The 134,093-nt window shown below is 47.4% G+C and overlaps 4 protein-coding genes, 1 long non-coding RNA gene and 1 other non-coding gene across 9 annotated transcripts; 2 read left to right on the top strand and 4 right to left on the bottom strand.

The window, feature by feature from the left end:
• Positions 1 to 3,626: 3,626 nt before the first annotated feature.
• On the bottom strand, positions 3,627 to 46,595 carry EPHA10 (EPH receptor A10). The gene is made up of 17 exons (XM_061412464.1): positions 46,411 to 46,595; positions 44,213 to 44,277; positions 42,827 to 43,505; positions 36,517 to 36,672; positions 35,559 to 35,909; positions 20,765 to 20,898; positions 18,215 to 18,386; positions 14,281 to 14,389; positions 10,640 to 10,701; positions 9,949 to 10,074; positions 8,748 to 8,933; positions 8,229 to 8,290; positions 7,790 to 7,993; positions 7,413 to 7,562; positions 6,972 to 7,165; positions 6,189 to 6,344; positions 3,627 to 6,040 (listed from the first exon to the last, which is right to left on the bottom strand). Exons 1-17 carry the CDS (start codon positions 46,514 to 46,516, stop codon positions 5,926 to 5,928), a joined length of 3,027 nt encoding a protein of 1,008 aa, XP_061268448.1. The 5' UTR covers positions 46,517 to 46,595; the 3' UTR covers positions 3,627 to 5,925.
• Positions 46,596 to 62,588: 15,993 nt separating this feature from the next.
• Positions 62,589 to 62,691, bottom strand: LOC133245407 (U6 spliceosomal RNA). Its single transcript, XR_009735671.1, has one exon. It is a non-coding gene; the product is annotated as a U6 spliceosomal RNA (small nuclear RNA).
• A 12,782-nt stretch (positions 62,692 to 75,473) lies between these two features.
• Positions 75,474 to 83,571, top strand: MANEAL (mannosidase endo-alpha like). 2 transcript variants are annotated; one of them, XM_061412461.1, is made up of 4 exons: positions 75,474 to 76,096; positions 77,310 to 77,419; positions 79,565 to 79,641; positions 81,227 to 83,571. In XM_061412461.1, exons 1-4 carry the CDS (start codon positions 75,553 to 75,555, stop codon positions 81,861 to 81,863), a joined length of 1,368 nt encoding a protein of 455 aa, XP_061268445.1. In that variant the 5' UTR covers positions 75,474 to 75,552; the 3' UTR covers positions 81,864 to 83,571. The 2 variants fall into 2 exon arrangements, with proteins under 2 accessions (XP_061268445.1, XP_061268446.1); XM_061412462.1 differs by lacking the exon at positions 79,565 to 79,641 and having other exon boundaries at positions 76,007 to 76,096.
• YRDC (yrdC N6-threonylcarbamoyltransferase domain containing) lies at positions 83,555 to 87,586 on the bottom strand. Its single transcript, XM_061412463.1, has 5 exons — positions 87,064 to 87,586; positions 86,098 to 86,212; positions 85,867 to 85,986; positions 84,763 to 84,905; positions 83,555 to 84,432 (listed from the first exon to the last, which is right to left on the bottom strand). Exons 1-5 carry the CDS (start codon positions 87,444 to 87,446, stop codon positions 84,363 to 84,365), a joined length of 831 nt encoding a protein of 276 aa, XP_061268447.1. The 5' UTR covers positions 87,447 to 87,586; the 3' UTR covers positions 83,555 to 84,362.
• Positions 87,587 to 88,011: 425 nt separating this feature from the next.
• LOC133244816 (uncharacterized) lies at positions 88,012 to 88,458 on the top strand. Its single transcript, XR_009735523.1, has 2 exons — positions 88,012 to 88,152; positions 88,269 to 88,458. It is a non-coding gene; the product is annotated as an uncharacterized LOC133244816 (long non-coding RNA).
• Positions 88,459 to 93,790: 5,332 nt separating this feature from the next.
• Positions 93,791 to 133,633, bottom strand: MTF1 (metal regulatory transcription factor 1). 3 transcript variants are annotated; one of them, XM_061412459.1, is made up of 11 exons: positions 132,710 to 133,633; positions 131,209 to 131,667; positions 115,761 to 115,999; positions 114,793 to 114,924; positions 112,139 to 112,212; positions 111,546 to 111,682; positions 108,454 to 108,531; positions 100,714 to 100,810; positions 99,391 to 99,986; positions 95,744 to 95,807; positions 93,791 to 94,541 (listed from the first exon to the last, which is right to left on the bottom strand). In XM_061412459.1, the coding sequence occupies exons 2-11, from the start codon at positions 131,614 to 131,616 to the stop codon at positions 94,111 to 94,113; spliced, it is 2,256 nt and encodes a 751-aa protein (XP_061268443.1). In that variant the 5' UTR covers positions 131,617 to 131,667; positions 132,710 to 133,633; the 3' UTR covers positions 93,791 to 94,110. The 3 variants fall into 3 exon arrangements, with proteins under 3 accessions (XP_061268443.1, XP_061268442.1, XP_061268444.1); XM_061412458.1 differs by having other exon boundaries at positions 133,410 to 133,633; XM_061412460.1 differs by having other exon boundaries at positions 95,744 to 95,804; positions 133,410 to 133,633.
• Between the last annotated feature and the right edge of the window lie 460 nt (positions 133,634 to 134,093).

Here is a 134,093-nt window from a genome sequence, read left to right as displayed (position 1 = left end):
TGACAATATACAGCCTTGACGTACTCCTCTTCCTATTTGGAACCAGTCTGTTGTTCCATGTAAAGTTCTAACTGTTGCTTCCTGACCTGCATACAGGTTTCTCAAGAGGCAGATCAGGTGGTCTGGGATTCCCATCTCTTGAAGAATTTTCCACAGTTTATTGTGATCCACACAGTCAAAAGCTTTGGCATAGTCAATAAAGCAGAAATAGTGTTTTTCTGGAACTCTCTTGCTTTTTCCATGAATCAGCAGATGTTGGCAGTTTGATCTCTGGTTCCTCTGCCTTTTCTAAAACCAGCTTGAACATTAGGAAGTTCACAGTTCACGTATTGCTGAAGCCTGGCTTGGAGAATTTTGAGCATTACTTTACTAGCGTGTGAGATGAGTGCAATTGTGTGGTAGTTTGAGCATTCTTTGGCATTGCCTTTCTTTGGGATTGGAATGAAAACTGACCTTTTCCAGCCCTGTGGCCACTGCTGAGTTTTCCAAATTTGCTGGCATATTGAGTGCAGCACTTTCACAGCATCATCTTTCAGGATTTGAAATAGCTCAACTGGAATTCCATCACCTCCACTAGCTTTGTTTGTAGTGATGCTTTCTAAGGCCCACTTGATTTCACATTCCAGGATGTCTGGCTCTAGGTCAGTGATCACACCATCATGATTATCTGGGTCATGAAGATCTTTTTTGTACAGTTCTTCTGTGTATTCTTGCCATCTCTTCTTAATATCTTCTGCTTCTGTTAGGTCCCTACCATTTCTGTCCTTTATCGAGCCCATCTTTGCATGAAATGTTCCCTTCAGATCAGATCAGTCGCTCAGTCGTGTCCGACTCTTTGCGACCCCATGAATCGCAGCACGCCAGGCCTCCTGTCCATCACCAACTCCCGGAGTTCACTCAGACTCACGTCCATCGAGTCAGTGATGTCATCCAGCCATCTCATCCTCTGTCGTCCCCTTCTCCTCTTGCCCCCAATCCTTGGTATCTCTAATTTTCTTGAAGAGATTTCTAGTCTTTCCCATTCTGTTGTTTTCCTCTATTTCTTTGCATTGATTGCTGAAAAAGGCTTTTTTGTCTCTTCTTGCTATTCTTTGGAACTCTGCATTCAGATGCTTATATCTTTCCTTTTCTCCTTTGCTTTTCGCTTCTTTTCTTTTCAGTTATTTGTAAGGCCTCCCCAGACAACCATTTTGCTTTTTTGCATTTTTTTCCCATGGGGATGGTCTTGATCCCTGTCTCCTGTACAATGTCACGAACCTCATTCCATAGTTCATCAGGCACTCTATCTATCAGATCTAGGCCCTTAAATCTATTTCTCACTTCCACTGTATAATCATAAGGGATTTGATTTAGGTCATATCTGAATGGTCTAGTGTTTTTCCCTACTTTCTTCAATTTAAGTCTGAATTTGGCAATGAGTTCATGATCTGAGCCACAGTCAGCTCCTGGTCTTGTTTTTGCTGACTGTATAGAGCTTCTCCATCTTTGGCTGCAAAGAATATAATCAGTCTGATTTTGGTTGACCATCTGGTGATGTCCACGTGTAGAGTCTTCTCTTGTGTTGTTGGAAGAGGGTGTTTGTTATGACCAGTGCATTTTCTTGGCAAAACTCTATTAGTCTTTGCCCTGCTTCATTCCGTATTCCAAGACCAAATTTGCCTGTTACTCCAGGTGTTTCTTGACTTCCTACTTTTGCATTCCAGTCCCCTATAATGAAAAGGATGTCTTTTTTGGGTGTTAGTTCTAAAAGGTCTTGTAGGTCTTCATAGAACCGTTCAACTTCAGCTTCTTCGGCGTTACTGGGTGGGGCATAGACTTGGATTACTGTGATATTGAATGGTTTGCCTTGGAAACAAACAGAGATCATTCTGTGGTTTTTGAGATTGCATCCAAGTACTGCATTTCAGACTCTTTTGTTGACCATGATGGCTACTCCATTTCTTCTGAAGGATTCCTGCCCACAGTAGTAGATATAATGGTCATCTGAGTTAAATTCACCCATTCCAGTCCATTTCAGTTCGCTGATTCCTAGAATGTCGACATTCACTCTTGCCATCTCCTGTTTGACCACTTCCAATTTGCCTTGATTCATGGACCTGACATTCCAGGTTCCTATGCAATATTGCTCTTTACAGCATCGGACCTTGCTTCTATCACCAGTCACATGCACAGCTGGGTATTGTTTTTGCTTTGGCTCCATCCCTTCTTTCTTTCTGGAGTTATTTCTCCACTGATCTCCAGTAGCATATTGGGCCCCTACTGACCTGGGGAGTTCCTCTTCAGTATCCTATCATTTTGCCTTTTCATACTGTTCATGGGGTTCTCAAGGCAAGAATACTGAAGTGGTTTGCCATTCCCTTCTCCAGTGGACCACATTCTGTCAGATCTCGCCACTATGACCCGCCCATCTTGGGTTGCCCCACAGGCATGGCTTAGTTTCATTGAGTTAGATAAGGCTGTGGTCCTAGTGTGATTAGATTGACTAGTTTTCTGTGAGTATGGTTTCAGTGTGTCTGCCCTCTGATGCCCTCTTGCAACACCTACTGTCTTACTTGGGTTTCTCTTACCTTGGGTGTGGGATATCTCTTCACGGCTGCTCCAGCAAAGCATAGCCTCTGCTTCTTACCTTGGACGAGGGGTATCTCCTTACCGCCACCCTTCCTGACCTCAAAATGTTCACTAGTCACCAAAAATAAGATTCAGCAACAGGGGCCACAGTCAACAGGAGCTGTATAGCAGTTTTCCTTGACCCTCAGAGTCTTCTTCCCATTCAGGGGAATTCTTACCTCATCCCTGTGGGCAGTTTACTTTGTAGCCTCTGCTCTGTGTATGAAAAAAGCAGAGCTGCTCTGGGCTGAGGGGGGAGGAGGAGGTGGCAGCCTGGCGGCCTCCCCATCACCAGGGGAGTTTCAAAGAATCCTAGGGTTCCAGTGAACAGTGTCATGCTTTACCATTACAGACCCCCTGATCATTCCAGAAGCCCTACTTGGGACTTCCTGTTGGAAGAAATGCAAACATATTGCCTTATGAAGGGTTGCATGTATGCGTGCTAAGTCACTTCAGTTGTGTCTGACTCTTTTTGTGACCCCATGGACTGTAGCTTGCCAGGCTCCTGTATCCGTGGGATTCTCCAGGCAAGAACACTGGAGTGGGTTGCCATTTCCTCCTCCAGGGGATCTTTCTGACCCACGGATCGATCCCGTGTCTCTTACATCTCCTGCATTGGTTTGTGGATTCTTTCCCAGTAGTGCCACCTGGGAAGGCCCTATGAAGGGTTAAGTCATTTATGTGGAGGGCTAGCTCTTGGGGAGGGTGTGACAGGACATCACCCCGGCATCATTTATTCACAGTATCGGATGTACACTTTAGCTTGTCCAAAACCGAGCTCCCTCCTCATCCCTTACCCACCTGGCTCCCCTCCCTTTAAGTGGTCCTTCTCAGGGAATGGCACCTCGGAGTGCTGCCTCCTCAGGGAAGCCATCCAGTACTCACCCCTACGGGTGCCCCAGTCACACCGCCCTATCTCTTAAATGTGTCTCTCGCTGAGAGATCACAGACAAACATTTTCTGGGGGAGTAGTGGTGTAAAACCCTCCCACGCAAGTTTAATGTTTAAGCAATTGTCACTGACAGGCACAGACAAGTTTTTATTTCTTTGTCCTGCATATAGATCCCAAGAAATATAAAAACATCTCCAGAATTAGTCAAAGGAACCCTTCTCCCCACCCCCAACCAGCCCTTCCCTCCCTGGGTGGGCTCAGATGTGGGTGCTGGGAGCAGGTTGCAGGCCACCTCTCTCTATCCACTGAATAATTATGTTCCATATAAAAATAGATCTGCAGAGGGCTCCCAGGGAGCCGTCAGCCCACAACACACTGGCAACCTGTGCGGGGCTGAGGCCTGGGACCCATCAGGATGCTGGGACCTCACTCCTCACAGGAAGGGAGGTCTACCCTGGACACCGAAGTCCTGCCAACACAGCCAGGGGACTCTGTAGAACAGCTGGTGGTGGGGGGACACCCTGGCCCCCAGAGCATGACTGATGCAGCTGTAGACGGGGCGAGGCTCCCTCCACCAAGACGGGGTGCTGGTGTGTCCTTTCCAGGCTCTCCTGGGGGCAGTGGGGGCAGAGTCTGGACGGCACTGGCAAGGGACCCTCCAGCACTGTCAAAGGTAGAAGCAGTGTCTCAGCCTCTCCTGGCACCCCCAGGACACTGAGCCGAGCCAGGTGCTCAGGAGATGGAGAGCGGGGCTGGGAGACTCCTGCCCTGCTTGGCAGGATGAGGCTAAAGGCACTGTTGGGAGGCCCCACCCCCACCACGGAGCACTCCCAGGGATGTGCTGCCTCCTCCTCCCTCCAGGATCCTCTGCAGGCCCCTCTGCTTGGATTCCTTTTGTCCTAGGCCCTCCATCAACCCTAAGAGTCCTCCCCCAGCTCCTCCAAGGTCCCATTCAATGGATGTATCAGACTCAGCCAGGGAACTTTCCCAGACACCCCTCCATTTACACACATCCAGAGTGCCCATCTGCCCCTCTGGCCCACCAGCCCTCAGGCCCCAAGGTCTGCCAGTAAGGGATGTGTACTACTTCCTGGAGCCTGAGCTCATCTCCCTGCCTCGTCTGGCCCCTCCAAGGGCCGGCTGTGTCTCCTTCACCCCTTCCTGTAGCCCTTGAACCCTTCCCACCCCATCCCATCCTACCCACACACAGCCACACCCCAGAGCAGGTGTATGTCACGGGTGACCCTCTCCAGGGCCAGTTGCCTGCCTTCTGTCCTACGAAAGCCCTGGCCTCATGATCACTCCCACCTCCAGGAAGCCCTCCTGGATGAGGAGCTCTGCAGTCAGCTCAGCGCAACCACTCCTGCCAAAGCCCTGCAGAAGAGGACCCAGAGGGGAGAGGCATTTCATGAGGGCTGGATGGTACAGGGGCTGAAGCTGGCAAAAGAGGGGTCACCTCAGAGTACCCCTGGGCTGCCTCTAGGAAGAGTGTTGGTGAAACACAGAGGACCAAGGACTCCCCGGAGCCACACTCTGGATCAGGAGTTGGGCCCATGGGCGCAAGCCCAGCTCTGGCCCCAACTCCTCACTGAGCCTTGGTTTTCCTGCCTGTATGGTAAGGACTGAACTGGCCCGTTAGAGAAGCTCCTTCTCTGAGAGTCACTATCCCCAGGGCTGGGAGCAAAGCTCTTGGAGTCCCGGGCAGAAAACCCCTATCCTCATGTTCCTCCCAAATGTCCTGGCCAGTGAGTTTATAAAAGGAATGCAAAGTAGTAGGGGACACCTAATGGAACCTCAGAAGAGCACCGGGACCCTCACCCAGAATGGTCGCCTCAGGGGTGGGGGAAGCAGAAATCAGCTCCTGAGTCTGGGGTCTCAGGGTCCAGCCCCTGAGCTCAGCACCACTTCTGCCTGCCTGGGTCTCAGGACCAGGGTCCAGACACAGCCCAGCTGGACCACAGGGAGCTGAGGAGCCATGGCCCACAAGGACGGGTGGTCCCTGCTAGGTCCCAGAGCAGCCCATCCCTTGGGGACCCATGGTGCCCACTGGTCTGAGGGCACCCTTTGGGGTGGGCCCCAGACTCCAGTGGGTGCAGAAGACAGAAGGGCCTGAATCAGGCCATTTAAAGCTACGTCTTCCTCCCTGCCCCTGCCCACCTTAGTCTCTGTGACCCTGTATTTCCTTCCACTGTTACCTCAGGGGTCCTCCCCAGGAGTTGAACCTTTTTTCTAGGTGGGGACTGAGTCGGCCAAGGTGCTCAGACCAGGGGGAGTGAGGGGACCAGGCAGGGAAGTGGGAAAGACTGCGGCTCCATGTAAGCTCTGGGCTCTCCCTTCTGCACAGGTGGAACACAGCCAGCAGGGGTCCTGGGTGGGGCTGGGGGCTGGAGGCCCCCCTGGGATCCTGGCCGGAAGAGTGGGGCTGCTCACACCTGCACCCCCCGGCCCTGCAGCTGGAGCACCCGGGCCCGCAGGGCGCTGATCCCGCTGAGGAGGTCCTCCCGGTGTTCCGCCGATGAGATGCCCAGGCTCACCAGGTCCCTGGGAAGAAGGCTGGTCAGATCTAGCTGGCTCATCCCCACCGTCTTCTCTCCCTTCCACTCCACCCCGCCAGGAAACAACCCAGAATGAGGACAAGCTGGGCCTCCCATGCAGGCAGGGGCAGGGCCCCCCGGCTCCTCAGACTCACTGGGCAGTCATGGCGGCCACGGCCTCCAGGCTCCCATAGCCCGCAGCAGCGAAGCTGTCTTTGTAGCGGCCCAGGTCCAGGGCCTCCAGCCACGCGCCCACAGAGCCGAAGGAGGGGAAGGTGGAGAAGGCACGGTCCTCCAGGGGCGTGGGAGGCCTGGGGGCGGGGGGGTGGAGGAGCTGTGGTCAGTCGACAGTAGAGACCTGGGGCTCAGACCCAGTTGCTCTCCTGAGGAGCGACCATCTGAAAAAGGACAGGCGACATCATCTGAGAAGATAACGGACGGGTCATCTGAGGACACGCTATCTGAGAAGATGACCAAGTCCCAGGGCAGGCCTGGGTTCCAGGTGTTCTCAGAGCCAGGCGGGGGTTCACGACACCAGGGCAGGTGAAGAGGCTGTACAGGAGCCAGCTAAAGGCGCCGGGAGGGTCTGGAACGGTCTGGGGTAGGATATACGCAGGTGAGCTGGGGAGGTGACTTGTATTATCCGAACTGCAGATTTGTTAGGACTATCACCACATTTACTTACGTGGTCACTGGACCCGGGATACGTGGGGCAAAACCCAGGACAAGCAGAAATGACTGAGATGAAAAGCTGTATGTGCCTAAGGCGGGTGGGGTATTAGATCTGCCTGGGGCACCTGAGCGAGCAGTCATATCTGCACGGGTGGGGTAGGACAGGTGTGTGGTACATGGGTGGGAGGGCATGCATGGACAGGTGAGGGTTCGGCTGTATCGGTACAGTTGGGAAGGCACCTGGCACAGGTGAGGTGGCGCCATACCTGGCACAGGTGGTGTCGGCACACCTCGGGGGCTCTGGGTCCTGCATCATCTTGCTCAGGAGGCCGTGGATCTGGGAGAACCTGGGCCGCTCACCCGGGTCCTTCTGCCAGCAGTCAAGCATCAGTCGGTGCAGCGGGGAGGGGCAGTTCCTGGGCGGCGGCAGCCGGAAGCCATCCTCCACAGCCTTGATCACCTAGGCCGTGGCGGGAGAGGGGAGTGGTGGGCAGACAGGAGATTTTAGGTCCCCCAGTACACACACTTACCCCATCCCCAGGAAGACTCAAATGGTGGCCCGGCAGGGACTGGAAACAACAGACAGTGAAGAGGGGCCTGGGGCTAAGAGGTCAAGGGTTCATGGGCTGAGGTCAGGGAGCTGGGGCCTGAGGTCAGAGGGCAACAGGATCGGAAAGCAAGGCACTGGAGCCACCACAGTCACTCACATCTTGGCCAGACATGTCCCAGTAGGGCCGCTCCCCGAAGGCCATCACCTCCCACATGACGACACCGAAGCTCCACACGTCGCTGGCGGAGCTGAAGTGACCAAACTGAAGCGTCTCGGGGGCGGCCCACAGCGCGGGGCTCCGGCCACTCTGCGGGCAGGCGGGCCGGCCACTCAGGGGCAGGAGGGGCCAGAGTTGCAGCCAGCGTTCCCCACCCACAGAGCACCACGGGATCCTACCCCACCTGCCATGCCCGCAGCTGCTCATCTAAGGGAGAACCCACAAGGGGACCGCAGGCGAGGCCCATGCTGGCACGGACAGCTGGAGGGAGGGGCGGGAGTCAGGGAGAAGGGGGATGCGGGGAAGGGCTCCCTCACCATGGTGGTGTAGACCGCCTCTGCTCGGTCCCGGGGGCCCCGGCCGAAGCCAGAGATCTTGCAGACAAGCTCGCTGCTGACCAGCACCCGGCGTGCAGCCAGGCCCCGGTGGACGTAGCCCATTTCCGACAGGTACTTCATGGCCGACGCCAGGCCGGGCAGCAGCCCCATCAGCTGTGCGGCCACCAGCTGGCCCTCATGCCGCTGGGAGGGAGGAGGAGATGGAGGCCCGGCTGCACCCTCGCTTCCCTGGTGCTTTGTGACCCCAGGGAAGTCATGGCCTTCTCTGGGCTTCAGTTGGCCATGTCACCTGCCAGATCAGCCTGGCCAGAGGGCATCTCTACAAAGGATGAGGCCAACCCCAAGTCCCACCAAAGGGAAAAGTGAGGGATCAAGAGAACCTCGGTCATCGGCACCCCCTGGGGCCCAGACCACTCACCCTGAGGAAGCCATCCAGGGCCCCATGGCTCATGTATTCGGTGACAATCATCAGGGTGCTTCCTGTGCTCAGGGAGGGGGACATATATGCTCAGGCGCCTGCTGCCCTCTGTGAGCACATGTGATCCCCACTCCCTGCCCCATGCCAAGGTGGCCAGGACCGAGGGCCCAGCTCCCTGAGTCTCGCCCCCCTCCTGCCTGCCCTCTTCTGCTGAACAGCAGGAGAGGTGGCGCCTGAGGGGGACAAAGGCCAAGGTGAGGATGTGCAGCAAGTTAGCTGGGGGAAATCACCAGGGATGCACTCCCCGAGTGTCACCACACATCCAGAGATCACGCAGGGTCAGAGGCCACTTGAGTCAGTGATGGAGAGCTGAGCTCCTCTCCCCATGCTGGGCCACGTCGGGGCGCCCTCCCAAGACTGAGCAGAGAGGGCCTGGGGGCATGGCGCACCCCACTTCCCACACCATGGACTCCTCCCCCACTCCCCCACCCACCCACGCTGGTGGAGCACCGGCCCTACCTCGGGTGACCACACCCTCCAGTCGCACCACGTGGCTGTGGTCAAACTGGCCCAGGGTGAGGGCCTCGGCCAGGAAGCTGAGCCTCTGCGAGTCGGAGCAGCCCTCCCTCAGTGTGTGCACGGCCACGGGGAGCTCCTGGCGGCCCGGGAGCTGCAGGCAGCCGCGGCACAGCTCCCCAAACCGCCCTGGGGGAGAACAGCACCTCAGACACCCCCCGGAGGCCGCGGCCTTGGCCAACCCGGGCAGGGTGAGCAGATTCCGGCTCAAGGGCCCTTTCTGGCCTGGGACTCGGGGCATCTGAGTTCAAATCCTGGTGAACTGAGTACTGACCATCTGCTCTGCCCCTCTTATGGCTTCAGTTTTCTCCTCTGTGAAATGCGGAGTCCTCCCTGCCTCCCCCGGTGGGAAACTTCAAAGCCTCAAAGCGAGGACTATGCACGTGCCAGCACATCAAAGGCGTGCTGCGCCACGACATCTATTCCACCACGCTGCCCCTTTCTGGCCTCTGCCCAGCGAGTCTGCCAACAGTGCTGGGGTAGAGCGTTGGGCTCCTGGTGAAAGCGCTGCTTTCTCAGCACAGGGCGGGAGGGCTTGCAGACACAAAGCAAGGAAGCCAGGGCGCTGATCATGAGAGAGCACACACTCGCTAGGAGCCAGGCCCTGGGCTGCGCTGGGACGCTCCCACAGCAGCTCTGAGACAGATATCACGCCCATTTAACAGATGAGAAGCTGAGGCTCGGAGCAGAAGACGGACGAGCCCCTGGTCAGTGGCAGAGCCAGGGCTAGAACTCAGGTATGCCTGGACCCCAATCTTGCAAACGCCCCTCCCCATCGGGCCTTGAAAGCCTGGGACCAAACTTCTGCCAGTGGCAGTCTGCAGAACCATCTCTGAAAGAGCCTGAAAGGAGAGAGTTCTGACCTTGGGGGCAGGTAAAGGGTAAGAAGGCAGGCTCACAGATTCACCTCCCTCCCTGGACCCTGGTGGGCAGAGGCCCAGCTTGATGTGGAGGTGGGGGCTTCCTGGACAGCGTGGGGACTGGATGAAGGCCAGGCCTGCAGAGATGGGGGTGGGACTTGGGGTGGAGGCAGGCTAAAAGGATAGAGGTGGGGTGGGGTGGAGGAGGGGCTTCCAGGGAGGGCTGGCAGTGGGTAGAGGAAGGGCTTCCCCATAGACAAGGCTTCCCCGGGTGCCCAGTTTGCCTGTTCCAAGGCTCTTCTCCAGCGTGACGCTTTTCGCATCCAGCTCCTTGGCAAACAGATGCACGGCTTGCAGCGGGTCCCCACAGCTCTGGGGATCCACGAACGTGCGGCGAGTTGGGACTTTGACTGGCAATGAGGAGAAAGAGACAGGAGTGAGGAAAAGGGCCTCGGTGGTTGGAGCAGTGGGGTAGGAAAGGGGAGGTATGCAAGGGCTGAGCGCCAAAGAATTGATGCTTTTGAACTGTGGTGTTGGAGGAGACTCTTGAGAGTCCCTTGGACTGCAAGGAGATCCAACCATTCTATCCTAAAGGAGATCAGTCCTGAATATTCATTGGAAGGACTGATGCTGAAGCTGAAACTCCAATAAATACTTTGGCCACCTGATGCAAAAAACTGACTCATTAAAAGACCCTGATGCTGGGAAAGATTGAAGGCAGGAGGAGAAGGGGACGACAGAGGATGAGATGGTTGGATGGCATCACCAACTCAATGGACATGAGTTTGAGTAAACTCCAGGAGTTGGTGACGGACAGGAAAGCCTAGTGTGCTGCAGTCCATGGGGTTGCAAAGAGTCAGACACGACTGAGCGACTGAACTGAACTGAACTGAAGCAAGGGGAGTCAGGAAGAGGACTGAGGAAGTAAGGTGAGGTGGTGCCCACCCCGCCCCCGGCCAGGCCCAGACAACTCACAGTGGAAATACAGCTCCTCCTCATCGTGGGCGTCCCGACCTCCTTTGCCATAGCTGCAGGGCCTGGGGTAGGGGTGGGAGTGGGGATGTCTACAGTCATCCTTTGAGCCAGGCTGTCCCAGCCCTTCCCATCTTACCAGCACCCAGGGTGGCACCTCTTTGTCCCTCCAAAAGGACAAGGTTTGTGCCCCAGGGGAGGGACCTTCTTGTCCTGTGGGTCTGGAAGCTTGTCCCCCCAGCACACACGTAACCCCAGCCCCAGACCTAACCACTCACCCCCTCCGCAATCCTAGTTATTTTCACTTTGCGATGCCGTGAATTCTTGAACTTCAGAGACACCCAAATCCGTGCCCTGACTTCAAGTCCAAGCTGCCTCCCTGCCTACAGCTGAACACAACAGGCAGGCCTTGCGCCCAGGGGCAACTTCCGGTCTAGTCAAGAAAACAGACCTTGAGAAGGAACCACAAGCCCACTCACAGGTCTGAGCAAAGGAGAAGGGCGGTGCGCCGTGGGAACATGTAGCTGAGACAGGGTTGAGACCGTCAAGGATGGCTTCCCGAGAGAGGCCACCGTGGGCCAAAGGACTGCATCACGATCAACAAAGTCATGGGTTGGCAACCAGGGCCCCTGAGGCAGGGTTTTTCAGGCCCACATAAAGACTTTGGTTTTATCCTGGGGGTGGGGAAGAGGAGAGCCCCTGGGGGAGGCAGGTTTGAGCAGGGGAGTGCCACGGTTCAATTTGCACTTTAGAAACATCATCCCAGCTGCTGCTGTTATCCCTGCAGGAGATGGCAGGAGATGGCTCAGGCTACGGGGCCACCGTGGATGGAGAGAAGTAAGAGTGACATTGAGGTGACAGGGCCACAGGGCTTGGGGAAGGCTGGAGGTCAGAAAGGGAGAGGTGAAAGGTAGGAAGCACTGTAGCGTTCCGGCTTGCCCAGTGAAGTGAGGCAGGTACCGTTTACAAAGGTGAAGCAATGACAAGTTCCCGTTTAGAAATTTGAGTTTGCAGCACCTCTGGGATAAGCAGGGCTCATCAGTGAGCAGGGAGTTAGCTATATGTGGCGGGGGTGGGGGGTGCAGTTTAGAAGAAGGGTCTGCTCTGGAGATACAAGTTCTAGAGCTGGGGGCCTTGTCCAGGGAGAGGAGGGAGCCTGAGAAGTGGGACAGGGAACAAGTCTGAGCGCCCCACCCCCCATCTAGAGATAGGGAAGAGGAGAGGAGGGCTTCCCTGGTGGCTCAGATGGTGAAGAATCTATCTGCAATGCAGGAGACCCAGGTTCAATCCCTGGGTTGGGAAGATCCCCTGGAGAAGGGAATGGTTACCCACTGCAGTATTCTTGCCTGGAGAACCCCATGGACAGAGGAGCCTGGTGGGCTACTGTCCATGGGGTTGCAAAGAGTCAGACTAAGCGACTAACAACACAACAGAGAAGGAAGCCACCGAGGAGACTGTGAAAGAACCATCAGAGAAACTGGAGGGAAACAGAAGGGAAATCGGGGGCAGAAGGTGGTGGGGGCAGTGATGTCACAAGAAGCAAGGAAGGAAACAGGATCAGAAGAGCAAGGTCATGTGAAGACTCATGGAGGAGAGCTGAGGGAGACTCGAGAGAGATGGCCACGTGTCGATACCAGTGGAGGCAGTCATGCAGGATGGAGTGGTCATGACGGCGGTCCCCCACATGGGCTCTGGAATCTGATGGCACGGACCAACTCCCTAGATCCTTCCCTCAATGTCTGTGGATCAGCTGGCTGCTTTTCTCTTTAATAAGATCAGGATCAAGACAGCCCTGCCTGATCACACTGGCGCCAAGAGCTTACAAAGCACTCAACAAATGTTAGTCAGCATATAGGGAAGAAGTAGATGTGATCAATAGTAAGGGCTCCTGAGAAGGTAGGAAGGAGTGGGTTACAGTCACAGGTAGGACTGATCCCGGCTGGGAGGATGGCACTGCCTATAGGGAAACAGAGGGAGAGGATGGATGCAGAGATAAGCAGGTGTGCAGACTCAGTGGTGCAGGTAAAGAGCAGGTGCAGCAGACACAGCTGAGAGAGTGAGCTGCGAGGACCGGCAGTCTGCAGGGCACAAGCGGAACCGGGCTGATGGCCTGGTCCACGTCAGGAGACGAGAGGGCAGCTGAGGCGGAACAGGAGCGAGGGTCTGTGGAAACGAAGTCAAAGACCCCAGAGGCCAAAGACTGGGGCAGGTTGTCCAATGGCTAGTGATGTCATCCAGTGTGGGAACAGGACATCCATGAACATCCGGGAGAGCTGAGGAGGGATGCAGGGGGCAAGGCCGAGTGGCTGGAGGAGTGACAGAGAAAGCGAGACACTTCCACCTGATGATGACACACCCTAGTGAGAACTGGGATGAGCCAGGATCGACTGGGAGAGCAAGTGGAGGTGAGGAGCCCACTGTACAGAGCGGGGGACTGCAGAGACGGGGAGCAGAGGAGATGAGCGAGGGAAGCTGGGGCGTGCGTGTTGGAGACACGTGTCCCTGCCCATCAGTGCTAGACCTGGCAGATTCCCATGTTGGTGCCATTTGATTTTGAGTAGGTTTTGAAATCCACGCCTGGCCTGCCCTGCCTGCTCTAGCGCAGCGGTCTCCGAGGTGCTCCTGGGCAGCCGCTCCTGTCTTGCAGCCTCAGCCCAAAGATGCCCTTCATGCTCACCTCTCCATCATCCTCTCCTGCCTTCCGGAGCTCCTGAGCTCACAACCAGCACAAGCTGCTCCCAGCTCCTGTCCATTTCTGCTTTTCCAATGGGTCTCATCTGTGGACCTTTAAGCTCCATGATCAAGGAGATTCTACTCTTGTCCTGCTTTTCTGACTCACCTGGCCGGGGCAGAGCTGGCTCCCAGATCCTCTCCTCCTCAGTCACTTAAGGCCAAGCAAATAACCCCATCTTAGCCAGATGAAATCTTGCTGCCCCTCCAGCCCGCAGGCGGTTCCAGGATGCTGACGTGTGGCTCCCGGACCAGCTCATTCCTCTCCTCTGCTCCCCCTACTCCAGCCTGTCACATGCAGCCTTCCCAATCCCTCCAGTCTGCTGACCTCAGCCCCAGCCTGGAACCCACCTGGGGTGCCTCTGCCAAAGGGACTCTATCTTTGCTGAGCCAGACCCAAGCTCCATATCTTTCCCCCTCCGCCCATCCCCTTTCTCTGCCCATCCCTTTTCTCTGCAAGCTTCCTTCCTCTGGGGCTTGGGGGTTTCTGGCATATGAGTTCCCCTCCCTGTTCTCCCTGCTCCCACACACATACACGCACACACAATTTCTGCCTTTCTTCCCTCTGCCTGTGTTCAAGGGCCTCTAGATCCCTTGGGGGCAGGGGCTGGGGGCCTCTGAGCGCCTCGGGAGGCTCCCAATTACACTGGAGCAGCCAGAGCTTGATTCCCTCCACAGTGATGCCTTCTGACATTTAATGAGTGAAGGAGCTAAATCCCCTTCATCCCACAGCAGCTGAGCAGGAACAGGGCGTGGGGGGAGGGGCCAGGACAGCACCAGTCAGGCCTGTCTCTACACAGCGGTATGCTCGCCTGTGCAAATCCGCACATGTGCAAATGCGGATACAGATACAGGTACCTGAGGGCAGGGACACAGCCCGCCAGGGGCCAGCCAGGCTGGAACCAGTCACCTACCTCCTCCAAATGGCCAGCACGCTCATCACAGAGCCCAGGACGAGGAGGGCTGAGATGGTTACCACGGTGACGACTACCGCGGGGCTCTGGTCCTTGGACCTGGAGGTGGCTGGGAGGAAAACCACAAGGTTGAGAGAGGCAGAGGACCAGGCTCCCGGGTAAGCCCCAGGACAGACTCCTGTCCTCACCCCACGGCGGGATGTCCATAGCACCTCCACCCTCGGCCTGGCCTCCCAGCAGCCGGGGACCAAGGCTGCCCCCACCAACCACAAAGGCACCTGGAGCTTCGTCCTTTCCCAGGGCGGGTCACTTCTACTGCAGCTCAGCTCTGACAGAGAGGAGCAGGCATCCAGATGGGCAGGCTCGGGCCTTCCTTTTTGCCTTACAGATGCACGAGGAAGGTGGCTCTGCAGGGGCATGGCCTTTTCTCTGAGCTCCCCAACCCCAATCCAGAACTGTCACCGAAAATTTTTGCTATTGTTCAGTTGCTAAGTCACGTCCTGTCTCCATTCTGCAGCTGAGCAAACTGACATCAAGAAAAGTTATGTAATTTGCCCAAGGTCACAAAGCCAATAAACGGTGACCCTAAGATTCAAACCTGATTCCCAAAGCCTCTGCTTTGAACTATTTCCCCAGCAGAGGGGCCAAGAGGACCCCAGGCCCTCAGCCCCATCCACCCATTCATCCATCCAACACGTGCACCAGAATGGCAATGGTCCTGGGGAAGCGGCAATGAATGAGCCAGAATCCTTGCCCTGGAGGGGTGTACCGACCGGCAGGGGAGACAGAAATGAAAAATCAATGAAAAAAAAGAAACAGAGACAGGAGCAGAGCTGAGCAGAGGCACAATCATTTCTTCCTAAAGCCAATGGGGAAGGTTTGCAGAAGAGGCATCATCTGCCCTGGACCTGGAAGATGGACAGGGTTGTTGATGATGCTTCGATGCACTTGCTGGGTCTGGAAAACGACAGGCCATCCCATGTGGCTGGAAAGCAGGCTGCATGGAGGCAGAGACGCAAGATATGAAGAGCTAAAGCTGGAAGGCAGGAGGATGAAGGGAACTGGGGGAGGTGACAGACCCAGAAGGGCCTTGAATGCTAGGCCAGGAGGACGAGCTTTATCTTGAGGGTAACAGGGAGCCCAGAGCAGTGGACAGAGTTCCTTCCCACCAGGAGAGGAATGAGGGAATCTGCTAGGGCAGGAGTGGGGAGAGAGAGGGGGTGCTTGGAAGAGATAAAGGCTTGGGATAACTGTTGGGAATGGGGAAGATGCTACGCGCCCTGATGAATAAACTGGGATTAGAAAAAGACACTTCAGCAGGCAGCCTTGATGAGGGATGATGGAGGAGAGCCAGTCCTGGGGACAATGGGGTGGGTGCAAAATAATGTCTGGGGAATGGGGACCAGCAGGGCTGGAGAGCGCTTCAACCAGGAGAGTCCGCGGAAGCTGGGGAGAGATGATCGTGGGGCCAGGAGAGGCTGGGAGCCCGACAGATGTGGTCAGATCCCAAGAGCCGCTATTAGGATGTCACACAGCAAGTGAGGAAGAGCGACAGCAGAGAAAGGGAGGGTCAGAGGTCAACAAGGTCAGGGTCAAGAGAACAGATTTCAGAGCCCTCATTTCCAGAGATGGGGAATAGGGTCCTGGGCCTGGCTGGTGGCAGAAGATAGAACTGTCGCCAAGGACTGTTTGAAATGAGCTGTCCTGGTGGACAGGGAAATGGAGGATGCAGAGAAAATCGGTGTGACCAGTGGCCTCTGAGATAGCCCTGCAGGATTCTCCGCTTCCTGGTGTTCCTTCCCCCATGAGCGTGGGCCGAACACAGTCATTCGCTTCTAATGAACAGAATACAGCACAAGTGATGGGATGTCACCACCATGATTAGGTTACAAGAGATCGGCTTCCGTCTTGGGCGCCCTCTTGCTCCCTCTCTCACAGTCTCTAGGAGAATCTAGTTGCTGGGTTATGAGCAGCCCTTGGAGAAGCCTAGGAGTCTTGCGCCTGCCTCCAGCAAGCAGCCAGCAAGAGTCCAACTAGGGAAGCACTCACTCCCTCCCTCCCCTCCTCTCCATCTCCGCCCAGTTAAGCCTGGAGATGATCGCAGCCCCAGAGGACAGCTGGACTGCAGTGAGGGCTAAGCCGTGCGCATACTCCTGACCCACAGAAACCATGAGGTAATGAGTGATATTGTGTTTGGCTGTTGAGTGGTTAGCTAGTACAGTAGTGCAGCATGGTCCTCCTTGTGAACTTGACTTGGGGTCACAGCTCACTGGAAAAAGCGCTCTGCGCTTGGGGAACCACTCTCTGTAGCCAGGGCCACAACAGAGGAGGCCAGGAGCTGAGCAGCACATCTACCGACTGTGCGCGCTCAGTAGCTCATTTGTATCTGACTCTCTGCGGCCCCATGGACTGTAGCCCACCAACCTCCTCTGTCCAAGGGATTTCCCGGGCAAGAATACTGGAGTGGGTTGCCATTTCCTTCTCCAGGGGATCTTCCAGACCCAGGGATCCACCAACTGAGAAGCACCAGACTAACAGAAGTCATCAGTCCTCTTCAGCTACCGGCCCCCAGCGCCCACCCTCCACCACATCCACTCCAGCCCAACCCACCAGCCTTTGTTCTGCCGCCTCTCACTCTCCAAGATGCCTTCCCTGCCCACCTCCCCATGGAGAACTCCAACGTTCCCCAGCCTTCAAGACCCAGCTCTAATCTCCTCTCACCAGCACCTGGCTGGGGTCTGGCAGAGACAGGCATTCGAGCAAGAAGTGCTGACTCCTTCCCAGAAGGCAAACTCCCTCAACACCTTATCTCCACCTCCCCCTGGGCTCAGAACTCTTTCTACCCTGGATTTGACTCGTGTAGCAGGTTGGAAAGAATTATTATCTTGACAGCTGGTGCCAGGATGCCTCTTAGGCAAACTGCCTTTTGTCCAGGAAAAATACTTTCATGAGCTGCTCGGGGTAGATAGGGGTGAGGTCCTGAGGGCTGGGTTAGTGGCAGGAGACCAAAAGAAAGCACTAAATGCTCTGAGCACATCCGGAAGGGGTCCTGGGGGGTTGGGGGAGGGGGAGGAGGAACAAGGGCAGGGAAGAGCCAGGGCAGGAGGGGTAGTACCACACCATGGCCGAGAGCTGGAACTGTTTTAGGATCAGGAATATCTGATGTTCAGTTCTTGTTTTGCTTTGTTTTGATAGCAACTTTATTGAGAAATTCTTCTCACACCATAAAATTCACCCATTGAAAGTATGCAGTTCTCCTGGTGTTTTGTTGGTTTGTTTGCTTTTGGCCACACCACGCAGCTTGTGGGATCTTAGTTCTCTGACCAGGGACTGAACCCAGGCCCCAGCACTGAAAGCTCGGAGTTGTAACCACTTCTGGTGTTTTTGCTTGGTTTATTGCTGCAGGTGACACTCCCTTGGTGTGCCCCAACCCTCAGCGAAGGCTGGATGCGGGGATGATGGACCTCAGGGCCTGGAAGTCCAGAGGGTAAGCTGGGCCGACCCCTCGACTTCACACACTAAGGCGTAGTGGGAAGAGGGATGGTGCCCACGTTTGAGTCTGTGTCACGACAGAGAGAAAGCAGCAGGATGGGAACAATAAGTCAGTGGTCAAGGACAAGAAGCGACCAGGAGAAGAAAAGTCCTCCCAAGAAAAGAGAGGGATCTTGGAGAGGGCAGGGGATGTTTCCTCGAGACATGGGAGGGAGACACCAGCTGAGACCTGGGCTCCAGCTGTTCATGGATCCCTCCCCTGTGAGTTCTTCCAGGACAGGTACTCAATCTAAGCCACTAGTTACTGGATTCCAGTCTCATTCGTTTGTTAGGTTGTAACCGAACTGTTCTGCAGGTTCCCTTAATTGCACAGGTAACCCCTCAATTTGCCTCCATGCTCCAGCACCAGGCTGGGTTTTCTCTCCTCTTGCGTGTCACTTACCCTCCCCTGGGGTCAGCACTTCAATGCTGGGGTTGAAGCTCTGGGTCTCCCAGGAGGGCCCTGGGGAAGCTGCCCGGATCTGAAAGACGTAGCGGGTAGCCGGCTTCAGGTTGGTGACAGTGACCGCAGGCGCCCCTGTCTTCACCGTCGAGTAAGTCTGCTCACTCTGACCCTGGGGAGGGACGGAGATACATGAGGCCCAGACCCAGGACTGGCCCCATGCTCCTGGGAGAATGTGGAGGGAAGGGGTAGGGAGGTGGCAGAGGTACCCAGAGGGGAGGAGCCCGGGCTGCTGGAATAACTCCACTCATCTTGGAGGAATCTCACATCTTTCTTCCAGAAGGTCCCCAGGCCCTTTCTCCACCACAAGTTTCCACCTATACTCGGTGGTACCTTAACTGAGAACAACCCCACCTCCGAGTAACAGAAACTTTAGAGAAGATGCTGCCTTATGGGGATGCTAGGATGAAAGGCATCGATGCCTGGCCGTCTAGAGGAGGAACTGCACCTGACCGCTCAGAGGAAAGAAGGAGGAAATGAGCCCTGACACCTGCCCGGCCCTTGTTGGCTTTTCCTTCCCCTTGTCACCGGACTTTCACAATGTCCTACAAGGTGTGGGTTCACAGATAAGGAATTCAGATCAGAGGGGCTGAGAGGCTCACCCACAGCCCCCCACCAAGGGCCCATTCACTGCCCGCTGCTGGGCTAGACCCTATAGGAGCAGACTTCCTACACATTCCTATCTGCTTGTATAGGTGATGCTCCCAGCAGGGAAGGGGCGGGGTGACATCTTCCCAATTCCTTTAGGTCCTGTGCTCTGTGCACTATGTCATCCTGCCCCCAACACATCTGATCACGGTGCATGCTGGACATGCTGCCATCATTTCATCTCTGCACACACCCCCTGATTAGAGCCCCTGCCACACTCACAGCCCCCAAAGGTGCATCTCCCCTGTATCTGTGGCCCCACTTCTACGGGCCCGGTATTCAGGAATCAGGGCAGACTCTGACCCAAGCTGGGCCAATCAGAATCCCACTTTTGGGCATTTGAACATACCATGGAAAGACAGTGAGGCCCTGGCTGCAGAATTTATAAGCAGGCTTGGGGAGGGGAGGGGAAAAGGGGCTGCCAGCCTGGGCGGCTGCAAGGTGCCCTTCCTGCAGAGGAGGCGGGGTTGGTATGGAGAGAACTCAGAGATGAGGGGCTGGTGATTCCTGCCACGCTTCTGGTCATCAGGCTCCATGAGACACTCCTGAAGGCTTTCAAACACAGCCCCTTTTGTACTGGCTCGTCTTTTCAAGGCTTTTGGTTCCCCACAAAGTCACACTCCCTATGGGCCAGGGAGCAACCACCCAGCTCAGCACTGGGACTGTATCTATGCTCTGATCCCTGAGTGTCAGTTCAGTGAGCCCTTTCTAAGCAACTGCTGCCTGCCTGGCTCCTTCCCAGCAACCTTCGCTGTGGTCTCCTAGACGTCAGGGATCCCCAGAACCCAGTCCCAGCTGCTTTTATCACTCATGCCCCCCTCCCTTGGCCATCCCCTCAGGTCCTTTGGCTTCAGCTACCATCTCTGGGTTGAAAGCCCCCAACTTCCTCTCTCTCTCTCTCAGCTCTCCAGATTTCTCTTTTCAAAATCTGTTATCTGATTCAGCAAAGAACTCCCTGGAGTCACTGAGGAGGGAGTGAAGTCCTAACACATGTAATGCTAAGTTGAAAGCAAAGTTTTGCTTTAAAGAACACAATTGTCACCAAAGTGAGAACAGTTTAACTGTAGATTACCTATCAAATTCAGACAATAAACTTAGGCAGAAAGAGATAGTGGATCTGGACCTAACTCCACTTGTTAAACCACCCTTGAGCTGCAACCTTAGGCTGACCACAGATACAAGAAGTCAGCCAAAATCAAGAAAAAGTATCCTAGGAGAATCAACTGGCCCTACAGAGTTTACAATAAGGAACATTGTATACTTTCTATTATTATTTGTAAATGATTGGTTACACAGTCTCCACATCAGTAAAATTAAAATTTGAGTGCATACATTCATTACTGTGAGAGCTGACTGTTAAACATTTATCAGTACATTATTTATCAGCATATTATTTATGCTGAGCCCTGGCACACCACCAGACCTGGCAACATGTTCCCACAGTGGTACTTTTCCATAAAATTTGAAACAATATGTTTCTGCGTTCTTTTTCTTAAAAGGGTTGCAAACTGTGCACAGAATCCAGCCACAGAAAGTCTGCATCAGCCCCCAGGGGAAGCTTTTTGTCAACTGTGAACAGTAGGCAGTAGTGGCGAAAATGGACACGATGACGGGTTACCGAAAGGAGACCCGAGCAAAGACGGAGAGCTGTGTGTCCACGGTGAGGAGGGGCCAGGAAGAAACTCCGGCTGGGTAGGCCGCTCAGGGGGCCAGTGGAGATGTTTAGAAACAAAGCAATGACTTATGCTGGGAGGGACTTGTAAAGAAAAGGAAGCCGGCAAGAGAGGGGGACAGACCGCAGCTGGTAATGCAACCCTAGGTCCTTCCCAGACCCAGACTCACCTTCTCGAAGTATCTGATCTCATACTCTGTGCCGTTGGCCCCTGGGGCTCCCGCGGGGATGGGCTCCCGCCACGACAGAGACACGCTCTGGGGCTCCACTCGGTCCCTGCGGATCTCATCCTCCTCCCAGGGTGCTGAAAGTTGAGTAATGCGAGGTTCTCTGGGGCAGGGGCAGGGGGCTGGAAAGGGGGGGCGCGCGGGGAGCCAAATGGGGCAGGGCCCAAGGGGCTGTGGGTGGGGCAAGAGGCTCCTGAGGGGCGGGGCCTGAGGGATAGCATCGTCATGAGGCTAGAGGAAAGCTCTGACACCACAGCTCTTGGCTTCCTTGGTTCTGAGCGGGAAAGAAGCAGGCCACGTGCTGCTTGCCCACCCCCTACACTCCAGCTTCCCTTCAGGTGGCTGGTTCTAATTCCCCCAGGCTATTTCTACATGCTCTATGGCTCGGAGATATTAGACAGCACAGCAGGCAGGAAGACAAGCTACTTAACTATTCTAATAGTCTGGTCAAGAGGTAATATACTCAAATAAACTAGGAATAGAAGGAAATTAGTTCAGTTCAGTTCAGTCGCTCAGTCGTGTCGGACTCTTTGCGACCCCATGAATCGCAGCACGCCAGGCCTCCCTGTCCATCACCAACTCCCGGAGTTCACCCAAACGCACGTCCATCGAGTTGGTGATGCCATTCAGCCATCTCATCTTCTGTTGTCCCCTTCTCCTCCTGCCCCTCAATCCCTCCCAGCATCAGAGTCTTTTCCAATGAGTCAACTCTTCGCATGAGATGGCCAAAGTACTGGAGTTTCAGCTTTAGCATCAGTCCTTCCAATGAACACCCAGGACTGATCTCCTTCAGAATGGACTGGTTGGATCTCCTTGCAGTCCAAGGGACTCTCAAGAGTCTTCTCCAACACCACAGTTCAAAAGCATCAATTCTTTGGCGCTCAGCTTTCTTCACAGTCCAACTCTCACATCCATACATGACCATAGGAAAAACCATAGCCTTGACTAGACGGACCTTTGTTGGCAAAGTAATGTCTCTGCTTTTGAATATGCTATCTAGGTTGGTCATAACTTTCCTTCCAAGAAGTAAGCATCTTTTAAATTCATGGCTGCAATCACCATCTGCAGTGATTTTGTAGCCCCAAAAAATAAAGTCTGACACTGTTTCCACTGTTTCCCCATCTATTACCTCAACAAAATAAAGGCCATATATGAAAAGCTCCAGCTAACATCATACTTAATGGTGAAGAGCTGAGAGCTTTCCTTTGAAGATTAGGAATCTTGCCACTTCTATTCAGCACAGTCCTGGAAGTCCTAGACAGTGCAATTAGGCAAGAAAAAGAAATAAAAGGCTTCCAGATTGGAATGGAGGAAGTAAAATGATCTCTGTCCACAGATGACATAATCTTATATGTAGAAAACACTAAAGGTTCCACAGAAAATACTGTTGCCAAAATTGCAGGATACAAAATCAAATCACAGAAACTCATTCGCATTTCCACCCACTAACAATGAACAATATGAAGTGAAAAATCAAGAAAGCAATCCCACTTACTTAAGTTTATTACAAAATAAAAAAGCTTCTTTAACAAATGGTGGTAGGAAAATTGAATATCCACATGAAAAAAATTAAGTTGGGCCCTTAGTTTACACTACATACAAAATGAACTCAAAATGAATTACAGACATAAACGTAAGACCTGAAACTTCTAAAAGAAAATATAGAGGAAAAACTTCCTGATACTGAATTTGGCAGATTTCTTGAATATGACACAAAAAGCAAAAAGCATAGACAGCAAATGTAAAAACAACAAATGGCACTACAAACTTAAAAACATCAGGACAATAAAGGAAACAATCAACAGAGTGAAAAGGCAACCTATGGAATGGGGGAAAATATTTACTAGCCACATATCTGATAAGGGGTTAATGTCCAGAATATAAAAAGAACTCCTTCAATTCAGCAATAACACCACCAAACCCCACAAATAACCCAATTTAAAAATGGGCAGGGACTTCCCTGGTCGTCCAGCATTGAGAATCTACCTGCCAGTGCAACGGACACAGGTTCGATCCCTGCTCCCGGAAGACTTCACGTGCCGTGAGGCCCGCGCACCGCAACTAGTAAGCCTGTGCTCTCTCTAGAGCCCGTGCTCCACAAGAGAAGCCACCACGCTGAGAAGCCTGCACGCTGCAGCAGAGAGTAGTCCCTGCTCTCCCCACCTAGAGAAAGCCCGTGAACAGCAGCAAAGACCCAACAGAGCCAAAACTAATAAATAAATACAATTTTTTTTAAATGGGCAGAGGACTTGAATAGACATTTCTCCAAAGATGTGCAAATGGCCAATAAGCACATAAAAAGATGTTCAATATCACTAATCATGAGGGGAATGGAAGTCAAAACTATGAGATATCACCTCGTACCTGTTAGGATCAAAAATAAACAAAAGGCAGAAATAACAAGTGTTAGTGAGACTGTGGAGAGACCGGAACCCTGTGCACTGTTGGCGGGAATGTAAATTAGTGCAAACACTATGAAAAACATACGGAGGTTCTTATAAAAATATAAAAATAGGATCCAACTAGAGATAATCATATTAAGTAAGTCATAAAGAGAAAGACAAATGCCATATGCTAGCGCTTACATGCGGAGTCTAAAATATGACACAAGTAAACCCATCCATGAAACAGAACCTCAGATATGGAAGTCAGGCTGGTGGTTGCCAAGGTGGGAGGGAGCCTGGAGAGGGGCAGAGTGGGAGGTTGGGGTAGCAGATGTAAGCTTCTATACAGAGAAGGGACGAACAACTAAGTCCTACTGTACAGCACAGAGGACTATGGTCAGTATCCTATGATAAACCATAATGGAAATGAGCATTTTTTAAATGTATATAACTGCATCACTTTGCTGTATAGCAGAAACTAACGCAACGTTGTGAATCAACTATACTTCAACAAAAATATTAATGAAAAACAAAATAAAGATAGAACTACCGTGTGAGCTAGCAATCCCTCTTCTGAGTATGTAGCCCGAGGAAATGAAATCACAATTTTGTACAGACTACTGCACTCTCCTGTTCATTGCAGCGTTATTGACAATAGCCAAGATACAGAAACAATCTAAGTGTCTGCTGACAGACGAATGGATAAAGACAAAATCATATACATATATATTTAATGATATGTTATTCAGCCATTTTTTAAAAAAAGAAATCCTTCCATTAGCAAAAGCACAGATGAACCCTGAGGGCATTATGCTAAGCAAAATAAAACAGAGAGACAAATATTGCCTGATGTCACTTATACGTAGAATCTAGAAAAGCCAAACTCAGAGAACAGAGAATAGATTGGATTTTTGCCAAGAGATAGGACATGGGGGAAACGGGAAGATGCTAGTCAAAGATCCAGGCTTCCAATTATAAGAAGAATAAAATCAGGGGATCTAGTGTATATCATGGAGAAGGCAATGGCACCCCACTCCATTACTCTTGCCTGGAAAATCCCATGGACAGAGGAGCCTGGTAGTCTGCAGTCCACGGGGTCGCTAAGAGTCGGACATGACTGAGCGACTTCACTTTCACTTTTCACTTTCATGCACTGGAGAAGGAAATGGCAACCCACTCCAGCGTTCTTGCCTGGAAAATCCCAGGGATGGGGGAGCCTCATGGGCTGCCGTCTATGGGGTTGCACAGAGTCAGACACAACTGAAGCGACTTAGCAGCAGCAGCAGCAGTGTATATCATGGTGTACTTGAAAGCTGCTAAGACAGATCATCAGTGTTTGCACCATGCACAAAATGTAATTATGTGAGAGGATGGATGTGTTAACTAACCTTCCCATGGCAAGCATTTCACAATATACACGTGTACCAAATCATATTTAGAATTACACACAGAATTTAGAATTACATATGTCAATGTATGTAATATGTCATACATGTCAATGATGTCTCAAAAAGGTAGAAAGAAAAAAAAAAAGAAAATGTGATATAGACATACAACGGAATACTACTCAGCTTAAAGAAAGGAAATCCTGTCGTATGCTACAACATGGATCAACTTTGAGGACATTATGCTGAGTGAAATAAGCCAGTCACAAAGAGACAAATACTGCATGATTCCACTTCTACGTAAGCTATCTAAAGTAACTGAACTCTTAGAAGGTAGAATGTGGTTGCCATGGTCTGGGAGGAGGAGAGAAGAGGAGTTGTTGCTCAAGAAGTATAGAGTTTGCATTTTTTTTAATAGTTTGCATTTTGCAAGATGAAAAGTCTATAGGGGTCTGTTGTATGATGACATGCATACAGTTAATGCTACTGTACTGTACACTAAAAACGGTTAATTTGGTAAATTTCCTGTTATACGCTTTTTACCATAATAAAAAAAAATAGTGATGCTCAGGTCACACAACCCAAAGCAATTAAATCAGTTTCTGTGGGGTGGGATTCAGGCATTACTATCTTTTTAAAAAGCTTCTCAGTGATTCCAGTGTGTGTTGAACAGAGGGTTTCCCAACCGAAGATGCTAGGAAAGCGGATGGGTAAGTGGATGGCATCACTGACTCAATGGATGTGAGTCTGGGTGAACTCTGGGAGTTGGTGATGGACAGGGAGGCCTGGCGTGCTGCCATTCATGGGGTCGCAGAGTCGGACACGACTGAGCGACTAATCTGATCTAATCTGATCTGAAGTGGTTCCAAGAGCTTCCCTGATGGCTCAGCTGGTAAAGAACCCACCTGCAATACAGGAGACACATGAGACGCGGGTTCAGTTCCTGGGCCGGGAAGATTCCCTGACAGAGGGCATGACAACCCACTCCAGCATTTTTGCCTGGAGAATCCCATGGACAGAGGAGCCTGGTGGGCTACAGTCCATGGGGGTCGCAAAGAGTCAGACACGAGCGACTAACCCCACAAGTGGTTCCAAGGTTCATAAAAGGTATCCCGGAGGGAGATGGAGATCTGAGAGCCATTCGAAGGAGATTTGATGAAACTGCCCAGGGCAATGCAGAAAGGGAGAGAAGCCACAGCTATTAGGAAACAAGCCCAAGAAATGACCACACTTAAGAGGCAGGCAAAGAAAGAAGAGCTTGGGAAGGAGGAGCCAAAGAGAGGAGAAGAAAAACCAGAAACAAATAAGGCTATAGAAGCCCAGGAAAAAGAACTTTTAGGAAGGTTCCTGCTTGACTCTTCCTGTTATTAGCTACTGGTCCACAAGCAAGAGCCTCAATCCCCTTACACGTAGATGGGAAACAATAATGACCTCTTCATACTTGCTTTGAGAATTTTATGAATTAATAGCATATAAAGAGCATAGCACAATACTTGACATAGAACAAGCACTCAATACCACATTTACCGGCAAAAGGAGATGCTGGTTGGCAGTGTCATATGCAGAGCAAAGACGGGTAACAAAACAATTCAAAGTGCCACTGGGTTTAACAATGTGGAGGCTTCTAGTGTCTTCAGGGCATTCAGAGAAAGCAGACAGCAGGAAGTAGCCACAGGACTGGAATAGGTCAGTTTTCATTCCAATCCCAAAAAGGGCAATGCCAAAGAATGTTCAAACATTCTTTGAATGTACAATTGCACTCATTTCATATGCTAGCAAGGTTATGCTCAAAATCCTTCAGGCTAGGCTTCAGCAGTATGTGAACTGAGAACTTTCAGATGTACAGGCTGGGTTTAGAAAAGGCAGAGGAACCAAAGATCAGATTGCCAACATTTGCTGGATCATGTAGAAAGCAAGGGAATTCCAGAAAAACATCTACTTCTGCTTCATTGACTATGCTAAAGCCTTTGACTGTGAGAATCACAAGAAACTGGAAAACTCTTAAAGAGATGGGAATACCAGACCATCTTACCTGTCTCCTAAGAAACCTGTATTTGGGTCAAGAAGCAACAGTTAGAACCAGACATGGAACAGAATGGTTCAAAATTGGGAAAGGAGTACATCAAGGCTGTATATTGTCATCCTGCTTATTTAACTTCTATGCAGAGTACATTGTTCAAAATGCTGGGCTGGATGAATCACAAGCTAGGATCAAAATTGACAGAAGAAATATCAACAGCCTCAGATATGCAGATGTTACCACTCTAATGGCAGAAAGTGAAGAGGAGCTAAAGAGCCTCTTGATGAGAGTGAAAGAGGAGAGTGAAAAAGCTGGCTTAAAACTCAACATTCAAAAAACAAATATCATTGCATCCAGTCCCATAACTTCACGGCAAATAGAAGGGGAAAAAGTGGAAGCAGTGACAGATTTTATTTTCTTGGGCTCCAGAATCACTGTGGACAGTGACTGCAGCTATGAAATTAAAAGATACTTGCTTCTTGGAAAGAAAGCTATGACAGACAAAGACAGTGTATTAAAAAGCAGAGACATCACTTTGCTGACAAAGGTCCATATAGTGACAGCTATAGTTTTCCCAGTAGTCATGTACAGATGTGAGAGTTGGACCGTAAAGGTTGAGTGCCAAAGAATTGATGCTTTCAAATTGTGGTGCTGGAGAAGACCTGTGAGAGTCCCTTGGACTGCAAGGAGATCAAATCAGTCAATCTTAAAGGAAACCAACCCTGAATATTCACTGTAAGGACTGATACTGAACCTGAATCTCCAGAACTTTGACCACCTGATGCAAAAAGCAAACTCATTGCATCCTGATGCTGGGAAAGACTGAAGGCAAACGGAGAAGGGGTGGTAGAGGACGAGATGGTTAGATAGCACCACCTTGTCCAATTTAACAGACACGAATTTGAGCAAACTTTGGGAGATAGTGAAGGACTGAGGAGCCTGGTGTGCTGCAGTCCATGAGATCACAAAGAGTTGGACACAACTTAGTGACTGAACAACAACAAAACAGCAGGTAGCAAGGAGTCAAGGAAATGGAGACAAGGGCGTAAGGAGCTGTATTTGAAAAGCATATAAACAGGGCTTCCAGTTTCAAATGATCACCATCTAACAGCTCCCATTAATTGCTCTCTCTTCCAAATTCTAAATAAAACCCAAATATATGGAAAACACAGAAATGTCACCATAAACGAGTCTTGACAGCTAACTGCCAGAATCGGGGATGGGGAGTAGAGTGGCATATTTCCACCTATGATAAAGCCAGTGGGACTGGACTGAAAAATACAATTGTAGTGAACCCCCAGGCTATGCTGCCCACAGAGTGACATTGCCTCCCATCCTAAAAATAACTTGAAAGATCCTTTATCCTTCCTCCCACTGTCTGACCCTTTAAAAAACAAGAAAAGCAAGGTCTTTGTGACTGGACAATGAGCGCACAGCCGTCACTTCACTGTGTAGTTGCTTCCCCTATCCCCTGAGAGGGCCTCTCAGCCCAGATACACTTGGAGATGGCAGCTCCCAGAAAAGATGCAGGCACAAAGGGAAGAGGGGCGATGAGACATCCTAGGAAGGGGTGCAACCTCTTGTAGATACAGAGGGAGGGCAGAGATAGGAAAGAGCCAGGAATGACATTTTTTAAAACTACATCTTCTGACTGTTATCAGATGGCCAGGATATAGAGATAGGAGAAGGTTCCATTTCAGCCCCGCAGAGTGATGTTAGATGAAAGCCTGATAAACCCTGAGGACGAAGCTAAAAACAGAGCCCCAGCACCTGCTCTCCCACCGTACATTTGTTATGTGGTTCAACCAGCACCCGAGTGGGGCCAAGAGTCCAGCAGACACTGGCTCTTCAACAGCCATGCCCCACTTTCCTGCTGACCAAGCCCAGTTTTGGATTTAGGGTCTACTGTCTGATGACTCAGGTTGATTCTGATTGTCCCAAAGCATTCATGTGCACTCATTCCCCTTGCCAATAATTGGATCAGGGTTGGATTCACAATCTAATTCTGGCCAAGAAAAGGAGAAACCACCTAAGAGGAAGAGGGATTCTGGGAAAGGTTACTTTAAAAAAAAAAAAAAGTGTTTATTGAATTTGTTACAATTTTGCTTCTGCTCTTTTATGTTTTGGTTTTTTGGTTGCAAGGCATGTGGGATCTTAACTCCCCAACCCAGGATGGAACCCGTACCCCCTTGCACTGGAAGGCAAAGTCTCAACCACTGCACCACCAGGGAAGTGCCTGGGAAAGGCTTCCTGCTCTTAAAAAGACACCAACAAGGACGAAACAGTTATTTCTCGGCCCTGGATGGCAGGGTGTGATGTCTGGAGTGGCTGTATCCATCTTGCCACCATAAGGGAGCCAGCCTAGGTTATAAGGACAGAAGACTGCAGAGAAAGAAAGAACCTGGGTCCTTGAGAGCAGTGTTCAGTTGCTGAATTAACCAAGCTCTAATTTTACTCTTCTTAGGTTAGCTAAGGAGTCATTTCAGTCAAAGGTCATTTGCACTGAATTGCACCGTTACTTGTGGCTGAAAGCTTCACAGACCAATCCAAAGGACAATTCGTGTGTCGTGGTCTTGGTTTGGTTTTTGGGTTTTTTTGGGCAAATATCAGCTATTTCCTTGTTCCAGAATAAGTAAAGAGAAAAAAAACTAAGAAAATGGGCATATGAAAAAAATATTTCTAATTAGCGAAAAAAAGAAAAGTATTATTCTGAAAACTCAGGAGGAACAGATCTTGAAGGGTGATTAATATGACAGTTAGAAGAACAAGGAAGGAGACTGTTTGGCATCTTTAAGAAGATGAAAGAAAACAGCCTCTTGAAATAGAAGCAGAAGGCAATGAAGGGAAAACAGATGGAGAAGAAAAAGAAACAGGATGACATGAGATAAAAGTGGAGAAGGTGAGAAACGCTTGTAGGGAAACTAAAAATGCGTTAGCAAAATTGAAATATTTAAAAGTCATTATAAGCACATGGAATTTAACAAAATCACAAGCAGAATGGGAAACTTAAACTTCTTAGTCTTTGGAATATCAAGCAGACAGTAAGAAGGAAATAGAAAAATTGAATAATATAGTACTTAGTATATATGAGGAAAGAGGGAGAGTGAGAACACTGCAATAATAATTATTTTAAAAAAAGCGAAGTATGCATTGCTTCAAAGGAGCCGTGGAATCATTAAAATGGTCACCATATCATAACCCACAGAGAAAACTCTACCAGTTCCTTAAAAGGGAAACGCTGTAGGGAATTCCCTGGCAGTCCAGTGGTTAGGACCTGGTGCTGTCACTGCCAGGGTGTGGGTTCAAACCCTAGTTGCAGAATTAAGATCCCACAAACCATGCAGCAAACAAGTAAAATAAAAATGTAAACACTGTACAAACCTCCTTCTCCAAATATGAAGCAGTAAAATCAGGAACAAAAAGATAACAAAGTAAGTCATCCAGAAATTAAAACACATTCTCCACAACACTTTTAGTCAAAAGGACAATACTAGAAGAAAACATAGGTACAAATCCTCACGACCTTGATTTAGGCAATGGTGTCTTAGATATGAAGCCAAAAGCACAAGCAACTTAAAAAAACAAACTGGGCTTCATCAAAATTTAAAATGTTGAGCTTCAGAGGATAGTACTAAGAAAGTGAAGGACAGGGAATCCCCTGATGGTCCAATGGTTAGAACTCCGTGCTTTCACTGCCAAGGGCTCAGACAAAAAAAGAAAGTGGAAGACAGCTGGTTGCCAGAGGCAGGGGGTGAGCAAACTGGGTGAAGGTGGTCAAAATGGACAAGTTTCCTGTTATAAAATAAATAAGTCCGGAAATGTAATGTACAGGGTGGTAACTAGTGTGGTGATTACAATTAAAAATACTATATTGTATACTTGAAAATTGCTGAGAGTAGGTCTTAAAAGATTTCATCATAAGCAAAACAATTTATAACTGTGTGTGGTTATAGATGGTTACGGATGTTCTAGACTTATTGTGGTGATCACTCTACAGTATATACAAATACCAAATCATTATGTTGTATACCTAAAATTAATGTTATATGTCAATTATGCCTCAATGGCCAAAAAGAAAGTGAGTGACAATTCACAGAGCAAATATTTGCAAATCATGTGTACAATGGTTGTTATGTATGGAATTGTTTTCTCTCAAAAAGATATATTGAGGTCCTAATGCCCAGTACCTCTAGAATGTGACTTTATTTGGAAATATGGTCTTCACAGAGGTAATCAAGTCAACGTGAAGTCATTTAGGTGGGACTTACCCAGTGTGACTGATGTCCTTCTGAAAGGGGGGAAGTTCAGACACAGAGACACACACTGATGCAGGGGAGATGATGTGAAGACATGTGGAAAAGAGAGCCATGTGACTGGAGAGATGCATCTATGAACCAAGAAAGGCCAAGGACTGCCAGCTAATTCCAAGGGCTAGAAGGAAGGAACCCTTCTGCCCTACAACAGTCACACAGAGCATGGTCCTGTTGACACCTTGATTTCAAACTTCTCGCTTCCAGAAGCGTGAGACAATAAGTGTGTTTTAAGCCATCCAACTTTTAGAAATTTGTTACAGCAATCCAAGGAAATAATACAAAAGTATCCATAATATATATATATTAGGCAAAAAAACCCCCAAAACTCATAACTCAATGACAAAAAGAAAACCCAGCACATTGAAAAGAGGTTCAACATCAGTAGTCATTACGGAAATATAAACTGAAACCGCAGTGAAGTATCACTTCACATCGACTAGGATGGCTGTAATTGGCAAGACAAGCAGGTGTTGGTGAGGATGTGGAGAAACTGGAAGCTTTGTACATTGCTGGTGGGAATGTAAAATGGTACCGTTGCTTTGGAAGGCAGTTTGGCAATGCCTCAAAAAGTTAAGCAGCTCCTCAAAAAGATTTTTTTTAAGTTTCCATATATATTGGTCCATGCGACTGCCATAACGAGACACTACAGACTGGTGGCTTAAACAACAAAAATTTATTTTCTTACAGTTCTAAAGACTAGAAATTCCAGAGGATGCTTGCAGGTTCATATTTGTGTTCTGGTAAGGGCTCTCTTCCTGACTCGCTCCCAGCCACCTTCTTGCTGTATCCTCACCTGTCCTTTCCCCTGTGTATGGACAAAGGGCATAAATGAGTTCTGGTGTGTGTTCCTCCTCTTGTAAGGACACCTTGTAAGTCCCTGGGATTCCGGCCTCTCTGTTATGGTCTCACTGTTGTTCAGTTGCTAAGCCATGTCCAGCTCTTTGCGACCCCATGAACTGCAGCACACCAGGCTTCCCTGTCCTTCACCATCTCCCTGAGTTTGTTCAAACTCATGTCCATAGAGTCAGTGATTCCATCCAACTGTCTCATCTTCTGTTGCCTACTTCTCCTCTTGCCTTCAGTCTTTTCCAGCATCAGGGTCTTTTCCAAAGAGTTAGCTCTTCCCATCAGGAGGCCAAAGGTGGGCTCATTACCATTAATTATTTCCTTAAAGGCCCTATCTCCAAATATAGTAACACTGGGGGTTAAGGCTTCAATAAGGAATCTGGGGGAGATAATTCAATCTATGACACCATATGACCTAGCAATTCCACTCCTAAGTATATACCCAAGAGAACTGAAAACTTATGTTTCCACAAAACTTGTACATGAATGTTCATAGCAGCATTACTCTAATAGCCAAAAATCAGAACCAGTCCAAATCCCATAAACTGATGAATGAATAAACAAACTCGTGGTATATCCACACAATGGAACATTAGCCATATAAAGGATGCAATACTGATACATGCTACAACATGGACAAGCCTTGAAAACATTATGCTAAGTGAAAAAAAGTCTACACATTGTATAATTCCATGGTTATAAAATGATCAGAATAGGAAAATCCATAGAAACAGAAAGTGGATTAGTGGTTATTAGGGGCTAGGGTGGGTGGGAGGAATCGGGAGTGACTGTTAATGGGCTTTCTTTTGGGGGTGATGAAAATGTTTTGGAATTAGAGAGTCTGTGATAGTTGCATAGGAAAAAATGACTGAATTGCACACTTTAAAAGGTATGTGAAATTTTATGGTATGTGAATTATATCTACAAAGAAAATGACAATATGAACAATGTGCAATGTATAAAAACATACTAGATGTGACCAAAGCTAAACTCAGAGGAAATTTCTTAGACTTAAAATATTAAAACTATAACAACTAAGCACTGAACTCACCTAGAAAAAGACCTCAGGAAAGCAGGAGGATGGTATCAGGAAAGATAAAATCATAAAATAATTGACAAAAGTAAAGAGCAGTGGAATTGATGAGTTCAAGAGCTGGTTATCTGTCATAACCAATAAAATAAATTCCTTCCAAGAATAATTTTTAAGAAAGAAATCACAGGGCACAATATGAAGAAAGAGAAAGTAAACTCTAGATACTATAGAAAGTTTTTAAATAAACATTTCTGGGCTAATAAGTTAGAAAAAGATCATCAAAAGATGTTCTGTGGAAGTACAGATTAACAACAGTGACTCAAAAGGAAGCTACAGAAAAGACTGGGCCATCAGCAAACTTTCCCACTAAAAAAATAGTTTCCCAGGCAGTTCTGCCTGTCTCCAAAGAATGATAACTATGCTATTTAAACTATTCCAGAGCAGAGAAAAAGAAAAGATTATCCCTGATGGCTTTTTCAAAGCCAGCATTACCAAAATGCTAAAACTTGACAAAGAACACAAAAACTAATCTCTCTTATAAATGTAGATGGGAAATATTAAAATATAAGCAAATTAATTCAGCACATATTAAAAGAATAATACACTCATCTGCAGTACAGTATAATCTAGGAATGCAGAAAATCACATTGTAAAATCCATTAGTAGAATTCATCATATCAAAAGTTCAAAGGAAAAAAAACATGTGGTCATCTTGAAAGATGCTTAAGAAGCATTTTGTAAAATTAACATCCATTGCTGACTTTTTTAAAGCAAAAGCATTATATGGCCAAGGAGATAAAAGCAGGGCTTTGGTAATAGACAGACCTGAGTTCTGGCTGACTTTGGATAATTCACTTGGCCTCTCAGACTTCAGTTTTATCATCTGAAAGATGATCATAATTCTATTTAAATGAATTAATGTAGAAAATCATATTGCATGGTACCCAACACAGAGCAGCCCTCAATCAGTGGAAGCTTAGTGTTTTTATTAATAAAATGGAAGCAGAAGATTATTTCCTTAACATGATTTTTAAATCCATCTATATCAAAATATGACTGTTATCAGGAAATACTAGATTAAAATTTGTGTTGCATATATTTTGCAAAGGGGGATTTATAGTAGATAATTTTTGGTATGGATATAAATATAGAAAAAAATGTGGAAGGATATACTCCAAGATATTAGTAGTTGTGTTTATCTCTGGATAACAGGATTCTGGGTGCTTTCTTTCATTTTCTATACTGAATTTTTTAAATGTAAATGCAGGACTTTCCTGATGGCCCAGTGCCAATACAAGGGGCACAGGTATGATTCCTGGCCTGGGAAGATCCCACTTACCACGGGGCAACTAAGTTCTTGCGCCACAACTACTGAAGCTCGAGGGCCCTAAAGCCCTGCATGCCACAGCAAGAGAAGCCACCACAGGGAAGAGTAGCCCCTGTTCTCTGCAACTAGAGAAAGCCCACACACAGCAATGACTCAGGGCAGCCAAAAAAAAAAGAAGACAGAAAAAAAATTGCTAAATGTAAATGCAATAGCAAATGTTAGATAGGGATAATTGAAAAAAAAAAAAAAAAAACAACTGTTCTTCCAGAAGACCAGACAAGTTGGGAACCCTCTCCCAGAAGGCAGAGGAAATGGACTGAGAGCTGAAAATGACAAAGGAAGTGACAAGATTTGAGAATCAGAAAAATGGATGTACAACTCAAGGCGTAGAAAGATTCTTAAGAGAGATACTAGAGTTATAAGAGGTCCTAGTCAAAGTAATAACTGAAAAAAACTTTCAGAAATAAAAAGAGGTACACAGATTGAAAGTTTTACGATGTTATAGCCAAACTCAATGAAAAGAGGTCAATACTTGTTAGATTTTATTTTCACCAGTAGGCTAAAGAATTATACAAACATCTACGTGTGTACACCTTTGCACCCAAGTTACCTACAAAACAGTGAAAATTACCCTGGCCTCAGACTTTTCTGCAACACAGCTGCCATTAGACAAGACAGAGTCATAAAAGGATCCTATCTTCTCAGACATGAAAAGACTCAGGAATCATACACTCATTTCTTGCAAAGGATACTTGAAGGATTACTTGAAGCTGTACCCCAGCTGAGTGAGGCAAATCAAAAGTCTTAATAAAAGTCAAGAATGAGGAAGGTGTGATATTAAAGGAGTGCAGGTCTTCACTTATTCATCTAAATTCCAGACTCCCAAAAGGGACTGTTACATGTTGGCCAGTGAATTCTATTGCCCCTACCCTCCGACCCTCCGTGTTTCCTTGCTCTTTTCCAGGACCAGGAAAGAGGGTGAGGCAGTAGAATCCTTGTAGAGGCCAAGGAACACACACAGCGTCCCTCTTTCTGAGATAGGAAATAAGGAGGTAAGATTCGGCTTCCCACTGAAATTTTTGGACAGAGGGGGCAAAAGACTGCAGAATCTTCCACCTCTTTTTTCTGGGAACTGCAGAGCTGGGTGTGGGGCAAAAGTTCGCTCCGAGGTCGGGAAAGAGGAGTGGGCACTGGCTCCCGCAGACTCGCTGAAAACTCGTAACTTCTGTGGCCCGGAGGCACAGAGTCATCAGCATCTTCAGCCCCTCCGGCCTGGCCTTCGGGAGGGGAGCTGACCTCGGTGGGGGTCGCCGGGGTCGGGGATTTTTGTGTAAGACCAGCGATAGCAGTTTATTTGGGGTGGTTGCGGGCTGTGGGGATGCTCGCGGTGGGCGAGACAGGGGAGCGCGCGGGATGCGGAAGACCTTACCCCCCGGCCCGGTGGAGACCGTGACCTGCGCGTAGGTGGCTCCCGCGGCGGCCGCCGGGCCAGACACTCCGTTGAGCGCGGCCACGCGCACGGTGTAGCGCGCGCCGGGCCGCAGGTGCAGCAGCGTAGCGGCGCGCTCCCGCAGCCCCACCTGGCGCGGCACGAAGGCCACGCGCGGCCCGCATGGCTCGCACGCGCCCGCCGGGCCTTCGCGGCCGCAGCGCAGGCACAGCAGAGAGTACGTGACGTCCGAGCGGCCGCCCGAGTCGGCCGGCGGCAGCCAGCGCAGCCGCAGCGCCAGCGGCGAGCGGCTCAGGCTGTACTGCAGGTCCCGCGGCGCCGACGGCGGACCTGGGGGAGACGGGTGGGCGCAGTCAGGGGTTGGGGTGGGCGGCCGCGGAGCAGAGGGGGGCGGGGGCGGGGCCGGGCGGGCAGGGGAGGGGCGTGGGCCTGCGAAGGGCGGGGCCTGTGAAGGGCGGGGCCGGTAAGGGCGGGGCGTGGGCGGGCAGGGGAGGGGAGCGGAGGGCGGTGGGCGGGTGAAGGGCGGGATGTGGGAGTGGGGCGCGGTCAGTGATGGGGTGGGTGGACGTTAGTGAGGGGATGAGGTTACTGATCTGGGGACCTAACAGAGTGTAAGGGGCGGGAGTCCCCCTGCTGACTGGAGAGTTAAGACAGGTGAGGGCGGGAGCGGTGGGCGGCGGCCCACAGGGCGATCCCCCAACGAGCCTAACCTCATCCCTTCGTCTAGATTCTCTCTGTTGTCCTGGTTCTTCCATCCCCAGGCCCAAGCCTGCGGTGACCACCCCTCCCTCCACTCTGCCGTCTGGGGGGCAGGCCCCCCACGTGAGCCCTGGCGCTCCCCAGCGTGGAGCCCCTGCCCTCACCACACCTCGATTCCGCCTTTACAGACCGCCCCCCACCCCCTGCCCGTGGTAAAGCATTCAGGAGCTGGACTCACGGGTGCAGGACGCCGAGGGCGGGTCGGTGGGCGAGCGCGCATAGCTGTCCTGGCACACGCAGAACGTGGACGCGTTTTCCAGGGCCCGGCTGTGCTCTGGGCACGGTGAGCAGAGGGGCCGCCTCGGGGACACCTTGTAAAACCCTGGGGGACAGGCTGCGGGGAGGAACTGCGTGAGGAAGGGGCTACACCACAGCCTCTCTCTCCTCCACTTTCCTGATTGGGGTGGGGCTGCGTTGCTGCTTTTAGCAATTCACTGAATGCTCATAACAACCTGTGAGATTTGCACTTTATCCTCATTTCAAAAATGAGGGAACTAAGGCTCAGAGAGGTTAAGTAACTTGCCAGATGTCCCACAGCTAGTAAATGGAGGGATTCCAACCGCAGCTGACTGGTTCAGAGCCCACACCACACTGCCCTAATGCCCACTAGAAGAAAAGGAGCCAGGCTTTCCGGTTTTGATGTGAGGACAGAAGGGAGAGGCCTCTGAGGGTTGTTTCCCAGTTACTAAAGGACAGACACCCACACACTCCCAATTAGAAACACTGCCACACACAAACACATACACACTTGTCAGAGCTCATCCTCCCACCTCCACTGTTTGAGGGTTAATGCATCATAAATCCTCTACTGACGCACTTGGTCCCCATTTAGGAGTGGAGCCTGCCACTCTTAAGTGGAGGGAGAAGAGGGACCATGAAAGTTCCTTGGTTCTGACACCTCCTCAGTTCCTTTGCTTCTCTCACTTCCCTCACCTCCCCTAGAAGTCGGTGGTTAAAAGCACAGGCTTTTATATATAAACTACCTGGGTTTGCAGCTGAGTTGCACGACTTATTTGCTTTGTGGCCTTGGGCAAGTTGGTCCACTTCTCTGGGCCTTGCATAGAATACCTACCTCAAAAAGGTGGTTGGAGGGTTGAGATAAAAGATGCAAACTGCTGAGCCCAGTACAGACAATATTTGCACACTAATGGTAGTAATTACTCTTCCTCCAGCACAGGCCTAGAGTGGAAACAGCTAAACACCCACTTTAAAAGGTTTCTCACCAGCTGGGCCAGGGAGGGAGGCAATGGCTGCTGGCCCTCCTCTCAGAGCTTGGGTGGTCCTCACCAGGTTCCCTGTCCCTGCCAGGATTTCTTTATCCCTCTCCTCTGGTTTAGCTTTTTGTGGAAGACTGGTGGCTCTCCAACCCCAAAAAGACATACTACAACAGAAGAGATGCAGACTAGCCCTTGGGAAGAACTTCCAGCTCTCTGGGAGCAGAGGGTAGGGGCTGAGGGTTCCATCTGGAGGCTTAGGTTTGGCGATGGGTCCCTCTTGCTTAGAGCCCTGGGCTTTGGGCTGCTTTGGGCAGGGCCTCCAAAGCTCAGGAGCCTTTGGAAGTCCCTGCCTTCGGAACAAAGCACGGGGCTCACTAACATCTGGTCTGGGCAGCAGCAGTCAGGCTGGGACTCCGGAGGCCTGGGTTCCAGTGTTAGCCTTGCTACTTCCTAGGCCTCTCTGGCCTCAAGAAACCAGACAAATGCGAACACTAAGCATGGCCTGCCCACCTCCTTCGGAAGTAAGAGAGGGACATGTTTGCAGGATCGCACAGCAGGAGGGAAAGAATGTGGGAGGCTCCTTTCTCCGTGTGTACGTGTGTCTGGGGTCCCAGAGGTGGGTGGTCCAATCAGAGACAGCATTGCTTATATCTACTTTGAGAGGCTCTATTTAGAAGAGGTTGTATGGAGGGGCAGACTCAGGAAGGGACTCCTGAGAACCAGACCCCTTCCTCTTTTCCTCATGGTCAGAGTCAGAATTTCAGGGGTCCTCTAGTTGAATGCCCTCTGGCCCATCTTCCAGCAGCTTTCCTAGCAGGAGCCACAGTCTTTGCTCAGATACTTGGTAATGGGACCCCATCTCCTTCTGAGGCGGCCTCTGTTGAACAATGCTGGCAGTTTGAAAGTGCTTCCATTTAAATTGCACAGCAGCCCCCTAGGGTACTTTCCCCCAGCTCTAAGAAGAAAGGGGGAGTCCAGAGAGATTGAGTAACTTCTCACAGCCCCTCAGTACCAGGCAGAGCTGGGATCTGAGTGCAGGCCTCTGCCCCCTGTAGGGGGCACTGTGGGGGAGTGGGAATAGCAAGTCACAGCTGTTAGGTTGCCACCTGGCTCACATTGGCATTCAGTAAGCAGGTGGTGGGGTTTCCCAGGTGGTTCAGTAGTAAAGAATCCACCTGCAATGCAGAAGACACAGGTTCGATCCCTGGGTCAGGAAGATCCCCTAGAGAAGGAAATGGCAACCTGCTCCAGTATTCTTGCCTGGAAAATTCCATGGACAGAAAAGCTTGGTGGGCTACAGTCCTTGGCGTTGCAAAGAATTGGACATAACTTAGCAACTTGGCAACTGAGCACGCAGGCCTTCATGCTGAGCCCAAATCAGCCTCTCTGCATGTAACCCGCCTCATGCCTCTCCATCGCAGGGACTTGATGTACCCTGTGGAGCCTCAGCATGTCTGCTTGGGTCCCTCTGCTCCAGGGCAGTCCTACAGAGATTTGAAGACACGAGTCATACACTGACTTTTTCCACCAAGGGAAACCCCACATCTTTCAATAATTCCTCTGGTGGCTGGGAGAGGAGCAACAAGAGTCATGGCCATTAAAGAGAGATGCCTCTGTGTGTCTGTCTTCAGAGAGGGCTCTGTAATAGCTACAGAAAACACTTGCAAAGCCTTCCCTTTTAAAATACAAACCTGACCATTTCATTTCCCTTTTTGAAACCCTCCAACAGCTCCCCAATGCCTACCCCACCCATGCCACACTGAACTTTTCCTTTTCCACCTCTGCATCTTGTCCCATAGTGTCTTATGCAACTTCTCTCCTGGCAAAGGCCTATGTTTCTCCAAATCCTAGTTCAAAATAATCTCCCTTGTGAAGCTTTGCCTGGCACCCTCCCCATGTCCTTACTCCCTAAGGCAGAGCTGATGCCATTACAAATGGCCTTTGTCTGGTCTCAGCCAAAGTCAGAAGTGGGATTGGGTTCCTGAGTCTGTGTGTGTGTGTGTGTGTGTGTGTGTGATTGCCTAGAATGTATATCTAAATCCGCTCCTGAAGTCCCTGATCCATTCATTCAACAATTTTTTAGCATCAGCTATGAGCCAGGTGCTGTTCTAGGCTCTGGAGCTGCAGTAAAGCAGAGGTGAGTAAAGCAGAGCAAGATTCCCCTGTCCACTGGTACAGGTGCCCCCTCCTAACCCACAGAGAGAAGAGAGGCCATCGGTTGGTAATTCTCTTCTCTATCAGCTCTTTCCGGTAACAGTACAGGGAGTGGAGCCATAAAAACAGTCCATTTAAGGTATGGGCAGCAGGGCACTGTATTTAAAAACAATAAAACTGACTAAAACGTGGCCTGCTTTTTGTTAGCAGCATGCATCAGCAATTCTGATCCACATCAGTAATAAATTACTTCTTCCCCAGAGGCTGACGGCCTCCCCCAATTTGGTACCCCTTTGGCTCCCCACCTCCTGTGTAAACAAGGCTCCCTCTCATCTACAGTAAAAAAAAATCCTCTCTCCACCCAATGTCCTCCTCAAGACATCATGCCCTCTTCTCCCCTTTCAAACGCAGCCTCCAGAGAGTGTTTACATTCCCTGCCTTTAGCTCTTCAATTTCCTTCATCCTCTTACCTGCTGCAGCTGGTAAGACCTCCATCACTCAGCTGAAACTGCTCTCACCAGGGCCACTAGGCAGACATCGACCAATCCTTGCATTACCCGATGGCTCACCAACACTGCAGGCCATCCCCTCCTGGAACTTCCATCACTCTTGTTGCTGTTTAGCTGCTAAGTCATGTCCGACTCTTTTTACCCCATGGACTGTAGCCCGCCAGGCTCCTCTGTCCATGGGATTTTCCAGGCAAGAATACTGGAGTGGGTTGCCATTTCCTTCTCCAGGGGGTCAGCCTGACCCAGGGAACAAATCCAGGTTTCCTGCTTGGCAGGCAGATTCTTTACCACTGAGCCACCCAGGAGGCCCTCCATCATCCTTGGCTGCCATGAAATCACACTCTCCTCCAGCCTCTGATCACTGCCTTGCAGTCTTCTTTATAGCTCCCCTTTGTATGTTGCTGTTCTGTGAGACTTCATCATTGGCCGCCTTGCTTCTTACCCCACACATTCTCCCTGGTCTGTCCCAACCAAACCCATAGCTTCAAGTCGCATCTATCTCTCTGTTGCTGAGCTCCAGACCTGCTTTCTAGCTACCTCTATTTGAGTGCACCATGGACACCATCAATTCTTTATGTGCATTCATGCCCTGTGTTCTCTACTCCAGTGAATTACCATCTGTCCATTCCATCCTCTGGATGCAGATCAGTCAAAATGGACTCCTTCCTCCTTTGAAATCAATGGTCACCAAGTGCTGTGGAGGTTTTCTTGTTATTACATCCATCCTTGTCACTCAGTGAGCTCTGCTACTCCCTTGGTTCAGAACCCGTGCTCCTTCTCCTGAACTATTACATCATCATCCTTCCTCAACTTCTGGCCTCTAATCCTTCCTTCTCCAGCTTTTTCTTTGTAATAGCAGCTCAAGTGATATTTTGAAAATACAAATCTGAATTAGTCAGATCTCTGCTTCAAACTCTCCCTAATGGTCTAAAGCATGAAGTCTAAGCTCTTTATCCCTTCTTTATCCCCACTCAAGCCCTTCATGAATTGCCACTCCTCTTTTCCAGCCCCTTCACCCGCGCATCCCCAAGTGCCCTCTTCTGTATCCATGCTGACTTGCTGAGCCCCAAGCATGCCATGTTCTCGCCTGCCTCCATGCTTCTACATACACAGTCTCTTACCTCAGAATTCTCTTGGCTACCTGGAAGAAAGGCCTTATCAACATCTCTCTCTACACTTAGAATTGGGTTCTCCTGTCTCCAGGCTTCCTCAGATTTCTATTGATATGTATCACTCTTCATGCTAACTGCTCACTCACCCAGTACATTTCCATTGAGCACCTACCATATGTCCCATTATGGACACTGGAGCTGCTAAGATAATACAACCCATTGTCTGAGCTCAAGAAGTTCCTAGTCGAGTGATAGAAACACTAGAGGTCACTGCAGACCATGGGGTAAATAGACGATGTAGAAATACAGGTTTGGAGAACCCAGAAGTGGATCCCAACCTTTCCTGAAGAGCCCAGAAAAGTTTTTATCTCCAAGTCTGTTACTGAACCACAAGAGCCTCAGGGAAAAGATGGTGACATTCATTTATAAACATCTCACACACCCTCAATAAATGCAGGTGAGGTGTTCTCAACTCATGTTGAATGGATGACTGAACAAAGGGATGAGAGCACGTTTAGTCACTTCTCCCACTGTCTTCCCACCACTGTATCAATCTCTCTATTAGCTCATACATCATCCTGTTGTGACTTTTAAATGTTTACATCTTTCCACTTAGACTATGAATTTCTCAAGAGTTGAGGTTTTGCCTGATTCATTTTTGTTGCCCTGGCACCAAGAGAAGGACCTGGCTTAGAAAAAGCATCACTTGGTCTTTCTTCATTAAGTGCACATGGTTCACACCCCATTCTTACCCTCAGTCCTCAGAGCTACAGATAGAGAAAGAGAGACCTGTTCCTGGTGCCCCCACAGACCAGAGAGTCTAACAGAACCCCCAACATGAAGGATCTCCCCCGGGGGCACAGTGACTCTAGTTCAGAGAGTTGGGTGGGATCTTAGTAGTGACCTAGTGCAATTTCCCAATCTCTCTCTCCAGCTGAAGAATCCTCCTGCTAGCCTCTGACTTGTATATTGTTGGTGACAGGGAGCTCACTCCCTCTAATGTAACCAATCCCAGCAGCTTCTAGTTAATAGAGCTGGGCTATTGTAGAGTTCTTTCCAATGCACAGGGGAGGCAGCATGGTGTAGTAGAAAGAACCTGAGAGTTGGGCAAATCTGGATTTTAAACTCAGTTCCCTGTTTCTTAACTGCAAGTGAGGTGTTAATCTCTCTGAGCCTGTTTCCTTATCTGCAAAACAGGGATAAAGATGTTTTTATTGCTGTGAATAAATAAGAAGGTCTGTGTGAGGTGTTTATCATGGTGCCTGAAATACAGGTCCCTGATGACCCGTTGTATGCAGTCAAATCCATCTCTCATTAACTTCACTCACTGGTCCTGGCTGCACCCACTGGGAGCACCACAAAAAGTCAGGACTCCCAGCTCCATACCCCACGACTTCCCCACTCCCCCTCCTGCCTCTTTCATCTAGGACACACTCTCTTGCAACTGCCACCTGCGGGCTACACTCCCACACCACACCCCCCAGGGCGCTGGATACCTTCACAGATGTCACCGCGTTCTTGGAATCCCGCACTGCAGCTGCACCGGCCCACGGGCACCAGCCACTCGCCATCGGCGCCGCAGTGCATGCGCGGGGGGCTGCCGGGCTCCCCTTCTGAGTGTGCCACGCATGTTCCGGTCACCTCCACCAGCGTGGAGAAGGCGCTCTCGGCTGCGGTGGCTGGGAACGCCGCCAAGCCCCGCACCGTGGCGTGGCACTGCTTGTAGTAGACTCGCACAGAGACTAGAGCCACGCATGCGCCCACGTCCTGGAAGGCCAGGTGGAAACCCCGCCGGCTGAGCGGACCGATCTCGCGCACCTCTGTGTTCAGCTTCATCTTGCGCTCACCCAGGTCGCCCTGAGTGAAGCTCTCATCTGCCGCGATTGTGTCGATCTTACGGGGCCGGCTGCCACCTGGGCGGGTACGCCCGCGGCCCAAATCGGCCTCGGTTTCCAGGTAGTAGACATTGAAAGTCTCCTTGCAGGTGCCTGCGGCTCCAGGGATGCTGCTGCAGTCACGCAGTGTGAACTGCAGCTCCACGAAGATGCGCTGCCCGCGGCCGCGGCCGATCCAGCCAGTCTGCAGCCAGTTGTCCTGGTTGGGCTCCAGCACGTTGCACACCTGGTATGTGCGAATGGGACGGTCGTGCTCGTCCACGCCGCTGATCTCCTCCCACTGGGGAAGAGAACAAACATGTGGGCGGCTTAGAGCCAAGGCGCCCCCAAGAGGTCGAGCCCTGGCGTTGACTGGGGCTGAAGTCCCCATTCCCCATCATTTTGCATTCTCTTCTCCCCTCCTTCCCCATACACACCCCTGAAATTATAAGACGCAGAGCTGGGAGAAACCTTGGAGACAACTTAGGTCCAGTTGACAGGGAAAACAGGCTCCAGAGAGGGGTGACTTGAGTGGATAGACACTTCCTCTTGTAGCAGAAGTAAGAAGTCTCCTTGCTCTCCACCCCGTGCTCTTTCCACAACACTAAGCTGCTGTCACACCATCACATCTCCCCCGATTACCCCAAGTTTCCAAGCCCCTTTTAGGATTCCAAGTCTTGCTTATCCTGTCAATCCATCAGTCAACAACATTGCTTAGTGGACCTACTGGGTGCAAGGCACCGTCCAGCATTGGTTCCATCCAGATGCTGTCTGTTCCTAGACACACCCAGTTCTCTTATCAGTTGTTTTTTTTTTTTTTTTTTTTTTTTGCGGTCTGACTGAAGAGTCAACATTTTCTAATAGGCCACTCTGGCTTGAAGCCAGGGCTGCTGGAGACTACATGCTCTCAGGAGCATTTTGATCTGATGTAGCCACGGAGAGATAAAGGGGCTGAGTCCTGGACCACCAGGAGCTCCTTGGGACAGAGAGGGAAAGGTTTACACTTACCCCATTACTTGGCAGTGCAGTCCAGCCCAGCTCAGCTTGGGAAGCTTTGGAATCCAAAAGGATGACTAGAGAGAGGGAAGAACAGAAATGTCAGAAAGTTCGGGGTGGCGGGGTGAGAACCTTTGGTGAGTTCACTTGAAATTTGCTGACTGAGAAAACAGAGAATGTGGTGAAGGATACAGACAAGTTTTTCCCACTTCATATATCCCCATGATAAGGCATGAGTAGGTCTAGTCTAAAGAAAGGTAGCCACAATGATTAGGGAAGGAGCCTGTATTAGTTTTCTATGACTGCTGTAACAAATTACCACAAATTTAGTGGCTTAAAACAACAAAACTTTATTATATTACAGTTCTGGAGGTCAGCAGTTGAAAATCAGTTTCACTGGTCTAAAGTCAGGGTGTTGGAAAGACTGGTCCCTTCCGGAGGCTCAAATGGGAGAATCCATTTCCTTGCCTCCTTTAGCTTCTAGTGGCCACCTGGATTCCTTGGCTTGTGGCCCCCTCCTCCATCTTCAAAACACATCATTCCAGCCTGTTTCCTTCTCTAACTCTGACTTCTGTGGCTCTCTTATAAGGGCCATTGTGATTGTAATCGGGTCACCCATATAATCCAGTGTAACCTCTCCATCTCAAGACCCTTAGCCATACCTGCAACGTCTATTGCCATTTATGATAATATTCACAGGTTTTGGGGATTCAGGTATGGAAATATTTGGAGAGTCATTATTCAGCCTTGCATGGAATCCATGACATGTGCTCTAAGATTGGCTCTAAAATGGGGGGATCAGTGACCCCCCCCCACCTTCCCAGATCTCCCAAATTATAACTGAGTGTCAAGAAGAGGGAGAAAGTGATCATATCCGAGAATTCTTGTACACATTCCTGAATTCACTCATACTCATGGGTTCTTCTGAGGTCTGGGGTCACCAGGGATAGGGGAGACTTGGACTTTTTAGTTTGACTCCCAGAGCCTCTGGGGAAAACGAAGTAGAGAGACCCTGCCAGCAGCAAAAAAAGTAAAAATCTTTACCTCCTCAACCAGCCCCTTTCCCAGGGGCTGTCATCTCCACTGCTTTTGAAAGATTATCAGGATTCCTTTAATATATAAAGCCATGACCCCTTCTAAACCAGAGATGCATGTGGTCACTTTCTTCCCCCATGAGGCATCTGACCTGCAGTCTGAATTCTGCTGTCAATATGGGTTCCAGAGAAACACTGGTTAGAATAGCACAGCAGCAGCTCAGAGCCAGAAGCCCAGGCCATCCCCAAATCGTTGAAGATTACTCATCTGGAGCTTAAGCAAGGGGGTGTGGCTCCAAGGTGAGCCCTTTAAAGGGGTTGGCCCCAGAGGTGTCAGCGACAATGAGCAGGACCACTGACAGCTTCCCGATTTCGGTGTAACCGACAGCACATCGGAATTGCATATTGGAAAGCATCAGAGATCTAGCGCCCAGAACAACCCCGAGGCCAACGCCTCAGATTCCAGCTCCTCCAGCTCCTGCACCTGGATATTACGCCTCTGGATTTAACTGAGTGTACAGCTCTCTCAAATTCAGGGTCAGACGCAAAACGCAGTCTCTGGTACAGCGAGCACCACCGAACCCGGCAACGCAGATTGCGCTGGTTAGGCTACACTCCAAATTCAGCACTGCGGACAGCTCCCTCTGGTCAGCACGTCGGACAGCTCCCAGACTCTTTCCCCCAATCCCCAACCCCACGCCCTCTCACCCACATTTGCCACCAGACCGCCCGCCCTCGTCGCCCCACCAGCGCTCTACCTTCTGTTTGCCACGCAGTGGTCCCCTAGACTCCCCACTGTTCCGGCTCCATCCCATCTCCTTATACTCAGATTTCACCTCCGCATCTCCCTGCCCCCACACCTTCCACCTCCAATTGCTCAGCCTGTCCGTCTCACCGGCCCCTGAACCGTCGCCTCTGGCTCCCACGTCTGGCTTCCTGGTCTCTTTCTTCCCCAGCCTCCCAGGTCTCCAGCCCCCGAGCTTCTCAGTGCTCCTCTTCTTCGTTGCTTAGCCACCTTTTCCTCTCTCTCCAGTTCTTTGCTTCTCGCTGTCCGCTTGCTTCAAACCCCAATACAGACTCCAGTCTCTTCGTATGACTCCTTCCTCAAGCACCCCGGTTCTTCAGCTTCCTATCTTTTGGCATCCAAGCCTCCAAAACAGCCACCAGTCTCCTCACCTTCCTCTGCGGTCCCTGGCCTCCCCGGCCCCAAAAGCAAGGCGAGACACAGCGGCATCAGGCAGATGAACAGGCGCAGCGGATGCGGGCCGGCGCCGGTCTCCATGGTCCGCAGACCGAGCTGTCAGCGCGGCGGCGGCTCAAGCCGCGCCAGCCCCAGCACCGCTGAGCAGTGCCCCCAGACCCTAGCGCTGGCTGTGGGGCGGGATCTCGCCGGTGACCATCATCCATGGGCACCAATCCCTATGTACCACCGCGGGAAGTCCACCAATCCCCGCCAGGAGAAGGTGGAGAGGTGGAGTTTCACAGGCCAGGGGCGGAACAGCAAATTGGAGGGGGAGAAGGAAGGGGTCCCGCCAGTCTCCAAACCATGGGGGGTGGGGCAGCGCTGAGACCTGGTTCGGTTCATGGGGAGAGGGATGACCTGCCGTAGGTGGCCCAGAGCGCTGAACCTTAGCCTCTCATTCCTGAGAAACAGGCAATGTGGGCGTGGCTTAAGGAGGAGCAAACCGCGCCGAGGCAGCGACACTTAAACAGCCTCTGAGCTAACCTGGAAGACCCCTAGTACCCAGGACTTGCAGGAGGTTTTGAAGACTGGTGTCCCGACCCGAAGCTCTGGGAAGCTCCTCTATCTTCTAGCCCTTGTCTTCTTCTTGTATCTGCAGCTTTTGGTATCTCGTGGCTCCACCCCGCCCCCTTTCTCCCCGCCTTCATCTCTCTCTCTCTCTCTCTCTCTCACACACACACACACACACACACACACACACACAGACACACACCGGGGAGGAAGAGGCCAAGCACGACCCCGAGAGCTACACGAGAAAGGAGAGTAAAGTGGAAGACACAGTGCCACACTACCAGCAGCTCTTCCGAGGCTGGGGAATCATGTGGACGCCGGGATGGGCGGTTGATAGATTTTGCATGAACGAGTGGTTCCCCAGGTTCTTGCTTCTGCAGCCAGGACACAGGCAGCCCTCTCCGCGACCACCCCTTTCCCCAGTCTGCTCAGAGCCTGGAGTTCCCCCCTTTATAAACGCTCTCCGCCCACCTCGGGGACTCGTGAGGAAAGCAGCGGCCAGACTCCCAGGCATCAGCGAGAGAGGAGGAGTAATCCTCACAGAGTTCACCCAGCCCTGAAGGAGTCGAAAGGAAACGTGGAGCACGACCTCTGTCTTGTGAAGGTCATTTATGTGCTGGCTGAGGGTTTAAGGCGTTGATGGTGGGAAGGGCTGGAGCCCTCCAGGATGAGGGAGGCGGCTACTGAGCGCCACCGTCTGGACTGAACGTGAGCAGAGAAAGCTCCACCCACCCTGTGGCTTTTCAGAGCTCTTTTCTTGGGGGCCTAACCCCTCTCCTTTGGAGACTATATTAGCTAGAGAAGCCTTGAGAATGAATGTGAGTCCTGCATGGCCTGGATGTCTGTGCATTTTTTATATATGTACTCCACACCCTTCAGCCGACACTCACCGGGTGCCATGTTCTGTGCTGAGAATACCTGAGTGAATCGCCCTGTCTCTGCACAGTCCATACTTCCATGAGCACCAAAGGGAATTAAAATTTCTGACATCATAGAGCATTGGTCATTTACAAGCCACTTTCATGTGTCACTTCGTGTGTGTATGTGTGTGGTATGTGTACAAGCTTACTCACAGACATACTTGCTGGACAGCAACAGTAGGAAGAGAGGCTGGGAGAAATTGAGTTCCTTAGCCCGCACAAAGAAAGGTCATCAGGAGAGGCTGAGGATCGGAGACCGAAGAAGACCGAAGCTCGCTGAGGAAGCATACGGAGGTGTGGCATCCCTGCCGGCCCTTGGATGCAGGCGGAGGCTCTGAAATCAGATCTACCTGAAGAAGGGCTCTTACACCCCCACCTCCTTCCCATCTTTATTCTCTACACGCTCGATTTTCCCCTCCCCCTTTCCCCAGCGCTGGGAGATGGTATTTTTAGAAGCTGCTTAGAGACCCAGGACTCCTTTCATTTCAAAATGAGTCCTCACTCAACCACTCCTCATCCCTCTCTTCAAAACGGGGTCCCATCCTTTTTGCAGTCTCTAAGGCTCCAGCCATAGCTTCTTCCCTGAACTCCAGGAACTTCAACCCAGAGGTTCTGACCCCATGTGCTAAAACAAAATGCAGCCTCCTGTGATCCTCACAAGGATCATTCAGAAGTCAAGAAGATGGAGGAAATTATCCGAGGAAAACCACACAGAATGACCCAACAAATCCCTGGTTGTCTGGAGTCTGTTTCCCACCTCTCCTATCACACACCGCTGCAGGCTTCTCGGGGAAATCACCAGATCAAGACCCTAAGAATAGGGAAAGAAGAGGAAAAGAAGAAGTGAAATACACCTTGTCTTTCTTCATCTGAACAATTCATCTATAATAAAAGCAGAACGGAGAAGCCCCCTGTGTATGCAGATATATGCAAATCAGCTGGATCTTAATAAGAGTCGCTCTAAGGCGACTCCACTCTCACCAGGAGGCTGTGGAATAGACACCTCAGTAAAGAAATTCAGGAGGGCTTCAGATGGAAACTGAACTGTGGTTTATTGTGAGCTTTAAGTGCTAGAGGCAGTCAACCAGGAACCAGGTTAGATCCCTCCATAGAACAGCAAGCCTGCACGCCGTTGGCGGGGTGGGGGGTGGAAGGGGGCGGTGCTTCAGTGGGTTCTGTCCATGGTACTTAATTATGAGACCAAGGGTTAAGGGCAGTCTTGTTTCTTTCCATGGTGCTGAACCTACCACGGTCAGGACCCTCTATTTTCAACTGGACATAGGACTTTTCTGCTGCTGCACTGATTCTCAGCCCAGGTCTCTCTGCCTGCCCTTTCGGCCTATAACCAAGATCCAAATATTCAAGTCTCTAGAAGACAATCAGCCTTACTCCCTGGAATAAGAGTGGAGGGTCCTGGAACCCTTCCAGTTCAGTTCAGTCACTCAGTCGTGTCCGACTTTTTGCAACCCCATGAATCGCAGCACGCCAGGCCTCCCTGTCCATCACCAACTCCAGGAGTTCACTCAGACTCACTTCCATCGAGTCAGTGATGCCATCCAGCCATCTCATCCTCTGTCGTCCCCTTCTTCTCCTGCCCCCAATCCCTCCCAGCATCAGAGTCTTTTCCAATGAGTCAACTCTTCACATGAGGTGGCCAAAGTACTGGAGTTTCAGCTTTAGCATCATTCCTTCCAAAGAAATCCCAGGGCTGATCTCCTTCAGAAATGAACTGGTTGGATCTCCTTGCAGTCCAAGGGACTCTCAAACGTCTTTTCCAACACCACAGTTCAAAAGCATCAATTCCTCGGCGCTCAGCCTTCTTCACAGTCCAACTCTCACATCCATACATGACCACAGGAAAAACCATAGCCTTGACCTTTGTTGGCAAGACGGACCTTTGTTGGCAAAGTAATGTCTCTGCTTTTGAATATGCTATCTAGGTTGGTCATAACTTTCCTTCCAAGGAGTAAGCGTCTTTTAATTTCATGGCTGCAATCACCATCTGCAGTGATTTCGGAGCCCCCCAAAAATAAAGTCTGACACTGTTTCCCCATCTATTTCCCATGAAGTGATGGGACCGGATGCCATGATCTTTGTTTTCTGAATGTTGAGCTTTAAGCCAACTTTTTCACTCTCCACTTTCACCTTCATCAAGAGGCTTTTTAGTTCCTCTTCACTTTCTGCCATAAGGGTGGTGTCATCTGCATATCTGAGGTTATTGATATTTCTCCCTGCAATCTTGATTCCAGCTTGTGTTTCTTCCATTCCAGCATTTCTCATGAGGTACTCTGCATATTAGTTAAATAAGCAGGATGACAATATACAGCCTTGACTACTCCTTTTCCTATTTGGAACCAGTCCATTGTTCCATGTCCAGTTCTAACTGTTGCTTCCTGACCTGCATACAGATTTCTCAAGAGGCAGTTTTCTCTGCTACTCCTCTCAAATCCCATCTGAGGTAATGATGGCAAGGATGCTTCTCTCTACTTCTACCTCACTGTCTCCAGGATGCTGAGAGAATACATGGTGGAGCTGAGAAGTTTAATTCAACATCCAAATATAGAGAAGTGGTCTTCCAGGGAGCAGATCCAACTTCCCTGCAACCTCCACCTCCAAGTGGTTGAAAGTTACACATCTAGGGGCTGAAATTTTTATCTCTTCCTTTTACACAGATGCAGAAAGTACATTTGTCCTGGCTAAACACAGAAGATCATCTCCTTCATGAAGAGGACCAAGATTGCTCCAGAGAAGTCAGGGTTAAGTCCTGCTCTCAAGAAAAAGGACAGGGAAGGTGCAAAAAGCAGTGGGGGCCCCTACTGCTCAAGGAAACATTTCCAGTTTGTCTCTTTCCTCTTCTGTTCCATCTCCCACTCTCCAGCCTAAGAAAGAAATCAGTTCAGTTCAGTCGCTCAGTCATCTCCGACTCTTTGTGACCCCATGAACTGCAGCACACCAGGCCTCCCTGTCCATCACCAACTCCAGGAGCCTACCCAAACTCATGTCCATTGAGTTGGTGATGCCATCCAACCATCTCATCCTCTGTCATCCTCTTCTCCTCCTGCCCTCAACCTTTTCCAACATCAGGGTCTTTTCAAATAAGTCAGCTCTTCGCATCAGGTGGCCAAAGTATTGGAGCTTCAGCTTCAGCATCAGTCCTTCCAATGAACACCCAGGACTGATCTCCTTTAGAATGGACTGGTTGGATCTCCTTGCTGTTCAAGGGACTCTCAAGAGACTTCTCCAACACCACAGTTCAAAAGCATCAATTCTTCAGTGCTCAGCTTTCTTTATAGTCCAACTCTCACATCCATACATGACTACTGGAAAAACCATAGCCTTAACTAGACAGACCTTTGTTGGCAAAGTAATGTCTCTGCTTTTGAATATGCTATCTAGGTTGGTCATAACTTTCCTTCCAAGGAGTAAGCGTCTTTTAATTTCATGGCTGCAGTCACCATCTGCAGTGATTTTGGAGCCCCCCAAAATAAAGTCAGCCACTGTTTCCCCATCTATTCCCCATGAAGTGATGGGACCAGAAATAAACATACCTAAAGGTGAATTCTTAGGACACCCAGGCGAACATAATGTTTAAATTTTATTGTCTAAGACAAAGAGAATATAACACACTAAATTTATTGACTTTGAAAATTAAGCAGTAAAACTTTAAATTATCAAACATAAGTGCTTAGCTTTTATGTGCCTCTACTTTCCCTGTGAAATAGGGATAAAAACACTTTTCAGACTTATTGTGAGGTCAAAATACATTTTACATGCATGGCCCAGCTCAGGGCTTGGCACATTTTTCTAGTATATTTTATGATTCAACTCCATGGTTAATTAAAGTAAAAAAACAGAAAGAAAAAATGAAAGGGTAAAGGAAGGTTAGGTGTGAGGTAGGAAGAGAGAGTTAGTCATAAAGGAAAAGACAGAATGAAAGATAAATAAACAGAGAGTTGGCTGGGATGAATGTGGCTAGAAAGCATAGGAGTCCGAAGGAAATGTGCTTGAAGAGACAGGAGTGTCATCAGAGCAGACTGGCTAGCCAGCTGCCAAGTGGCCTCAGAGGTGACATTTACCTTGCTGAATTCATCATGGTACGAGCTCATAAACTTGACTTTAACAGCGCTAAGAGAGAGCCCATATATTGGGTGGGGGTGGGGGGTGTGTGTGGGGAGATTGATAATACTAGCTCAGCTCTTAGCCCACTATTTGAGAAAATTTTAAAAAAATTTATTAATATATGATGAAAAATGGAACTGCCAAGGGGGTCAGAATGCTCACATTGCCATGTCCAGCAAATTCTTCTCCTGTAGAAAATGTGCATAGGAAGCCAATTTATGCTGCTTTGAGAGTGTGTGAGAAGGGAGTTGGATAGTTCAAATATTTGATGGCATCAGGCTCTGAGAACCTTGTGCTTCCAAATCCCCGATAAGAATAATCCTGCTGCTGGCACCTGGTGACTCTACAGGGGCCAGAGCCAGGGATGGGATCCACTAACATATGCTTCTCTCTCTCTCTCTCTTTTTGTTTGTTTGTTTGTTTTTTGTTTAAATCCTTGTTCCATTTCTTAGAGCCCATTTTAAGATCAAAGCAATCCTTTTACATGTATTTATTTGTTTATTATTTCATTTTCTCTTTTGCTGCGTGACTTGTGGGATCTTAGTTACTAGACCAGGGATTGAACCTGGGCCTCAAGCAAACACTTAGAAAACACTTAGTCCTAACCACTGGACCACCAGGGAATTCCAGTCCTTTTAAATTTAAATAACCAAGATAACATAAACTAATAAAAATGCTGTAAGTAAAAAGTGAAAATATCCATTCATTCCATACCATAGAGTCCCATTTCAAAATTTAAACCATGCTAAGAGATTAATATGTACTCTACTTGGTATTTTCTTTTTTTAAAAAATTATCTTATTTTGGCTGCAATGGGTCTTTGTTTGCAGTGTGAGGGCTCTTCATTGCAAAGGGAGGACTCAGTTGCCCTGCAGCATGTGGGATCTTAGTTCCCCAACAAGGGATTGAACCTGAGTCCCTCACATTGGAAGGTGGACTCTTAACCACTGGACCTCCATTGAAGATCCTCTGGTATTTTCTGTACACACACACACTAATACATCTGTTAGTCAGGTAAACAGCATTGATTATCTGCCCAAGACCTTGCTCCTCTCATGTTTTCAATTGTTGAGAGAGGCCCAGGTTTGTTTGGATGGTCATCTTCTGTAGTCCTTTGCTCAGAGAAGATGACCAACCCTCTCACTAAATTCAGGGAAGAGTAAAGATTGTTGTTGGCTAATCATTTTCATCCCATTCCATGTGTCATGGTTAGCTTAGACATGGATATGTGACACAACCCAGATATTCTGATGGGGGTTCTTGAAAAGGTTTTCCCTCCTAATAAAAAAGAGATGTATGACCAGCAATATCCCACTTCTTCTCTATATTATATCTGCATCTGACATCTGCATCTGCATCTGCTGCTGCTGCGGCAACCATCTTGACATCATCAAGAGAAATATCTCAACACTTCAAGAGCTTTCAGTTGTATGTAACTGGAAAACTGAGTAAAACTGGCTTAAACAAAAATGAGAATTTTGTTTTGGTTCATGTGACAGATCTGTGTAGAACAGCAAGCATTTCCACTGGGATTGTGGTAGAGTGCTAGGTGATCTCCAAAGTACAATTGCAATCCTAAGACTCAAACATACAACAATGAATTTAATACAATAAATGGACCTAACATCAGATTAGACATGGCTCATTTTAGGACTAAAGAGCTAGAAGATAAATCAGTAACTAACATCCTTGCTACTGCTGCTGCTGCTAAGTCACTTCAGTTGTGTCCGACTCTGTGCGACCCCATAGATGGAAGCCCACCAGGCTCCCCCATCCCTGGGATTCTTTAGGCAAGAACACTGGAGTGGGTCACCATTTCCTTCTCCAATGCGTGAAAGGGAAAAGTGAAAGTGAAGTCACTCAGTCGTGTCCGACTCTTAGCGACCCCATGGACTGCAGCCTATCAGGCTCTGCCGTCCATAGGATTTTCCAGGCAAGAGTACTGGAGTGGGGTGCCATTGCCTTCTCTCAACTAACATCCTTACTGAAGTATATAGAAAGAGAAATAAATTTTAAAAATATATAAAATAGAGAGTAACAGACATGTGGGACATGGTGAAAAAGCCTAAATAGAATAAATTAGAGTCCTGGAAAGATATGAGAGAGAGGGTGAGAAAGAAGCAATATTTGAAGAGAGAGTAGCTGAAAATTTTCTGATTGACGAAAAACATATACTCAGTCCCACACAGAAAAAATGCAAAGAAAACTTTAAACACTTCATAGTAAAACTGCTGAAAACCAAAAACGAAGTATTAAAAGCAATTGGCCTGGGGGGAGATATATTACCTCCAAAAGAACAACATTAAGACTAACAACTGACTCTATAATATAAATGATAAAATTCAGAAGATGATGGAATTTTTTGTTTGTTTGTTTTTGGCCACACCAAGCAGCATGCAGGATCTTTGTTCCCTAACCAGGAATTAAACCTGTGCCGCCTACATTGGGAATGTGGAGTCTTAACTACTGGACCTCCAGAGAAGTCTCTGAAACAATATCTTTGAAGTGTGGAAAGAAAATAATAGTTAATATAAACTTTCATACCCAGTGAATATATCATTCAAAAATGAAAGAAAAATGTGTGTTTTCAGACTATCAAAATCTGAAAAAAAAATTTGCTCATCAACAGGCCCACACGAAAAGAAATGCTAAAGAGAATTTTTCAAGCAGAATGAAAATAAACCCAAAGGGAAGTATGACTATGAAGGAAGAAATATAGAACAAGATAAAAGGTAAACCTATGGGTAAAAATAAATGAACACTGAGTATATAATGCAAAAAGTGTCTGGCAGAGCTTTAAACATATGGAAAATTTAAAATGGCACACAGTGTGGGAACTGATAAATGGAATTAAAGTATTTCAAGATTCTTTCATTGTTCAAGAAGTAGTACAAGAATTAATTTATGTTAAACTTTAACAAATTAAGGATGCCTGGTGTAATCACCGTGGCAATCATGGAAAAATAGTTTAAAAAACTATACCTGTATATGAAACAAGTGAATGTAGGAAAATATGGAATAATAAAAACAATCTTAAAAAGATTTAAAAGAAGAGAGGGAAAAAAGGAACACTGAACATATGGGACAAGTAGAAAACAAGTACGATGATGTTTTGAAACTCAAATGTATAAGTACATATTTTAAACTTGAGTGGAATAAACTTAAAGAACAAAAGTGTCCAATTAGTGTTTTAATTATTTTTTAACTTATTCGGCTGTGCTGGGTCTTAGTTGTAGCAAGCAGGATCGTTTTCTGACCAGGGATTGAACCCGGTCTCCCTGCATTGGGAGTGCAGAGTCTCAGCCATGGGACCACCAGGGAAGTCCCGCAAAGCAGCTTTTTATTGCTTTAAAAAATCTGAAATATAAGGATACAGGTACCTTAAAGGTTGTAAAAGACACACGATACAAGGAGTAGCTCAAAGAAAATCAGCGAAGCTAAACTAATATACAACAAATTAGACTTCAAGGCAAGAAGCATCAGCAGATACTGCATAATGACTAAAACGCCAATAAACTAGGAAGAAAACAACTCTAAATTTGTATGCGACTAACACAATATCCTCAAAGAATATAAAAGCATGCCATACATATCACATCTCCAGGTCTGCAATATGAAGAACAGCGGACTAAGAGTCCTGGGAATATGGAAAAAAAAGAACTTGTGCAGAGGAATGACTGGAAGACAGAGGGCCTCCGGGGATGTGAACATAGCCTAAGAGTATCCATGTAATTTAACTGCCAGCTGCTGCAACAGACAAACCTCCAAATTTCAGTGACTTAGTAAATTTATTTTTAGCTTTCATTATGTGTCTGGTAAGGTAGGGACTCTGTTTATTCAGTCCTCAGGGAAAGAGGCTGACAGAAGCTTTGACACCTTGACCCGGCACCACTGGGCACATGTGACAGGAAAAGAGGGTGATGGATGAGACACACAAACTCTTAACTAGTGAATGCTCAGAAGTAGCGAAAGTCATGTCTGCTCATGGATCATTGGCTAGATCCAGCCACATAGACCCATCCTAACTGCAAATGATACTGAGTCTAAGCTCTTACTGCCTATCGCAGGACAGGCCAAAATATTGTTGGGGTGAAGAATAGCAGCTTTATTTGGAAAGCCAACAGATAGAGAAAATGGTGGACGAGTGTCTCAAAGAATCATCTCCCTTGAGTTAGAATTCAGGCTTCTAAAAGGGAAAGAGTTTAGTCCTGGTTCCAGCCAGATTCCAGAGTGAGTGTGTTCTTTTCTTCCTTCCTGCAGCCATTCACATGTGGTCCTGGTCAGGATGTTTCCTGTGAGCTAAATAAAGGTAATTTAGCTTAACACTCATTACTCGAGAGGCAGGGTTCCCAGAGATGGGCTATTAAGTATAATTTAAGCTTATAGGCAACATCCCTTTAGTGATTAACTTGTAATAGAACATGAAGGTTCTTACCTATTACATAAGGAGAATGGAAAATGTAGGGAAGCCCACGGAATATTTAGTGAGTGCTCTCTATATCACACAGATTCCTTAAATCTTTAGAGGAAAATATATTCTCTCTTGGTATATGACATTATTTGAAAATTATGTTTAAAAAAATCATGTTTTCTACTTTCCCAGTTATCTCGCAGTGTCTTTAAAATATCCATTTTCAACCTCTCTCTCCCTCTCTCTCCTTCACTCCCTTTTTCTTTCCCTTTTCTCCCACATGGCATCTTCCTTTAGCTTATTCAAAACTCCTAGGAGATGGGGGAGGATAAATTAGAAATCTGGAATTACAGATATACACTGCTATATATAAAACAGATAACAAGGACCTACTGTATAGCACAGGGAACTATATTCAGTATCTTATGATAACCTATAAAGGAAAATATTCTGAAAATAGTGTATATATATATTAGATATATAATCACTTGGCTGCACCCCTGAAACTAACACAACATTGTAAACAACGATGCACGTGTGCGTGCATTCTCAGTCGTGTCCGATTCCGTGTGAACCTATTGATTATAGCCCGCCAGGCTCCTCTGCCCATGGGATTTCTCAGGCAAGAGTACTGGAGTGGGTTGCCATTTCCTTCTCCAGGGGATCTTCCTGACCCAGGGATAGAATCTGCAGCTCCTACATTGGCAGGCGGATTCTTTACTGCTGAGCAACCAGGGAAGCCTGACTGTAAGCCTGGATTTCTTTACCCTGTCAGATTCTCAACACAGCTGCTCACTTCCTCATGTCCACAGGAGAGTCTCTCCTCTCAGGGGGCATCTAGTCCCTCTCTTAAGGGATTTTTCATAATTAATAAAGAATAATTTCCCTTTCAGTTAACACAGAATCAAGTGATTTGGGACTTTAATTACATCTCCAGAATGTCTTGGCTATTGGCTAGTAAGCCACAGATCCCACCCACACTCAGGGGGAGGGAATTTCAAAAGGACATGGACACCAGGAAACAGGAATCATGGGGACTGCTCTAGGATCCGTCTGCCAGAGACAGAAATATATTTTTAGCTATTTAAAAAATTAATTGTTTGGCTGCATCGGGTCTCAGTTGTGGCTTATGGAATCTTCCTTGCATCATTTAAGATCTTTCATTGCAGCCTGCAGCCTCTCTGATCATGGTGTTACGGCTCCAGTGCTCACAGGCTTCAGGAGTTGTGGTGTATGGGCTTTGTTGCTCTGATACAGGGGGGATCTTGGTTCCCTGACCAGAGATAGAACCTGAATCCCCTGTGTTGCAAGGCAGATTCTTAACCACTCGACTACCTGGGAAATCCCCAATCAGAAATATTTAAACCTACTCAAGTGAATCAGCTGGAATCAAGATTGCCAGGAGAAATAGCAATAACCTCAGATAGGCAGATGACACCACCCTTATGGCAGAAAGTGAAGAACTAAAGAGCTTTTGATGAAAGCGAAAGAGGAGAGTGAAAAAGTTGGCTTAAAGCTCAACATTCAGAAAACTAAGATCATGGCATCCAGTCCCATCGCTTCATGGTAAATAGATGGGGAAACAATGGAAACAGCAACAGACTTTATTTTGGGGGGCTCAAAATCACTGCAGATGGTGACTGCAGCCATGAAATTAAAACACACTTGCTCTTTGGAAGAAAAGCTATGACCAAACTAGACAGCATATTAAAAAGCAGAGACATTACTTTGCTGACAAATGTCTGTCTGTCAAAGGTATGGTTTTTCCAGTAGTCATGCATGGATATGAGAGTTGGACTATAAAGAAAGCTGAGCACCAAAGAATTGATGCTTTTGAACTGTGGTGTTGGAGAAGACTCTTGAGAGTCCCATGGACTGCAAGGAGATCCAACCAGTCCATCCTAAAGGAAATCAGTCCTGAATATTCATTGGAAGGACCGATGCTGAGGCTGAAACTCCAATACTTTCACCACCTGATGGGAAGAACTGACTCATTGGAAAAGACCCTGATGCTGGGAAAGATTGAGGGAGGAGGAGAAGGGGATGACAGAGGATGAGATTATTGGATGGCATCACTGACTCAATGGACACGAGTTTGAGTAAATTCTGGGAGTTGGCGATGGACAGGGAGGCCTGGCATGCTGCAGTCCATGGGGTCGCAAAGAGTTGGACATGACTGAGCGACTGAACTGAACTGAACTGAGAGGGGTGGGAGAGAGGTCCAAGAGGGAGAGGAGATATGTGAACATATAGCTGAGTCACTTCATTGCACAGCAGAAACCAGTACAACACTGCAAAGCAACTATACTCCAATAAAAAAAATAAAGGAGATGATGGAGAAAAAAACAAAACAAAACTTGTCACTGGTTCTATGTCAAATATATGCTAAATACCTTGTTTTCATTTAATCCTCAGTACAAATGTATTTGTTTAGTCTCTGAGTTGTGTCTGACTCTTTTGCAACCCCATGGACTGTAGCCCGCCAGGCTCCTCTGATTTCCCAGGCATGAATACTGGAGTGAGTTGCCATTCTGTTTTCCAGGGAAGCCCCAGTATAATTGTATATAATGGCTACTGCTCTACATTTCCTTCTTCCCTTCCCATCCAAGATTCTAAAAGGGTTATTTACATTCACTTATCCATTTAATTTCTTTAAATTCACTCTCAGTTTTTAATCAAAGTTATATGTAATGTTAAAAGTCAACTTATTATTAAAATAGAAAGCCCCAGCCTCTCTCCTCCCCTCTCCCTGAGTCTCCTCCCCCAGAGTCAACCACTTTCAACATTTCTGGTTGTATCTCCTGGTATTACCTCACATTTGCTGCAGAAGGTCCTGAGTCTGACACAAAGTGGACCCTTTAGCAAGTAGGGTTCTTTCTTCTTCCTACTCTGCTCTACAAACTTCGGATCATGGTCAATTGGGGGTGATGAGTCCATTAATATATATGAAGCAGTTCATGAACAATTCAGCTAACAGCCACTAGTTCAGGAGACAGTATTGCACAATGATTAAGAGCACAGGCAGACATAGGCTCAAATCCTACCCCACTCTCTACCTCTGTAAGCCTTTACTTCTTCACCTGTAAAATGGGAAGACAATACTCATGATGCAAGACTGATGCAGAGACAAGGGAGTGGGTGTGGGCAACCAAGTATCCTAACACTTAGCTTCTGCTCCATTCCATCAGACAGAGAAACTAGGTCTGGAAGAGGTCTTGAAAGATGGGTGAATTTGAACAGGAAGGAAAAAAAAAGGTTATTCCAGAAAAGAGAAGAATTGAAGAGCAGACTTAAAGGCAGAGATGAAGATATTGTGTTGGAGGAATAGTGAAAGTCGACTGATGAAACTGAATGTTGGATTTCTTCAGGAGTAGGAGGTCATGTCAGACAGGCAGCTGAGGAAAGCTCTGCCAGGGTAGACCACAGGTTATTCCTTAGGGTGGATGGGCAGGAATGAGGCAGAGGGCAAAGAGCACTTGCTGAGCAGCAGCCAAATGGACTGAATTCAGGCAACGGGCAGACTCAGCTGTGGTGTAACCAAGCTTTGCCTGGCCCTCCAGAGACCTGGTTGAGAGAGTTCTCAGAGAGGCAGTTTAGTTTGCACCTCATAGGATAGAATTATCCTGCTGCTGCTGCTGCTAAGTCGCTTCAGTCGTGTCCAACTCTGTACGACCCCAGAGAAGGCAGCCCACCAGGCTCCCCCGTCCCTGGGATTCTCCAGGCAAGAACACTGGAGTGGGTTGCCATTTCCTTCTCCAAGGCATGAAAGTGAAAAGTGAAAATGAAGTCGCTCAGTCGTGTCTGACTCCTAGAGACGCCATGGACTGCAGCCTACCAGGCTCCTCCGTCCATGGGATTTGCCAGGCAAGAGTACTGGAGTGGGGTGCCACTGCCTTCTCCGAGAATTATCCTAGATAGTCTCTAAGAACCCTTTCAGTCCTAATGCTCTATAATTCTCTTATAGAATTTAGGTAGTGACAGTGGAAATACAGAAAAAGAAGGAATCTAACTGTTTGGCAAACAGAGTCGATGTGACTTGTCTCCATTTGAACACTGAGAATTAAAAAGTGCACTAAGAGTGACTAAAGTTTAAATACGGGTGTCTTTGAGATTGGAGAGCCCTTCAGTGGGGAAGCAGGAAATGGAAGTGACTGTAAAACATGCAAGGGAAAATGCTAGTAGATGCACGAAGAATAGATGAGGCACGTTCCTGTCTCTAGGACTTTGAACTTACTATCACCTCTGCTTGAAACTCATCCTTCAAATGTCTGCCTTGTGTCCTTGATGTCTCCCTTCAGGTCAGGCTCACAGTGAGGTCTTCCCTGACTAACCTACTAAAAATTACAAACCTTCCCCAATCTAACACTCCCTCTTCCCCTACTCCTGCTTTGCTTTTCTCTGTAGCACTGAGCATCACCTGGCCACTTCATTTAATTCATTGATTGATAGACAGCCTAATATGGGAACTGTGTAGAAACAGTATTCAAAGGTATCTTGGGTTGGAGAGTTTGGGGAAAACAATGATGAATAAAGATATAGAAAACAAATCAAATGGTGAAAACAGGAGGAATTGTTAACACCAGAAGAAACGAAAATTGTACAAGAAAGGAAGTATAATCATGGTTCACACTTGTCACAATAGTGAAAAATACTATATGAAATATGAAGTTTACTGGAGACTCAACCTAAAATAATAATATCACTACATGGAGCAATCAAAGAGGAGAACTGTGAAAGGAGTAATTTCAGTCATTCCTGGAGATGCCCATCCTGGGTGTCTTCCTGCTCCTCTGGGGGCAGACTGCTCTTTGGACTTCCACAGCTGTCATCCTCATCATTCAGTTGCTCAGTCATGTCCAACTCTTTGTGACCCCATAGACTCCAGCACACCAGGCCTCCGTGTCCTTCACTATCTCCCAGAGTTTGCTCAAACTCATGTCCATTGAGTCCGTGATGCCATCCAACCATCTCATCCATTTTTACCCTCTTCTCCTCCTGCCCTCAATCTTTCCCAGCATCAGGGGCTTTTCCAACGAGTCAGCTCTTCACATCAGGTGGCCAAAGTATTGGAATTTCAATTTCAGCACCAGTCCTTCCAATGAAAAGGCTCCTCAGTTCCTCTTTACTTTCTGCCATTAAAGTGGTGTCATATGCATATCTGAGGTTGTTGATATTTCTCCCACCAGTGTCGATTCCAGCTTGTGATTTACCCATGGCATCTCACATGATGTACTCTGCATAGAAGTTAAATAAGTCAGGTGACATTATACAGCCTGGATGCATTCCTTTCCCAATTTTGAACCAGTTAGTTGTTCCATGTCCGGTTCTAACTGTTGCTACTTGACCTGCAGACAGGTTTCTCAGGAGGCAGGTCAGCTGGCCTGTTATCCTGGGGCCCACTAGAGCTTTCCTTCTGTTGATTTCCTTTTTACCAGATTCCAAGTTCCCCCTCACCTATTAAAGTTATCCTCTTATTATATCCTTTGGTGGCTTCTTGAGAAGGAGGGCATAGGAGAAAGAAAAAAATGGCGACCTTGTATATCTAAGAGTGTCTTTATTCGCTCCTCACACTTTAAAAGCTGGTTATAGAATTCTTGATTCAATAGTACTTTTCCTCAGAATTTTGGAGGCAATTCTTCCATCTTGTTGGTTTCCAGTGCCATTCTAATTCCAAGTCCTTTTTTTTTTTTAATCCCAAAAGCACTTGGATCTTTTATTTGCTTTCGGTACCCCCAAATCTCATAATGATTTATCCTACGTGGATCTCTTTTCACTCATCTCTCAGTGGGAGGGCTACTGAAATCCAGAAAGTCATTGTCTAGGAAATTTTCTTGCATTAGTTGATCGTTTCTCCTTTCAATGTTATCTATATTTGCCTTGTGGAATTTGTATTAGACACAGAACTCCACGACTGGTCCTCTAATTTTCCCATTTTTCCTTCCAAACTCCACCCACAAGTTTGTTTTCTCTTTCTACTTCTTGGGAGATTTTTTTGACTTTATCTTCCAAATTTTTTATTCACAGTTTAAATTTCAGTTCAACTTTTTTTTCCCTTCAGTTAGTGTGTGATTTTTATTATTTTAAAATGTATTTATTTTTAACTGGAGGAGAATTGCTTTATAATGTTGTGTTGGTGTCTGCCATACATCAAAAAAATATGGAACACTTCTTGAATTTGCATGTCATCCTTGCGTATGGGCCATGCTAATCTTCTCTGTACCGTTCCAGTTTTGGTATATGCTGCTGAGGCAAGCACAGCTCTCCTGTTTTTAATTTTCTGAGATTCTTTCTTGCTCTGAAACCCACCCCTACCCCCACTTTATAAACCATCCTGTTCTTGTTTTATGAATTAAACATCTCTGAGGTATTAGATGGTAACATTTTGCCTGTTTATTTGGCTAGCTGAATTATTTCTGATTCCTCCAATCTAGTTGTTCTTGCCCCCTCGCTCTTTCATTCTCCTTCCCTTCTCTTACTTTTTTTTGTGTGCATTTGCTTATTTTTTTTATCTCTGCATTTCATACAAGAGGCTTTCACTCACTGTCTGGGAATCTTGGCTGCTTATTCTTGTTTAGAGGGAGGCACTAAGAAGCTGATTCAAGACCTGAGGGACAGATTTGCTGACTCACGCATTTCAGTCTGGGTTGATCAGGTATGTGTATGTGTAGAATTTTTCTCAAGGTTCTTTCTTTTTCTCTAGAGAAGAGTCACTTGGACTTCTTCTTAGAAGTGTTCTAGGGGCTGGTCTTCCTATATTTATTTACATATTTTTACTCATTCCCCTGGATTTCAACGTGGCAACTCACCCCTACCTTTGCTGCTGCTTGGTGCCCCTGAATTTAGAGGCTTTCTTGCTCCTCTTCCACAGAGTAAATCTGCCATCTCTTACTGTAGTGGGGAAGCAGGGCTTCCCTGGTGGTTCAGATGGTAAAGAATCTGCTTGCAGTGCAGGAAACTCGGGTTCAGTCCCTGGGTCAGGATGATCCCCTGGAGAGGGAAATGACAACCCACTCCAGTATTCTTGCCTGGAGAATCCCATGGACAATGCAGCCTGGCAGACTACAGTCCCATCAGGTTGCCAAGGGTCAGTTTCATGGTTCTCTCAACACAGCCTAAGTTCTGTGAGGAAGAAAGGGAGAATAGACTCTGGGCACTTGTGGGAGATATTCTTGGCTGTTTAGCCAGCCCTATTTCCTCCCTTCTTTCTGATTTTGTTCACACTCCTCTAATGGCCTTGGCAAGGGATTGGCTTAGGTGTGAGCCTATGGCACAATTCTGGCCAATAGGAACTGATGGGACACTGACTGGGAGCTTCTTAAAGAGTTTCTTTTATTCTTAAAAGGGTTACAGGGACTTCCCTGGCATCTGGTGGTTAACAATCCACCTGCCACTGCAGAGGACATGGGTTCAAGCCTTGGTCCAGGAAGATTCCATGCCATGGGGCAACTAAGCCCGTGTACCCCAACGACAAGCCCACACACCTAGAGCCTGTGCTCTGCAACAAGAGAGGCCACTGCAATGAGAAGCTCACACATCACCAGGAAGAGTAGCCCTTGCTTACTGTAACTAGAGAAAGCCCATGCACAGCCAAATAGATATAAAAATAAATAAATCTTAAAACTTAAAGAAAAAAAAAAGAGGGTTCCAAGACAGCCATTTTCTTTTCTGCATCTGAAGACTGTCACATGGGCATGTGATGCTTAGAACTCTTTCCCTCTGTTTTCAACCATGAGAAGAAGACCAAAGAAACCTCAGACATGATCTGATGCCCTAAGGTCTTTGCACCACTGGATTAACCATCCCTAAAGTTAGCCTAACCCAAAGACCCCTCAAAAAGTGGAATATAAAAGCCCACAATATTTTAAGTCCCCAAATGGGGTCTGAGACCATCAGAATAAGCATTACCTGAGATCTTACTAGAAATGCAGAATCTTGAGCCTCGCCCTTGACTTATTAAATCAGAATTGAAAGTGAAGTCGCTTAGTCATGTCCAATGCTTTGCAACCCCATGGACTGTAGCTTGCCAGGCTGCTCCGTCCATGGGATTTTCCAGGCAAAAATACTGGAGTGGGTTGCCATTTCCTTCTCCAGGGTATCTTCCCAACCCAGGGATCAAACCTGGGTCTCCTCCACTGCAGGCAGATTTTAACCATATGAGCCACTAGGGAAGCCCTTTATTGAATCAGAATCTACATTTAAAAAAAATCCTCAAGGGATTGGTATACTCATTAAAGTTTGTGAAGCACTACTTTAAGCTGTATTTAGCTATTTTTCTTCTTAATTGCAGATTTCCCAGGTGACAGTAGTGGTAAAGACCCTGCCTGCCAATGCAGGAGATGTAAGAGACACAGGTTCAATTCCTGGATCTGGAAGATCCCCTGGGGAGGGGAATGGCTACCTACTCTGATATTCTTGCCTGGGGAATTCCATGGACAGAGGAGCCTGGCATGTTGCAAAGAGTTAGATACAACTGAGCGACTAAATGGCAACCCACTCCAGTATTCTTGCCTAGAGAATCCTTTGGACAGAGGAGACTGGTGGGCTGCTGTCCATAGGGTCTCATAGAGTAGGACATGACTGAAGCGGCTTAGCATGCATGCATGTATTGGAGAAGGAAATGGCAACGCACTCCAGTATCCTTGCCTGGAGAATCCCAGGGAGGGAGGAGCCTAGTGGGCTGCCGCTTATGGGGTTGCACAGAGTCGGACACGACTGAAGTGACTTAGCAGCAGCAGCAGCAGAGCGAATAAACACAACCCACAGCAACCATAAAATAGGAAATCATCCTGGAGTATCCAATTGGGCCTAGTGTATCAAATGAACTCTTAAAAGTATAAAAAGGGGAAGGTAGGTGAGATGAGGCAGAAGAGGACATCTGAGAGGTTCTAAGGGTGAGACTAGCTGGACCTGATGTTGCTCACTTGAAGACGGAGGAAGGGGTCACTAGCCAAGATATGCAGAAAGCCTCTAGGTGAGAAAGATCCCCCACTGACAGTTAAAGAGAAAACAGGAGGGACTTCAGTTCTACACTTGCATAAAACTTGAATTCTGCCAACAATCTGGGGTATGGATTCATTCTCAGTGCTTCCACAAGGGAACCTGGTCCTGTGAACATTTTGATTTTGGTCTTGTGTGACTGTAGGCAGGGAACCAGCTGGGCCACACCGTGCTCAGGATTTTTACTTCCAGGACCTGTAAGATAATAGATTTTTGTGCAGTTAAGCTGCTAAGTTTGTGGCAATTTGTTATAACAGCACAGTCAGGGTAGATTGTTCTGTGCAGCTTAAATTTGCTTCTCATTGGCAGCACCCCACTTCAAAGATACAATACATCTTTCTGTCCTAAGGCCAGCCTCAGGACTTCCTCTGATATCACAGAGTCTTCTTGTCACAAAGGAGACCAGAAATGTGAGGAAGTTAATAGCCCTAGAGAAAACTCTCAACCAGCAGATGGAGGGGGGCTGTAGATTATTGGTTTAGTCTTGATCTTCTTAATTCTGGGTGGTATTTGTACACTTCTCAGTGGTCCTGGTAGAACCAAGACCCCATTACCTATAGCAGTGATGCCGAAACCCTGCCTCTGTACACCATCACCAAATTGAATCTCGGAGACAGAGTTTTAGGTAAAGTAAAAAAGAATAGCTTTATGGCTTTGTCAGGCAAAAGTGCTCTCAGTGGGGTAATGTCCTCAAAGCTGTGCATCCCAACCTGGACAGGGTAGCTGCTGCTGCTACTGCTAAGCCGCTTCAGTCGTGTCTGACTCTGTGTGACCCCATAGATGGCAGCCTACAAGGCTCTCCCGTCCCTAGGATTCTCCAGGCAAGAACACCGGGGTGGTTTGCCATTTCCTTCTCCAATGCACGAAAGTGAAAAGTGAAAGTGAAGACGCTCAATCGTGTCCGACTCTTAGCAACCCCATGGACTGCAGACTACCAGGCTCCTCCGTCCATGGGATTTTCCAGGCAAGAGTACTGGAGTGGGTTGCCATTGCCTTAAGAGAAGTTTTATCATAATGGTTCAAGAAGGAGGCCGTGATCAGCTTGCAGACATTCTTCTGATTGGTTGGTTAGTGGTGAGGTAACTGAAGTTAGCATTTTCAACATTTTGGTTCCAACTGGTCTAGGGTCTGCATGCTTGTGGGCTGCACACAGTTAACTTCTTTCACCTGGTGGGGGATTCAGTATCTGCAAAACGGCTCAAAGATATTATTATGTATATCCCTTATGTATATCCCTTGAGGGGGCACCAGGATCCTGTCCCATGGCTGCATTATTTTTTTTATTGTATTAAATGTGCAGATCAATTTTTTTTTTTTTTAGTTGGAGTATAATTGCACTATTGTTTCTTGATTCTTCCTCCCTTTTCTCTGCATCCCCTCCTTCCCTGATTAGCAACCATTTGAACCTGTCCTCTGGAACTCAGGGAAGGTCGTGCAGGCTGAATGAGCCTATTTCCTCCAAACAAGAAACAGAGACCACAGAGAGGCTTTTGTGCCCAGGAGCCCTACAGGGTCCTGCTTGGTGTCAGCAGCAACTTTCATAATACATCATTAGACTGGCTTTTCTTTCTTTCCTGTCTCATTCTCCTCAGTCCCTCACACTTGGTTCTGAGAATCTCCTCCCAAAGACCTCCCTGCTCCCAAGTCCCTTTTCCAGTCTCTGCTTGAGATTGACAGGTGTAAAAGTTAGTAAAAGGAAACCTAAGTAAAGTGGAGTCAGAAGATGCAAATTTGGAGCTCTCTGCATGTGCCATTCATTCGCCATCAGCACAGACCCCCACAGGAAGAGAAGGCGCAGTGCTTCTCCAACGCGAAGTGACGCTGCTTCATTATACTGCCAGCAGGGGCAAACCGTGCAACCGCGACAGCGGGCCAGGACTCAAACCTGACTAGAACCCACTGTTTTTATTGATTTAATTTTTAAAACAATTTTTGGCTGTGCTGGGTCTTTGTTGCTGCATGGGCTTTTCTCTAGTTGTGGTGAGTGGGGGCTACTCTTTGTTGCGGTCCAGGGGTTTCTCGTTGTGGTGGCTTCTCTTGTGAGCACAGGCGCTGGGCATGCAGGCTTCAGTCTCTGCAGTACGCAGGCTCAGTAGTTGTGGCTCTTGGGCTCAGTAGTTGTGGCGCACGGGCTTAGTTGTTCCTCAGCATGTAGTATCTTCCTGAACCAGGGATCGAACCCACGTCTCCTGCATTGGCAGATGGATTCTTTACCACTGAGCCACCAGGGAAGCCCCCCACCGTCTTTTAATTGAGATCACAAACCTGGTCTCAGGACTTAATAAAGCTCAAGTTCTTGATGTCTCATTACAGAAAGAATTCATCAAGAGACAAAAGTGATAGATAAATAGTGGATCTATTTAAAAAGAAACACTCTATAGAGTATAGGCCATTTTGCAAGGTGAGAGGCCCTCAAATATGGGGTGGTTAGCTTTTATGGGCTGGGTAATTTCATAGCTAATGAGTGGGAGGATTATTCCAACTATTTCTGGGAAGGGGTAGGGATTTCTAGTAATAGGGCCATTGCCCACTTTTGGGGCTTTTATAGTTAGCTCTGAACTGTCACATTGCTGGTGGGTGTATCATTTATCATACTAATGCATTATATTTTCATGCTAATATATTATAATGAGGCTCAAATTCCATTTGGAAGTAAAATCTTCTGCCATCTTAGACCTAGATAGTTCAAACCAGTTTATATAATGTCCGACAGCTATTTTCTAATGGCAGAAAACAAAGAGGAACTAAAGAGCCTGTTGATGAAAGTGAAAGAGAAGAGTGAAAAAGCTGGCTTAAAACTCAACATTCAAAACACTAAGATCATGGCATCCAGTCCCATCACTTCATTGGAAATAAATGGGGAAACAATGGAAACAGTGACAGACTTTATTTTGGGGGGCTCCAAAATCACTGCAGATCGTGACTGCAGCCATGAAATTAAAAGATACTTGCTCCTTGGAAGAAAAGCTATGACCAACCTAGACAGCATATTAAAAAGCAGAGACATTACTTTGCCAACAAAGGTCCATCTAGTCAAAGGTATGGTTTTTCCAATGGTCATGTATGGATGTGAGAGTTGGACTATAAAGAAAGCTGAACGCCAAAGAATTGATGCTTTTGAACTGTGGTGTTGGAGAAGACTCTTGAGAGTCCCTTGGACTGCAAGGAGATCCAACCAGTCCATCCTAAAGGAAATCAGTCCTGAATATTCATTGGAAGGACTAATGCTGAAGCTGAAGCTCCAATACTTTGGCCACCTGATGCGAAGATCTGACTTATATGAAAAGACCCTGATGCTGGGAAAGATTGAAGGCAGGAGGAGAAGAGGACAACAGAGGATGAGACAGTTGAATGGCATTATCGACTCGATAGACATGAGTCTGAGCAAGCTCTGGGAGTTGGTGATGGACAGGGAAGCCTGGCATGCTGCAGTCCATGGGGTCGCAAAGAGTTGGACACAACTGAGTGACTGAACTGACAGCTATGTCGTTCTTTTAAAGATTTGCCCTGTCCCCTTCCCTCCTATTTCAGCAGAAATATTTTCTCTTTGCCTGGCAACAACTCAGCCAATAAGAGTGGCACAACTAAGTCATTGAAAAGCCACTATAGTTCAAACTACCAGTTTCCTCCAGTGGATTTTTTGTTTATAGTAGAAGTGAAAGTCACTTAGTCATGTCCAATCTTTGTGACCCCATGGCCTATACAGTCCACGGAATTCTCCAGGCCAGAATACTGGAGTGGGTAGCCTTTCCCTTCTCCAGGGGATCTTCCCAACCCAGGGATCAAACCCAGGTCTCCTGCATTGCAGGCAGATTCTTTACCAGCTGAGCCACAAGATTTTGTTTATAGGGGCCCCTCCCAACTCTCCCTTCCCTATGGTTTCCTCTCCTTTGTTTTACCAGGACTTACATGTGGTTCTCCAAACACTTGCTTGTCCCAAATTGCAATTAATTGCTGCTCCTGAATAAACCTATTTTTCAGATGAAACAACTGGCTGTTTCACTGTTTTAAGTTAACATGGGCAACCAGTAAAGTCTGCTCCGTGAGCTCATCTTGCTTAGAATCAAAAGGTAACTTATTAGACTATTTCAGTGTCTCACACTGAAACCAGGCCTCAAGGAAAACAAACCAGGAATGCCATACCACTAAGTTCTTCTCTGTTCCTTGTTTCCGCTCTTTTAATAGCATTACCTTTTGAGAGAAAGACTGAATCTATCCTCAGCACCAAAGAGAAAAATTCCAAAGAAGGATTGTAATCGAAGACCCTTGGGTCAGTGTTTTTGATTGGTCAAACGGGAAACAAGGTGTATGTCTGTTCATCTTGGGTCAGAGTTCCAGTCTTGGATCAAGCCATTATGGATGGGTGGTAGTGTCAAGGACTCCATGCATGGCCACTGGGGACCACTATTGCATTGCAGGGCAGTCCCAGAAATAGTGAAATGATTGACAGCTGGGGAACCTTCCCACTGGTTATCTAAAACCACTACTGCTAAATCGCTTCAGTCGTGTCCGACTCTGTGCGACCCCATAGACGCCAGCCCATCAGGCTCCACCATCCCTGGGATTCTCCAGGCAAGAACACTGGAGCGGGTTGCCATTTCCTTCTCCAACGCATGAAAGTGAAAAGTGAAAAGTGAAAGTGAAGTGTCCAACTGTTGGCGACCCCATGGATTGCAGCCTACCAGGCTCCTCCGTCCATGGGATTTTCCAGGCAAGAGTACTGGAGTGGGGTGCCATTGCCTTCTCCTCTAAAACCACTACACATTCCCAATTCTCTTCCTCTTTAATGATTCTTGTTCAGTTTACTTCACATGTTCTTCCTGTGCCCAACCCTTATATGCTGGTATTCCTGAGAGGCTCATCCTTATTCTTTTCCTCTTACTCATTTCCAAAGTCATCTAATTCCATTAGTCATTTAATTCCATCTAATGTCCAGAAGACAGTATGGTCTTCTCCCCAACATTTAATTAACTCCAAAAATTTTATCTAATCCAGTCATGGTCATTCCATTCCCCCATGGCAAAATAATGCATATATATGGAATTTAGAAAGATGGTAACAATAACCCTGTGTACGAGACAGCAAAAGAGACACGGATGTATAGAACACTCTTATGGACTCTATGGGAGAGGGAGAGGGTGGGAAGATTTGGGAGAATGGCATTGAAACATGTAAAATATCATGTATGAAACGAGATGCCAGTCCAGGTTCGATGCACGATACTGGATGCTTGGGGCTAGTGCACTGGGACGACCCAGAGGGATGGTATGGGGAGGGAGGAGGGAGGAGGGTTCAGGATGGGGAACACATGTATACCTGTGGCGGATTCATTTTGATATTTGGCAAAACTAATACAATTATGTAAAGTTTAAAAATAAAATAAAATTAAAAAAAAATCTGTTTGGGTCGAACAGGCCTAAATCATATTAGATCAATGTAATTCAAGGAAATGCTTGCTTAGGACTTCTGGAAGGCAGCTTTGCTCACCACCATACCACCAATGCTGCTTTGGACTGCTGGGAAAGAGAAATCAGTTTTACTGTTTTTTGTTGAATGGCAAAAGGAAGCATGTAGCCTCAGCTGTCTGTGGCCATCATTTTGTGTTTTGAGTGGAGCTAGTTTTGGTATGAAGTCGATGATGGGGACAGCAGAGCAGTGAGATAAAAGCCTCTCAGGTCCCTGATGACATTGTTGAACCAGAGCATCTGCCCACTCTGCTCTCCTACTGGATTTCCTGCATTGTGAGATGGTATATTTCCACATTGCGTAAGCCAGTTTGACTCAGATGTTTGCTATTGGAGCGGAAATTAAAATTCTACTTGATTCACACTGTTTTTTTCTCTCTTTTTTATTTTTTATTGACATTTAGTTGAATGATAATGTTGTGTTAATTACTGCTGTACAGCAAAACGACTCATAGGGACATATTCTGTACAGCAAAGTATACATAGATACACATCCTATTTCATATCCTTTTCCATTATGGTTTACTACTGGATATTGAATATAGCTCCCCATGCTACACAATAGGACCCTGTTGTTTATCCATCCTCTATATACCAGTTTGCATCCACTAATCTCAAAGTCCCAATGCAACCCTCTCCCACCCTCCTCTCCCTTGGCAACCACCAGTTTCTGTCCCTCATTCTGTCTCTGCTTCATAGGTAGGTTCCTTTGTGTCATACTTTAGATTCTGCATGTAAGTAATATCATATGGTATTTTTCTTTCTCTTCCTGACTTACTTCACTTAGTATGATAATCTAGTTGGATCTATTTGTAAGGCCTCCTCAGACAGCCATTTTGCTTTTTTGCATTTCTTTTTATTGGGGTTGGTCTTGATTCCTGTCCCCTGTACAATGTCACGAACCTCCATCCATAGTTCATCAGGCAATCTGTTAATTATTTCTTAAATCTATTTCTCACTTCCACTGTAGTCATAAGGGATTTGATTTAGGTCATACCTGAGTGGTTTTCTCCACTTTCTTCAATTTCAGTCTGAATTTGGCAATAAGGAGTTCATGATCCGAGCCACAGTCAGCTCCTGGTCTTGTTTTTGCTGACTGTATAGAGCACTCAGCAGTGGCCACAGGACTGGAAAAGGTCAGTTTTCATTTCAATCCCAAAGAAAGGCAATGCCCAAAATGCTCAAACTACAACACAATTGCACTTATCTCACACGCTAGTAAAGTAATGCTTAAAATTCTCTAAGCCAGGCTTCAGCAATACGTGAACCGTGAACTTCATGTTCGAGCTGGTTTTAGAAAAGGCAGAGGAACCAGAGATCAAATTGCCAACATCTGCTGGATCATGGAAAAAGGAAGACAGTTACAGAAAAACATCTATATCTCCTTTACTGATTATGCCAAAGCCTTTGACTGTGTGGATCACAATAAACTGTGGAAAATTCCTCAAGAGATGGGAATACCAGACCACCTGACCTGCCTCTTGAGAAGCCTATATGCAGGTCAGGAAGCAACAGTTAGAACTGGACATGGAACAACAGACTAGTTCCAAATAGGAAAAGGAGTACGTCAAGGCTGTATATTGTCACCCTGCTTTATTTAACTTCTATGCAGAGTACATCATGAGAAACGCTGGGCTGGAAGAAGCACAAGCTGGAATCAAGATTGCCGGGAGAAACATCAATAACCTCAGATATGCAGATGACACCACCCTTATGGCAGAAAGTGAAGAGGAACTCAAAAGTCTCTTGATGAAAGTGAATGAGGAGAGTGAAAAAGTTGGCTTAAAGCTCAACATTCAGAAAACGAAGATCATGGCATCTGGTCCCATCACTTCATGGGAAATAGATGGGGAAACAGTGGAAACAGTGTTAGACTTTATTTTTCTGGGCTCCAAAATCACTGCAGATGGTGATTGCAGCCATGAAATTAAAAGACACTTACTCCTTGGAAGGAAAGTTATGACCAACCTAGACAGCATATTCAAAAGCAGAGACATTACTTTACCAACAAAGGTCCGTCCAGTCAAGGCTATGGTTTTTCCAGTGGTCATGTATGGATGTGAGAGTTGGACTATAAAGAAAGCTGAGCGCTGAAGAATTGATGTTTTTGAATTGTGGTGTTGGAGAAGACTCTTGCAAGTCCTTTGAACTGCAAGGAGATCCAACCAGTCCCTCCTAAAGGAGATCAGTCCTGGGTGTTCATTGGAAGGACTGATGTTGAGGCTGAAACTCCAATACTTTGGCCACCTCATGTGAAGAGCTGACTCATTGGAAAAGACTCTGATGCTGGCAAAGATTGAAGGCAGGAGGAGAAGGGGAAAACAGAGGATGAGGTGGTTGGATGGCATCATCGACTCGATGGACATGGGTTTGGGTGGACTCCGGTTGTTGGTGATGGACAGGGAGGCCTGGCGTGCTGTGGTTCATGGGGTCACAAAGAGCCAGACACGACTGAGCAACTGAACTGAACTGAACTGAATTGTATCTATGTTGCTGCAAATGGCATTATTTCATCCTTCCTATGGCTTGGTAGTAGTCCATTGCCTATATACACCACATCTTCTTTATCCTTTCATCTGTTGATGGAAATTTAGTTCGCTTGACTATTATAGGTTTTGACTATTAGAAATAGTGTTGCTGTGAACACTGGGGTGCATGTATCTTTTTGAGTCAGAGTTTTCTTCAGATATATGCCTAGAAGTGGGATTGCAGAATCATATTATAATTCTTTTTTAGTTTTTTTTTAAAAACCTCCACACTGTTTTCCATAGTGTCACCAACAGTGTAGGAGGGTTCCCTTTTCTCCGCACCTTCTCCAGCATCTGGATAGCATTCCTTCTTGCTAAGGAATCACATGGGGCTTTGATCTGGATTATATAAACTGTCAGCAATACATCATTTAGTGTACAGGTCTAACTCTGCCTTGATTTCTAATGGGTGAAACAGTTCTCAGAGATTTCTGAGAGGCTCTTCCCAGCTTCTAGTCCTCAAATTCTGCTCAAATAAAATTTTCCATTTCTGTCTTAGATCACCTGGTTAACTTTTCAGCAACACTACCATGAATTCTCTCGAATGCAGTTTCTCGGGCTCCCAAACTACCCACATTTCCCAGTCTTGCTCCTCCTCTTCCTGGGTTTCCTAAAATTCACTTACTAGTGAAACAAGAATCCAGTGCCTACTACTATGCCAAGCTCTGTTTTAGATACTGTAGATACAGTTGCTCATGAAACAAATTTACTGTCTTCATGGACCAGAGAAGGAGGCAGACATAAACAAAACTTTTTCTGAATAAGTGAAATAATGAATAATGCAGAGTTCGGACTTAACGTTGAGTGGAAAACTTATCATTGTCTACAGAATATTACACCAAAGTATTCACTCCACAAGCAACACTGGGAACTGAGTGGCAGACCCTGTTCTTCAAGCCCTTGGGTTCTTAAACAGTGAATGTGACCAGTGTCTGCCCTCTGCAGCTCGGAGTCCCGAAGGAACTTCCAGCAAGTGTTCAGTGTTAATTTTGTTCGGCCCTGCAAAAGTGCTTTATGGTAGCCAGCTCATTTAGGCCTCACTGCTGAAGCTGAAACTCCAATACTTTGGCCACCTCACGCGAAGAGTTGACTCATTGGAAAAGACCCTGATGCTGGGAGGGATTGGGGGCAGGAGGAGAAGGGGACGACAGAGGATGAGATGGTTGGATGGCATCACCGACTCGATGGACATGAGTTTGAGTGAACTCCGAGAGTTAGTGATGGACAGGGAGGCCTGGCGTGCTGTGATTCATGGGGTCGCAAAGAGTCGGACATGACTGAGCGACTGAACTGAACTGAACTGAACTCTAGGAGGTTGTCCAAGGACAGAGTGCTTGGGATAGCTGGGTCGGGAACAGGCAGGGTTGACAAGAGTTCTGGCAAGGAGACAGTCGTGATCCTTGGACTAAGGCCCGGTCCGTGTGACCTTGTGCAAGTCACGGTCTCCCTCGTTCTCGCAGGCTCTCGCCAGGGTCTGTAGTGTTTTCTCTGGGGTTTTCCCGACGCTCCTTTAACTCGGGATTCATATTCTGCCTGGGGTGTTTGAGAAAAAGTCCGAGGGACGCGGGATCTGGGGCAAAGAAGGAAGATCTCTGAGATAGGCAGAGAAGGTGAAGTCAGTTAAGAGGGTACAGCGGGGAAGGAGGTCACTGGACAGAACTATGACAGACACTGCTTTCTTCCCCACCTTGCCCTCTGCTCCCACGCCCTCCAGCGCCATCGCCCAGACCTTCTCTTGGGCTGCGGAAGGAGAGCGGCCCTTTTTCCGCAGCGGGTTCCTCCAGCGCTGCCCCAGGCTGAAAGGCGACAAATCCTCCGCGAGCCGTCCGCTTGACTCAGACCCCGGGTCCTTGGCCAGGGATCTCTCAGCTCGGCCACTCGCGGTCTGGGTCCCCGTCCACTCCCCCCGCGGCTCGCGACCGCTTGGTCTGCGCCGCCTGCATTCTCTGTGTGCGGGGCCCGCCCGCACTGCGGGGGAGAGGCGGGGAGCCGCCCACGCCGCTCTCGGCGTCGCCGTCTCCCTGGGACGCGCGCCGGCTGCGCGACGCGCGGGAGCCGGGCGGGCAGCCATGGCGCGGCGCGCGCGGAGGTAGCCCGGCCGGACGCGGGGAGCGCGGGGGCCGCCATGGCCCGGCGGCGGCGCCGCGCCTGCATCGCGCTGTTCTTGGTGCTGCTCTTCGCCTTCGGCACCCTCATGGGCCTCCGCACGCTCAAGGCTCCGGACGGACTCCCGGCGCTGGGCCCGGGCCTGGAGCTGGCGCCCTTTGAGCGACACCCGGAGGGGGCCCCCGCGCCGGCCGCCCGGGCCCCGGCCGCCCCCGCCGCGCCGCCGCCGCCGCCGCCCCGCACCGCGGGCCCGGGCAGCTCCCCAGGGCCGGCCCCAGCAGAGGCCGAACCCGCCCCGGGGCAGAGTCTGCGCGTCTACTCGGACCTGCACGCCTTCTACTACTCGTGGTACGGGAGTCCCGGGCGCGAAGGCCACTACATTCACTGGGACCACGTCATGGTGCCGCACTGGGACCCCAAGATCTCGGCCAGCTACCCCCGCGGCCGCCACAGCCCTCCTGATGACTTGGGCTCCAGCTTCTACCCGGAACTGGGGCCCTACAGCTCCCGGGACCCCGACGTGCTACGGGAGCACATGACCCAGCTGAAGGAAGCCGCCATCGGTGAGCTTCCCCCTCCCCCATCGCTCGGGCCCCCAGCCTCGCCCTTCTTCGTTCCCACACCCCAACTTCCACTGCTCCTATCGCCGGGCCTTTGGTCCCCCTCACTCAGCCTGGCTTCTTACCCTTCTCTTCCAGAACTCTAATTCCATGCTCACCAAGAGGCACCGCCCCCATCTCTTGAATTCCGACCCCTCCACCTCTACCGTCTGACAACCCCCCGCCCTCACTTCCCAATTCCAGGGCCCTTTCCGAGGGCGGAGCTGCTGGGAGGGTCGGTGGAAGGCGTTTGCACCAGGGCTGTCCCAGGGACAGTGAGGAGAGGAGGGCAGTCTTCATGTCTGTTGGGCTTCTAGGTTTGGGTAAGTGAGCCCTGGGTACTCTGGCCCGGAAGGAGTCTGGAGATCAAAGCAGTAGCACCTGGAATGGCCTCTGCTTTCACACCAGGGACAGGGTAGAGCCTCAGCCCTTCCTACTTTTTCTGGCAGCAGAAAGGAAAGTTTGCACATGTTGTATGACAGACCCTGTTCTATTTGCAGTAAGGGGCCTGGGGGCTTTTTCATCAGATACTCTGCTTGGATAGAAGTCCATCTGTAGGCAGGCTGGGGTGGGGAAGCTGACATTTCAGATTTTGTCACTGAATTCTCCTGGATTTTACAGTACATTTCAGTTTCTCTGGAACCGGTTAATGAGTGTGGAGGAGAGGGGGAACTGAATGCCAGAGACAATGGTGGGATGTATTCACAAATAGCACAGAGGCTGTCCCTCAGGACAGACAGAGGGTTGACAGTTGAGACAAATGTTATTTCCACAAGAAGGGTAAGATGACCTCTACTCAGGGCTCTTCTCCCTCAGAGATACTCCTCTCCTCCAGAGATAGGGCTGTGGATTCCTATCTTCCAGGTGGATGAGGCATTGTCCATCCATTCCCCTTTGTTTAACTACTTGCTAACGCAGGCCAGAGGCTGGCTGGGCTCTGAGGCTCCTTCCTGGCCTGGAACATTAGGGCTCCTGCAGCCATGGAGCTTCAGCACCGCAGGCGTGGACAGCTCCAGGGCTCAGGCTCAGGGCTCTGATCTGCAAGAAAAGAACCTGGCAGGAGCATCAATCAAGATTTCATTCAGAAACCATTTGGCAGTTGGAGATGGTTTGTGAGGGAGCACGTCTCTGTTGTGAGGCATTGTGTGTCTCTGAAGTATCCTGTGTTGTGTCTCAGGCGTCCTTGTCCTGTCCTGGTACCCACCTGGCATGGCTGATGATAACGGGGAACCTTCAGATGACCTGGTGCCTGCCATTCTGGACACCGCCCATCAGTACAACATCCAGGTGAGTCTCCAGGAAGAGGTCAAATGCTCTCTAGCCCATGCTGGAGATGTCCCTTCCTCCACCACAGGGATGGCGCCTCTTGGCATTAGTCCAGGTACACATATACATAGTAAATGTGATGCTGGGAGATAGGGATCTAATAAATACTGCCTGTGTCACTCTTTATTTTTTGAATTCTGGAAAAAATACTTTGGGGAAAATAAATAGAGGATAAATGGGAGACTAAATAAATATCACTTGGAAGAGAAGAGAAAGGCAAGGGAGAAAGGGAAAGATATACTCAATTGAATGCAGAGTTCCAGAGAATAGCAAAAAGAGATAAGAAAGCCTTCTTAAATGAACAATGCAAAGAAATAGAGGAAAATGATAGAGTGGGAAAGACTAGAGATCTCTTCAAGAAAACTGGAGATATCAAGGGAAGATTTCATGCAAGGATGGGCATGATAAAGGACAGAAATGGTAAGGACCTAACAGAAGCAGAGGAGATTAAAAAAGGTGGCAAGAATACACAGAAAAACTATGAAAAAGTCTTAATGACTCAGATATTCACCATGATGTGGTCACTCACAGACAGCCAGACAGCCTGGAGGGTAAAGTCAAGTGGGCCTTAGGAACAAACGTACTACGAACAAAGCTAGTGGAGGTGATGGAATTCCAGCTGAGCTATTTCAGATCCTAAAAGACAATGGTGTCAAAGTGCCGCACTCAAAATGCCAGCAAATTTGGAAAACTCAGCAGTGGCCACAAGACTGGAAAAAGTCAGTTTTCTTTCCAATCCCAGAGAAGAGCAATACCAAAAAAATGTTCAAACTACCATACAATTATGCTCATTTCACAACTGAAGTGACTTAGCAGCAGCAGCAGCACACGCTAGCAAGGTACTTCTCAAAATACTTCAAGCTAGGCTTCAGCAGTACATGAACTGAGAAATTCCAGATGTGCAAGCTGGATTTAGAAAAGGCAGAGGAACCAGAGGTCAAATTGCCAACATTCATTGGATCATGGAGAAAGCAAGGGAATTCCACAAAAACATCTACTTCTGTTTCATTGACTATGCGGAAGCCTTTGACTGTGTGGATCACGACAAACTGGGAAATTCTTAAAGAGATGGGAATACCAGACCACCTTACCTGTCACCTTGAGAAACCTGTATGCAGATCAAGAAGCAACAGTTAGAAGCATACATGGAACAATGGACTGGTTCAAAATTGGGAAAGGAGTACATCAAGGCTACTGTATATTGTCACCCTGCTTATTTAACTTCATGCAGAGTGCATCATGTGAAATGCTGGGCTGGGTGAGTCACAAGCTGGAATCTTTTGCCGGGAGAAAGATCAACAACCTCAGATGTATATACAGATGTATATACAGATGATATCACTCTAATGGCAGAAAGTGAAGAGGAACTAAAGAGCCTCTGATGAGAGTGAGAGAAGAGTGAAAAGCTGGCTTAAACTTCAACATCCAAAAACTAAGATCATGGCATCTGATCCCATCACTTTATGACAAATAAAAGGGGAAAAAGTGAAAACAGTGATGGATTTTATTTTCTAGGGCTCCAAAATCACTGCAGATGGTGACTGCAGCCATGAAATTAAAAGATGCTCGCTCCTTGGAAGAAAAGCCATGACAAACCTCGACAGAATATTAAAAAGCAGAGACATTATTTTGCTGACAAAGTTCTGGATGGTCAAAGCTATGATTTTTCCCATAGTCATGTACAGATGTGAGTGTCGGACCATAAAGAGGGCTAAGTGCCAAAGAATTGATGCTTTCAAACTGTGGTGTTGGAAAAGACTCTTGAGAGACCCTCAGACTGCAAGACCAAGCCAGATCAAACTTCTTTCCGCAGTTTCAGGCAGCTAGTGCTGATCACTGGGAGCTGGCACATTAAGTTGAAATCTATTAGCTTGCAATAGCCCATCGGAATGATTCCTAAGGCTCTGCTGTGGGAGGTGGAGAAACTTCTCACTTCTCTTTTTTGGGCCTGAAGGGTAGTGATTGCTTTTATTTCCATTATGCCCACCACTGCCAGGTCTCTCCTGAACGCTGCCTCTTCCTCAGGCCACGGCTGGAGCACAGGCTTTGTAGGTTTTGCCCCTGGACAGACGCTCACCTGACCAATGTCCCTTGTGTCTGTGGCAGGTGGCCTTCCACATCCAACCCTACAAGGGCCGAGATGACATCACTCTGCATGACAACATCAAGTACATTATTGACACGTAAGGCTCCAAGGCTTGGATTTTGGTGGGGATCAAAATGGGGGCAGGGATAGGTTTGGAGGTGTAGGTCAAGAGACAAAAGGGCAGAATGCCTGTGTCCCCAGCATCTAAAAAGAGTGAAACAGTACTGGGCTTGGAGACAGCAAGCTGGGATTGCATTCTGGTTCTGTGGTCTCCATATTGTGATCAGAAGCAAGCCTCTTAACCTTTGAGCCTTGTGAGAGTTGTTTAGTCACTAAGTCATGTCTGACTCTTTTGTAACCCCATGGATCACAGCCTGCCAGGCTCCTGTCCATGGGATTCTTCAGGCAGGAATATTGGAGGGTTGCCATTTCCTTTTCCAGGGGATCTTCCTGACCCAGGGATTGAAACTGCATCTCTTGCATTGGCAGGCGAGTTCTTTACCATGGAGCCACCAGGGAAGCCCTTTGTGAGAGTTACATAAGCTAATATATGTGAAAAGTGGCTTGTAAATGGCTTGCATCTATCATTCATTCATTCATTAAAAAAATATTTATCAAGTCCCTTCCAGTGTCCAGGCACTGTCCTAAGTCCCAGTTGTTTAGCAAATGTGTAGGGCTAGCAGAGTTTACAACCTAGTGTGTGTTTGGGGTACAGTGGAGCAGACAGTAGTTATAGACAACAAAACAAATAGTGATCCATACTATGAAAAAGTAATAACAGAATAAAGCAGAGTAATGTGTTAAGAATGTGCTCAAGAAATGGCTTTAGAATGAGTGTTCAAGTGAGCTTCTCTAAGACATGTGAGCCAGCACTTAAATGAGGAGTCAGCTGTGCAGAGATCTGGGACAGACAGAAAACACCATGAAGAGGGCTGTCAGATGCAAAGGGCATCCGATGGGACAACTCTTGACAGCAGCCAGTATAACTGGAATGTAGAGGTAGATGGGGTCATAGCAGGAATGGAGGTGGGCAGGGCACATCAAGTGGGTGGGGCTTTGCTGGTCTCGGTAAGGAGCAGTGAGATCTGATTCACACTTTAAAAAGATACTGGATTAAGCACAGCCAAAAAGTGAATAAATAAGAGGCTGGATTATAGGGAGATGGAAGTAGGAGCCTGGAGACCAGTTAGGTGGCTGTCAGTATAGTCCAGATGGAAGATGGTGGAGGCTTGGCCTGGAGCAGGGATAAGTGGTTGTAATTTGTTGTGTTAATCACTCAGACTCTTGGCAACCCCCATGGACTGTAGCCCGCCAGGCTCCTCTGTCCACAGAATTCTCCAGGCAAGAATACAGGAGTGGGTTGCCATTCCCTTCTCCAGGGGATCTTCCCAACCCAGGGATCAAACCTGGGTTTCCCACATTGCGGGCAGATTCTTTACCGTCTGAGCCACCAGGGAAGTCCTGGGACAGGGAAGTGAGGCTTCAATAGAGGAATGACAAAGCTGGGGGGAGAGAACTGGGTTCTTGCTTAGAGGCATGATGAGTCCAACTGTGGAGTCCAGCTGGATCCAAAATTGTGCTTGGGCATCAGGAAAGGTCTCATGCATGGCCAGTCCTCTGGGTGTGTGGGCTTCTTTCCTCTTAGGCTGCTGGCTCAGCCTTTTCTTCTTCCTGCTCCTCAGGTATGGCTCCCATGGTGCATTTTACCGCTACAAGAACAGCATGGGTAAGAGCCTCCCGCTCTTTTATATCTACGACTCCTACCTGACGTCCCCTGAGGCCTGGGCCCACCTCCTGACACCAAACGGGCCCCACTCAATCCGCAACACCCCCTATGACGGGGTCTTCATAGCACTGCTGGTGGAGGAGGGCCACACCCATGACATCCTGGCTGCTGGATTTGACGGCATGTACACCTACTTCGCCTCCAACGGTTTCTCCTTCGGCTCCTCCCATCAGAACTGGAAAGCTGTGAAGAACTTTTGCGATGCCAACAACCTCATGTTCATTCCCAGCGTGGGGCCTGGCTACATTGACACCAGCATCAGGCCTTGGAACAACCACAATACACGGAACAGGGTCAATGGCAAGTACTACGAGACAGCCCTGCAGGCAGCCCTGACTGTGAGGCCTGAGATTGTCTCTATCACCTCTTTCAATGAGTGGCACGAGGGCACCCAGATTGAGAAGGCCATTCCCAAGAAGACGCCGACTCGGCTGTATTTGGACTACCTGCCTCATCAGCCCAGCCTGTACCTGGAGCTAACGCGCCGCTGGGCGGAGCACTTCATCAAAGAAAAGGAGCAGTGGCTGATGTGAGGTGCCTCGGAGCCAGGGCGGGAGGTGCTGAATCCCAGCCTCTCTGGAAGATGGCACCACAGGGGGCTCGGCTGAGGTTATAGGCACTTGCTCCCGAGTCAGCAGCTAGGTGCTTCTGGGCCCGTCAAGTCAGGGCCCATGGGGAACAGAGCTAGTTCCTCAGGGAGGTGGGTGTCCTGCAGGGATGGGAAAACTAGGGGGTGTTCCAGAGTGGGAACCCCAGGGGCTGGCAGGGGACTGCACTTAGCCCCAGGCAGCTCCATGTCGTCAGTAAGAACACTTTGAACAATTCCTTCTAGCTTGGAACTCAGCTGGTTGGTGTTGTGGAGTCACCAAGTCACTGCTCACAGAAGGGTGTCAGGGCTCTGGGCCAGCATGCACCTGCTCTTCTGCCAGCCTGTGTCCTCCCCAGGCCTCCCTCCCACATCGGCTGTCTTCCCCAAGTTAAGAAACCATACTTAAGACTTTATAAAAGGGAACATTCTCGGTTTAAGCTCTTCCCAGTAGATTCCCAGACCTGATTATCAGGATATAATCCTGAGCATTCACACATTTATTCAACACACCCTCGGCGAGCACCTTACCACGTGCCAGGTGCTGGGGGAAAACCTGACCAGGAATGGTTCCTGTCTTCCTAAACTTACAGGAGCCAGCTTTCCTTTTTCCTTCTTTGGTGTGGCCTTGTAGCTAGTGCCTGAGCACAGCTATGAGTTTTTCCTTTTATCAGCTTTGCCCGCTGCTGGGAGTTCACTTCATTTTCCTCGAAGAAAACACCTCTGTGCTCCAGAGCTTTCACTTTCCTAGATGATTATTTAGCTCCAGGAGAGGACTAGGACACTCCCCATCCCCATTAGCTGCCTGAATTAAATGAGGCCCACTCACTAGAGCCGTTTTCAGTGCTACTGTGATTTGTATTAAATATGACGTGTTGTTCCTATTCTCCAGCCAGGTTTCCTTTTGCTCCTTCAGGTCAACAAACTCTGACCCCTCAGTCAGATTCTGTGATGAACTGCCAAGTGGGATGGGCTGGCTACCACATTAACACAATGGAAAAGCCGAGTTTGCTTAAGAAATTAGTAGTTTCAACAAGACTTTTAGAGGGAATATTTAGCAAACCAAGGCTTATTTACAAACTAATATGCTAATTGCAGGGATCCTCAAAGCAGGCCCTGGGACACCCTCTTGTCAAGATTCTTAAGATCTACTTGAAAACATACATTCGAAACCACTGTATTGAGTTTATGGGCTTAAGACTGAATCCTAATTCTGAGAACTGGGATGTGAGGGGGGAGGGGAGGAAGTGGGCCCTACTGGTCACCACAAGGACTCCCCAGTACCTGTTTAGTAACAGGTACTAAACCCCACCAATGGATGGGGCAGGCTTGGTCACTTTGCTGTGATTCAGTTGGGGAAAGAAACCAAGGCAGGCAGGGACAGGTGAAAAGGGCTGGATGGTGACCTGGAGTAATTTACAAGGGAGTGACAATGAGGCTTCATCTCACACATACACATTTTTAAAGACACTACGGTCAGACCAGGGGGAAGGGGCAATAATTCTCACACACTGCTGATGGTAATGCAACTTGATTGAGTTCTTTTGAAGGCTAACCTGTATCAAGAGCCATAAAAATGTCCATATACTTGGACCCAGTAATCCTACACCAAGGAAATAATTCAAAAGAAGAAAAATAAAACATTTACAAAGATGTTTAATAGCATTCTTTTCTATTAACGAAAAAACAAAGTTCAAATGCCCAACAACAATTATGTGTAATACTTTATATATATATATAAATGCTGCAGAGTGGACACTGGATTTAAATAAAGGTATTACAGGTATAAATCACAATTTGTATTATGAATAAATAAGAAAAAAGGGGCTAAAAAAAAGATTTCCCAACATTCTTTAATAATTTGGACACCCCTCCCCAACCGAGCTTACTTCCCATCATTAGACCGAAATGATGACTCTGCCAGGCAATTACAGCACAGAACCAGCCCTGGTCCAGAGGAAGCAGTGTTTGGCCTATGGCTCCACAGGTTTTATCCTAACCTGGTTCCAGCTTCAGAAGCACAAAGTGCCTTTGGTCTCCTGAGACTCTTAAAGAAGCATCAACTGATGCACTAGCTGATTTGGACCTTAAATGCCACTACCCCCCAGAGAAGAGGCTCTCATTAGATTGCAAACTGGTTATTTTTCAAAAATCAAAGGAAGAAGAAACCTGTTATCTGAACCAGGCCAAACTAGGAATGGACTTAAAATTTCTATTCACCTTTTAGCTAATATAGGAAATTATAGATACTCCCAAACCAGGTGTGAGGCTTAACCAGCAGCTTCTGAGTTCTGGTCTATATAGTTCAGAAAGAAACTCTGCCTTAAAAGGTCAGACTACTAACACTGTAGCCCTAGCAGCCTCTGCAAATGAGGCCTTGCCAACCACCAGCAGTCGGACACATAGTGTCCAGCACCAGCCCTTGGGCCTTCCCTCCTCCAGAGTGTCACCAGCAGGATCCATGTGAGGGGAGCAGCCCATACTCCCGGAGGATGGCTGAAGTACTTTCAAGGGCACTGGGGAGGAAATGGAGGACAAGTTAGGGTGTGACTTCTTAAAGCCCCGAGCCCACCCGAGTCTGGACATCAGGGACCTCTAAACTCTTTGTAATATGCTCTGTTCATCAAACCCGTGATGGACCCTTTGAATCCTGAAAAAGCCAGAAAACACTAGCAAACTTAGTTCTACTCCACCCACCAGCTCTCCAAACTTCCCACCCCACTCAGGGCAAGATAGGAGGGGCAACTTTTTTTTTTCCTCCTGGTCAAGGCACTTTTGTAAATTGCATTTCACAACCCCCGCTCAAATCCTACCCCTGTGCCACAGGAAAAAAAAAAGAGACTCACCAACCAGGACGAATGATGCCAAACTTTCCAGGCACAGACAAGTCAACCACAGTTGAGCCTAGTCGACACTCTGGGCTCTGGCCGTCCCCAATTGGTCCCCCATCAATGATCAAGGACAAGTGAGGCCACAGGTCCTGGAATTCCTGAGAAGAGGGAGAGGCATCTGCAATGTCACACACGCACAAGGCATATATGCAGAGGCCACACAGCTCTAAAGCAGCAGGCATCTTCCTCTAAGCAGGGGAAGGAAACTCAGGGTCAGCTGTAACAAAGACATTGCATTTGTACCCAGGATACCACATCCTATGAGGTTTGGAGCTCCCCCACGTTAGCACCCCAAGGAACACCTATTGAGAGCTTAAAGACAATCTTGCTATGGCAAGAGGAAATTCCACACACTGCTTCAGTTTGGGAGGGAGGAGTAAAATGACTGAAGACCTCAGTGGGAATCCAAAGCTGTAGGCTCTACCCTTGACTTTCCACCAAACTCTGTGTGACTGTATGCAAGTTATTTTATCCAGGGCTATAAAAGGGCTAGACTGGATGGTCACTAAAGGTCCCTCCAGCCCTACCACTCTAATCCTGAATCTCAGCAGAACTCTGGATCAGGGTAGCAAAGAGAAAACAGGTGGACTCAGCAAGTGCATGCCATTGGCACTCAATCCCTGGGCTGTGGAAAGGAGTTTCCCTTCAGAGCTGTGGACTGAATTGTTAAATGACCTAGCTTGTAGCAGAGCTAAGAGAACAGAAAAAGGAGTCCCTGGGATAAGTGACTTAACTTTTCAGTCTTCTGCTGAGGCGGGGAGCGGGGGAGAGAAAAAAACATACTTATTATGTCTCTTATTGTTAAAAAGAAATCTACTGGAAAAAAAAAATCAATTCTCCCCCTTGATTCTCCAACTTTAAAACTTTTCTGAGGTTATTCTGGATTTCTCCCACCTCTGCCAAATGGGCACACTTCCTACTATTAACCCAAAAGGGTGGCTTTCCTGCCAGGCAATTCCAGTGAACCATCATCATCCGCCCCCGGCCCCGCCATGCCCTGTTCAGAGGAAACTGTGGCCTGGCTGATGTTTCTGCAGGGAGGACTGGGTTTACTCTCACCTCAACATTCAGAGAGCTGGACTGGGAGCTGAGGTTGGCACTGGTGAGAGCGAGTGGCCCCCCAAACATCTGGGCCAAGTCCTGCATGAAGGCGTGGTCAGGAATCCGGATGCCTACAAGCTATGAGGCAAGGAGAAAGGGGTCATAAAAAGGTTGGAAGGGGTGGGGAATGGGCCTGGCATGGATCCTAGCGAAAGCCAATGGCAGGACACAAGAGAAAATCTGACTCACAGGAGTGAAAGGATTCAGGTCCTTGTTGAGCTCCTCTGAGCGTTCCATCACCAGGGTCACTGGTCCTGGCAACAGGTCCTTCAGGAGCCCCTCAGGTACTCTCACGTGGCAGTACCTGGGAAACAAGGGGGTGCAAATCCAACCAAATGAAAGGCACTGCTGGTCCTATTCCATAACCTAGGAAGATCTAGGAAAGGTGACCTGAGGAACTACAGTGGGATCCGCCTGTCTCCCCTTTCACCCCCAAGAGCTTGAGCAGAAAGCAGGGCTCCAGAGGAGCACCCCAGGCTTGGATCCCACAGGTCTCTAGTCTGGGAGACTACAACAGCTGCACCGCTACCGCGCTCCGAGTTTTATTTTCTACAAAGTACTCCCTCTGTTAATTTAAGCTACCGTGCTCCCCCTTTTTTCTTAAGCCGTAGGAGTACCCCCACCCCAGTATCACAAAAAACGCCAGGACAATAGGGCCTCCGCCTGCCTCTTTCCGGAGAAGGCAATGGCACCCCACTCCAGTACTCTTGCCTGGAAAATCCCATGGACGGAGGAGCCTGGTAGGCTGCAGTCCATGGGGTCACTAAGAGTCGGACACGACTGAGCGACTTCACTTTCACTTTTCACTTTCATGCATTGGAGAAGGAAATGGCAACCCACTCCAGTGTTCTTGCCTGGAGAATCCCAGGGACGGGGGAGGCTGGTGGGCTGCCGTCTATGGGGTCGCACAGAGTCGGACACGACTGAAGCGACTTAGCAGCAGCAGCAGCAGCAGCTGCCTCTTTCAGCGCCGAGTCCTCGATCACGTTCAAGGCCTGGCAGGCGCTAAGCGCTCCATACACATTTCCAGTTCCGGATTCCTGGGTGAGCCTGGACAAGCCCCTCCCGCTCTCTGCGCCTCAGTCTCCCAAGCCTGTCACCGGAAACCCCTCCCGCGGTGCCGCCCCCAGCGGGGCCGGGTCGGGGCGGCCTCACCTGTAGACGTCGGCCACGCGGCCCAGGCATACGGCCAGCGGCTTGGTCTCGCTGCGGCCCTTGACACGGTACACGGCGCCCAGTGCTTCCGAGCAGCTCGCCGAGCAGGCCAGGCCGTACAGCGTATCGGTGGGGACGGCCACCACGGCGCCTGCGCGCAGCTCGGCCACGGCGGCCCGGAGCGCCTCGGTCCAGCCGCCGCGCTCCGGGTTTGCGGCCCGCCCGGCCCCGCTCCCCGGGAGCCGCAACAGCCGGGCCCCCGGCGTCGGGCTTGGTGAGCGAAGGAGGCGCCCGCTCCGGGCTGAGCCCGCCGGTCCCTCGCTCAACCCCATGCTGGCAGCCACCACGGCCCTCAGCCCCCTGCACGGACGTGCCGGAGACATCCGCCCAGGCCCGCTTCCGGGAGGAAGTGACGCGTCCAGTCATCTTCCGGTCCAGGAGGCTCGGCCCCACCTCCGCGCCGGGCAACTTAAAGGGACCGCGACCCCCAAGAGGATTGAAGGAGACCGGTGGGGACGGGGCGGGGCGCTGCTTTGCAGAGTCCTAGCGCAGCGCTGGGGGCCGGGGGGTGGGGGCGGCCGAAAGGGGGGCGGTGGTCGGGCCGCGCAGGCGGAGATGGAATGGGGCCCGGGCTCAGACTGGTCACGGGGGTGAGAGGGGGCCCGTCGGGGCGGGGGGAAGGGGTTCTGACCCGGCGCAAGCGCCGGCCCTGACCGTCTGTCTCGCTCTCTCCCGGGCAGGGAGGCTGCCGGCGTGGACCGTGGGAAGGCGGGGCTGGGGCTCGGCGGGAGGCCACCCCCGCAGCCGCCCCGGGATGAGCGCGCCCAGCAGCTGCTGGACGCCGTGGAGCAGCGGCAGAGGCAGCTCCTGGACACCATCGCCGCCTGCGAGGAGATGCTACGGCAGCTGGGCCGCCGGCGCCCGGAGCCGGCTGGTGGCGGGGTCAGTGCCCACCCCGGGCTGGGCCTGGGAGGTGGGGACTGCCCACTGGCCGCACTTGCTAAGCCCTGGCTTCCCCTGGAGGGTGGACGAGTGTCCCCACTGCTTAACCCCCTACTGCCTTTCATCTGGACGAGAGGCTTTGAAAAAGTTAAGTGCTATCCATATGCCAAACGGCCATCTCTTTCGGGGCCTAATCCAAGGCCTTTCCTCCCAACCTCACTTTTTCTTTTCTCTTTCCTTTTTTTCCCCCCTGTTCCAATCAGAATGTCTCAGCCAAACCTGGAGCGCCCTCCCAGCCAGCTGTCTCCTCCAGAGGTGGCTTTCCAAAGGATGCTAGCGATGGAGCTGCGGAGCCTTGACCATCCCCGAGCCGGGCGCCCTATCTTCTCTCCCTCCCCGGGGCTGGTGGCTGGACTCTGAACAACTCCCTTTCAATAAAGGGGCCAGTCTTCACTGGCAATGGCTGGTATTTGGCTGTCAGCCTGGGGAGGCAGCTCTGCTAGCAGCTGGGTTCACTCCCACTTCATCCTGGCTGAAGGCAGTGCTGAGCTCTGAAATGTAGCTGACGAATGAATACCCAGTCTGATTACCCAGATTTGGGCAGACCAGCAGTGCTCGCCAGAATTATCTGGCCTGTTCTGGGGGATCCAGGTGGTGTTACATGTCCATTTCATGCTTTGGGGGCTCCTAGCCCCACAAAACACTTTTAGCAGAGCCTTTATTAAAAGGAATCCTGCAGACTCTCCTGGTGACCGACCTTTCCTTTCTGTCCCCTCTAAAAACTCTGATGCCTGGGGAGTGGGGAAGTGGTTGAAAACTGTCAGCCATGGGTAGGGTTGGGAAGAAATGCCACAGATACTACCAGATTTAAATAAGCATTTAATTAGGATTTCATTAGTATTTAATATTGCTTTTTTCAATTCCAAAAAGTTAAATTTTCACTTCTTAGAAGATATTTTAAAGTACAATATTAAGTTTATACAAAATGAGCAATTAAGCAAACACCATTATTTCACATTCTTCAAAAATACAAATTCATATTTATTCTTTTTTGGGTTTAGAGGTTTCTTCCTTTGGAAGTACTGAACCTGTAACGTTTTCATATCGCTCAGTGGAAGTCCGTTGTTCCCATGTTTCACAAATAAATTTGGTAGGCTTTTACATAATCCAAATAAAACTATTTGGGATTTTAAAAAACTTTCAACCAAGACCTCTGGCCAATGACTAGTGTGTGTCAAAAAAAGAAGGTTGTTGTGGGTCCTGCCTCTCCTGGCCAGAAAATCTGAGCCAGAGATTCAGCAAAACCCTGTTTCCAGCCACCTTCCCCAAACAGGAACTAGGAGTTTACAGGGAAAAATAACAGCCACCTTGAATTCCGACCTCCCACCCCCATATTCTCCAAAACACAACAAAGGATGTAGACTGTTGAGTCAAACGGCGCCCTGGGGAGGCCTGAAGACACAGGGGAAAAGGGCAAGACGGGCCTCTTGGACTTGGCACCACTATGAGGATAACAAGGATATTGCAGAAAACACCCCTGGGTTTGGTGAAGAAAAGATTTTATGAAAAATTTCCCCGTAAGAAAAAGAGTAGAAACTGCATTGAGCTGAGAAAGTGACATGACATCACCCAATTTGGGGCCCAGCAAGCACACCACCAAAAGGGCAGTGTGTGGTTTTAAACTTTGCTTCCAGTAAAAAAAGCTTGTACTATGTACACAATGACATAAAGATCCAGTTTAATTTGCATTTTTTCAGTGCAGACTGAGAAGCCCTCTCTTGAACAGGAGTAACAGAAATGCCCAACAGTGATCATCAGCTTCCCCAAAAGGTTTCAGAAGAAACATGGGACCCCTTCTCTTGCCTCCCAACACATGCAAGAGAAAAGAGGCTAAACTGACGACCAATCAGAAATATGCTTAATTCAGTTTTGTTGCCTCTCCCCTCCCCAATATTTAGGAATGGTCAATTTCTGATCTATCTCATAGCAGAACTATTTGCATATGATCTATGGAAATCTTTCTGCTTTGGCTGAAATATGTTTTAAAACTTCTCTATTCGTTGTAGCCTGAAAACTGAAGATAAAATGGGAGGGGAGAGGAGTGAGAGGGAAGGAAGAAAGTTCATAAAGCAGATTATTAACAGCTTTGTTTACTGGATTCAATGAAGGCTGGAGGCTTTTGCTTAAAGAGTCGACAGGATGGCTAGGGTGGTGACCCCCACCACCTTCCCCAAACATATTTCTGATTGGTGGTGTAGAAATACTGTAAACTCATTAGCAATATTGTTGCAGTTCCACAATCAATGATTTCAGTGACTCTGGAGAAGTCTTTAGGATTAAGGACAATAGACCTGATTACAAATGTAAAAGTCTAGAAAGTGCCAGGTGTCTACCTAGGAACAACCGGTTTCTTCCTTTCAGGCATCACTGTGTAACGGTGAAGGGGGAAAGATGGCAAACGGCCAAGCAAAAGTGATGAAAAAGGGCCTCAACAGTCAGCAGAAGAAACAGGACCCGCAGCAGTTCTTCAGAGAGCCTGAGGGGGTGCCCTTGGGCACACAGGGAAGGCTTGCATAGATTGAGCAGTTGCTGAGAATGCATAATAGTGTTTCCCTATGGACAGCCTCATAGCACAGGGCTGATAGAGTGGAAAACGCGGCCAGGCCAGGGTCACATGGGACAACGACCGTCAAGCTACACATATTGCACCAAGGTAAGTGCTTTTCTTGTCACACCTCAATTTAACTTTTTTTCTGAGCAAAAAATAAAACTTTGTGGAAAGTATATATATGTATATATATACACACACAAAAGAAATTGCAGCAATTGAGTTAAAGATAAAATAACCTAAAGTGCTTTTTTTTAAAAATTATTTCTTTAATATACCAATATGAGGTTCTGCAAACCCGTCCCTTTGGACACATTCAGCATTATACAAAATCTCTCAGAAAAACCCACCCGCCCATTATCCCCATCAGTCTGCTGCCTTGACCCTGAAACTAAAACTCTCCAGTCTATTAACTCTCCAGAGATGGTGAAAAGAAGTCCCTTTCTTCTACCCAGAGCAGTCTTCACACCTGAAGGCCCCTCCTGGGCTTTGTACCATGATCTCCTTCTAAAGGGGGGATGGGGTGGGGTGGGGTGGGATTCGGTGAGTGACACCAGTTCCTGTCATCAAACTACTGATGCCCCCGAGAGGTTGGCCAAACTGCCAGGAAAGGTAAGGCCACTTTCCCTCAATGCCTCCCTCACCTACCTGGGAAGGGCCAAATTCACTAAGGCAATTTGGTGGTGCCAGCCAAAGTTTGCGGCCACCTGCCAAGCCCACAAATCCCCAAATTCCCCAGGCTGACTAGCACCCTATAAAGGGGCAGTCTAACTGGAGATGCCAGTGGGAGCAGAAAGTCTCAGTCTACGGGGGATATGATTAAGGTTACCGTGGGAAGAAAAAAGGCGTGATTTTACCTGCTGGAAGTCTGCACACCTTCCCTAGCTTCACCCTAGGATCGTTCCTGGGTTTGAAAACCACTCTTCATGAAGGCTCTTTGTGGCTCCATTTTCAGTGGCCATCTCTTCTCCAAGGCCCTTGGCACTAGAGACCAGGCTGATAGAAGCGGGTAGGTAGGGTGGGGAAGAGTGCGAGAAGAGGAAGGAAATGAGACTGCCTACCCTGTGGAGTAAACCTGCTCTTCACAACCACTCACTAGCATTTTAAGCATATCCCTGATGTTTTCAAAAGCCCCCCTGTAATCAGTCACCCTCAAAAGGCAGATACTTCAACTAGAAAAATCTGTCAGCCTAAAACTCTGCTTCTTCACCACCCTCAACCTTAGGAGAGCAGAAAAGTCACTGACCCAAGCAGACCCAACACAAGCACAGCAGTGGGGAAGCAATATTTCAACCATGGGCACTTCTGATGGCCTTCACCGGGCTCCTGTTTTCCACCTCAGCTCCCAGGAGCCACATCTCAGGTGAGCCTAGGGTGCGCGCATGGGGAGGTGTCTTGGGACCCCACTGTGCTGCTGTCTCTCAGAAGGTGTAGAGAAAACAGCCAGGGACCTACCGCAAAGCTTCCCACAAGCTCAAGGCTGAGCGACAGCCAAGGACAACCCATACTCAGCAGCTGTTTTCCAGGGAGACGAACCCACTGTGGTAACAGAAGGTTCCTCCTGCCTTATCAACTTCTGCTGAGGTCAGTGGTCACCCAGAACCCACCAGTTTTTTGGACAGGAGAATGCAAAGGGTCAAAAAAGAAACGGATTCTCCTGACTAGACCCCAGGAGTGAGAAACCACCAGCTGCTTGTAGTAAACCCCACTTCTCTCCATGGCAGTCACATTTACCACCTCTGCCCTCTCATCCGAATCTGTCCCTGAACATCCTGTTAAAAGCAGGGCCCCTGGCTCCCAGGTAAATGATTACTCTAGATACTGTCTTGGCTGGCCCTGAGTAATGGTGCAGGGAACAGGAGAGTGACAAATGCAGATCTCGTCACCTTAGGGAGTGAAACAGGAAGGCGAAATCACGGCTGCTTTCTGCCTAACGTCGCTGACTCAATAGGGCAGCCCTGTGTGTGGCACCCTACTGCTTGCTCAAGGCAGGGACGAGGCCCTTGGGAGGCAGAGGCCTCGTTAGACCTTGGGCCATACCTAGTTTCTGAGTTCAGTGAGTGTGGGGAGCACTCGTGACTACATTAATATAGCCAGTTAAGAGAAACTTTCCATTTTAGTGTGGATTGTATTTTATGTTTTAAGAGGCAATGACTGACTCGGAGCCAAAGGCAGAGAGATGGATATAATTCTATACACAAATAAAAAAATTTTTTTCCCTATAACACAACTTAATGAAACATTCCAAATGAGATAACTTATTGCAACATTTCAGGCTTTTTGGTGGAAGGGGAATTTTTTGTTTTACCCTGAGTAGAAGATCATCGCTTTGTGTTTGTTTTTTTTTTTTTTTCTTTTTTCTGTTTAGAAATCATATGACTAAGCCGAGCAAGTCACATCCTTCTTTGCACTGTACTAGGCTGTATGCAAAATCCAGAGCGGTGAGAGGCAGAGATGGGGGGGGGGAGGGCAACCAAAAGCCTGGCTGGAACCCAAGACCAGGATACCTGGCCTGCCGATGACATGCCAACTGAACATCACTCCCATCAAGCCGCACCTTCTCCTGATCAGCAAAATGCAGCTCTTCTGCTCCGAGGAAGAAGATACCATTCAAGGAAGGCAGACCACCAGCCAGCAACTGGCCATAAACCACATGTCCACTCTAGGACAAAACAGGGATGATCACCAAGAAAAATTCATTACTGTGATCTGCAAGCCCTGGCAACCAGCAGAGAGAGAATCGAGAACCCAGAGCAAACAGTATGATCACGTTGATAGAGCCTGCTCCGCACAGGTGTCAGGGACAGACAGAGAGCAGTCAACAACTTGCTAGGGCTCCGGAGGAAGCGGACAGTCCCCACAGCCTCGGCCCAGGATTTTGGATGCCCGTTTGTGATGCTGCTGGCAGGGTGACATCAGCCATAGTCACCCTCAGCTCCACCATCACCAAGCACAGACCACAAAACTGCCTCGCCCGATCCCTGTCCAGCTCACGGCTGTCTGACCTGCCTTTGCCACATGCCTCTTGGATGGAGTGAGGGTCTGGCCTTGCAAGCAAGCTTCAGCCTCAAAAGACTCACAGGGCATCGCAACATCCAACACACTGAACTCCACTGCCCAACTACAAAGACCCCAGTGCAAGAGATGGGCAGCATCAGATTGATGGAAACCACACCCTTTCATTTAGAATTTTTATGCATACGAGTAACCTTAATTTCCAAGTTCACATGACAATAAGCAAAAGTGACATACAGTGCAGCCAAACAGTTCATTTATAACTTAGCCTTTTTTTGTGTTTTTGTTTTGTTTTTTCCAAAGATCAGTTCATTAAAAATGGATGATCCTGGGATTCGAATAAAGAAAATACGTCTGAAAGGTGAGGATTACAAACAGTAGATTTCTTCATCCTTCAAATTGCTGACCCCCACGATGTTACGCATCACACACCTCCTGCTTCCTGCTCGGCCTGTTCCAGGAGGGGAGCACATGCGGGCCTTTCACTTGGAGAAACTGCTGGTCAGGCCCATCTCTTCCTCTTCCTGCAGTAGTGCTTCAATGGGAATCAGATTGGAAGTGGTGTCCAGGCTCTGGAGGGACAGAAACTCTGACATATCTATGGCACGGAGTGGCTCTGTCTGCGGGTCTGAAGGAGTCACCGCCTGTCTGCTTTGCTCACAGGAGGAGGCGGCAGTGGAAGAGGATGACAGGGGGATCGGGGGTGGGGAGAAAGTCTGTGGTGGCAGCTTCAGGCTGGGCCCGTCAGGAGGCTGGGCGCTCAGCGTGGGAGGGGGCGGGGAAGGACAGCCCTTCCTCCTGCTGCCCGCCCGCTCCTTGGCAGAGTCCCGGCACGCGCACTGACACTGACAGGCCTCCTCTTGTTTGATGATGATCACAGGAACACTGAGGCCAATCTGCTGTACAGCGCTCCCTGCGAGAGAGGCGAGAGAGACTGCTCTTCAAGTAGCCGCAGGGCAAGGCCAAGGGCAAGAGGACAGGAGGGTGTGAGACTAGCTGAGCACCGCGGAGGCAGAACGATGGGAAGGGTTGGATGCCACGCTCCGGGTTTTGTTCTGCTTTAAACTGGACCGCGTTCTTCCTCAAGAAGCCTCTGACACTCCCCATCCCCTCCAAGACAGAAAAGCCACACATCTAAATGCACCCTATTCTCCTAGCTTCATCTCTGGCCGCTCTCCCAGGCACCCACCATGCCAGCCACAGTGGACGCCTCTCTGCACGTTCTTCAAAGCTCTGGGCTCAACAGCTCGTCCTTCTGCCTCAATTCTTCTGGAGAACTTAACTCATCTCTGAGTTCATTCCCCTCCTCTCCCAGTGCCTCCAGGCAGTGTTTGCAGCAGGCTTATACCTCAGGGCTGGCCCGAGGGCACTGTCGTGTGCAGAGGGCACTGTACCATTTAGCCCTGCCTGCCCCAGAGGCTCTGACCTCCTTTAGGACATTCTGCTCATCTTTGCAGCCATGGTCTCTGACACATTTGTGCACACATTCCTCCTCTTTTTCCTATGTCTGTTGTGCACAAGCACACTCTGAACTTAGACAGGCTTTGTGTGTCTCAAAAGAGCTAGAGACCACGGGGCAAGAGAACAGGTTGGGGGCAAGGCTTGTCTGAGAACGAATGCTTTGGCGTTGCCACAAACTCACTGATGCCTTTGGGGGACTCGTTTCATCTTTCAGAGCCTAAGTTTTCTAATGTATAAAAGAAAGAGTTTGAGAAAAAGGACCCTTTAGCTTTATAGGAGTTTCTGACCCAGATGCTATTTCTTCATTACTGTAATTAGAAAAGAGTCCAGTGAATTAATAACTTCTCTCTTTAGCATTAACTGTGATTCAGACTTTGTTCTGGCTATATTAAAGGCTACATGTAAAAGGGAAAGAACCATTACTAGTTAAAGAATGTTAAATGTGGTATTTATGCTATAAGTGCAGTAACTTTCAATAGCTTTAAGAATATGAAATACTCTAACAGAAAGATAATACATGATAAATGTAATTTAAAGGAAATTAAAATGTAATTTAAAAGAAATTAAAATCCAGGGCAAAGCAAGATTAACTAACTGTGCCTCAGGGGGCCCAGAGAGTTGACTTCCATTTACAGCTAACACAGAATTACGTACCTGTGCTACTGGCCACTGGTACTGCAGTGGTAAAAAACACCTTCTCAACTTTAGATGCTTGCTGCTGGGGGGAAAAAAAATCACATTTATGGCTACTCAAATATGATAGATCCCCAAGGACATGACACCTCCCCACTTGTAACAGTCATCCATGAGGACAGAAAACCCTCAGTGTTCAGGATTTTTGCACTGAGCGATGTTTTGTTTGTGCTCTGACATGAGGTCACCACACTGCTGGACATTCAGTGCTAATAATGTAGCCGTCTTTGTCCCCTACTCCTTGGCTGTCTCCCAGCTGCTTAATCCAGTAGGTTCTATGTGCACAAAGGCTCCTCCAAGGTTGCTTTTCTCAAGTGGACGGTCTTCTCAGGGGGAGCCTGAGGGCTAGTTTCCCCTCTAAGTTCTCTACTCCCTGCTGACTCCCGAAGTTCTTTTTACCCCTTGAGGACTAAGCTGCATGCTAAGGACAGGCCAAGACTTCCTCTCATAGGCAGAAGACCTATGAAGGCCCTAGGCAGTATGGTGTAAGCTGCACAGGATGGTGCTCAAGGGTGAGCCCTGGACTTAGCCTCACCAGGATTCAAGTTCAAGCTTGGTCCCTTATTAGTTTTTGATGTCAGGAAAGTAATTTAACCTCTTAGTCTTGGTTTCCTCACCTGTAAAAACTGGGATGACAGCCCAAAGACTCTCCCAAAGGCCCAAAAGGATGAAATGAGACGATGCATATGAAGCCTGGGGCATACCATGGGGATTCAGCAAATACTAGCTGTACATATGATTACTAAGTAGGACCATCAAGTTGTGCCCAGAAACCACCCCTCACTTTAGTACACTTCCTATTCAACTGGCTATAGGGTTTTTGCTTTCTCCAAGTCATATTAAAAAGGGCTTTATCTTTCGTCCTTTTAAGGAAAATAAAAAGTGCCTCTAGGATGAGTCTAGGAGGAATATGAACGCAAGTTATAGGGGAAGACATTCTGAAACAATTATGGAGGAATGAGACTCACATACAAATACATGAAAGTGAACATGTGCTTAGTCACTTCAGTCATGTCCCACTCTTTGAGACCCTATGGACTGTAGCCTCTGTCCATGGGGATTCTCCAGGCAAGAATACTGGAGTGGGTTGACATGCCTTCCTGCAGGGGATCTTCCCAACCTAGGGATCAAATCCAGGTCTCCCACATTGCAGGAGGATTCTTTACTGTCTGAGCCACCAGGGAAGCCCACATGAAAATGAACTGGGTGGAAAAATAATAAGCTGTTCCATGCAATTCCCCAGGGCAGCACAGATCCAGAAAAAGGAGATAAAGAAACCATGGATGCACATGGTTGCCAGAGGGGAGGAGAGAAACAGGCGAGGGAGAGTAAAAACTGCAAAAGGCCAGTTGCAAAACACACACGTCATGGGTATGAAAGGTACAGTGTGGGGAATATAGGCAGTAAGTATGTAAACCTTTGGATGGTGACATGTGTGGTGGTGTCACATATGGTGACTAGACTTATCACGGTGATCACTTTGAAATGTACAGAAATATCACTGTGTTGTCTAACAGGAACAGGGGCAGGTCCATTGTATTTCAAAACAAACAAACAGACTCACTGAAAGATCAGTTTTGTGCTTACAGGAGGCAGGGGCCGGGTGAGGAGACAGGGAGTTGGATGAAAGCAGTGAAGAGCCAGACCTCCAGTTAAGAGATCACGTACGAGGGGCACAAGGCACAATGTGATGGACACGATTAACATTGCTGTATGTGATATATGAAAGCTCCTTAAGCAGTGAACCCTGAAGTTCTCACACTCAGACATTTTTTCCTGTATCTTTAACTTTGTATCTATCATGTGATGATGGATGCTCACTAAACGTGTGTCAGATTATTATGCTGTACGCCTCAAACTTATACTCTGCTATCTATCAATTGTATCTCAATAAAACTGGAAGAAAATAGAAAAAAAAAATGCCATGATCATAAATGAGATAGTAGGATCATTTTCTGTATACAGCCATCTGCAAATAAAGAACAGTACAAATAATGGGAAAAAAAAATTTTTTTTTGGCCGTGTCGTGTAGCATGCGGGATCTTAGTTCCCCAACCAGGGGCTGCCCTCTGCAGTGAAAGTGCGGAGCCTTCACCACTGGACTGCCTGAGAAGTCCCTGAAAATAATTTTAAATAATGAAAACAATAGTAACAACCAAAAAACCCAACCACCTGGAGGCAGGTTGGATCACAATGCTGAAGAGGCCGTTCTAAGGACTCTGGCCATCTGAAACTGGAACCAGGGTGCCTCCAGAGGTGGTGGCGCCCATCCCATTTATGGAACTCGAGTGCTCTTGCCAACCGGAAAGTGCTCCTGCCTTTCCGGTTCGTTTGGCAGCATCATACATCCGCCCAGACCTACTCCTGCTCAGTGCAGCCTTTCCTCCACTTAATTCCTGCTCACACCTCAAGAAGGCTCACCTGGCGCGTATGGCCACCCAGCAAGCCCTTAGTCTCTGAACCCCTCATCTGGCAGCACAAGGCAGCAATCAGGAGCATGGATTCTGGGACTGGTCTGCCTAGGCTTTGCCATTTATAAGCTGTGTGACCTTGGACTAGTCACTTCACTTCTCTGGGTCTCAGCTCTCCATTGATAAAATCATATCTACTTCCTAGGATTGCTGTGATTAAAATACTTAACATGGGGGGGTGACATCTATATGTTTGTAGAGATACAAACATATACAGATGTTAATAATCATTTATCAATATTAATTTACTTACAATAACAGTACCACATTGATACAAGCTGTTAAAAATGAGGGAAACTAGGCTGGGGGTGGGCAGGGAGCAGGAAGTGTATGGAAGTTCTTACTATTTGTTTGATAAAACCTAAAAAATATATATAATCTAAAAATAAGGTCCCTAAGGTAATGATTGGCACGTTAGATCCTCAATTTCAATAGGTGCTTAGTTAGCACGGGAAGCCCAGACATACAGTAAGGGCTCCAAAGGTCACAGCCATTGTTATTTTTTATTACCATTATTTTTATTATTTGACACTTTATCTACTGGTAGCATTAACTTTCTTTTAGGCATTTTAGCCTCTTTAACTAGAATATAAGTTTTTATCAAAAAGAAATCATGTTTTTTTTTCATTTTTCCAGATTTCCAAGAGTATCCTGTGTGGTATCTGGTATACAGGAGGCCCTCAAAATATACTCAGCTGAACAACCACATCACGTCCTTAGCCATTGAGACCACACACTTGGGTAGAAAATGGCTCTACGATGGATTCTGGGAGCACAGATTACTTCTGACTTGGCCACTGTGGTCTGTTTCCATCTGATGAGGTCCCATCAGTCCCTCAGCCTAGGCTGGACTCTGCCTTGGAGAACGTTCTCGGGCTCTCCTGTCAGAGCTGACAGAATCAGACCACAGCTGAAATACCTAGGTAAATCTGAAAACTGTTTCTCTCGCCCTCTATTAAAGGTATTGACCACAACATCCCAGGATTTACGCTGCTTGATTATGGGGCAAACGACTGGTAGAATGATGTGTTTCAGGGTAGAAATGACAGCTGTTTTCCTTTTTTGACGTAAAGGCCTCTGAACACGTCACCCACCCATACACTTTGCCCACTGGGTCCCTTTCCACCTCATACTTACAATTTGCTCTTGAGCCTGCGGCGCGCTGGTGGCACCATTCAGTAGCCACTGTAAGTTCTGCTCTCCCATGACCAGGCTGGGCTGCAGGATAGCCGCGCTGGGAGTCGGGGTGATGGTTATAGTGGGATTACTGGTTAGGACAGAGTTGGCATCCAGGGGCAGAGTCTGGACCATGGCTGGCAGGGGCTCAGTAGTACTTTGTGGTTGGGGTGGTGCTGCCATGGCTGATGCCACTGCCGCTGCTGACGCCAAGGCCCCAGCAACAACAGAGAGTCCTGGTACGATGGGCTGCGGTGCCTGGAGGTGCGGAAGAAACTCTTGATGATTAGCAGCAAACTGCGTGCTGTGGGCAACAGGCACTTCTGGAGGTTGTAAGAGAGCAGGGGGGTTGCCAAATGCAGCTTGCTGGGAACCAGTTCCTAGGGAGGGAGCAGGCAGAGGAGCAGATGGTGCTGAGGCTGGTAGTAGAGGCTGGGGTGGCTCGGAGATGCCAGGCTGCAGTATAAGTGGAAGAGATAAAGATGCTGAATGTCTTGTGGATGGCGGAACATCACTGACTGACTCCGCATCACCATTAAAACTTTCAATCAAGGCAGCTGGCAAGAAAAAGAAATAGAAATATAGATACACATTCCAACCCTTATATAAGCCACAAAAACATAGTCTCTATGGGCCACACCAAAGACAGCTGAAGTCTGTTAGAGCTGATTCCTTCACTGCGGACAGGCTGGCTCTCTGCTTTTCATCTAATGACCCCTCTGGTCAAAGTACCAGGCTTTACCTTCAACCTCACTTTCTAAACATATAGACCTAGTATGGACCTAACCATAAAAAAAATGTGTCCTGTGGCTTTTGTGGAAAAGAGATTAGACCTTCTTTTCTTGGCATATGACCACTGAACACACTTTCTAACTACTGTGAAGCTTCAGGGACATATTTTCATTCAAACACAATCTGATCTACATATCTGAAGTTTGGTTTGTGGATTCTACCCACTCATGAATGGGGTGTCACATCAGAAGAAAGTGCTCACAACTCCTCTCACTTTTTGAAGTCAACGAAAACTTTTGGAAAAGGGGACGTTCTTCATTTGAGGGTCCAGGAAAAGTAGATCCTCAAGTAAACCCTTGATGAGGGAAGCAGGGGAAAGAAAAAAATGGAATTGAGCTAAAAAGCCCATCCTTCTCTGATCCCTCAATGTAAGTACACTTCATTCAAAGGACCTGAAATATATCACTGTGCTTGACATCTACCGTGTCAACAAGTGTGAATTCTCCTTCCCAGTGCAGAGATCTGAGGGGGAAGAGAGTCTGTGCAACAAACCTGTCTGTTGAGGATCTTCCTGAATTGCCGGGTCATCTGACTTCTGGAACATTGGTCCAAAAATGATTGCTGGTGAGAGAGTGCTGAGATTCTGGCCCTGTGTCAGAGACAGAGACAAACGTATGAGGCGCACATCCGAAAGCAGGTCTGCAGCACGAGGCAGCACGGAGCAGCAGGACGAGAATGATCTTTGGCTATGCTTCTGTTTCTAACTTCTCTTTTCCTTAGGTGACATTTATTCCCCTAAGCCTCAGACACTGAAGATCTGGGTCTTCAAACACTCTGAAGCTGGAGTTGACAAACTGACTTGCTGGCTGAATGCTTGTTTCTGCAGATAAAGCTATACTGGAATAGGCACTCTGGCTCACTTTTGAATTCTCTCTATAGCTTCTGCACTGCAATGGCAGAGCTGAGGAGTTATGCCGAGAATGTATGGCCACAAAGCTGAAATCATCTATCTGGCCCTTTACAAAAAAAAAGTTTGCTGATCCCTGCTCTGAAAGATAAAATCCTACATGAAAGTGGGGTTGTATAATATCTATTACTCGGAACTTGCTTTTCTCATGTAATAATAATAATGTATTGTGAATATCTTTCAAGGTTATTATACAACATCTATAATATTCTAATATGTACCCATGGTGCTGAATCCAACAATATAAAGAAACCTAATAACAGACAATTATAACGGCCTTATCCTCACCACTGGCGTTCCAGTTTCGTTCTAACTTACAGTTAAGAAAAGGTCAGAGGCATTTTGAAAAGCTATGAAAAACCAAAACACCTAGATTCCTGAGGGCTTGACTCCTGCCAGGCACCAAATGAAATGACCACCTCTAGGCTTCCCTTTCGTTTATTTAAGGGAAGGGGAAAACAGTAATTCTTTCGGTCCACCTCCACTCCGCATTCTGGAGAGCAAGAGTGACAAAAGCAAGATTCCAAGAAGTTCAGTGACGCTGATGACCAGTGTGATATAGGGCTGGCCAAAATGTTTGTTCGTATTCTTTGTAACACGAAGGCAGAAACCTATGTAAGGCTTCCAGCCTCTAGTCCAGAGGGAGTGAGGAATCACAGGCCAAGAAAATGCCTTGAAACCTTTCATCATGACACAAAGTACGAAATTATATAATTTATAATAATTTATGAAAGTGAAAGTCACTCAGTCGTGTCCGACTCTTTGCTACCCCATGGACTGTAGCCTGCCAGGCTCCTCTGTCCATGGAATTCTCCAGGCCAGAATACTGGAGTGGGTTGCCATTCCCTTCTCCAGGGGGTCTTCCCAAACCAGGGATCGAACCCAGGTCTCAAGCATTGCAGGAGGATTCTTTACCATCTGAGCTACCAGGGAAGCCCAAGAATACTAAAGTGGGTATATATAATAATATATATTATATATAATTTATAAAATATATTACATACATATGAATGTGTAACTGAAACAAAAGTCTATGAAACAGAGCCTGTCCTTATGATCTGCAATGTCTTCTCTATTTTCTATTCTATTGCTGTTCTCAAAATGTTGATTATAACCCACTATTTCATAACCCAATATAGATGCACCATCCAGTTTGAAACATAGTGAGCTAACAACTTGCCACTAAGCCGCAAGCTTTGCAACTTCTTCATGGCTGTTATTTTTTTTGTTGTTCTACTTGTTTATGAATCATTACAGGAATAACACTGTTTAAAAGGAATGAGTCTGTGACTTCAGAAGATGATGTACAAGAATTTTCACAGCAGTACTACTGTAACAGCTCCAAACTAGAAACTTTCCAAATGCCCAAGGGCAGGAGACAGAACATACTCTTATATTCATTTAGTGTAATAACTGTTCAGGCGCTTTGCTGGAGCAGCCGTGAAGAGATACCCCACATCCAAGGTAAGAGAAACCCAAGTAAGATGGTAGGTGCTGAGAGAGGGCATCAGAGGGCAGACAGACTGAAACCACAATCACAGACAACTAGCCAATCTGATCACACGAACCACAGCCTTGTCTAACTCAGTGAAACCAAGCCATGCCGTGTGGGGCCACCCAAGACAGACGGGTCATGGTGGAGAGGTCTGACAGAATGTGGTCCACTGGAGAAGGGAATGGCAAACCACTTTAGTATTCTTGCCTTGAGAACCCCAGAACAGTATGAAAAGGCAAAAAGATAGGACACTGAAAGATGAACTCCCCAGGTCGGTAGGTGCCCAATATGCTATTGGAGATCGGTGGAGAAGTAACTCCAGAAAGAATAAAGGGATGGAGCCAAAGCAAAACAACACCCAGTTGTGGATGGGCCTGGTGATGAAAGCAAGGTTCGATGCTGTAAAAAGCAAAATTGCATAGGAACCTGGAATGCTAGGTCCATGAATCAAGGCAAATTGGAAGTGGTCAAACAGGAGATGACAAGAGTGAACATCGACATTCTAGGAATCAGCCAACTAAGATGGACTGGAATGGGTGAATTTAACCCAGATGACCAGTATATCTACTACTGTGGGCGGGAATCCCTTAGCAGAAATGGAGTAGCCATCATAGTCAACAAAAGAGTCCAAAATGCAGTACTTGGATACTATCTCAAAAAGGACAGAATGATCTCTGTTCGTTCCCAAGGCAAAGCATTCAATATCATGGTAATCCAAGTCTGTGCCCCAACCAGTAATGCTGAAGAAGCTGAAGTTTAACAGTTCTATGAAGACCTACAAGACCTTCTGGAACTAACACCCCAAAAAGATGTCTTATGGGGGACTGGAATGCAAAAGTAGGAAGTCAAGAAACACCTGGAGTAACAGGCAAATTTGACCTGGGAGTACAGAAAGAAGCAAGGTAAAGGCTAATAGAGTTCTGCCAAGAGAATACACTGGTCATAGCAAACACCCGAACAGCAAGGAGAGATAAGAAAGCCTTCCTCAGCGATCAGTGCAAAGAAATAGAGGAAAACAATAGAATGGGAAAGACTAGAGATCTCTTCAAGAAAATTAGAGATATCAAGGGAACATTTCAGGCAAAGATGGGCTTGATAAAGGACAGAAATGGTATGGACCTAACAGAAGCAGAAGATATTAAGAGGTGGCAAGAATACACAGAAGAACTGTACAAAAAAGATCTTCACGACCCATATAATCACAATGGTGTGATCACTCACCTAGAGCCAGACATTCTGGAGTGTGAAGTCAAATGGGCCTTAGGAAGCATCACTATGAACAAAGCTAGTGGAGGTGATGGAATTCCAGTTGAGCTATTTCAAATCCTGAAAGATGATGTTGTGAAAGTGCTGCACTCAATATGCCAGCAAATTTGGAAAACTCAGCAGCGGCCACAGGACTGGAAAAGGTCAGTTTTCATTCCAATCCCAAAGAAAGGCAATGCCAAAGAATGCTCAAACTACCGCACAATTGCACTCATCTCACATGCTAGTAAAGTAATGCTCAAAATTCTCCAAGCCAGGCTTCAGCAATACATGAACCATGAACTTCCAGGTATTCAAGCTGGTTTTAGAAAAGGCAGAGGAACCAGAGATCAAATTGCCAACATCTGCTGGATCATCAAAAAAGCAAGACAGTTACAGAAAAACATCTATCTCTCCTTTATTGACTATGCCAAAGCCTTTGACTGTGTGGATCACAATAAACTGTGGAAAATTCCTCAAGAGATGGGAATCCCAGACCACCTGACCTGCCTCTTGAGAAACCTGTATGCAGGTCAGGAAGCAACAGTTAGAACTGGACATGGAACCACAGACTGGTTCCAAGTAGGAAAAGGAGTACATTAAGGCGGTATATTGTCACCCTGCTTATTTAACTTCTATGCAGAGTACATCATGAGAAATGCTGGGCTGGAGGAAACACAAGCTGGAATCAAGATTGCCGGGAGAAATATCAATAACCTCAGATATGCAGATGACACAACTCTTATGGCAGAAAGTAAAGAAGAACTAAAGAGGCTCTTGATGAAAGTGAAAGAGGAGAGTGAAAAAGTTGGCTTAAAGCTCAACATTCAGAAAACTAAGATCATGGCATCTGGTCCCATTACTTCATGGCAGATAGATGGGGAAACAGTGGAAATAGTGGCTCTAAAATTTATTTTGGGCTCCAAAATCACTGCAGATGGTGATTGCAGCCATGAAATTAAAAGACACTTACTCCTTAGAAGGAAAGTTTTGACCAAGCTAGCATATTAAAAAGCAGAGACATTACTTTGTCAACAAAGGTCCGTCTAGTCAAGGCTATGGTTTTTCCAGTGGTCATGTATGGATGTGAGAGTTGGACTGTGAAGAAAGCTGAGTGCTGAAGAATTGATGCTTTTGAACTGTGGTGTTGGAGAAGACTTGAGAGTCCCTTGGACCGCAAGGAGGTCCAACCAGTCCATACTAAAGGAGATCAGTCCTGGGTGTTCATTGGAAGGACTGATGCTGAAGCTGAAACTCCAATACTTTGGCCACCTGATGAGAAGAGCTGACTCATTGGAAAAGACCCTGATGCTGGGAAAGATTGAGGGCAGGAGGAGAAGGGGACAACAGAGGATGAGATGGTTGGATGGCATCACCGACACAATGGACATGGGTTTGGGTGAACTCCAGGAGTTGGTGATGGACAGGGAGGCCTGGCGTGCTGTGGTTCATGGGGTCGCAAAAGTCGGACACAACTGAGTGACTGAACTGAAACTGAGTAACTGTTCAACAATGAGAACAAATAATCTATATATTATTTTATGCAATAACATGGGTTAATTCCTCAAACAAAATGTTGCAAGAAAGAAGCCAGGACTAATGAGTATAGGCCACATTCAAATTATAGAAAACATAAAAACAGGCAAAATTCATCTTAGGTTGTGAGAAGCCAGGATAGTGGTTATCCTTAGGAAGAGGTAACGGCTGTTAAGGGACCTGATGGGGGTTTCTAGGGTGTTGGGAATGTTGTACTTGTTGATTTGCATGCTGGTTATGACACAGGAAGGGGCAGGGCACAACCTTTAAAAGAATGGCATGGCCTGTTGTTGTTTAGTCGCTCAGTTGTGTCCGACTCTTTTGCGATCCCGTGGAACTGTAGCCCACCAGGCTCCTCTGTCCATGGGATTTCCCAGGCAAGAATACTGGAGTGGGTTGTCATTTCCTTCTCCAGAGGATCTTCCTGACCCAGGGATGGAACCTGTGTCTCCTGCATTCCCAGGCAGATTCTTCCCTGCTGAGCCACCAGGGAAGCCCGGTGGCATGGCCTGAGGACACAGCATAAAGTGATTACAAATAACTAGGTCCAAAATGGCCATGAGTTGTCTTCCATAAAGGTCAAACAGTGGGCAGTGGCCCAATTCCTGGAAATCCCCACCCTTTCCCCAAGATAGCTGGAATACTCCTCCTACTCATTAGCCTATGTAATTACCCACCCCTATAAATTCGGACAGCCCGATACCCTGCTGCCTCTTGGGCCTTTCTAGCCTTCCGAGATGGTTCACACTCTTGAGTACTCCCTGAAGAGTTTGCTCCCTGAAGAGCCCTTCTTTCACTCTACTATGGCTTGCTCTTGAATTCCTTCCTGCACAAAGCCAAGGACCTACACTTGGTGGCCGTCCAGGGGACTCAGATGTGACCATCCTCTTGTCCCCACACTTTCCCTCCTGCGACAGTTACAGGAATATGATGAACTGTGATGACTCATCAAGCTGTACATTTATGACAGGTGTACTTTTCTGTATGTATATTATACCTCCATAAACAGGTTGGTTTTTTTTTTTAATTAAAAAAGGTAAGTGCCAAAGGGACTGACTCAGCCACTGCCAGGCTTCAGGGCAATAACCCTGGGGGCAGAGCGAGCTGGAACCACCCCCTCAAGTTAGGAGCGAAGAACAGGTTGAGCCTCTGTGGCCTGGAGCAAGAGACATGAGAACACTGAGCTGTTTGGGGACAGGATGGATCCTGAGGCTCAGGGGCCAACAGGCCCAGTGGGCCGTTCCTCAGAGCTTCAGCCCAAATTCACACCCAGGACACACAGAAACATGTAGGCTGCCCAGGAACCTGGAAAATGATGATCTCATAAAAATATATCATTTAATTTTAACTCATTATCATTTCTTTTAAAGCAGGCAAGGCAAAATCCATCCTATTCAAGGAACTTTGGTCTTAGTCTGAAAGACTAAACGCTGGAAGACAAGGACACAACATATAATTTGATCCCAGGGGAGAAAAACAGGGCTCTCTCTTGCTGTTGTAAATTATGGATAGAAAATGCTTTCCTTTTTCACAAGTTCTCAATGTCCCCTCATGTGGTTCCTCACTGGTGACCTCAGGGCTCCAGAAAGCTCCTCAGTCATGTGTCAAGTCCCAGTCAGGGAGTGGATACCTCAACCATTTCCCATGATCTCTGATATTAAGGAGACATTATGCCCAGAAATCTTACCCCATGTGGTTTAGAGGGCAATCTTGGCCCAGTACTCTTAGAGCATCAGCTCTGAAATGTGAATATGCCAAACAATCATACAAAGTGCTTTTTTTCGGGGGGGGGGGTGGGGCTTCAGATTGGTTAATTTCTATTCATCTCTCTTCAGTTCAACTGATTCTTTCTCCTGTTATTTCCAGTCTGCTGTTGAACCCATTTGGTGAATTTTTAAATTTTGATATATTTTCAGTTCCAGAATTCCCATTTGGCACATTTTTTTTATAGTTTCTATCTCTCTGCTAAGAGTTCCTATTTATTAAATCATTACAAGCAATCCTTAATATGCTTGAGCATTTTAAGAGCTACTTATAAATGCCTGTCCACTAGTTCTATCATCTGGCTCATCTTGGGGTCAGTCTCCATAGTCCATAAATGAACTTTTCTCTTGAGTAGAGGTAATGTTCTCCTATGTCTTATGTTTACTAATTTTGGATAACCCTAGACATTGCAAATGATATGCTGCAGAGACTCAGGATTCTGTTACACTTCTTGGAAGAGTATTTGGTTGTTTGCTATAACATTCCAGTGACTTGGCTATGCTCTAACTCCAAGCTCTGTCTTCCCTGCAGTGGATGGCAGCTGTCATCTTCATCCAGCTCTTTAGCCTCAGCTGGACTGCTTGGGGTCTGCCCCACACACCCACAGTTCAGGGGTCACCTAGAGGTTTGGACACAGCTCCAAACAGAACTTGGGACTCGACCTGTGTGTTTTCTCCTTTCCAGGTCATCCCCCGAGACTCTCCAGGTGCTGCAGTAGCCCTGAACTCTGTCCTCCTGGTAGTCACTCCAGTAAGAGCGAGTGTTTACTGAGCCTGAGCCATCTTGTTTGATATCAACTGGGCTTGCTCTGAGACGGATAAGCCATAAAGCCTGAAGACCCATCCAGTGCCACTGCTATCTTCCAAGTGGCCCCTTTGTTCAAATGTTGCCTCTGCCTGTTTGGGTTGCTCTCTGGTGCCTTCACGTAGTTGTTTTCATATTTTGCCCAGCATATACAGTTGTTTTCTGTGGGAGGGCTGGTCTGATATGCCCGACTGGAGTAGGCACTCAATAAATATTTGCTAAATAAATAAAGAAGTTATTTTCTGGTGCAGGAGGTTATCAAGCGAGTGATCTGGGCCAAAAGGCACTATGCATTGGAAAGAACAACCTCTCCAATGAGAGCTCTTATCAGGAAACAAAATCAAAACACCCTAAGTGGCTAGTAATTGAACACAACTCAATCTGAAAGACTTCCAAGACTGGCCTCACTCAATTTTCCCACCAAAGGGAGGCTCAATTCTTGCATTTATTTTAATAACATCCATATCACAGGTACACTTACTGTATTGGAATTTTCTTGAAATTCAGAATCTGTGGACAGAAGGCTTAAATTCCTCAGACAAAGTGAGTGATTTGTATCCTGTGAAAGAAAAAAAAATTTAATTGACAAACAATTGGGATTTACCGTATTCTATTATGTAATAAAACACTTGATTACAGCGTCCCTAAGATTCCAAATGTCTAGAGAATAAAAAAACATTCAAAACAAAGGCTACCTGGATTATTTCAATTTTTAAAATCCTGATATTCTTAAGAGGAAATTGTTTATGTTCTTAAACATGGTTAGTAGAGTTTAAGAATTATCTCACGACTCAGGCTCCAGAGTAACAAAAGCTATAATAACAGGAAATCAATAATATTTGTGAAATTGGTCTATCACTGACAAAGCAATTTTACGTGACTTCATTTACTATTAATATAATCCTCTGTAATATTATTTCAGATTCCCATTTTAAGTATGAGAAAATTAATGCTAAGATTAGCAGTAAACAGTCCAAAAATCACTAATTCACATAACACGGACCCGGTGCTTCTGACTGAAAGTCCGTCTTCCATTACTTCACAGTGTCCCCAGCATGGGCAGCTCAGGACTGTCACTGAAGAATGGTGCTGAGGGGTTGCTGTTCCTATACACGTGTCTGGGCCGACTCAGAATCCTGGGTTCCTAGAATGCCAGCTGTGGTTCAAATACTTTATGTGGTCGCCTTACTTTACCTCATGTATCGTATGTTCTGATTCGTGCATGTTTTTAACAAATACTCACTGAGCATCTAATACAAATTAAGCCCTGTTCCAGGCCCAGGGATACAATAATAAAGTCCCTGATACCAGAGAAAGGGCGCCAGACATAAAACCAAATAAATATACAGTATATAAGAGAGTGAGGGGAGTGGAGAAGGCCAGGGGAGGAGATGCTCTTTTATCAGATTAGGAAGGGACTCAGATAAGGTGGCCTTAGAGCAGATCCTGAAGAAGGCATGGGCCATGCACACATGTGGGGAAAGTGACTCACGCAGAGGGCACAGCACATACAAAGGCCTGGAGGCAAGGCGGGTTTCCCCAGTTCAAGGAACCACAAGGCAGATGGTGCGGCTCAAGTGAAATGAAGTGAAGTAAATGAAGAGAGAAGTGACCAGGCCACAGTGTCTAGGACTTTCTGGACCACTGTAAAGATTCTAATTTTTACCTTAAGTGACATAAGAAGCTACTGAAGGGTTATAAGCAGAGAACAGACATGATTTGCCTCATTGTTTAGGAAGATCAGGGTGGAGTATCAGTGGGGAGAAGGGAGGGGAAAGGTGCTAAGAAAACCACTTAGCAGGTCATTGCAAGAATCCAGGCCAAACAATGACAAGGGCTTCGATGAAGTAATCAGATCAGATTCTAGAAAGATGGAACTGATAGATGCTGGTGGGTGTGTGGAATGAGGGAAAAAAAAGAAGAGTCAAGAATGACTCCAGTATTTTTGGCCTGCGCCACTAGAAAAACAGAGGTGCCATTTACTAAGATGTGGAAGACTGCAGGAGGAACAGGTTGGACGCGTCAGATCTGGGAAACGTAGGTGACAGCTGGGTGGAGACATCAAGTAGGAGGTTGAATACGTGTCTGAAGTTCAGGAAGAAATCTGGGCTAGAGATATAAATTTAGGACTCAAAGGCAATTCTGATAGCTTTGAAAGCCTAAGACTAGAGCAGATGCACTCCACTGGGGAGCTACCAGTCAGCCAAGAGATGTGAAGTCTGGACCCTGTGCACTGGGGCCTCCAATGCGCAGAAGCTATTGGTGAGAAACTGCGATTGTTACAAAACTGAGAAAATGGATCGTGACTTCATAAATGCAGCTTTGTGGACAAAAACTCTCAAATCTTAGTGTTTTTATCTGGTTTTACAGACAGTGAGACTGAGGCACAAAGAAGCCATTTGCCTAAGGTCATGCGTCTAGTGGTGGAGCTTGGATGTGAATTCAGACTCTTCACAACCAATGCTGTTTTACCTCCTATGATTGGGGTGGGGTGGGGGGCAGTCAAGACCAGGCTCTGGAATCAGATGGTCTGCCTAAAGGGTGCTAATTACAAGCTTTGGATACTTAGGCAAGTTATTTAATTTCTCCTTACCTCGGGTTTCTCTATCAGTGGTATGGGAATAATAATACTGACCTCTTGTAAGCAGGATAATTCACTGAAGAAAACTTAGCACGGTACTTGGCATACAGTAAACATTCAGTAAATATTAGTTATTATTACCAATAAAACACAGGAGGAAGAGTCCTTTTAAAGGGATCCTTTTCTGTTTAAAAATCAGAAACCAAAGAATCATGCTGTCTCTTCCCAAATCAAAACCATATTACATACTTTAAGAATCTTATTGTTCTAAAGGGGGTCGGTGAGCTTCCACTTTATTTATAAAATAGTAAAATAATAACAGTTCTCACTTTTTGGGTGCAAAAGACATAAGGTAAGTGCCCAATACCATATCAGAAGTAGCAACAGTAAATTTATCCCAGGATCTCTCTGGAAAGAAGCCACAGAGGAGAGGGCTTGGTAAGGAAAACAGACAAAACCACCTAAACCTCTTCAGAGGCTTGTCTATGGTTCAGTGCCTTAAAGGCAGTGGCTATCAAACCATCATGTCTGCAGACAATTCTAAAGGGCAGGGGACCACCGCCCCCGCCGCCCCCAGACTCCACCTGGTTCTCCAGTGATGGATTAATGGAAGGGTGAAGCAAATTATTAAATCGTGTCCCAAACTCAAGTTCAAATGTACCATTTTATACGACAAGAATGGGAAAATAACACCCTTTGAGAGCACCTGGCCAACCCTTTGGCAGCCATTCTGAGACCTCTGGTTCCAAGACACCTCTTCCACCAGACGTGACGGAGGGGAGGCGGAGCCGAATCAGGGGCTGACGCACAGGGAGCCTGGTGAAATTTCTGGCTTCTGCCACCCCCTCACAAAGACGTAGATCTTGACACTGATTCTTCTCTCTCGCTAACAGATTTAGAGAGAAGGCATTTTAACCTTTTAGTTTGAGACACAAACAACTGTCGCTGTTCTATGGTGCCCAGATCAAAACGAGAGACAAAACACTCCACACCTCTGATCCATTGTGATTTAGAAGTGCACTGTATGAGTTTCCTTTGTTATCGTGACCTTTCATGTGACTTTTGAGACTGTATTGAGTGCTGAATGTTTTCTCACAGCCATTACTGGGGCAGAAAAAGGGTCTTTCACCTGCAAGAATGAAAAGAGGTGTTAATTTCACCATAAAATCATTTCACTGGATTGAGACATCTACTGTCCCCTAACATAGGGAAGTAAATATGCTCATGAGGGTTCAAGTAATACACTGGATCAATTACCCACAAGTTAATCATCCCAGTCCTAAAATTTAATGGAGAACAAAGCACTGAGAATGGCCTGCTCCTAGGAAGTTAAAAGAGAAGCTAGTTTCTTTTTCCCCCCTCAGATTCTTTACTGAGTATCTCTGAATTGGTTTTATTTCTTAAGGTTAAGCTCCTGAGTCCAGTCTTTAGATCCTTTTTAACATCTGAGAGGAACTCAAACATTATAGGTGAAGGCCAACTGATTAGACTTGCTCTCTCCACAAAGCTGTACCAGTCTCGATGGAAACACACGTAATTTACTGGCTCAACGAAGGTTAAAAGATAAAAATTAGCCTAAACTCACCAGTATGTGTACGGACGTGAGTTTTAAGGTGGTGGCTTGCTGCAAATGCTTTTCCACAGCCATCATGATCACACCTAAGGAAGTTGTTTAAGCAGAAAGGATAGCAGTCATTAGCTAATCGACCTTCATCTTTAATATCTCTTGTAAATACAAACTTAAATTAAAACTGCTCAGAACACTATGATCAGATCGACAAAACAGGTTTTACAGGTAGGAATGATGACAGGTCCCTGGAAAAGTAAGGTGACAAATCTGGAATCAGAGGGAGAGGCTGGCCCAGGAAACGTGTTTCTTGTCCTACAGGTAAGGCACATGCTGAGAGCCCTAACAATAAAAGCCTTTTGATGAATGACACAATGGAATTCTATTGACAATGAGAATGCATATGGAAAATCTACTGTGGCAAATGAAACATAAGGAATATCAGTGATGGGTACAGAGGCTTTCACATAGGCACAGGGCCCGAAATACAAAGAGCAAAATCAGTTAGAATACACTGGCTACAATGTGATTATCCGTCATCTTCAGAGAACTTTTCTCTTTTACTTTCTTGATAACTAAAACTAGAGGTAATACTTCCCTCCTTAGGACTCCAAGGGCATTTATCTACATGCTACTTTTATGGCACCTGTCATTCCCAATCTTATTTTATCTCTGTGTGCATACATTTGTTATCTCTTCTCCTAGATTGCAATTCCTTTGAGGGCAGGGTCCATGTAGTTCTTCACATCTGCTGTAGTTCTTGCACATAGCAGGCATTTGGTCACTATTTACATGAATGAATGCATATACTTATAAGCCAAAATATTTTATTTCTTTAAATAGAAAGCTTCTCTAAAGCATTTTACTTTTTAAGTACATAAAATCATTGCATCTAAAGCCCCATCTAACATTCAAGAAAAATTAGCAGTTTTAATCATGACAAAAACACGTGTAATTGAAGAGAAATCAGAATCCCCTTGATAGCCCTATGGGGAAAAAAGCAACCCAAGCTTCATAGCAGCTGGGGAGTAACCAACTAGGATCCAAACATTCTTGCCTTTAGAGGGGCCATGACTCAGAAATGTATCTGTAATTCTTAAAAAACACACTTCCATTTAATTGGTGTTTAAGAGTTGACTGTCCCTGAAGAGGTTCCGATTTTTAGGTGTCCTAACAAGATGAGTGATTTGAGAATAGAAAGGCAGCATATTTAATGCCATGAATGTAACAGCAATCCCTCCTGCCTAAATTCAGAAACATGTTTATAGGCAGTTTTCAGTAATATATAGACATGTTATATTTAGGACGAATCCTTACAAACTGGTTACCTCATTAAAAACATCATATAATCACTCCAAAGTTGTTTTTCAATCCCTGCTGAATGCCCAGAATCACACTATATGCTGTGAGCACAGGAGAAATTAGATGATACAACTCCTTCCTTCAAGCTTATATTTATACATGTATCAATTAAATATATAAGTGTGTTCACATATATATATATAAACGGAAATCTATAGATAAAAATGGATGCTCCTAGCACTGTTTACAATAGCTAGGACATGGAAGCAACCTAGATGTCCATCAGCAGACAAATGGATAAGAAAGCTGTGGTACATATACACAATGGAATATTACTCAGCTATTAAAAAGAATGCATTTGAATCAGTTCTAATGAGGTGGATGAAACTGGAGCCTATTATACAGAATGAAGTAAGTCAGAAAGAAAAACATCAATACAGTATATTAACGCATATACATGGAATTTAGAAAGATGGTAATGATGACCCTATATGAGAGACAGCAAAAGAGACACAGATGTAAAGAACAGACTTTTGGACTCTGTGGGAGAAGGCGAGGGTGGGATGATTTGAGAGAATAGCATTGAAACATGTATATTATCATATGTGAAACAGATCGCCAGTCCAGGTTCGATGCATGAGACAGGCGCTCAGGGCTGGTGCACTGGGATGACCCTGAGGGATGGGATGGGGAGGGAGGTGGGAGGGGGGTTCAGGACGGGGAACACATGTACACCCATGGCTGATTCATGTCAATGTATAGCAAACACCACTACAATATTGTAAAGTAATTAGCCTTCAATTAACATAAATTAATTACTTTTTTAAAAAAAGATGCTCCTATAATGTTTGTAGGTACACATGACATATTACAAAGCAATAACCAAACAAGTGATTAAAAAAAAAAAAAAAACAATTCTTGCACCACTAGCTTAAGTGTCTTTGCCCCTCATCCCTTCCTTCCCTCCTCACCTCTTCTTAGGAAGGTATCCTTGCCCCTGTGCTCAGAATCTCATTCTCATACTGTCTGGATACCTGTTCTTTTCCACCAGAGCAGACTAAGGTTCTCAGGAGGAGAGCCTACGTGTTAGCATTTCTCTAGTACTGATGAGGGAGTTTCAGTAAGCGCTTCGTAAAAGTAAAGGGAAAGAATAAGGCAGAGAAGCCACCATCTACAGAGCAGGTAGAGACGCTCTTGGACCCCATCACCCCTCCCTCAGTCTGCAGTAGTTTATAGCTATCCTGGGGAGAGCAAACACTGCCCAGAGAACTAGCAAAGGGAATTTCCTTCCCATTCTGAAAAATACTAGAGTACATCAAGACACCCCCCTGAAACCTGGTCAGTGATAAACAGAAAACAGCAAGACCCACCGAAATGGCTTTTCTCCTGTATGGGTTCGAATGTGCTTCCTCAGATCACTGAGTGTGGTGAAGTACTTGCTGCAGCCTTCAGATTCACAGTTAAACGTCTTCCCTGTGTGAAGCCTCTGATGTGCTTTCAGCCTGCAAAGATACCCCAGAGAAATCCCCTTTGTCATAATGCACACCAGAGCTTTCCCACGTCAGCTTAATGTGCATCAAGGTCAAGCACATAAGAATTCTAGTCATAATACACTAATATCAATATTTTGTGCTCAGAGAGAAATTCAAACAATTATACAGCAGAGTGGTGTGAGTGTGACCCTGAAGCCAGGCTGCCTGGGACTCAAATTCTGGTCTCCTCTACCAGAAGGGGATCTTGACCCAGTTACAAAACCTCTCTGCTTCCGTTGCCTTTGCGGCACACAGGACACTGCCTACCACGCAGTGAGTGCTTTTTAGGTGCACGTGCTCAGCTGTGTCCAACTCTTTGTGATCGTATGGACTGGAGCCCGCCAGTGTTAGCTATTATATTTGCTATGTGATAGCCAATGCTGAGGAGTAATATAAGTCTCCTGATATAAACGGTAGAAAAGAGAAAGGGCTAATGAGCCGACCACTCCCCACTTCTTGAGGGTAGAAAAAAGTTAAATCTTCAAGTTGAGGCTGGGAAGGAAATTAAAGAATCCTTAATACCAAGCTCCTGAGCCGACAGGAGATATTATTCCATACCAACTACTAAATCCTCAGGCCGGGATGTCATTCCGGGAGATACAAATCCAGACACAAAGCTTCTCTGACTGTAACTGATCCAGGATGTGTCCATGTTTAAGTAACAGCTCCTCTGAGGAACTGTCAGCAGCTGAGCGCGGCTGCCCTCTTTAAAGCCCTGCATGGGAACGTGTGTACGCAGGGGGAGCGCCACGGTCACGGCAGAGCCGGGCTTGGGGGCTGGCGGTGCTGGGCGTGGGGGTGCTGACCTGTACAGCGTGTTGAACGCCTTCTCACAGCCCTGCACGTCGCACTCAAATGGCTTCTCCTTCGTGTGCACCCGCACGTGGATCCTGAGGCTGTAGGAGGTGAGGAAGGCCTTGCCGCAGCCCTCCTGGTTACAGACGAAGGTGTACTCCCCTCGGTGGGTCTTCTGGTGGGTGCGCAGGTTGCCTGCTGTGCTGTAGGTGCGGGGACAGCCCTCAAAGGTGCACTGGTACCGCTTTACCTGGCAGACGGAGGACACCTCGTCAGTGGCACAACAGAGCTGCCCAGGGCCGAACTTCCCCGAGAGCTTGGCTCTCGGGAGAGGCAGGTGAGATACACAGGCTTCTGTCGTCGACACAGAAAGCACCCTCTAACACAAGTGGGGAAATCTTCCTGCTGAGCAAATTACACCGGGGCAACAAATGATGAGAGCAATGGGCAAGAGACAAGGCAGAGGCAGTTAAATACTCTAAACGAATATAAGACCGGTGTCCACTCAACACCCACCCGCTAAAGGTGGGCACATACTACTACACTCATCCACACTCACATATAATTTGACTTTAAGGTTTGACTCAACATCCTGTCCTCTGGGCCTGTAACCTGATGAGAACCAACCAATATAAAACTGAGTTTAAAACATTCTGAAATTTATATACTCAGTCATAGGTGTACTAGTTCAGTTATATACCAGCATAGTCTCTTCTATAACTTCAGATCTACAAAATGAAAAACGTGTATCACGAATCCCTGGGAATATCTGGCAGTATGGCGCTTCTCAAACTGCTCCTCTTGGTCCCCTTCCTGGAAAGTGTGCTCTCCACAGGAGCCTCCACTTCCCACAATGCCCATGGAACCACTCGGCAAGCTGCCTTCACCAGACGAAACCATGCTCTTGAGCTTGCTGGTGCTCAAGCTCTTTCCTCCGTCCCAATTTTCCTTTAGTATTGGAAAAAAATTTCTCATCAATGCCCACTCCTTCTGAAAACGTGTCCTACACCACAAAGCAATTCCATGGGGCTCTTTATCTTCTTCCCTGAGTCACTCACTCCTTTTCTTTAACTTCTACATATAGGTTCAGCCCAAAGCTTCTCTCTCATCTTCCAAACCTTCCCCATCTCTCTCCTGGGAAAGGGGAAGCAACACAGCCTTGGCTGGAGAAACATGAATACTGGCGCTTGGGTTCAGGACTTTGCGCAGGTCTTTCCATGTCTCTGAACTAAAGGTTCTTTATTTCTACACGGCAGAACTGAACGTCCTGCTGTCTCACAGTGCTTGTGAGCAGAACAAAGTGAGATAAAGCATCTGCGAAAAGATTGTCAGTGTCCTGATGCTATTCATATCAAAGCGCTAGTTCTGCCTATTCTTCAGCTTTAGCCAACACCTTCCTCCTTCAGTCCTCATCGTTCTCCAAGCTTTAGTCTACTGCTCTCGCCACACTACTGGTATTCATTCAACAGTTAATGAACTCCTATATCCCAGGCAACAAACTAGATACCACAGATAAAAAGGTGAACAAGACAAAAAGCTTTCCTTTAAGGAGCATCATTTTAAGGAGGCCCATGTGCACAAATGATTATAGACTGTGCTGAGTTGGATGATGTACACACCCACGGTGCTTGGGAAGCATAAAAAAGGGAAACCTAATCCTTCTCAGAAAGACTGGACTCAGTGAAGTCTTGGAAACTGAGGCATTCTGTCTGAACTGAGGATGTGTTGGTTTGCCTGTTGGTCTATTTTTTAGGGATTAACTGAAAAAGTGTTCCTTAGACAAACTGGAAGAGATGGGCATTCCAGAATGAGGTAACACCTTGAGAACTACATGCAGAGATGAATGAGAACACTGGTCCAAGAGACCACAAACACACCTCGGTAGGTAAGAGACTGGAAAAAGAATCTAGAAAAATGAGTGAAGCCTCCTCAGGTAAGCTGTGAAGTACAGGAATAAGACAACAGGGAGCCAAGATATCTTGGTTTGAGCCAAGATATCTTGGTTTGAGCCAAGATATCTTGGTTTTAACCAAGATAGCAACACAACCAGATGTGGGGTTTACAAGAGATCATTCTGGAAGCCTACGGAAGATAAACTGGAAGGGTAAGCGAACAGAAGAAGGGGTAGCAGAGGTGAAGAGAGGGGGGACAACTGTCCAAGACAGAGGTGAGAAGAATCCAAACTAGGGAAGTGACGGGACTTCCCTGGCAGTCCAGGGGTTAAGACTCTGTGCTCCCAATTATAGGGGGCATGGGTTCAATCCCTGGTCAGGGAACTAAGATCCCGCATGCCCACACAGCATAAATAAATAAAGTGGCAGTGGACATTATGAAAGATGAATTCCAGAGAAAATAAAAGGGGGGAAATGGGTGGCTCTAGTGACAACTGTGTGCTGAGGCGTGGTAGCAATGGGGAAAGGCAAAGTCAAGATCAACTCCCAAGATTAGGGCCTGGATGACAAAACAGATGGTCACATACCAATTTTGGACTGGACAGAGGGTGGGGAGAAGTGCTAAGTTGGGTTTGAGGTACTGCCAGGTACCTCAATGTCTAGTAGGAATGTCTAGTAGGCACACATAATAGGCTGGAAGCTACAAAATCAAGTCTAGCGCAGGAGTTTCTGGTACACAGATAATAGTTGCCTTTACTATATAATAAAGCAGGCTGGTTCAAGGCCCAACTCTGCTACTTATTGTGTAACTTTGGGAAAATTACTTAAGCCAAGTCTCCAGCCCCTATTTACAACATGAAGGAAAGAAAATCAATCTTTTTGGGGTTGTTATAAGGATTAGGGATAATTCATGTAAAGTATTTCAACATAGGGACTGGCATATAGTAGATGCTCAATAAAATCTTGGCCACGAGGCCAAAGGATGGGCTCCTGAATGTCAGCAATGTTTAGGGAACTGGTAAAAAGAAGCGACGCCATTGATGGGTGAATGGGTAACATGACTGGGGAACTGGGAAGAGAATGCAAAGGAGATGGATGTCACAGAAGCCAAAAGATAAAAGGTCTTAAGGAAAAGAGAATGGTCAGGATGTTTTCAGAGAAAACAAGGAATATAGGAAGGACTAGGGAAAGTGTAGGCTCCAGCAGCTAGGAATTCACCAAGGACTCAGCAAGACTAGTTTTAATGGACTGACAAAGCCAGAAGTCTGGCTTAAGGTGAATCATGAAAGGCAGGGATAGAGGCTGGAGGTGCAGAGTGGCAGCACCCAATGGACCTCTGACTTGATGAAGTCTTGTCTGTTTGAAGGAAGATAGGTTTTGAGCATATTTGGAAGGAAAATGGTCCTGGAAGAAAGAAGCTAAGGATCTGGGAGGAACATAAAGATGACAAGGATATTTAAAAGCCCGGGTGGAGGGAAAGGCCTGAGGTAGGGAGGAGGACATCCAGTTTCAGAGAAGGAGGATCTGATGTTAGGATGTTAGGATGCAGCAACTCAAGGGCCTTCTGGGCCACGTGGTCTCTCTTACAGCTACTCAACTCCACTGCTGTATGTAGGTGGAAATAACAGTCTGTTGTTGTTTAGACACTAAGTTGTGTCTGACTCTTTTGCAACCCCATGGACTGTGGCCTGCCAGGCTCCTCTGTCCATGGGATTCTCCAGGCAAGAATACTGGAGTGGGCTGTCATTTCCTTTCCCAGGGGATCTTCCTGACCCAGGGTTTGGGCAGACTCTTTACCACTGAGCCATCTGGGAAGCACCGAAAGTAACCACAGAGTACATAAATGGACAAGCAAGGCTGGGCTCCAAATAAACTGTATTTATGGACAAGGAAATCTGACTTTCATCATTTTCATATATCATGAAATAATGTTCTTTTGATTAAAAATAATTTTTAAACGTGAAAACCATTCTACACAAACAGGCATCTGTTTGGCAAACCCTGAAAACCTGTGGGGGTGGGGAGGGAGGGGCCCCGAGTCCTCCCATCTCCCCTGGGCTCCAGGTCCTTCTCTCAAAAGCCCAATCCCTAGTAGGATTTTGCACAGGATTTTTGTTCCCCAGACAAGGGTTCTCCTGCTCATACACCCCTTTCCCTTCCCTAGGCCACACCAGAGGTGCTCCATAAATACCGGCTGAATTGAACTATTGATCAGGCATTCTCATGTCTCAGGGTCTAGTTTTGAAGCTAATCACCACCAGATTTATTCTAAAACAGTGCACACACATGCCATTTCCCTGCTCAAATGGTAAAGTCCCAATTCCCTAGCCTTGGATTCAAACTCCTTCAAGGTCCTCTTCAGGCCAGCAGCGGAGAACTGTTAAGGCCCACAGGGACAGTACCCTCTTCCCTAACTGCAACACTAGAGTCCCACTAGAAAGGAAATGTCCAGTTCCTTTCTTCTCTGCTTTTCCCAATCTCTTCCACTCAAGCTTCACCACCACCAGGCCCTCCACTACCATTCCATACCTACGTGACAGTGCCCTTCTCTGAATTCCAACAATATTTAACTATACCACTCACTTGACACTTAGCTTACACAGTTAACTATCCTCTCATGCACATGTCCTGATTTCTCAAGACGGAAAACCTCTTTGGCACTTCGAGATAGAGATTTCAAAATGATCACTGACCAGGGAGGAGAACCATGACTGTGAATGCTCTAATTAAGGAGTCTGTAAGTCTCAGTCATAGAGCTTATGACAGTGGTGAATGACAAGAGCAGAATTTCCTTCTTAAGATGCTATAGCGGTTGATAACTTCCTAAGTAACAAGTGAAATTAATTACTCATTCCCGTCTCTCTGCCCTGCCAACCGCTGCTCTCATCTAGGTTTTCTTACTTGGCCAATTCAAGCGTCCATTAAGTGTTCCTTCCTCAGGAACCTGTTCCCTGACCCATTCCTACCCCCTCCCCGAATGAGAAGACGTATCCTTATTATAGGGGCTTCCCAGTTGGCTCAGCGGTAAAGAATCTGCCTTCCAAGCAGAAGACGCAAGTTCGATCCTTGGGTTGGGAAGATCCCTCAGAGAAGGAAATGGCAACCCACTCCAGTATTCTTGACTTGGAAATCTCATGAACAGAGGAGACTGGTGGGCGACAGTCCATGGGGTCACAAGAGTTGAACTCGACTCAGCGACTAAACAACAATTCTTATTACAGGTTTTCATGGCATCCTGGGCTTCCCTGGTGGCTCAGACGGTAAAGAATCCGCCTGCAGTGCGGGAGACCTGGGTTCAATTCCTGGGTTGGGAAGATCCCCTGGAAGACGGCAGGGCATGGCCGCCCACTCCAGTATTCTTGCCTGGAGAATCTCCATGGACAGAGGAGCCTGGTGGGCTACCGTCCACGGGGTCGCAAAGAGTCAGACACAACTAAGTGACTAAGCAGAGCACATGGCATCCTGATGTCTTTAAAGCACAGAATACCAGTAAGATGAAATAATCATATAGCTAAATAATTTACATAATTATTTGTTTAGATGCTAGGCACAGCAGTAGCTGGAGAACAGAAAGCACCAAGCAGACATCTGTAAAGTTAAACAATGAACCGCTCCTCTCCAGTGAGACTGTAGTAGGCTCCAGGAGAGCAAGGACCACGTCCAGCTCGACCAGTTCACTGTCACAGCCTCAGGCACCAGCCTCTGGAGAAGTGACTTAGACTTGTTGAGTGAAGGAACAGATGACTAAACAAACAAAACTAAACCAACAGGACTCATTGTTGAGGAAAGTAGGGGCAAGGGCTCTAAGTAACAAAGGGACAGAGTTTCAAGGAGGAGGGTCAACCAGGTCAAATTTAGCAGAGGTGACTGAGGAAGCATTTCTTAAGACTCAGCTCACAAGATCAGAACTAGTCCAGCAAGACTAGTGAAGGGTAAGAGCAGAAGCCAGGACTTACCAGGCTGAGAAGCTGGGGGAAACAGAGGAGATGGAGATAATGAATAAAACTACTCTTACACAAAACAGCGGAGGGGAGAGACCGGGGAGAGGACACAGCCTGAGGAAGGTGTGTGGATTTAATGGTGGGACACATGGCTGTCAAAGCAAGTGCTCCCCAGTACTACACTGAACAAGTGTGCAATCTCACCCTGTCTGGAAGAAGGCAGTAAATGCAAGTGCCAATACTGTCTTTGAGAATCGTTTTTAAACAGCATCGAATATCACAAAAAGGGAAAACAAACCACCTCAAACTGGATCAGAGCAGGAAGTTGCAAAAAACCTCCTTACTCAGCAGACGTATTGCAACATTTGGTATATTTAAATACAATTAAAGTTTTTCACGCGTGTACGCATTCAAAAAAAGTTCTGTTCCAGGGATTATATTGTCCCAGGAGATAGGAATACAGAAAAAATGGCTCCTGCTCTCTAGAAGCTCAAAGTCGAGAAGAGACCCAGACAAGAACAATAGGGTATGAGGAAATGTACAGATGTTAGAATATAGGGAAATATAGAGAAAAAGACTAAGAAAAACCCAGGAGGCAGCAGGAGAAGGGGACGACAGAGGATGAGATGGTTGGATGGCATCACCAACTTGATGGACATGAATTTGAACAAGCTCCAGGAGTTGGTGATGGACAGAGAAGCCTGGCGTGCAGTCCATGGGGTCGCCAAGAGTCAGACACGACTGAGCGACTGAACTGAACTGAACTGAACTGACTGAAGAAAAACTCAAGCTTGGGGATGACTAAAAAGAACAACTTCTCAAAGGAGGTGTTGCCCAACCTGAATTTAAAGAACTTGCTGCTGCTGCTGCTGCTAAGTCGGTTCAGTTGTGTCCGACTCTGTGCCACCCCATAGACGGCAGCCCACCAGGCTCCCTCGTCCCTGGGATTCTCCAGGCAAGAACACTGGAGTGGGTTGCCATTTCCTTCTCCAATGCGTGAAAGTGAAAAGTGAAAGTGAAGTCGCTCAGTTGTGTCTGACTCTTAGCGACCCCATGGACTGCAGCCTACCAGGCTCCTCCGTCCATGGGATTTTCCAGGCAAGAGTACTGGAGTGGGGTGCCATTGCCTTCTCTGTAAAGAACTTGAGGGACACATAATTAACTGGCCTGTCAAAATTAACCAGAGTAGGGGACTTCCCTGGTGGTGCAGTGGATAAGAATCTGCCTGCCAATGCAGGGGACACAGGTTCGATCGCTGCTGGTCTGGGAAGATCCCACATTCAGCAGAGCAACTCAGCCCGAGCGCCTAGAGACTGTGTTTCACAACAGGAGGAGCCACTGCAGTGAGCAGCCTGTGCACCGCAACCACAGAGTAGCCCCCACTCTCCGCAACTAGAGAAAAGCCCGTGTACAGCAAAGAAGACCTGGTGCAGCCAAAAACAAACAAACAATTTTAAAAATTAAAAAAAAATTTTTAAGAAATTAACTAGAGTACCTGTAATATGAACATGTCACCAAAGATTCCATTGGAAAACACATTTCTCCAAAAGAGCTTAAGTACTGCATCACTTAAACAGCTGCTGATTAGGGAGTTAGGGAGCTCAGATACAGCACAGGTTGGGATCACTGAGGATGGGGTCTAATGTTTCATAAAGGGCTGCTGCTGCTAAGTCACTTCAGTTGTGTCTGACTCTGTGCAACCCCATAGACGGCAGCCCACCAGGCTCCCCCGTCCCTGGGATTCTCCAGGCAAGAACACCGGAGTGGGTTGCCATTTCCCTCTCCAATGATGAAAGTGAAAAGTGAAGGCGAAGCCACTCAGTTGTGTCCGACTCGCAGCGACCCCAGGGACTGCAGCACCAGGCTCCTCCATCCATGGGATTTTCCAGGCAAGAGTACTGGAGTTGGGTGCCATTGCCTTCTCCGTTCATAAAGGGCAGGAGGCATAAAAGTTTTCAGATGTTGACTTATAAAGTGCTCTGAGTAGTTCTAGAATAGAGAAATATTTAACAAAGATGATTTTGCCCTTGTAAGTTAATAGAAGCAGAGAAGGAAAGGTGAAATGAGATAAGCAAAAATAAGAAAATTAAACACTGGAATTCTAGAAGAAAATAGCTTCAAAAAAAATTCAGAAGTGGGACTTTCCTAGCGTCCAGTGGTTAAGACGCCACTGCAGGGGGTGTAGGTTCAATCCCTCGTCAGGGAACTAAGCTCCCCACGTGGTGCACGGGAGGGAAAAAAAAAATCAAGAAGAGAAAAAAAGCTGAGTTTCTGCTGGAGGAAAAAGAAATGAGTCCAGCAGAATTAGATCCCACACACACTAAAAGCTCCATTGTCAGTAAGGAAAGGGAGTCTCTGATTCTGAACACCGAGCACCTGAACATACTTATAAATCAATCCTCAGCCTGGCTCTGCCCCTTCCTTCCCATCCCTCTCCCCAGCAACTCTCCCCCCACACTATCAGTGATCTCCTCTCTCCCACTCCATCAAATGCAACCAAAGAGCTCGAAGGAGAAATGGAAGAGCTCTGCACTGCCCACCACAGAGCTGAATTCACATACTGTCTCCATGCCTCAACCCTGTACCTTTAGGGAACCAGTGCCACCCTGCTGCCCTTCATGTCTCAGCCCTTCTCATAGCTAATGGGCTTCATTGTACGATTCTTGCCTCAGATCATTACGAAAATACAAAACTATCAGAATCCTGAACACAGTGCCTGATACGTAGCAGGCACTCAAAAGATGCCAGCCACCTAACCCTCTTGCCACTGCCAGCAAAACAGGAGTCCTCATTCTTTAGCTGTAAGAGCCCTGAGCTTCTGAAATAAGTAAGTCATGGGGATGTAGTGCACAGCATGGTAACTACAGTTAATAGATATGTATAGTCTATCTAAAAGTTGCTGACACGGTAGATTTTTAAAGTTCTCATCACGAGAAAAAAAATGGTAACTAGACTTATTATGGTGATCATTTGTAATATTTGCAAATACGGAATCATTATATTGCATGTCAACTTCATCTCAATTGTAAAAAGTTTTTTAAAACAATATTTAAAAAGAGTCCCACCTTTGCCTGGTACCCCAACTGCCCACCAGGGAAGGAAGTTTGGGGGGCCTGCTCTCAGTAAGGCCAAGAAGCCCAAGGGAGGAGGGTGAATGTATGGATGGTTACCTGTGGCAAGGGCTGCACCCAGAGCCCCTGCAGAGGGACTACGAACATGTTCTCCTTGTAAAACATGGTTCTAAATGGTGGGTCACATTCCACAACTGTATTAATAAGACAGTTCAGCAAGTCAAGGGTGACTGGGCTCCAGGGTACCCAAACACACAATCTATAATGCTGTTTCAGGAGAAAACGCTTCCCAAAGAGTTCCAAACAAAAACAGTTTAACCTTTTCTTCAACAGGAGGATACGTCCTTCCATACGTCCTTCAAGAACCATGTGGGGGACTTCCCTGGTGGTACAGTGAATAAGATGCCACTTGCAGATGCAGGGGACACAGCTTCAATCCCTGGTCCGGGAAGATGCCATGTGCCACTGAGCAACCGAGCCCATGTGCCAAAACCACTAAATCCACATGGTAGAGCCTGGGAACCGCAACTACTCAAGCCCGCACGCCCTAGAGCCCATGCTCCACAAGAAGAGAAGTCACTGCGAGGACAAGCTCGTGCACTGCAAAAAAGAGGAGCCCTCTCAACTCCGAAACTAGAGAAAGCCTGAGCGCAGCAACAAAGAGCCGGTGCTGCCAGAAGTAAATTTTTTTAAAAAGCAAGAAAAAAGAACCACGTGGGCCTTTAGGAAGAGCGGACCTTCACCAAGCCACCACCAGGCACCAGGCACGATCCTGGACGTTTTATGCACCCCCTGTTGTGCACGTATAACTGAATAAATCTTATTTCACCTTCACGAAAAGTGACAAGATATTTCTATTTCAATTTTACAAAAGAGGAAACGGAGCAGCTTGCCCAAGGCCACTTAGTATATACCAGAACAAAGATGGGACCGAGGTCTAACTTATCCCTGTGTACATCACAGAGGAAACAATTTTAAGAAAAAGCTAGATTTAAATAAAAGAAAAACATGAACATTCAGATTCTTTCTCCAATGTCCTACATCGAAATATTAGCAATACTCAACAGGTACAGCCTGTGTACGATGTAAATCTGAGAACTGTTATTCCTGCAGCATTATGTTGGAAAACCAGTTGGAATGTAAAGCCACCCTGGTCTCTCTTCCAAGCCAGTGGGCCTCAGTGATGGAAATGCTGATGGCTGAAAAGTATGTAACACGGAAGCGGCATGCAGGAGAGAGCGCTCAACTGGCTTCACCTGCTGGCAAGGGAAAACGCTTCCAGCCCTGGTTTCCTACCGAACGCTGCGCCTTAGGCCTCAGCGGTCTTCCTTCCGGACCCCCCAGAGTCCCTCAGGGCAGGGATTATTTCTTTGTCCTTCCTGATATTTGACAAACACTGATGATACTCAATAAATAAAAGCTTGTGGAAAGAATGAACAGATCCTCAACACTAGCATTTCAAGCAGAAACTGTCTCTGTCCTAGTTCTGCAGGGCAATTCTGTGAGAGTTCACAAGGGAACCTGTAAAGGAATATAATCACGGTGTGCAAAGACTAAAAGTGGGCGGGTCCCCTCTGCAGAGTCAGCAGCAACCTAGTTTGTCTCAGAGGATCCTCACACGGCCGTAGGGATTGATAATGAGCAATGAGATTGGAACTGGGTCCCCACGGTAAAGGGCACATCGCAAAAAGGCTTTGAAACACTGGAGTCAAATTTTCCCCCTTATTCTATATCTTAAATTTGTCACACTAAAAAAAAAAAAAAAAAGATCTCTTGGAATGTCACTGACCAACATAGCAAGCAACCCAATTCATTAAGCATCCCTACAGCTGTGCTTCTTGGCAGAAAAATATATTTTCTCCCAATCAATGCTCTGGGACACTCTGGTGCATCATAAAGAGCATATTTGGTATGTGACTCCTGGGTTTCTTCACCCTTCTTGGCCAACCATGCAGCAGAGAAGTGCAAGGTCAGTTCAGGGGTGCGGGGAGACACATTCACTGATGTGTTTCAGAGGAAGTAACCCGACAGTCCTGAAAAGGTCTTGGGAAGGGCATAGCTGTAAAAAAGTTTAGGAAACCAAGTGACTGCATGAACCGACGAAAGGAAACACAGCTGCTTAGAAACCTGGAGTAAAAAGGTATTAAAGGAGCAATTCTTAAGAATGCTGACCCTGAGAATGACAGGCTGTCATTCTGACAGGTCAGAGTGACGATGTTCTGATTTGCGAGCTTCTAAATCATTGACTCGATGAACTTAAGTCTTAGCACACTCTGGGAGATAGGGAAGGACAGGGAAGACTGGTGCACTGCCATCCATGGGGTCGCAAAGAGTCGGACACAACTTAGCAACTGAACAACAATAACAAGTCAACAGGCAGACAGCAGTAAAGCAGCAAGTACAAGAATAAGACAGGTGCACTTTGGATGGGAATGACCAGTGGCTCTGCGGAAAAAGGTAGGATCTGCAGCAAGGCTCTGGCTGGTTTCTTTTTGCACAAAACAAGCACAAGGGAGAAAAAAATGGAGTAATAGGTAAGCCAACCACACACTATAGCAAACAATGGAACAATCTAAGGTAAACAGGAAAATCAAGCCAGAATCGGACTCAGAAAACAAGCTGCTTAGGAAGCCAAGAAGACTAGCTATCAAATAATTTGATTTCTTAAGAGTAACACCTGGGCATAGAGATGCAGAAAAAGACCACGGTTTTTTGTCGTTTTTTTTTAAAGGTGGAGGTGGGGGGAATGTAAAGAAATCATGAAGAATGTTATCAGTCAGTCATAAACATTGGCCTCTTCATACCAATTAAATGGATTTAAATGCCAAGAAATAAAAGAACATCGCTGTTACAACGAAAGCTACATTTATGATGGTGCTCCAGGAAGGCGAGTCTACTGAATGTCTGGTCATTTAGCACAACTTTCAAAGACTGAAAGCCACTGTAGCTTCTCCCTCAACCCCCAGCCAACCCCACACCTAATGATTTCAATGAGTTTCTAGAACCTTCCATGTAGGTCTCATGGATAGAATGGGAAAACATGGTGGGAGGAAAAGAAAGCACAGTGGGCTAAACCCATGGTGGACTGAACAAGGCACTTGTCTTATTCAACATGATTATCAAGGATCAAAAGACATGAATGGTAAACCAGGCTTGCAAGCTGGACGGAGTGGAAAAGTGACAGCTCGTATCACTGGTTGCATAACCCTCCCTTCCCTACCATCTCCTCCTTTTCTGCCTAGATCAGCATTCCCAAAACGTGTTCCACAGAACACTGACCATGGAAATAAGACCTGGAAAAATGATTTCGCAAGTTCAAAATAATTGGAGAATTCTGCATTTCCTTCCTTCTTGGTTATTATCAAAAGCTCTTGAGAAATCCCATATTCATAAACAAATCTCTGTCTTGATTTAACTTAAATGTTTCCCAAACATCTGCTCTTGAAAAACTCTCACATAGTAATCATTAACTGAGGATGGCCCGAAGTTTAGGCCCTGAGCCATGCTCAGATTTCCTCTGCTAAAACAATGATCCAATCCCCTTACTTACTACTGCCTCATCACTTTTCCTCCTCCAACTACCCTATTTAAAAAAAGAGAGAGAGAGAGAGAGAAACCCTGATGCTTCCTGCCTCCTGTTTCCTCACCACCCACTCATTTCTCCATCATTTGAAATCTGGCCTCAGCCTCCGGTGCACGTCTTCCCACGAGGTGATCAACTGCACAAGCAGCAGAACTAATGGCTCATCTTCAGCCCCTCGATCCCTCTTCAGGGTCACAAAAGAATATTCATATTTCTGAAGTCCCTCTTCCCTCAGCTTCCACAGCATTGTGTGTTCCACCCATCTCTGGGACTATGTGATCTCTGGTTCCTCTTTCTCTTTCTAACCCTTAAATTCTCAGAACAAGTCTTACTTCTTCTCCTTAGGTTATTTGCCCACAGTTTGAACTACTGCACTTTCATGGATCCACAATTCTCATCCCAAACCCCTTCCTTGACTTCAGATCCACATTTCCAAACAGCTTCTCAATTTGTTCACTTGACTTTCCTCCAAGTACTATACATTCAATATACTCCAACCAGTTCACCAGTTTCCCCACCAAATATTCTCCTCTTCCTCCCCTCTTGATCCCTGTTAATGGAATCACCATTCTTGGAGGGCAAGGGGGACAGGAGAGTTAGCTGCTTTCTCCTCAGCCTGCATAGAGCACTCTGAAGAGGCCTCAAAGTACCTATCACAGTGGACATGAACTACTTAACTCACTGCTGAGATCTGAAGCTCCATGAGTCATCTGTGTGGCCACTGTGCTAAGAGAGAGAAGACACTCAACATGCTTACGCTATGCTATGCTAAGTCACTTCAGTCGTGTCCGACTCTGTGTGACCCCATAGACGGCAGCCACCAGGCTCCCCCATCCCTGGGATTCTCTAGGCAAGAACACTGGAGTGGGCTGCCATTTCCTTCTCCAATGCAGGAAAGTGAAAAGTGAAAGGGAAGTCGCTCAGTCGTGTCTGACTCTTAGCGACCCCATGGACTGCAGCCTACCAGGCTCCTCCATCCATGGGATTTTCCAGGCAAGAGTACTGGAGTGGGGTGCCATTTAAATCCTTTGAATCAGACTCAATTTACCACTCGTTCTTCAAATTTCAATAATAAACCACATTCTCTTATACGTCAACACAAGCTCTGGATTCTTTCCATGTTAACCTTCATCAGACTCAAAGGAAATCCCAAACCTAAACTGAAACCATCTTCTAACCAGGCAATCAAGCTGCCACGGCTATCAGAGCAACATTTCTAAAATGCTACTCTAACCACATCACTCCTTGGCTCAGACACCTTCAGTGCACTTCCAGAACACAGTCCAGACCCGCTGCATGCTATCACTGCCTTCCACGTCTGGATGTCTGCTATCTTTTCATTCTTCTCTTCCACAGCTCCCTGTGTTCTAGTCTAGGGGTAGTCTAGGAAACCCAACGCCTGTTTTCTCCTGTAAGTAGAATTTTACTGGAATACAGCTAATTGACATTTAGGGCCAGACAATTAATTGTTTGTTGTAGGGGGCTCTCCTGTGTACTAGAATGTTTAACAGGATCTTTGGACTCTACCCAATAGGTTCTAGTAACATTTCCCCAAGGTGACAACCAAAAATGTCCTCAGACATTGCTAAATGTTTCCTGGGGGACAAAACTATCCCCAGCTAAGAAACAACAGTCTAGAGATTTTCAAGTGTCAGCTAACAGTAAGATGTCATTGCCAATAAAATACAGGCCATATAGTAATTGTAGTACAGTGTCCAGATGAAGAGATAAGAGTCGCATGGTATTTGGTGCCAGCTGACTCACACTTCTGAGACTGTCTTCAATTACAAATTTTAAGGACTCCGGAAAATTGGAACTCATACAATGAAAAGTGACCAGGATGCTGAGAAACTAGGGGAAGATGTCATAAGAGGGACACTAAAGTCAGTGGAGAAGATGTAGAGAAACCCATGATCTTTAACTACCTTAATGGGTTGCCCTCTGTGGGAGGAAGGTTTAGCTCACTGCTCAGAAAGGAAGATCTAGAACCAGCGGGCAGCAGCTGCAGGAAGGCAGATTCTTGGCTTCATATAAGCCAAAGCTTTCTAACAATCAGAGCTGGCCAACCAACTTTGTATTAGGCTGAACTGTGGAACACTGCTCTCATCATCCTGGAGGTATGCAAGCAGAGACCAGAGAAACTGCTGCAGAGAGATTTCTGCATGAGGTGGGAGGTATGACACGATGGTCTCACTAGGTCTCCCTTCCAGCTCTGAGATTCTAAGCCTAGCAAAGGAAAACCATATGCCACGAATCAAATTCTCCAGTTTCAAGACCTGAATTACAGTAAAAGAGAAAAATATTTTGCGAAATGATTTACCCAATGGCTGTTTAGCAACATCTGACAGTTAGTCCCTGGCATTTTAACTACCAGGGATCTACGAGTTGACCTGCAATTAGTTCCTGGAAAATGTATATCACTACCTTTAAACCACATCTTTTACTCTGCTAATTACCACCACTTTGTATCAAGCTTTACAGTTTTCAAAGCACTGTAAGAATGAGTTACCTTACGCGCACTAGCTAAACACAAGCATGAAAACTTTTAGATATACGGCCTCTTGCTCGAGTTTCTTACAAAAGAAAGATAGCCTTCATTGTCCACTACGTGTTCACTAATAAAGCATACTCCAGCAAACACTCATTTCTCCAAAACAAAGCATTTTTACACAACGCAGTTATTTCCGCATCAGAGACATGGATTTACCTCCGTGAGATGTCTATTTTATTTATGATCTGAGGAGGAAATTTGGAAAAGTAGCAATTTAGCTTTCCCAGATTTCAACATAGCCATACACACTGAAAGTTTCAGAAAAGAGTCACAACAAAACACGAAGCATATACTGTTAAGGAAAGCCACTGTAGGTCCTAATTCCAGGGACCCTGATACTCCCTGGCTGAAACTGCCATCTAGTGTGGTTTAAGGACCCTCCCCAAAGCCAAACCGGGCCCTCACCCACTGCTTTACTTACTTCTTTACGTTTTGTTTCTGGACATTCCGACTGCAGAGTGAGGGTTGCACCTTCAATATTTCTTGGCATGGGCGTGGAACCAGGGTTTATTGTTAAATGGATCTGATCTGGTGAGATAATGTGTTGCACGTAACCCTGGGACATTGCTTCATGATCTATTAGATGAAAGCCCTCTTCACCCCCTACTAGAAAAGGCAAGTGTTCTCCGCACTGTCCATCGTCATCTTCATCCTCCAAAGTGCCAGGATCCTGCTCGATAAGAACAGTCGTCCTATCGTAAACAGTTCCAGATGAGGAAGGCACCAGTCCGTTCTTATCCACAAACCTGAGCATCTTGTCATCGGGGGTCAGCTCATCTTCCTCTACCTCAAAGTAGCTGATGCTGTCGTCTGGACTGTGGTCCCCCATGGTTCAGTTGTGCTCAGCCCAATTGTGAGAAATGGAAAGGCAGTGACCTGTCTACAAGAGAACAAAGCCAGAGTCAAAGTCATAAACCACAGGACCCAGGGACCTCACCTTCACAGCAGTCACGAGACTCTTTTTGCTCTCCATGTAAGAGCAGGCCAGAGCAATGAAAAACATCTTCTTTGGGAATTTCTTCTTTAAGTTGAAAACTATCAAGTCATTTTGAAGGAATAACAATGCCTTTTTTAAAAAATGGAAGTAATGGGAATTCCCAGTGGTTAGGACTGTAGAGCGCCCAGATTCAATCTGTGGTCTGAGAACTAAGATCCTACAAGCCACTTAGTGTGGCCAAAGAAATTTTTTAAATAAATAAATAAAATAAAAAATTTTAATGGAAATAATAAGTAGCAGCTCATAAGACCTTCCAAATGTGCCTTACTGCCAAACACTGTGAAGGTGAGTCAAAATACTTAAGGGGAAACAGGGACAAACTGTTTGAGGGCTGAGTTGTTATAAATCTTAAAGAAAGGAAACTCCAAATGCAACAGTGAGGCAGTAAGTCTATGGTGGAAGAAGCAGGGCTTTGAAGGTAGGGTCACCTAGCCACAAATCCGGGCTTTCCTACTTACTGCCTGGGTAACTTTCTGTGCCTTACTTTTCACTTACATAGGGTGGGACTGGTAATTCCTGTTCTCACAAAACTGTTATGCAGAGTAAAAGACATAATGTATGTTAAAACGCAATGTCTGACCACAGCAGAGGAATCAAGGGTGAATCTGTTCTCTTCATCCCAAAACAGATGGTTCAGTTTCTGGGTAGTGGAGCTGACCCCTAATCAGGTATATCTAATGAAGATCACTTTATCTATTAATCTCCTAAAACAATCTGGTGTCCACTAGAAGTTAAGTTTTATAGGGTGCTCTCTGAAATGAGGGAATAAAGAGTCTTATTTTCGTCCCTAGGCATGAGGAGTTCAGGAAATATCAGTTAAATGAATGAAAGACTTGCAGATACACCCTCTTGGAAGGATATACTCTCTTGGGGAAAATATCAAACTTCAAGTTTTCCTGTTCTGGAATACTGATTCTTCTTTTACCTGCAAACACACCGGTTCCACAAACGCGGGTTTGGCAGACAGAATAGAGAATTTACAAATAATTAGTACATCACTTTTAGTTTTCAGTCTGGCTTTGCACTTTATCTTTCTCTTCTGTTTCGGATCAGAAAGTGAACCTTTACTCGGTAGGGCGGCTAGACACAGTGGTAGTTACCAGAGACAGGCCAGGGGATCTGATCCGGGAGGAACCGGCCCGACCCCTTGCTCTGGCTTACGCAACCCGGTAGATGCACATTTCGCTGCATCTGAGAGGAGAGATAAGAGCACCGGGGGCCCCACTGGGCTGCCCCAGCACCACAGGCGGCAACGCGGAGACCAACTGTCCGGAACAAACAAGACCAGGAGCTTTGAGGGTGGCAAACGAGAAGTACAAACGGAGCACCCTTAAGAGGAGCCTGGGAAAAGGAACCTGTCTGGGATGGTCCCCCGTCAAAGGCTACCCGAAAACACCCGAAGTCAGGCTGGGGGGCTCCAAGCCGAGAGAAGAGGGGCAGGGTCCGGATCTCCATGGAAACAGGGGAGGGGGGCTGGATACTCATCCCCATGGAAACGGAGGAGGGGTGGGGTCCCTATGGTAACCGGTCTGGGGTCCCTACTGGAAAATGCTTCAGGAGGAAGCCTAAGTCCCGTGCCTCCCGGGAAGTCCCCAGCCCAGGCCGCGTCTAGTTTCGCCTTTTACCTCCGCGGCTCCCGGCAACGGCGGCGGCGGCAGCAGCTTCTCCCCTCCCCAGCGGCACCATGATTGCCCCCACCTTCCCCGAACGTCACTTCCGCTTCCGCTTTCCGGAGGAAAGAGAAGATACGGGCTCCGCCTCCCATTGAAGCTTCTGGTTGGTTTAGTCAGTGTGGGGGCTGAGCTCGAGCCTCCAATTGGTGAGCGCTAAAGGGGTGAGGCGGGGCGGGCACCGCGGAGACTTCGCTGGGCCGCGAATTCCGCCCGCGCGGTGAAGAATCTGCCTCGTATTCTGCTTGCCGGGGGTTCGAAGTTCCGCTCTAGAGGCACCAGACGCGAGGAAGACGGGTCAGACCCGCTAATCACTAACCCAAAGTCTCCTCAGCGGGGCTTGCGCTGCCGTCACCTTGGCAGCCGCAAGCACGACGGAAAGGACCACAGTTAGCCGCTGAATTCCGGCCGGGACCGCAAGGGGGAAACCTGGAAAGCTGTGGCATTCCCGCGTTTCTCCTGTAGCTCCAGCTTCCCCTCCTCACCCAACAAAGTTAGTAGGCCAGGAGGGCTCCAGAAAGGAATCCTGGACCCAAACGGCAGAAATGGGGAGTATTCCAAGCCTGGCCAGAGGGCGCCGCCACCTCTTCCCCTCTCACAGGCTCTTTTAAGACGCCCAAGTCCCTCCTCACTCGCCTG

This window comes from Bos javanicus, chromosome 3, assembly GCF_032452875.1.
Source record: "Bos javanicus breed banteng chromosome 3, ARS-OSU_banteng_1.0, whole genome shotgun sequence".
Taxonomy (NCBI): Eukaryota; Metazoa; Chordata; class Mammalia; order Artiodactyla; family Bovidae; genus Bos; species Bos javanicus.
This window is presented reverse-complemented; position numbering and strand designations above follow the sequence as displayed.

Excerpts from the sequence above, each read along its gene's own strand:
- EPHA10 (XM_061412464.1), bottom strand. The coding sequence starts at position 46,516 with ATGGAGACCGGCGCCGGCCCGCATCCGCTGCGCCTGTTCATCTGCCTG. Across the intron at positions 14,390-18,214 it reads AGTGCTGACCCCAGGGGAGG|CCACCTCCAGGTCCAAGGAC; the intron begins GTAAGTGACACG and ends TTTTCCTCCCAG. Across the intron at positions 8,291-8,747 it reads GGAGGGTGTGGTCACCCGAG|GAAGCACCCTGATGATTGTC; the intron begins GTAGGGCCGGTG and ends CCCTGAGCACAG.
- MANEAL (XM_061412461.1), top strand. The coding sequence starts at position 75,553 with ATGGCCCGGCGGCGGCGCCGCGCCTGCATCGCGCTGTTCTTGGTGCTG. Across the intron at positions 77,420-79,564 it reads CCCATCAGTACAACATCCAG|GTGGCCTTCCACATCCAACC; the intron begins GTGAGTCTCCAG and ends TGTCTGTGGCAG. Across the intron at positions 79,642-81,226 it reads ATCAAGTACATTATTGACAC|GTATGGCTCCCATGGTGCAT; the intron begins GTAAGGCTCCAA and ends CCTGCTCCTCAG.
- YRDC (XM_061412463.1), bottom strand. The coding sequence starts at position 87,446 with ATGTCTCCGGCACGTCCGTGCAGGGGGCTGAGGGCCGTGGTGGCTGCC. Across the intron at positions 84,906-85,866 it reads CCAGCTCTCTGAATGTTGAG|GAATTCCAGGACCTGTGGCC; the intron begins GTGAGAGTAAAC and ends CCCTCTTCTCAG. Across the intron at positions 84,433-84,762 it reads GGCATCATTCGTCCTGGTTG|TGCCCTTGAAAGTACTTCAG; the intron begins GTGAGTCTCTTT and ends TTTCCTCCCCAG.
- MTF1 (XM_061412459.1), bottom strand. The coding sequence starts at position 131,616 with ATGGGGGACCACAGTCCAGACGACAGCATCAGCTACTTTGAGGTAGAG. Across the intron at positions 100,811-108,453 it reads TTCAAGAAAATTCCAATACA|GGCCAGAATCTCAGCACTCT; the intron begins GTAAGTGTACCT and ends TCTCTGACACAG. Across the intron at positions 95,808-99,390 it reads CGCAGGCTCAAGAGCAAATT|CAGCAAGCATCTAAAGTTGA; the intron begins GTAAGTATGAGG and ends TTTTCCCCCCAG.